At 35.2% G+C, this 120,018-nt stretch overlaps 4 protein-coding genes and 1 long non-coding RNA gene across 11 annotated transcripts; 2 read left to right on the top strand and 3 right to left on the bottom strand.

Annotated features, from left to right (window-relative positions):
• Window positions 1–46,826: 46,826 nt before the first annotated feature.
• Window positions 46,827–65,929, bottom strand: LOC110723424. 3 transcript variants are annotated; one of them, XM_021902783.1, is made up of 9 exons: window positions 65,635–65,929; window positions 65,222–65,289; window positions 65,041–65,118; window positions 48,359–48,424; window positions 48,073–48,275; window positions 47,874–47,966; window positions 47,682–47,795; window positions 47,465–47,599; window positions 46,827–47,389 (listed from the first exon to the last, which is right to left on the bottom strand). In XM_021902783.1, the coding sequence occupies exons 2-7, from the start codon at window positions 65,258–65,260 to the stop codon at window positions 47,720–47,722; spliced, it is 555 nt and encodes a 184-aa protein (XP_021758475.1). In that variant the 5' UTR covers window positions 65,261–65,289; window positions 65,635–65,929; the 3' UTR covers window positions 46,827–47,389; window positions 47,465–47,599; window positions 47,682–47,719. The 3 variants fall into 3 exon arrangements, with proteins under 3 accessions (XP_021758475.1, XP_021758476.1, XP_021758474.1); XM_021902784.1 differs by having other exon boundaries at window positions 65,222–65,261; XM_021902782.1 differs by lacking the exon at window positions 65,635–65,929 and having other exon boundaries at window positions 65,222–65,627.
• Window positions 65,930–67,092: 1,163 nt separating this feature from the next.
• On the bottom strand, window positions 67,093–75,785 carry LOC110723423 (protein arginine methyltransferase NDUFAF7 homolog, mitochondrial-like). 2 transcript variants are annotated; one of them, XM_021902781.1, is made up of 10 exons: window positions 75,546–75,785; window positions 74,049–74,110; window positions 72,840–72,983; window positions 72,601–72,711; window positions 72,277–72,481; window positions 70,284–70,342; window positions 68,904–68,956; window positions 68,591–68,813; window positions 67,970–68,078; window positions 67,093–67,772 (listed from the first exon to the last, which is right to left on the bottom strand). In XM_021902781.1, exons 3-10 carry the CDS (start codon window positions 72,948–72,950, stop codon window positions 67,507–67,509), a joined length of 1,137 nt encoding a protein of 378 aa, XP_021758473.1. In that variant the 5' UTR covers window positions 72,951–72,983; window positions 74,049–74,110; window positions 75,546–75,785; the 3' UTR covers window positions 67,093–67,506. The 2 variants fall into 2 exon arrangements, with proteins under 2 accessions (XP_021758473.1, XP_021758472.1); XM_021902780.1 differs by lacking the exon at window positions 75,546–75,785 and adding an exon at window positions 74,227–75,492.
• An 11,425-nt stretch (window positions 75,786–87,210) lies between these two features.
• LOC110723422 lies at window positions 87,211–89,731 on the top strand. Its single transcript, XR_002511735.1, has 4 exons — window positions 87,211–87,316; window positions 87,921–87,985; window positions 88,080–88,469; window positions 89,188–89,731. It is a non-coding gene; the product is annotated as an uncharacterized LOC110723422 (long non-coding RNA).
• Window positions 89,732–90,026: 295 nt separating this feature from the next.
• On the bottom strand, window positions 90,027–94,657 carry LOC110723421. 3 transcript variants are annotated; one of them, XM_021902777.1, is made up of 8 exons: window positions 93,972–94,657; window positions 93,193–93,292; window positions 92,451–92,512; window positions 91,531–91,690; window positions 90,986–91,155; window positions 90,438–90,536; window positions 90,254–90,334; window positions 90,027–90,223 (listed from the first exon to the last, which is right to left on the bottom strand). In XM_021902777.1, the coding sequence occupies exons 3-7, from the start codon at window positions 92,501–92,503 to the stop codon at window positions 90,295–90,297; spliced, it is 522 nt and encodes a 173-aa protein (XP_021758469.1). In that variant the 5' UTR covers window positions 92,504–92,512; window positions 93,193–93,292; window positions 93,972–94,657; the 3' UTR covers window positions 90,027–90,223; window positions 90,254–90,294. The 3 variants fall into 3 exon arrangements, with proteins under 3 accessions (XP_021758469.1, XP_021758468.1, XP_021758470.1); XM_021902776.1 differs by having other exon boundaries at window positions 90,027–90,334; window positions 93,167–93,292; window positions 93,972–94,656; XM_021902778.1 differs by having other exon boundaries at window positions 90,027–90,334; window positions 91,034–91,155; window positions 93,972–94,652.
• A 14,633-nt stretch (window positions 94,658–109,290) lies between these two features.
• Window positions 109,291–113,789, top strand: LOC110723419. 2 transcript variants are annotated; one of them, XM_021902775.1, is made up of 3 exons: window positions 109,291–109,662; window positions 110,314–110,663; window positions 112,790–113,789. In XM_021902775.1, exons 2-3 carry the CDS (start codon window positions 110,314–110,316, stop codon window positions 113,319–113,321), a joined length of 882 nt encoding a protein of 293 aa, XP_021758467.1. In that variant the 5' UTR covers window positions 109,291–109,662; the 3' UTR covers window positions 113,322–113,789. The 2 variants fall into 2 exon arrangements, with proteins under 2 accessions (XP_021758467.1, XP_021758466.1); XM_021902774.1 differs by having other exon boundaries at window positions 110,293–110,663.
• Window positions 113,790–120,018: the final 6,229 nt, after the last annotated feature.

The following is a 120,018-nucleotide window of genomic DNA, read 5'->3' as shown; positions in this document are numbered from 1 at the left end:
GATGGCAATGAATTCTCAAACATGACCAATCTTGACCAACTTAAGAAATACTACCCATAATTACTTGAGTAGGATACTCAAGAGAGCTACGTTCGGCCTGATTCCTTAAGAAAGGATACGTAGGCAACCCTTTACGAGTGCGGCCACTTTATTTTTCGACATCCTCGCGTTCCAGAATCAATTAAAAATTCAATAGAAAATCGGCGAATTATTGGCGTCGCAGAACAGAGCCTGGCGCCAGCCAGAAGTCATCAGCGCCAGCCGGTGGAATTGGCGCCTGGCGCCAGACTTCAGTGGCAGGCGCCAAATGCCAATAAATGGCGCCAATCTGGAAATAAAATCTGGGCGAATTTCGGTATTTTTCGGAAAATTTTCGACTTCCGTACTCGAAGAATTTCTGGAAAATTAATTTTTCGATTTTCATTGCTTTAATAAAATAAATTTGAAGTAAATAATTTAATTGAAAGCTAAAATTTCATTAATAAAATAAAATTATATTATTGATGGAATTTAAATAAAATCTGAAATAAATTAACTTTAAATAAAAATAACAATCTAAGTCTAATAAATCTAAACCTAAGCAATGCCCTTAATCTTTCTTTTCCTTTCTAGCTCTTTTCCAATTCTTGTCTGCTTCCTCCTCTTCATCCATAACTTTAGCTAGTAGGCATCCTTTAGAGGACCTACATTCGATTTTAGAGTAGATGGTCTCCCCTTCAGCTAACACTCCATGCTTCTTTTCCACCCAAGCTCTTTTATCCGTGGTGTTAGCTTTCCTTTTCCCTTTGTCTTTGGTAGTAACTTTCTTCCTAGGCATTGCAGGTGTTTTGAACTCAATTATTGCACCTAAGAGTTCCTTGGCAGGAGTCACCCTGTCACCTAGACGATTCTTCACATCGGTTCTAACCTGATCAATTGAAGATTTCTTCAGCAACCACTTCTACATCATTGGGCAAAGAAGGAGGAACCTTTTGGGTAATCACTTCCCATAAAGGTCTAGCGCTCCAGTAAGCATCAAAGTTGTCTACTTCTTGAGAAATAGGGTACTCAAAGGGAGGACGAAGATCCCCGGAAGGAATATTCTGAAGCAAGCCGTATTGTCTTTTTACCCTGCAGGGGTAATAATAAGTTACACGAGACAAGCTTGGAAGACAGCAGAAAGGTTGCTTGTTAACACCAACCATCCTTTCTATTTTCCAACATGGGACGACCCACTTGATAGCAAAATCACGTGATTCAAAGACTTTTCTCCAACCATGGCGCCCAATTTTAGGGATGCGCTTCTTCCTTCTCACGAAGCAATTGGGAGTATATTTTTCAATGTCGTCCGGAGGGCTAATTAATCCTAGCCTCTCCATTAGCCACATCTGTAAAAAAATTGCAATGCAAATAAATTATTATTACAATACAAAAATATATATTTTGATTTCTGTAATTAAAAATATTATTTTTCTACATGTAATAAAATTGGAGAGCCGCGAACAGGCGCTTTTGGGTCCCTTTTCAATTCATCTAGACTAATCATAGTTTCTCCAACTATTAATGGCATTGGATTTCTCCCTGATTCAATTTGTTCTAGTACATTGGTTATAATTGATTGACCCTCATTATTTTTACCACTACTAAGAAAAAATTGGTTAAGCATGAAAAATAGGAACGCCCTTCTTCTATATATATGAAAAGATTCAAAAAGAGGTTTATCAAAATAATAGCGTGCAAATTCTTTCAAATTAACTATGTTGCCATCCACTATTCTTGATAAATCCCTTTCCTTCAAATTAAAGAAGCGCTCAAAATCCTTATAATAATATGCATCTAGGGATTGCTATAAGGTCTATCGCAGGGAAGCCTAAGATAGCACCAAATTCCTCCGGCAAAGAGCTAATCTCATCATACCCTATTCTGAAACAATGAGTATCAACATTCCAAAATTCTAAAGCGGTATGTATGAAGTCTAGGTCAAGATCTACCCCTTTGATGCCATAAATTCCCCCCAGGTGAAATAAATCTAATTCTTTTCTCTCCCTCGCATTAAGAGACCGACACCATTCATGAGTGTATTGGGTGAAGGTTTTGGTAGCTAAAGACATAATTATTGTTGTTATATAGAAGAGAATTATTTATTCGCTGGAATTATGAAAAGAACTACTGGGCAGGGGGATTTTTATACACAAATTGCGAGGAATTTAAATCAGATTAAAATACAGAGTCAGCGTCAATTGGCGTCAAAACCTCGTGATTGGCGCCAACCGCCTGCGCTTGGCGCCACACGCTAAGTGTAGCGCCTGGCGCCATGCGCCATAGTGTGGCGCCAGCTGGCGCCAAGTTGCCAGACCAGCCGCACGTGCTCAACTTACGTTTTTAATATTAAACTCGAGTCGGTTAATGACTTTATGGCTCTGTTTAATTCTTTTCTATCCTTTTCATAATTAATTAAATATAGCTATTATTTTTAATTTATATTATTCTTTTTGGACTTTATTTTAATTTCCAACCACCCGACACTTCATTCGATTTTTCCTTTTTTATTTTTTCTTTTTTGGGGGAGAGAGTCGGATACCCTCCATCAATAATGAAAATGACGGAATTTTTGCGCAAAATTGTTGTCACACTTTTCTTGCACACACTAACATACACATAATAATAATAAACTCATAATGGCATAAATATACAAAATGTGTCCATGAATAATGAGTCTAAGGCAAAGTTCTATAAAAAAGTCAAAATAAAATATACGCGGGAACAAACTACGGCGCCGCAGGACGTAGGCCCATCATATCATGAAATTGCGCCGTACGAGGAGTCACCTCTCCACCAACTCCAGCTCCGACTTCAGTCTCCGTAGGAGGAGGAAGACTCAATATAGGACCACTCCAGCCAGGATCAACCTGAGGCTGAGGACACGGAGGCTGCTGCGATGACGAGCCAACCTTGTACATCCCACCACATCTGAAAGCCGAGGTAGCCTCTCCTACCGGTGCAGCGTGAGCACCCTCAGAAGAAGCTCCCGAGCCCTCAGCTACGTTAGCTTGAGCAGCCTCAGAGCGACCGCCTCTACCCCCTGACGAAGTGCGACGACGTCTCGAACTGGATCTCGCCGGATCCCTCCACCCCTCAGGTCTCGTGCGGGTGTGAGAAGCAATAGGCTGGCCCTGCAAAAAGAATTAAATCAAAAACAAAATAAAATTGAAGCAGCAATGCAAAAATAATGAGTAAAGAAAGGCTACCTCTCGGACGACGTCATCCCGACGGCAAGTGGCCGCGTTCCTTATCCGGACGAGTTGGCTCCGGAAGGCATCTATGCATCGTGCTATAGCCGAAACCATCTCGCGTGAAAACTGCCAGAAAAATAAGTCAGTAAATATGCATGATATATGAACACAAAAGTCTGAAAAAACTAGGCTTACTTGAGTCTGGTGGCGAGGAATTGACCGCTCTACGAAGCGCTCACCCTCGGGAGCCGGAGAAATCATCTCCTCGATCGGCCCGTACATCCCCTGGTAGTGGATGGACATACGGGGTGGCACGAACTCAGCAGCACCGTCCTGATAAGACAAAAAGGTCAGTAAAACATTACTTGGGGGCTACTTAGTGGAAAGTAAAGCTAAGAAAATCTTACCCTCACATCCTCAGCCGGTACGGGGGCTGAAGCTAACAAAGGTAGTAGCTCCTCAACATAACACCGCCCGAGGATCACATAGGACCGCCAAGGGGTACCAGCTCCCTCAGACATGCTCGACAACCGCGCCTCGTCGAACATATGACGTGGTGGAGCAGCAGGAACGACGAAGACATCAGAAGAGTGCTGTCTAGCGACCCTCTCTCCTAAGTACGCGACCGCTCCTTAAGTCCCCAGGAAATAGCGACGCTCAGTAGAATATTGTGCGGCTAACCCAGGGACTGTCCAACCGCCCCACGGCCGGTATACCACCTCAGATCCCTATAAAAAACATCAATCAGGCAAGAATATGTCTAAAACACCGCAGAAAAGAAGATAAACAATAAAAATCGTACCGAGATGATCCGGTTCCGGACATGTGTAGTAGACATATCCACATGATGACCGCCCCAAGAGGCGCTCACTGGAAATCCTCGCGGCAATGGTCTCGCCGGCGCAGCAGAAGGAAAGTACTCGTAGAACTAATATGTAGAGCTAAACTTTTATAGGGAGTAAATGTTTACCTCTACGACCTTCCAAAAGGCAGATAAAGCAACGTTCGTCCCAAAGGACCGGTGTCGACACGAGTCCCTCAGCGCACGAACGAAGTCAACATAGGCCAAGCTGGCCCAGTCATAAGTCCCGATCCGATGGAGATCACGGACAGTAGGAAGATAGTAAAGCAACGCTCTACTACCTCTGTCAGGGGAGAATGTCCCTGACAACAACATCAGCACAAAGATGCGCACCCGCTGCTCTCGGGCGGTCGCATCGTCATCAAGAGCCGCTGCCAGCGTCGAGCGGCGAATTCCTCTAGCACTAAACTGAGTCGTCTCGACCTCAGCTCGGGCCCGAATAACAATCGGCCCCAACAACTCCTCGACCTCCGAAGAGAAGACGTCGGTTCCACTGTCAAACGGCAGTGGCACAGAAGTGAACTCCAGTCCTGTGATGAGACTGAAGTCCGTAGGGGTGACCGTCATCTCGCCCCAGGGGAAATGGAAGGTGTTGGTGGTGTCCCAGAAGAACTCCACCAAAGCACGCACTATATGATGACCCCCGCTGGAGGCAACCATAGCCTCAGAGGTCTCGAACAGAGTAGCTAGCCCGCAAGACTTCCATAGGAGTCTCGTCTCAAGATCCCTGGCGATGTACATCCTGTACAAATCGCCTAAACCATCACAGCCAGAGCCGTAATGCCGTGTCCTCTCGGGCTCGGTGCCCCGTCTCACTCTCTCAAAATGTGGTGGACAGGGGCGAAGAACAAGGTCCGCTCATCCCACTCCGTAAGCCGACCAAGAGAAGTGGAAGGCGTGATGTCATCCTCTACGGGCTCATGTTCCCGTCTAGTGTTTCGGGACCGTGAACCCGAGCCTCGCTGTCTAGCCTTGCTACATTGTGCAAAATTATCATGAATTAAGGTTCTATAGTATCTAAGGTTCGCCTAGCCGCATGATACTATGTTCGCAAAAACAGAGTACGTAGTACTAAAACAGAGCACAAATTTGAATTAAGCATGACAATATTTTTCAAGCAATCAAACAATTTCTTGCAACACTATAGTGATTATTGTGACAAATTCAACAAGAATTGCTAGCAAAAACATCAAGAACAAGCCACATTGTTCTTCACGACCTTAAGAGGTCCAACAATGGCAAATTGCTCATTTCTTCACCAAATTAAGTCAAACAAGTCTCAAATTACTCCCAAAGCAATATACAAACATAGTCTAGCAATTTCATGGCATAAAAATTGACAAACAAAGCAAATTGAGCATTATAAGTTTCGAATTTTCATGAAATTCGTGAATAAACATGCCAAGAATTCATAAAAAATTATGTGAGTTTAAAGAAAACTTACATAGATCAGGAAAATAGATGGAAAGAGCTTTTATTTGCAACAAATTTGAGCGAATTCAGTTGAGAAACGAGCAAGCAATGAGCAATTGAAGCTTTTGGGTTTCTTAGAGCAGTTTCGCGACGAACAAAGCAGCGAAATGAAGAGGAAAGGGGTATTTAAGGAAATCCCCGTGCTGGCGCCAGGCCCTATGCATTGGCGTCACAAATTTGGCTTGGTGCCTGGCGCCAATATCAGCGCCTGGCGCTAACACTAATAAGGTGGCGCTAATGGCTTTTCAGCGACGCCAAAGCACCCAGCCACCTGATGAGGTTGAGCTAGTCTTCTGCAACATAATTTTGGGTTCCTTGGTACGCCAGTTAGCCCCTCTAAGCAATTTGACATGATTTAGTAATCAGCTTGATTACATAAAGTGATCGACCTGATAAGAGATCGTCTCACTTAGCTTAAAGCGCCTAAGCATTGGCTCATTAGCAAAAAAAAGCATTGACATATAGTTTCATTAGCAAAAAAAAGGCACCGACATATAGGTTCAAGAGAAAAAGAGCACCGACATACAGGTTCAAAGCAACGGAAGCGCCGACGTACAGGCATAGCGGAAGCAAAGTTCAGGCGAACTTTTAAAGATCGACAGGCGTGGATCTTCGCTAATTTTCCTTTGGAAAATTATCGCATCAAATGGAGGTGACTTCAAGAGAAGATATCTTCGACGACATTCCCTAGCTTGCGGAAAGTTGTCACGAAAAACTGGAGGTAATTTCGGGCGAAGTTATCTTCAATGGTATTCCCTAGGATGTGGAGTATTATCAATGCGGATGGAGATTGTTTCAAGAGAGATAATCTTCGATGGTATTCCCTAGGATGTGGAATATTATCAATGCGGATGAGGATTGTTTCAAGAGAAATAATCTTCGATGGTATTCCCTAGGATGTGGAATATTATCATTGCGGAGGAGTATCGTTTCAGGCGAAGCAGTCTTCCAAATTTGGAAACAGATATAGGCGTAGCGGTTTTCAAGCGGGATGGCATTCTCTAGCTTGCAGAAGGTCATCAAAACAGCAAGGATACAGTAAAGCAGCAACAATCGGTTACTTTCAGAGACGTGTGCTCGACGGTGCAAGATACGCGTTTCTTAACTCTTTTATCTGTTTAACTAATGCTAGTTTTACAGGTATCGACGTTGGAAGATTGATTTAGGATCGCAGAACGTTCTGAATCATTCTCCGTCCCTATCGATACTTTGACTTTCGTTTTTTGAAACTTGCGTTTCTCCAAACTCAGTCAAAGTGGGGGCTTCTGTAGACACCCATTTGTGTCTCCCCAAAACCAAACCTAGTGATGAGTACCTTTCACGTCGAATCATAATCAAATGAAACGAAAGTGTGGAAAGGTCTAGTGTTGCGGAAAGTTTTATTTTCTTTTCTCTTCTCTCTGTTTTTGAAAACTTATTTTAAGAAAACAGCCAATCCAGTTTGGTTGGTCCATGATATGGGTCCAATAGTAGTGTAGTTGGATGGGGCTTGCAAAGACCTTTCCAACGATATATTATAAGCCCAATTCCGATGAATATTGAGGAAGTTATGGCCAATTTACCAAACTGGGCCCGGTTTGAGCTTTATATATGGCCCAATGATCTAGGGGAGGGTCTAATATGATTTATCATTCCTAATGCAATTAGGAATGGTTTTAGTCTTCTAGAATCTTCTAGAAGGTTCTATTCATTCCTAATCCAATTAGCATTGATAAATTGACTTTTCAGAGTTTTAATTAAAATCAAATAGCATTTTTGAGGAAATTATATTATTTTTATCCTCCAGTACGGTAAACTTATCGGATTTTTAAAAACGCGTTGGAATCAGGTTTGGCGCCTAACCCCAGGCCTTAGCGCCTGGAACCAGGCCAGGCGCCTGGCGCTAGCCATTGGCGCCTGGCGCCAGCTAGCTAGGGTTGGCGCCAGCCCTGTTTTCTGAGCGTCATACTCTGTTTTGTTAATTTATCTTTTTGGCTGATTTTCTCTATAAATATCGTATTAAAAACTCCGTTTTCACCAATCATCTACATCTATCATTCATCAATTCTCACCAATCGTTTTCAATCATCAACAATCATTATTTCTTTAGCATTCTCTAAATCATTCATCTCTCTTAAAACATTCAATTCTTTCTTTCTAAACCTTTTCTTTTCATACAAAATTCCGCATTCACAAGATCTAGAAACACCTAGCCATATTCGAAGTTGCCTTCGCCCTAGCCGTGAAAGGTTTTAATTTCTGAGGGTTTGGTCTCAAATCTCTATTTCAATTATTTAATTTAATTGTTTTGTTTATTATTTTCCTTGAAGTTACTAACGTGTGTATTTTGTTATTAGAAAGAGGTACGAGGCATCAAAGTAAGTGCTTTAATTGATTTATTGATATTATGATGTAGAAATCATGTTTATATTGTCATTATGATATTCCTAGTATCATGTCTAGGGTATTTTTAATATTTAATATGATTGTTATGATGCTTCCTATGTTCTTCTTAATATTTATGATTGTTAGTATCATGTTAGGGTTAAAGATTTGATTTTTATTGCTTAGTGACATGCTAGGGTTTGTTATTAATCTTGTTAGTATCATGCCTAGGATCTTGCTATTTTTAATATGCTTTAATATTAATATGAACATGATCATGAAAATTATTATTTTTATTTTGATTATAATTTTATTGTCATGATAATGATTATTTATTATGTTGCTTGATTCTTATTTATAATTATTGCTTGATCACACCTTTTATGCATGTTTAAAGGGAATTTGGTACTTGTAATCACGCTTAATAAGATATTTAATAATCTTGTTTATGGTTAATTTGATTATAATTCAAGTGATCGCCAATAATAGTTCATTTGTGCATTAAATTCAACCAACATAGATAAACAGGTTTAGGGTTAATCCTATTGATTGCATGTTAATTAGAAAGCGCACATGAATACGATCAGAATAAAGAAAAGGCCTATTATTAGGGCAGGTTTAATCTCTTTTAGGTTGGATTTGTACCTTCATCCCGGAACCCTTATTTGGTTCATGACCTTATGGAGTTGACGATCTCTTGGATCGTTAAGGGGTGTAACCTTCACCTCGTGAACGGTTTACAAGTTCCTAAAAAACTTGTTGGCGACTCTTTTGCTCTATCTTCTTCCCTTTTGGACGCCACCGTGCTTTAGTGTATGACCACAGTGGGGTTCAAGCTAGTGGGATTTTAAAGGCTTGAAATTATTCCCTACACTTAGGAACGGAGGCTAAGCACTTCATACTTCATGATGCAATGACAATTATGATTGATGAGTGATGTTGATATGACAAGGCATGCTTCAACGTTTTGTTAAGATTCCATGACAAAGGGTTCCTAAGGGAAAGTATATTTGGTCATGTATCTATGATGTGTGTGAAAGTGACACTAAAGTTAGCCCACAAGAGCTAAGTGTGTGGAGAAAATATTATTTAAAAGAGTCAAATGGTGGTGACTCTTAGTCTATGTAAGCTAATAATGTAGGGATCAAGCTCCCAAGTCTAGCTCTAAGTGAATAGGGATGAGCATAGGGAATCCTTGATATGATCATGGTGCAAGTGTGTGAATGTGAATATGAATGCATGTTTATTACGGTCGCACCTCGATGTGAGGTTGCCTACGTATCCGTTAGGAATCTGGCCGAACGTAGATCTAGCCAAACCTCGCACAAGTGTATGTACACCTCAAAAGGTCTTTTTTTAGGGTTATAACGTGGTTAGGCTAAAGGTTATAGAAGAAAGGGATAAATGTTCAAGACTCTCGATAAGCCCCCAAGGTGTGCAACCTTGCTTTTGAATCTTTGTATTTTTATGCTTGAGTTTCTACTCTCTTTTTTTAGCTCACTTCTATCTTTTGCTTTAGAATCTATTTTATTTTTTATAAGTGTAGGAAATCCCGATCATGCGGTCTATCACTCACTTGGCACTCATGTTTCTCAGGCACGGTACCGAGCACTCGATAAGAGACGCAATCTGAGACGTGTTCATATCGAAGACATTTTCATATCAAAGACATTGGAACACTTGCCCTTTTGTACACTTTTATTATTTATTGCTTTTATTTTTTTGCTATTTTAATCTTTTGAATTACTCAAGCTCTTTTTTATGATTGCATAAGTTGCACACTATCCCATCCCAAGGTTAGGTAGATGTCGGTTGAAAAAAGGAAGGTCTATCGTTAGACGAGGCTCAAAGTGGTTTATGAAGAAAGGATTGTATATTTGAAAGGTGAAAGGTGAAAGGTAATATAATGTGGCTACAAGGGGTGCCTTAAATCATTGGTATACCTTGTGCTTAATTTGACATGGATTTTTTTTTTTTTTTTTTTGTTTTAATGCAATATTAATGAAATGATCATATATAAGGAAATAAATGCTCATTTTATTAAAAGAAAAATATATAATGATCCTACAAAATAAATCTAAGGAGAATAAAAAGGTGCCTATGCTAGACTTATTGGGGAAAGGGTAGATAAAAAAGAAATAGAAAAAAGAGGTCACGAAATCTTGTCGTTGAAGCTCGCCTCTTGTCTTGTGTTGTTTTCTTTATCATCACTCGCTTTTCTTGTAAACTGGAGTTGTGGGAAGCTTGTTGTTATCAATCAAATGTTGGACATCCTCCTTTAGCTTCCAACAGCTCTCAGTAGTATGACCCCTACCTTGGTGGTACTTGCAGTGTTCGTTTGGATTCCAACTAGGAAATCTTTTCTTAAGTGGGGGATCTTTAATAGGTCCAATGGGAGTAATGATTCCCTTGGCATGGAGTCGCTCGAAAGCATCATCGTAGCTAATTCCAATAGGGGTAAATTCCCTTTTCGGTTGCTTTCGATTACCCATGGCTAGGATCTCACTAAGGTCGAAAGTACCAACACTATTACTAGAGTAGGTGTTTTCAGAAGGAGAAGGATAGTCGTTCTTCTTCCCTTTACAGCCACTGTTACCATTGTTACTAATCTTGGCCTTCTTGTCGCACGGAGGAACATGAAGGAGATGTGAATCAATGAAGTCTTGAACACGATCTTTAAGGGCGAGACATACTTTGGTGGTGTGACCGCGACCTCTATGGTATCGACAATAAGAATTTGGATCCCAATTGGGAAAACGTTTTTCAGGTGGAGGGTCTTGACCGGGACCAATGGAGTGAATATGACCTTGATCATGTAGACAGTCAAAAGCTTAATTGTAAGTCATTCCAATTGGTGTGTATTCTTCAATGGTCCGTTTTGCCTACGGATTAGGAGCATTGAGTTCTTCATTAAACCTTTGGCGAGAATTTTGTTCAATGGCCATTACCCGATTTTCTAATCCGTTTTGTAGTAGTGTACATTCAAGAGCATGGCAATGACATCTTGCAGTTTTCGAACGTCCTCTTTTAGACTTGACGAGTCTTCCTTGGTATCATCTAAGAAAAGACTTTCATCCTCCTCAATTATGGCCACTTCATCGAGAGAGGTCATATAAGTTGTCTCGATCATGGGCCCTCCTACAGGTGTGATAAGAAGTGATGGATCGAAGGATGCTTGGTCATCTTCGATGGCTAGAATCTCAGAAGTTTCATTGTTATCGATCAGATCTTGAATAGCTTCTTTGAGTTTCCAACACTCCTCAGTGTCGTGACCCTTTCCTTGATGATATTTACAGTGCTTATTAGAGTCCCACTTAGGTGGCCTGGCTTCTGGAACTGGATCTTTGATGGGCCCTATGGGCATGACTAGTCCTTTGTGATGTAGGTTCTCAAAAGCCGTTTCATAACTCATACCAACTGGAGTGAACACTCTTTTTGATCTTTGGATTCGTGGTATAGAGGCGTTCGTGGCATGTACCTCATTAATGGGAGAGGAAGAAGAAGGATGGTCGTTCTTCTTTTCTCTCGCACTATTATCTCTCAGAAGGTCATCTTCAATGTCAATGCCTATATTATAGACAGCCTTGAAAGTATTCAAGTTGTGTTGGTACTTTAAGTACCTTGAATACTTCCCTTGGAGATTCTTGATAAACATTCTCACAGATTCCTTTTCTGTAGGAGCCTTGACCATATTAGCGGAAGTTTCCCTCCATTTGTTGAAGAAAGAAGTGAACCCTTCGTTTTCTTCTTGTTTTAACATCTCAAGTTGTCTGTGGTCTGTTTCGTCTTGGATGTTGCACTTATATCTATCAATGAAAGAGTTTGTTATCGACTCCCAAGAAGAGGTTTTTTCTTTCTCGAGAGAAACGAACCATTGTTGACAAACGGTTTCGAGAGACAGTGGGAACAGAGAGGGGAAAACCTTCTTATCGATACCCTTAATGCTCATTATGGTTTCGAAAGCTCTTAGATGGAAGTAAGGGTTATCTGTTGCCTTGAATTTGGGGATGTCAGTGGCGTTAAACTTATGCGGAAGAATTTCCTTGTCCAGCGAGACCCCTTGTGCACTCATGCCCTGAAATTTGTAGTCACTAGATAGCTTGCTCAAACTTTCTTGCATAAGGTTCATTTGTTGTTGCTTCACGGGATCATCGATCTTGAGTGTGAGTAGCTTCAGTGTCTCAGTCACAGTAACCAATTGGTTCCTAAGCTCATTGACTTCTTCTTGAATTGCCATTATCTTTTAGACTTCCTCTTTTGACGAATCGGTTTATCAAAAAGCGAGACCTGAATAAAGAGGTTGTCCTTGATTAATCGCCCTTCTCTTCTCGACCAAGTACTGTGGAAAAGGAATTTGGGGATATTCATTATTAATTATTTGACTCAAACTTTATTGAACATGCAATGGATGGAGGAAGTGAAGAAGGATTGGAATAGAATGTGAAAGAAGATTTAGATGGAGGGATATGAAGAATTAGGAATAGAATGTACCCCCCAACTCAAATGACGGAAAAAACCGACTCATGCATGAACCTAAGATATGGTCATGGTGATGTATATTCAAAGTGTGTGCTAAGACTAGTGAGTGTAGATGGTACGTTAAGACTCGTGTCATGACCATGTGGCTAGACTATGTGACTAGACTCAAGCAAAGACTAAGTTAAGACTTCACATATATGTATTAAACTGGACAGAATGTGGTATTTTAGTCATAAATTTTTATTTGTGACTCTTATTTGGATGAAACCAACTCCAAATTAAAGATAAAACTTGGGGCTACAGATCCATAGGCTATACGACTCGTAGTTCTTCCTAGAACTCCGGCTATGACCAAAACAAGTTGACGTTTGTGCAGTATACGGGAATAAAAAATCCGGGTTGACTTAAAGGAACTATGATTCGATTTTATATTTATTGATTAGATCAAATTAATTAATTAATTAATTAAACAAAGTCCTTTAGTCATTAATCAGTTTATTTATTTTTGACACAATTCAAACAAACGGTTAGGAAAAATCACATAGATTATGCACAACAAATAATGCACAATTAGTCAAGTAGGCACAATATGATGCAATGAGTTTGCAACCTAACCATGGCTCTAGTTCTCTAAAGTTCGGGATATGGTTTAGTCAATAGAGGGTCCATGGTTAATTGTCCGGATGCACCGCGCGGAAGCCTAACCGTGAAGGGTTGGCGCGAGTGGATGGGACACCGCGAGCTTTAGAAAAAACTCGCTTCCATGGTTTGGTGAATTCAACATCTCGGATGTACCCTTTGTTGCACGGAGCGTTCAATCGGGTAGATGGAGCATGAATTCCCAGAGGGGTTATGTCCATATGTAGAACACATATGGGTTTCAGATAAGTGAGAAAAAATTCAATCAGGAAGTAGGATCGAGCAAACAATACGAAAAACCGGTCGAAATTAGAACGCATATTTCTGGCTCGGTATTGAGAGAAATTAGCGCCAACAATCAGAGACTGGCGCCAGTTTTTAAATGTAGCGCCTGGCGCCAATACTGGCGTCTGGCGCTACGGCTAAAATGCTGGTGCCAAGCTCTGGTCATTGGCGCTAATTCCCACATGCCTCAGCAGCTTTCTGTGCTCGATAAAATTTTCCAGTTTCGCGCGGTGTTATTTCGGTCCTAGTTGTGAAAGATATTTCTCAAATTTCCTATGTGTAAAATACTATGTTTTTAACTCATTACAGATGGTCTTTCCATTGAGAACTTTTTTATGCATATGACAATAATGTTAATCAAAATTACGCATATGAAATACTTAGAACGTTTCAAGTCTCATCCACTCATTCTAAATCATTGCCAAACAAATTCAGGAATTAAAATAGAAATCCTCCCCAGTGGAGTCGCCAAAAACTGTGGGGAATAAATTTCAAGCGTTAACCCCTAGCTTGAACCCCACTGTGATCATACACTAAAGTACGGTGGCGTCCAAAAGGGAAGAAGATAGAGCAAAAGAGTCGCCAACAAGTTTTAGGAACTTGTAAACCGCTCATAGGATGAAGGTTACACCCCTTAACGATCCAAGAGATCGTCAACTCCATAAGGTCTAGAACCAAATAAGGGTTCGGGGATGATGGTACAAATCTAACCTAAAAGAGATTGAACCTGCCCTAATAATAGGCCTCTACTTTATTCAGATCGTATTCATGTGCGCTTTTTAATTAACATACAATCAATAGGATTAACCCTAAACCTGTTTATCTATATTAGTTGAATATTAATGCACAAATAAATATATTATTGACGATCACTTGAAATTATAATCATATTAACCCTAACAAGATTATTAATTATCTTATTAAGTGTGATTACAAGTATAAATTCCCTTTAAACATGCATAAAAGGCGTGATCAAGCAATAACAATAAATAATGTATCAAGCAACATAATTATCAAGATTATTAATTATCTTATTAAGTGTGATTACAAGTATAAATTCCCTTTAAACGTGCATAAAAGGCGTGATCAAGCAATAACAATAAATAATGTATCAAGCAACATAATAATAATCAATATCATGAATAATAATTATAATAATAATCATATTAATAATAATATCATCATAAATAAAATAATTAGCATCAAAATAATAATAATAATATTCATAATCATAACAATTATAATCATAATCATATTCATGTTAATATTAAAGCATAATAATAATAGCAAGATCCTAGGCATGATACTAACAAGATTAATAACAAACCCTAGCATGTCACTAAGCATAAAAATCAAATCTTTAACCCTAACATGATACTAACAATCATAAATATTAGGAAGAACATAGGAAGTGTCGCAGGAATCATAATAAGCATATTTAATATTAAAATTACCCTAGACATGATACTAGGAATATCATAATAACAATTTAAACATGATTTCTACATCATAATATCAATTAAAACCATAAAACACTTACTTTGATGCCTCGTACCTCTTTCTAATAACAAAATACACATGTTAGTAACTTCAAGCAAAATAATAATCAAACAATTAAATTAAATAATTGAAAGAGAGATTTGGGACCAAACCCTCAAAAATTAAACCTTTCACGTCTAGGGCGAAGGCAACTTCGAACAAAACTAGGTATGTCTAGTGCTAATGTATGAGGAATTGTAATTGTAAAAAGCTAGGCTTATAAAGAGAGAGAGAATCAAGAAATTCTTGTTGAGAGTTGATGAGAATTGGTGAATGATTAAGAGAGACTTAGAGAATTAATGATTGCTAATGAAAACTGATTGTAGGTAAATCAAAATGGAGTTTTTTATAAGTTATTTATAGAGAAATCAGCCAAAAAGATAAAATATCAAAACAGAGCACTTGGCGCATGAAAAACGAGGTTGGCGCACGCAAAACAAAGCTGGCGCCAGCACCAGCTAATTGGCGCTAGGCGCCAATGGCTAGCACCAGGCGCCAGGCTTGGTTCCAAGCGCCAATGCCTGGAGTCAGGCGCCAGGCCTGTTTTTGACTCGTTTTCGAAAATCCGATAAGTTTTGTCCTTCAGGAGGATAAAATCGTATATTTCCTCGAAAATGCTATTTGATTTTAATTAAAACTCTGAAAAGTCAACAAAAGTCAATTTATCAATGCTAATTGAATTAGGAATGAAAAGAACCTTCTAGAAGAATCTAGAAGACTAAAACCATTCCTAATTGCATTAGGAATGATAAATCATATTAGGCCCTCCTCTAGATAATTGGGCCGTACATAAGGCTCAAAACGGGCCCAGTTTAGTAAATTGGCCATCACTTCTTCAATATTCATCGGAATTGGGCTTATAATATATCGTTGGAAAGGTCTTGTCAAGCCCCATCCAACTACACTACCTTTGGATCCATATCATGGACCAACCAAACTGGATTGGCTGTTTTCTTAAAATAAGTTTTCAAAAACAGAGAGAAGAGAAAAGAAATTAAAACTATCCGCAACACTAGACTTTCCACACTTTCACTTCATTCGATTATGATTCGACGTGAAAGGTACTCATCACCGGGTTTGGTTTTGGGGAGACACAAATGGGTGTCTACAGTATGTAACTTGCAATAAGGGCCAAGGGCGACGGGCCCATATGCATAATTTCTAAACTCCTGATCCTTTTTCGGGCTTTTCCAAGTTTTTACATGGCCTAATAACTCAGTGTCAGCCTGTCAGGTGAATATTAAGATCACAATACCTTACACGATTACAGAAATATTCTTACGTTAATAATTAGTAAAGTATAATAGGGAAAACATATGTTTATGCGATTAATATTAATATAACCATAGACATTGCTTTGAAAGATTTGTTTCAACACAACTCTAATTACTGTTTCACGTTTGTTATTGTATATATAAAATGTTAATCAGGATCAAATTTAAATTTACAATCGGATTGATAATTGATACTACGGAACAAACTCTAACTTATTTCACGTTTTGAATTCGATATTGGGCACGTATACAATTAAATAATTTCCCATTTCTCAATTGGATCAAAATACTTATAACTTAATTAACGTCCCAATATGTATAACTCCATTACACGAATATCTTACCCAGTATGGGCACCCAATTTCAATTTAAAGGGTGGTACATAACAATGAAAAAGGGTAATACTTTCACACTTATTGCTCCTTAACATGTTTAGTTATCGAGTTACGAATAATTGTTCCCCAACAATACTTAAATACTAACATAAAAATTAAAGTCGTGCAAATATCTTGACCTAACACAAAAAGACAATTACATAAACTGATAACCATAAATATAGCACAACCCAATTTAGCAAAGTCCACAAAATATTGGGCCAATTTTTACGTTACAGATCCGTAGAACCACTGGGCAAATTCCAGAAAATGAAAACTAATTTGACCCAGCCCAACTATTGCCCACATAGACGACCTAGTACAAGTAGACTTACAGAGTTACAGAGTTATGCAGATCAAATACAGCCAGACAATTGACTATCTAAACATACTAGCACGATTAATAACTAATGTACTAATAGGAACACAACAAAATAAAGAGCAAATTATTAAGCAAGATCATGTTAATCCCCATACAACCACCACGAACAATAACAGCCAAACAACAGCTTCGTTTACTCATTTAACACCAATGCGACGATTTCATCTCTGTTCTCTATCTTCGCACCACCCACCGTATCAACAGTTGCTAGAGACTTCCTTTCGTGGATGAAAATCACCCTACTTGGATCCACGTTGGCTTCCTCAGCCCATTTGTGAAACATATTAACCAAAAGAGTGTCACTTGCACCCGACACCTTGACCTTTATCGGGTCCCTTGCTACCTCAGTAATGTATAAGACCTTGAGTCTTGTAGCAAGGTTTAGCACATGTGGCTGCACATAAATTAATTCACATTAGAAGTCCTTTATGATTATGATGCGATTTCGGATGAACTAACAAGTAACAACATAAGTTAAAGGAAGAAAATAAACATATCTTACGAAATTTGCGTGTATCATATAAACCTTAAAAATGATACATTAAACAAAAACAAAACGTGCATTAAAAATTGATATACGAACCTTGCCAATAACATAAATAACATCACCCGTTTTCAAGTTAACATCATCGGGCTTGTTGGACCTTAGGATAGAACTGTCATCCTTCCATTTCATCAACCTAATCTTATTAGGTTTTACATCAACCTTGTCGGCATAGTCGCAATAAATGGTGTCAAAGGTCTCGTTGCTGTGAATTATTGTACATAACACCAACATCCCCGGGACGGAGACTCCTTACCACGATCGAGAAATTGGTGTGACCCTCATCTGTAACTGGAGGGTCTGCAACATCTAAGTCGATGTCGACAGGGACTCTCATCAGGTCTTCCATTATTGGGATTCCACTCACATCAACATCATGGTATTCTAAGGGCCACTTTCCATTCTTTGCGGCTAAAGATGGAGCCGCGAATGGTCCTACAGTTGGCATCACAAAGGGGAATTCCTTAAGGTTACCAACGTTGGTAATTGGTGATGCACAAAATGGCTCCAACTCTACTTTCACGTCGGGAACCACCTCTTTTTCATCATCTTTCGTGCCAGAGCTCTCACCGAACTCTCCAACGTTTGGTTTCATGGAGAGGACCTCATTGCTGTGATCAGGAAATGTAATTTCCTCAAAAGCATTCTTCATTAGGGTATTAATGAGCATTGACCTACTTTTTTTATACTTCTTAACAATTCTTTTTGCTTTCTCATCCACATGGTTCAAGGGGTAACGAGGAGGCTTGTTAGGGTTTGACAAAATTTGTTGATTTTGGTGTAGGGTGAACAATTGTAGGATAATTTTTTGTGTTTTGTAATAATGTATTGTGTTTACTGGATGAGGTTATTTTTTTGAGGTTTTTTTTAAGTGTTTTTTAGAGGATGTTCGAATTGAGATGGTGAGGAGGTAACTAGGAAATCCTAGTATCTTTTTATAGGCGCCAAAAACACAAAATTTCCCTCCACGAGTATTTTATTTATTTTTATTGTGAAATATAAAAATATATATAATACACTAGTGTACTTTTTAATTTTTAAAACACTTAAATAACAACAATCCCTTAAAATTATTGAATGAAAAATTCCGTTTTAATCTCATTCCTGATCAAGACTCAACTTAGAATGGATTCGATTGGATATTTTAAGCTTAAAATTATGTACATAGTAAGTGTAAAATTAGGTGAAAATTGAAGTTATATTGGGTACCCTTTTTCGCGATAATAAAGCTAGCTTAAAGGGCAACAGTATTTGGGTACCCTTTTTCGCGATAAAAAAGCTTCAATTCACCAAATTGAGAGTTTGATTTAATATAAGGGAAGAGACAATTTTATTATGGTTCAAATCCAATGAATGTAACGGAAATTAATAACTACAAGTGAATTTGTACAGCCGTATAGACGTTGTTATAAACATACGTGACTGACTCCAATTATAATGTAGCCTTTTGAAGAGCTGCTTCCCAAATGCTTGATCCGAGGCTCACGAGACAAGTTAAAAAAAAAATTTAAATGCGGGGTGTTTATTTCATCAACACCTTTAGTTAAGACAATAAAACAAAAACAATATTGATAATAAATGTTTTACTTTTTTTGTAGTACAACATTGGTGCAAGCTATTAATCTGGAGGACTAGGCACATAATACATAACTAATGTACATTTGAATTAGATGTGTATAATGTTATTTTCAGTCACAATATTTTATTCACTCTTTCTGTCACAATATATGTTAAATAAATTCACTTCATAATATCGGAACACGACAAATTCAACATACACACAATACAATCCTGTAAAGGTATGAATACATCCCATAATTCTAGGAATATGAATCTACCACCTATTGAAGGTTTTTAAGAAATGACAACACCAATATATTATCAGTGGATTTGCAAACCAATTTCCCTTCCCCCTACAAAATAATCCCACATATCCACTGGTCAAATCGATCCTATCACACAAGGACATACAGTCAAGTTATCAACAAATCCAATAACTCTTGTCATGTGAAGCTAGCTATGAAATTTTCATCATTACTAATTTGACAAATCATTTAGGTAGACTATATATATGTTGATACGGGTGTACTATTATGATATCAACTATCGGGAAGTCAGAAAAGCATTTCAGCCTTATTACTCGAAATTTTTAATACACATTAGTAGTATTCAGAAAATATAATTGCTTGCTCTCGGCAAACCATGCCCCTATTAAACATTGATTACAAAATATGATTAGGTGTTAAGCTCTTAAATTTAAATGTTTTTATTGATAATTTTTTTTTTTAATTCTGGAAGTTAATATTTGATTTATAATTAAAACAAAATATTTGTTACTTTTTTTCACTAATATCGATATCGATATAAAGTTTATGAAATCTGAAAACAAGATGGGAATTAAAATAAACCAAATACAAATTTTCTTCGTCATTTACTCAGCAAATTATTAAGATAGGATCATTAAAAATAAAACAGATTAACTTTATAAGCAATTAACTATCATCGGTAATTCGTTTTATTTATGCCATGATTTTTGAACTTGATATATGGTACGACATGCAACACCATTATGAAATGTTGATATTTTGTAACGCATAAATAACTACCAATTATTTATTTTCGCTTTTTTAAGTGAATGTTATCATTGGGTTACATTGATCACCGCTTTAAAGAAAATAATTTACAAAATTATAAAAAGGGATTTTGGATATCATTAATTAGTTCTTTAATAGATGAACAAGATTTACTAATGTGTAATTAAAAAAATATGGATTGCTTAAGATATAGAGAAAAAGCGTTAATTAACCAATGATAATTAACTACAGTCATGGTGATAGGGAGATACCATAATATAATTTTTCAAGATAATATGATTACAGTAGTTGTTAGTTTTATGTAATTAATAATATTGGGATACCAAATATAATTTGTTTTAAATTTATCATCTTAATTTGTGTCACTTAAATTGATTACAAATATAGGTTTAAATTTTATCATCAAATATAGGTTTTAATTTAATCATCATAATTTTATCATCATAATTTGTATTTAACTTTTTTTTACTTGTAGAATTTCTTAATTAATTGCTGGGTCATATACTGATTTCCTTATATCAGCTTAGATGAATATTATTCATTGTTAATCACAAACTAAGGTTTCATTATCTTTCTTAACAATAACAAACCATACTAGTGAACACGACCTAAGGATACAAAACGATATCCTAACAATGAAACAATCTATACGCCTCGCCAAAACAATAATCCCATATATCCTGGCTAGTCAAATCCACCCTTACACTAACAGATATCCCGTATACTCCTCAACCAATCCAATATTTCTTGGCATAAATACGAGTCCAAGGTACATAATCACATACATGACCACTCTTTTGTGTACCAATTAGCGGCAACACAGTCATCTACTTTGGCGAAGTGAATTTGTTGGCAAAACCCTAACCCTAAAAACCTGTGGTCCAACTTGGTGAAATGACAATACATAGGTTCCTAGGTTGAAAAATGATTATCCTAAAGATTGTTGAATCCTTTTCGACACCACAATTATCTTTACACTTTTCATTTACTTACTTTATTTACAATACACCTACTAGGTTAGATAATTTCAATATACCTGTTCTCATTAGAACATTTGCAACACTGTCAACGAAGTTTGATTTGGTTACTATAATTGCCCCATTAGCACATTAAAAGTGTTGTACTTACCTCAAAAAAACACCAAAAATAATTAATATTTACAACATGCATTATTTAGTTGAAATATAACAGAAGAGGTACACAAGCTTTAGTTGGATATTGTAGATAAATCTTGATTTAATTTGCAATTTATAGTATATGATACTTAGATATCTACGTATGTATTTTCCAATTACATTTTAGATATGAAGTTATTTAGTTAAATCAGCCTTATAATTTAGACTATGTTATGTATGTTAATTTTTTTTCCCAACCCAAATAGATCGCGAGAAAGACAGATGCCTAAAATTTGGAATAAAAAAGTTAATTTCGTTTAATTTTTAATTTCCAATATATATCATTTGAAATTATAATTTTTTATTTTGTTTTTTTTAACAGGATGTTCAATTTAATTGCTATCCAATGTTAATTTTACTCGATAGGCATGTACATGTTTACGCACCAGCAGAATGTTAACCCCCTGATAAATTGTAGTTGTGTCAATATAAAATTGCAACAATGATCTACCTCGGTTTTGTTAAATTTTTAGATAGATGTGCATCTATCCCTCCTTTAATCTAACACTACATTACTCTTTTAATAAGGAAGGTTTTTTTTATAAAAACATAATATTGAATACATGAATCCACGTTAGGTTTAATAAGGTCCACTAAGTTGAGATAAGTCTAAGTTAGTGCAGATATATTCTAATCACAGATAATCATGTTAATAGAACACGCCATAAGTATTATTTAAAAAAATATAAAAAATAACAAGACAAGCTAAGTATTATATAAAAGTTCAATCAAATTAGGCAGTCATATTCAGTATTACGTTTCCTCAAGTTAAGTTAACTCATAAACAGTAGTACGTAGTCGCGTGAATAGGATACTAATTCTAGTTTTATTGAATTATAATAAATTATTATATTTGCCATTATTTATTTTTAATACCGTACATATTCTATATGGGAAAAAATCTAATTAAATTAAAAAAATCTAAAATATGATCATTATTGAAAGACTTAGTTAAAGATAGATAACTATTACCCCAAATTAGGAATTACCAATTTTTTCCCTTATTTAGGTATTCTAAGTTAATCACATCTTTGAATAGCAATCGAAGTACATTCTATTCTAATAATTAGTAATGTCCAAATGAACGTGTGTTGTGTGAGAGGTAAGGTCCAATTTTTATATATGGGTTACATGTACACAAACAAGATTTATATATACATAATCCTTTTTTTTTTATCAAATTGGTTTCGCAAAAAAAAGTGTATAGATGACAATTTCGCATTAATTGATGAATTTTGTATCTTAATAACAAATTATCCAAGGATTAAAACCATTCTTAATTGCGCTTAAACTTGATATTCGAAAAAATTAAAGCAGTTTGGCTTTAGCTATATATATTCGAAATATATCTACTTACACTAATGCTTTGACCAAATTGTGTATACATAAATCCTTCTTCTGCATTTCATTAATAACATAAACATTCCTCTTACTATACAAATGTCCACTTTCTTTAACTTTTTATCAAACCATAATGTCTACAAGATAAACATGCTCACCGGAAAAAACAATCCAGCATAACAAACCCACATTTCATAATATTCCAAATAGGGCGTATAATGATACTGATCAGTCCTTTTAGAACTTGTCGTGGCAACTTTGAAATTATAATTTTTACTTTTATTACTAAATAGAGTAAGATGCATTTCATAACCAAAGATATGTTTATCAGGCCAATTAGTTTTAAGTTACTTAATTTAGTTACAAAATGATGCAAATTATTAGTACGCATTTGTGTGTATAGAAATTACGGCGTTAACTTATACATGATTTGATTTGGTGTGTAGTAATTTAATCTGCACGTGCCACTTGTCTTTTAGTCATTGGAGATTATGCCACATTGCCACCTTCCATCTGTATTTAAATCGAGAATGCCTCCCACTTCAACTAAACAAACTTCTCATCACAACCCATCTGTAGCATAACTGATTTACTCCCATTTACCCAAGCTCAATCCATGGGAACATTAGAGAGAGATCTTGTAGGAAACCCAACCATAGCTTTCTTATCACCCCCGAAAAATAGTCCTGGTCCTGAAATGGACTTTAACTCTGTTACATATTACAAACAAACTAACCTCATGACAGAAACGGTCAAGAGGGAGGAGTTATGGTAATCCTACATCCCAAAACAATTTTTGAAACCGGGGTGAATCTGAAAATGAGGGCTAGCAATGGAGGTCAACTACTACCTGCCCATATTCCTAGCATTTCCGACTCGTTAACAGTGCAACCTTGATCAACTTCCATATAGCATAACCACTGAAACCGAAACCGTTAAAGTTACAATGGCGTCATTTTCTGACGGTTTCCAAGTAGTTAAGCTACCCACCTTCCAACATGTACTACATCTCCAAATATATAGGCAACTCACCGGAGTTACTCCGGAGCACCTCACAGTTGTCATTGACCCTTTCAGTAAAAATTATATTCAGCAGATTGCCCATATTTCTCCAATACCACCAGGGACTAACCTAATTTGTTGGAACGTCCGGGGTGTGGCTAGAAAGTCCTTCACTAAACTTTTTAGAGCGGTAAATGAACTGCATAAGCCATCTATTATTATCCTGCTTGAGACAAGGAATACAGTGCCAAACATAATCGAAACTGTGAACAAACTCCCAGGAAAGTTTTCATTGGCACATTCTGCAATGGAGTGTCACTCTGGTGGGGCTGCATTACTATGGCGTAGTGATAGAGTTCACTGTTGCGATCGCTTCGTGGATCTTGGTGAAGATAGAGTCATGGATGTTATGATCCAGATGAGATTTTTAAAGATATTAACCCATAAGTTATTTATAGTCTATTATAATTATTTTATCGTGCTTTGTATTTGTAGGGTTTTTCTGAGGGTCGTAGGAGAAGAAGCCAGCGTCGTGTATGAAGACTGTCGTGTATGGTGTTGTCGTGTTGTGGTCTAATTCTACGTCACTTTTGGTCATGCTTGTTCCCACTAAAATAGAAACTTATATTTATATGTATCCGAAAAAAATTATTCAAAGTCTTTTAAGTTGCAGAAGTTAGTGTTTTGCAAAAAAAACAAAAAAAATACAAAAGGAAATGAAATGGTAGCAGACTGGTATTTTGTTTTTTTCATTTTCGTAAGTTAAATTTCGGCCTTTTCCGTAGCTTGTTACGTCTATAGTCTTGTAATAATATTTTATTTTAAGTTTAAGCAGTGTGTTCCCCCCCTTGTTTAAAAACTTTTTATTGAGTAATTTAAGTAATTGATTCCACATTGCCATACTCATTTGTTGACACTCAACAAGTAGTTTTGCTACAAAATAACCATGTGAATTTAAAATAACAAGTACAGCTCGGGTGAGTTATAACAAGTAATTATGTAATGAAGATAGGGTGATTTTAAAACAAATATAAATTAACAAATGAATCGTTGTGTTTTATTTTAAATAATATCCTAAATGATTTGGACATAGCCGGATGGGTAAACCTTACCTTTACCAAACCTTAACAAACCTAAATGTGTAGATTAAATAATATCATCATTTACGCAATATTGTAAAAAGTCGTTTGGTAACCTTAACAATTCTCATTTAAGCAATATAATAATCCCTCCGTCCCTAATTGTTTGCTCCAATTGCCTTTTTTGGTTGTCCCTAAAAAATTGCCCCATACTATTTTTGGCATCCTTTTCCACTTCCTCTCTCTCCAATAGGTTTTGATTGTACCAAATCAATATCTTTTGGGATATCTTTTAGCATTAGAAATATTATTTAAAAAAATTTCAATCACCAATTATAATAAGGATATTTTCCTAATTTCTTATCTTATTATTATTGTATGGAAGATTTTAAAATCTGTATATGTTTCAAATTTCAAAAGATTATATTCTAATATAATCTAAATATTAGAATATATATCTTACTGATTTTGTCGACATATCTTATGATTTTGTAAAATTATTGATTTTTATCACGCCTAGAATTATGGTAATAAATATTTTTAATAATGCAATAAACATGGAATGTTTGATAAACAATCGTGTAAAATGAATTTCAAAAGAGGATAAAATTTAGTAAATGGAATATTAATAAATCTTAGGATAATAGATGATTTACTTTCCCTCAAATTTTAGATTTTACTGAGATTTTGTTACTTCATCACGCAATTTGTTTAATAGAATGTTAACAAAATTTTAGGATAGAAATTTACGTACTTTCCCTAAAATAAAGATAATATTAGGACAATACCATAATTTAATTAAGGTTTATGATTTTAAATCTATCTTTTTTTTAAGGAAACACTTTAAGTCTTTTTTCTCTAAAATAAGATCATATTTCCTGATGTTTTTGACATGCTTATTGTAGGAAATAATTTCAAGCCTTTAAAATCCCACTAGCTTGAACCCCACTGTGATCATACACTAAAGTACGGTGGCGTCCAAAAGGGAAGAAGATAGAGCAAAAGAGTCGCCAACAAGTTTTTAAGGAACTTGTAAACCGTTCATAAGATGAAGGTTACACCCCTTAACGATCCAAGAGATCGTCAACTCCATAAGGTCATGAACCAAATAAGGGTTCGGGGATGATTGTACAAATCCAACCTAAAAGAGATTGAACCTGCCCTAATAATAGGCCTCTACTTTATTCTGCTCGTATTCATGTGCGCTTTCTGATTAACATACAATCAATAGGATTAACCCTAAACCTGTTTATCTATGTTGGTTGAATATTAATGCACAAACAAATCTATTATTGGCGATCACTTGAATTATAATCACAATTAAACCCTAACAAGATTATTAATTATCTTATTAAGCGTGGTTGCAAATACCAAATTCCCTTTAAACATGCAATAAAGGTGATCAAGCAATAACAATATAAAATAATGTATCAAGCAACATAATAATGAATATCATCATCATTAATAATAATATAAATCATAATCAATAATAATCATGTTAAAGCATAGCAAGATCCTAGGCATGATACTAACAAGATTAATAACAAACCCTAGCATGTCACTAAACAATAAAAATCAAATCTTTAGCCCTAACATGATACTAACAATCATAAATATTAGGAAGAATATAGGAAGCATCATACTTTTAATCATACTTGATATTAAAGAAATACCCTAGACATGATACTAGGAATCAAAATAACAATCAAAGCATGATTTCTACATCATAATATTAATTAAACCATTAAAGTACTTACTTGGATGCCTCGTACCTCTTTCTAATTACAAAATACACACGTTAGTAACTTCAAGGAAAATAATAATCAAAACAAATAAATTAAATAATTGAAAGAGAGATTTGGGACCAAACCCTCAGAAATTAAAACCTTTCACGTCTAGGGCGAAGGCAACTTCGAATATGGCTAGGTGTTTCTAGATCTTGTGAATGCGGAATTTTGTATTAAAAAGAAAAGTATTAAAGGAAGAATGAATGAATGTTAAGAATTATTGATGAAAGAGATGAATGAATTGAATTGATGAATGATTTGTGAATGAAAAGAGTTGAGGGTCGATGATGAAGATAGTTGGTAAAAACTTAAGAATAAAAAGAATTGGTGAACGATAGATGTAGATGATGATTGAAAACGGATATTTCGATACGATATTTATAGAGAAAACCATCCAAAAAAGATAATTTATCAAAACAGAGTCTGAAGACCACAAAACCACCTTGGCGCCAGCCCTGGCTCATTGGCGCCAGGCGCCAATGGCTGGCGTCTGGCGCCAATCCTGATTCCAGGCGCCAAGGCCTGGGCTTGGACGCCAAATTGGATTTCCACGCGTTTTCGAAAATCTGATAAATTTCCCGTACTGGAAGATAAAATAATATAATTTCAATCAAAAATGCTATTTGATCTAATTAAAACTCTAAAGAATCCTAATTGAATTAAGAATGATAAGACCTTCTAGAATGTTCTAGAAGACCAAAACCATTCCTAATTACATTAGGAATGATAAATCATATTAGGCCCTCCCCTAGATCATTGGGCCGTACTTAAAACTCAAACCGAGCCCAGTTTAGTAAATTGGCCATAAATTCCTCAATGTTCATCGGAATTGGGCTTATAATATATCGTTGGAAAGATATTTGCAAGCCCCATCCAACTACACCACTATTGGACCCATATCATGGACCAAACAAACTGGATTGGCTGTTTTCTTAAAATAAAGTTTTCAAAAACAGGAAGAAGAGAAAAGAAAAGAAATAAAACTTTCCGCAACACTAGACCTTTCCACACTTTCGTTTCATTCGATTATGATTCGACATGAAAGGTACTCATCACTGGGTTTGTTTTTGGGGAGACACAAATGGGTGTATACAGAAGCCCCCACTTTGACTGAGTTTGGAGAAACGCAAGTTTCGAAAACGAAAGTCAAAGTAACGATAGGGACGGAGAATGATTCAGAACGTTCTGCGATCCTAAATCAATCTTGTAACTCCGATACCTGCAAAACTAGCATTAGTTAAACATAAAAGAGTTAAGGAACGGGTATCTTGCACCGTCGAGCACACGTCTCTGAAAGTAACCGATTGTTGCTGCTTTGTTGTTTTGATGACCTCCTGCAAGCTAGAGAATGCCATCCCGCTTGAAAACCGCTACGCCCGTAACTGCTTCCAAATTAGAAGATTGCTTCGCCCGAAACTATCCTCCTCCGCATTGATAATATTCCACGTCCAAGGGAATACCATCAAAGATTATTTCTCTTGAAACAATCCTTAGTTTTTTGTGACAACCCTCCACAATCTAGGGCACGCCATCTTGCTGTTTGTTTTGACGATCTTCCGCAATCTAGGGAACGTTGTTGATCAATTTTGCTACATCTTGAGCCTTTTCTTGAATCATAGTGACAACCTTTCCAATCATAGCAAAAGCCGTCGAAGACTGCCCATCTCGTGTTATCTTCTCAAATCTTGGGTGACAACCTCCACAATCTTAGCGAATGCCGTCGAAGACCGCCCATCTCGTGCTATCTTCTCAAATCTTGGGTGACAACCTCCACAATCTTAGCGAATGCCGTCGAAGACCGCCCATCTCGTGCTATCTTCTCAAATCTTTGGTGACAACCTTCACAATCTTAGCGAACGCTGTCGAAAATAACTTTACTTGAAGTCATCCTCAATTGTTGCAATAATTTTCCAAAGAAAATTACCGAAGACCATTACTTGTAGATCTTTAATGAATATCATCATTAATCGTTGCTTTGAACCTATACGTCGGTGCCTTTTCTGCTTTTGAACTTGTATGTCGGTGCCTTTTTCTCTTGAACCTATATGTCGGTGCTTTTTGCTAATGAGCCAATGCTTAGGCGCTTTAAGCTAAGTGAGACGATCTTTTCATCAGGTCGATCACTTACTACGATTGTAATCGAGCCGACTACTAATCATGTCAAATTTCTTATAGGGGCTAACTGGCGTACCAAGGAACCCGAAATTGCTGCATGAGGTCGAAATCACCTTTCTGAGAGGCTTCGAGCTCTATTGTTGTTGAGATATCTCTGGCGCCAAGAATTGACTCTGTCGCCGAACGCTGTGATAGGGTCTTCCCTGTTCTGCTGCACCTGTATTTATTTTGACTATAGACTTTGCCAATCTCTTTAATCATCTTAGGGTTGACATAAGGCTTAACGTTGCTTGACTCATTGACTTGACAAGACTCAAGGTATAAACTGGACTCGATATGTTTGACTGAGACTCGACTCGAAGTGTAATGACACATGTGTTAGACTCAAATCAAAGTGATATGACACGACATGACTCAATGTGTACATGACTCGTGTGTGCATTGTAATGTGATCATACGACTCGAAAAAAGAAAAAAAGAAAAAAATTTCCGTCATTTTGTGGAGGGTACCGACTTTCTCCCAAAAAAGAAAGACGCGAAAAAGAAAATCAAAAGTTTGAAGATGCATGTTGAATGAGCTTAGTCAAATGTCATTCGATACTATCTCTAAAGGTGCAAGGATTAATCCATCCTAGGCTATCTCAATGGTTGACTCCATGATGAAAGTATTTGGGTAACTTAGGCACGGAGGCTAAGTACTTCATGCTTCGTGATGCAATGACAATTATGAGTGATGCGACAAGGCATGCTTCAACGTTAAGATTTCATGACAAAGGGTTCCTAAGGGAAATATATTTGGTCATGTATGTGTGATGTGTGTGATAGTGACACTAAAGTTAGGCCGCAAGAGCTAAGTGTGTGGAAAAATATATTATTGAAAAGAGTCAAATGGTGGTGACTCTTAGGCTAGGTAAGCTAATGATGTAGGGATCAAGCCCCAAGTCTAGCTCTAAATGAATAGGGATGAGCATTGGAGATCCCTTGATATGATCATGGTGCAAGTGTGTGAATGTGAATATGAATGCATGTTTATTACGGTTGCACCTCGATGTGAGGTTGCCTACGTATCCGTTAGGAATCAGGCCGAACGTAGCTCTAGCCAAACCTCGCACAAGTTTGTGTATACCTCAAAAAGGTCTTTTAAGGGTTGTAACGTGGTTAGGCTAAAGGTTTAAAGAAGAAGGGGATAAAGGCTCAAGACCCTAGATAAGCCCCCAAGGTGTGCAACCTTGCTTTTGAATATTTGTATTTTCATGCTTGAGGTTTTCTACCTTTTTTTTAGCTCTTTCTTTTGCTTTAGCATTTATTTTATTTTAATAAGTGTGAGCAATCCCGATCATGCGGTCTATCAATCACTTGGCATTCATGTTTCTCAAGCACGGTACTGAGCACTCGATAAGAGACGCGATCTGAGACATGTTCTTATCGAAGATACTTTCATATCAAAGACATTGGAACACTTGCCCTTTTGTACACTTGTTTTCATTTTTTATTATTGCTTACTTTTTGCTATCTTTTGAATTACTCAAGTTTTTTTTTAAAATTGCAAAAGTTGCACACCATCCCATCTCAAGGTTAGGTAGATGTAGGTTGAAAAAAGAAAGGTCTATCGTTAGACGAAGCTCAAAGTGGTTTATGAAGAAAGGATTGTATAATTGAAGGGCGAAAGGAGATATGATGTGGCTACAAGGGGTGCCTCAAATTATTAGTATATCTTGTGCTTAATTCGACATGGATTTTTTTTTTTGATGCAATGTAATGTGATGATCATATGCAAGGAAATAAATGCTCATTTTATTAAAAGAAAATAAATAAAGAATCTACAAAAATTAATCTAAGGGAAAAGAAAGGTGCCTATGCTAGACTTATTGGGGAAAGGAAAAAATGAAAAAGAAATAGATAAAAGAGGCCATGAAATCTTGTCGTTGCAGCTCGCCTCTTGTCTTGTGTTATTCGCTTCATCATCACCCAGTCTTCTCGCTAGCTAGAGGCAATGGGACCTTGTTTTCTTCTATGAGGTCTTGAATGAGATTTTGAAACCTGTAGCATTCATCAGTGGTATGACCGTTTCCTCGATGGTACTTGCAATAGGAATTTGGATTCCATCTCGAAGATCGATTTTCTGGTGTTGGATCCTCGGTAGGGCCAATAGGTTTGATTAATCCTCAATCATAGAGACGATCGAAAGAAGCATCGTAGGTCATTTCAATGGGTGTGAACTCTCGCCTGATTTTCCTTTTAGATCCTTGATTGTCCATGGCTAAGACATCATTATGGTCGAAGGTACTAACATTATTACTAGAGTGGGCGTTTTCGGAAGAAGAAGGATTGTCGCTCTTCTTTCCTTTCCAGCCACCGTGGTTGCTATTATTAGTAGCTTTTTGCTTTGCGAGGTCATCTTCGATCTCGATACCTAAGTCATAGACGGCCTTGAAAGTATTCAAGTTGTGTTGATATTTTAAGTGCTTTGAATAATTTTCTTAGAGATTCTTGATAAACATCCTCACGGATTCTTTTTCAGTGGGGACCTCAATCATCTTGGCGGAAGTTTCCCTCCACTTATTAAAGAAAGAAGTAAAGCCTTCATTCTCTTTTTGTCTTAGCATCTCAAGTTGTCTATGGTCGGTTTCAACTTGGGTATTGCACTTGTACCTACCGACGAAAGTGTTCACTATCAATTCCCAGGTAGAGGTTTTCTCCTTGTCAAGGGAGAAGAACCATTGTTGGCAAACGGTTTCAAGAGATAGTGGGAATAGAGAGGGGAAAACCTTCTTATCGATACCCTTAATGCTCATTATAGTTTCAAAAGCTCTTAGATGGAAGTAAGGGTTATCTGTTGCCTTGAATTTAGGAATGTCAGTGGCGTTGAACTTATGCGGAAGAAGTTCCTTGTCCAGCGAGACCCCTTGCGAACTCATGCCCTGAAATTTGTAGTCACTAGATAGCTTGCTCAAGCTTTCTTGCATGAGGTCCATCCGTTGTTGCTTCACGGGATCATCAACTTTGAGGGTGAGTAGTTTCAGTGTTTCAGTCATGGTAACCAATTGGTTTCTAAGCTCATTGACTTCTTCTTGAGTTGCCATTATCTTCTTAGCCTTCCTCTTTTGACGAATCGGTTTATCAAAAAGCGCGACTTGAATAAAGAAGTTGTCCTTGATTAATCGCCCTTCTCTCCTCGACCAAGTACTGTGGGAAAGGAATTTGGGGATACTTATTATTAATTATTTGACTCAAACTTTATTCAACATGCAATGGATGGAGGAGGTGAAGAAAGATGGAAGAATGTGAAGAAGATTTAGATGGAGGTGGAGGGATATGAAGAATTAGGAATAGAATGTACCCCCAACTCAAATGACGGAAAGACCGACTCATGCATGGACCTAAGACATGGCCATGGTGATGTATACTCAAAGTGTGTGCTAAGACTAGTGAGTGTAGATGGTGCGTTAAGACTCGTGTCACGAAAATGTGGCTAGACTATGTGACCAAGACTCAAGCAAAGACTAAGTTAAGACTTCACGTATATGCATTAAACTAGACAGACTGTGGTATTTTAGTCATAACTTTTGATCTGCGACTCTGATTGGGATGAAACCAACTCCAAATTAAAGATAAAACTCGGGGCTACAGATCCTTAGGTGGTAAGACTCGTAGTTCTTTCTAGAACTCCAGCTATGACCAAAACAAGTTGACATTTTTGCAGTATACGGGAATAAAAATCCGGGTTGACTTAAAGGAACTATGACTCGATTTTATGTTTATTTATTAGCTCAAATTAATTAATTAATTAAACAAATTCCTTTAGTAATTAATCAGTTTATTTAGTCTTAACACAAGTCAAACAAACGGTTAGGAAAAATCACATAGAGTATGCACAACAAATAATGCACAATTAGTCAAGTAGGCACAATATGATGCAATGAGTTTGCAACCTAACCATGGCTCTAGTTCTCTAAAGTTCGGGATATGGTTTAGTCAAATAGGGTCCATGGTTAATTGTCCGGATGCACCGTGCAGAAGCCTAACCGTGAAGGGTTAGCGCGTGTGGATGGGACACCGCGAGTTTTTAGAAAAAAACTCACTTCCATGGTTTGGTGAATTCAACATCTCAGATGTACCCTTTGTTTCCAGGAGCGTTCAATTGGGTAGATAGAGCATGAATTCCCAGAAGGTTATGTCCATATTTAGAACACATATGGGTTTTAGAAAAGTGAGAAAAAATTCAATCAGGAAGCAGGATCAAGCAAACAATACGAAAAACCGGTCGAAATTAGAACGCATATTTCTGGCTCGGTATTGGGGGAAATTGGCGCCAGCAAACAGAGACTGGCGCCAACTTTTAACTGTAGCGCCTGGCGCCAATACTGGCGTTTGGCGCTACGGCTAAAAGTTTGGCGCCAAGCTCTAGCCCCTAACGCTACTTCCCACATGCCTCAACAGCTTTCTGTGCTCAATAAAATCATCCAGTTTCGCGCGGTGTTATTTCAGTCCTAGTTGTGAAAGACATTTCTCAAATTTCCTATGTGTAAAATCCTATGTTTTTTACTCATTACGGATGGTTTTTCCAATGAGAACCTTTTTATTCATATGACAATAATGTTAATCAAAATTACGCACATGAAATACTTAGAACTTTTCGAGTCTCATCCACTCATTCTAAATCATTGCCGAAACAAATTCAGGAATTAAAATAGAAATCTTCCCTAGCGGAGTCGCCAAAAACTGTAGGGAATAATTTCAAGCCTTTAAAATCCCACTAGCTTGAACCCCACTGTGATCATACACTAAAGTACGGTGGCGTCCAAAAGGGAAGAAGATAGAGCAAAAGAGTCGCCAACAAGTTTTTAATGAACTTGTAAACCGTTCACGAGGTGAAGGTTACACCCACTAACGATCCAAGAGATCGTCAACTCCATAAGGTCATGAACCAAATAAGGGTTCGGGGATGATGGTAAAAATCCAACCTAAAAGAGATTGAACCTGCCCTAATAATAGGCCTCTACTTTATTCTGCTCGTATTCATGTGCGCTTTCTGATTAACATACAATCAATAGGATTAACCCTAAACCTGTTTATCTATGTTGGTTGAATATTAATGCACAAACAAATCTATTATTGGCGATCACTTGAATTATAATCACAATTAAACCCTAACAAGATTATTAATTATCTTATTAAGCGTGGTTGCAAATACCAAATTCCCTTTAAACATGCAATAAAGGTGATCAAGCAATAACAATATAAAATAATGTATCAAGCAACATAATAATGAATATCATCATCATTAATAATAATATCAATCATAATCAATAATAATCATGTTAAAGCATAGCAAGATCCTAGGCATGATACTAACAAGATTAATAACAAACCCTAGCATGTCACTAAACAATAAATATCAAATCTTTAGCCCTAACATGATACTAACAATCATAAATATTAGGAAGAATATAGGAAGCATCATACTTTTAATCATACTTGATATTAAAGAAATACCCTAGACATGATACTAGGAATCAAAATAACAATCAAAGCATGATTTCTACATCATAATATCAATTAAACCATTAAAGTACTTACTTGGATGCCTCGTACCTCTTTCTAATTACAAAATACACACGTTAGTAACTTCAAGGAAAATAATAATCAAAACAATTAAATTAAATAATTGAAAGAGAGATTTGGGACCAAACCCTCAGAAATTAAAACCTTTCACGTCTAGGGCGAAGGCAACTTCGAATATGGATAGGTGTTTCTAGATCTTGTGAATGCGGAATTTTGTATTAAAAAGCAAAGTATTAAAGGAAGAATGAATGAATGTTAAGAATTATTGATGAAAGAGATGAATGAATTGAATTGATGAATGATTTGTGAATGAAAAGAGTTGAGGATCGATGATGAAGATAGTTGGTAAAAACTTAAGAATAAAAAGAATTGGTGAACGATAGATGTAGATGATGATTGAAAACGGATTTTTCGATACGATGTTTATAGAGAAAACCATCCAAAAAAGATAATTTATCAAAACAGAGTCTGAAGACCACAAAACCACCTTGGCGCCAGCCCTGGCTCATTGGCGCCAGCCCTGGCTCATTGGCGCCAGGACTAGTGGCTAGCGCCAGGCGCCAATGGCTGGCGTCTGGCGCCAATCCTGATTTCAGGCGCCAAGGCCTGGGGTTGGACGCCAAATTGGATTTCAACGCGTTTTCGAAAATCTGATAAATTTCTCGTACTGGAAGATAAAATAATATAATTTCAATCGAAAATGCTATTTCATCTAATAAAACTCTAAAGAGTCCTAATTGAATTAAGAATGATAAGATATTCTAGAATGTTCTAGAAGACCAAAACCATTCCTAATTACATTAGGAATGATAAATCATATTAGGCCCTCCCCTAGATCATTGGGCCGTACTTAAAACTCAAACCGAGCCCAGTTTAGTAAATTGGCCATAAATTCCTCAATATTCATTGGAATTGGGCTTATAATATATCGTTGGAAAGATCTTTGCAAGCCCCATCCAACTACACCACTATTGGACCCATATCATGGACCAAACAAATTGGATTGACTGTTTTCTTAAAATAAAGTTTTCAAAAACAGGAAGAAGAGAAAAGAAAAGAAATAAAACTTTCCGCAACACTAGACCTTTCCACACTTTCGTTTCATTCGATTATGATTCGACGTGAAAGGTACTCATCATTGGGTTTGGTTTTGGGGAGACACAAATGGGTGTCTACACTTATCGTAAAATAAAATCAAAATATTGGTTTCCCACATCTCCACGTCAAAAAAATCATAAAGTTGGAATTTTCACAATATCCAAAATACATATGGTCATTCGTCAAACTCGTTAAACTTTCTTTTTTAGGTAATAACCAAAGTACACATAAGTTAAAACCTGAACTATAAACAGATCACCAAACTCACACTTGTGTTCTATGTATCAAACAAGGTTTATGAGAAGAATATTTAAAAAAAATTGCGTATTCTTCTTCTAATCGATTTGGTCATTATATATCTTTGTATCATAAAATTGTGTCTTCTTCCTTTGACCAATTTGCTCATTATATAGGTTTGGACATTAATTTTTGTTTTTTGGTTTGTGTAATAATTTGAAATTTAAACCATCTTTATATAAGGTAAAAAAAATCATATATTTAAAGCAACCAATCAAAATTGAAATTTAGATTAACAATAGAATGTGTTAGATTAAAGATCTATTTGAAGAATATTGCCTATATGATGGTTGTTGATTGCTTATTTTTAGGAAATATTGTTACTAAATGAAACATAAGTTATCACATATAAATTGTCGTCCAAATATTTTTCAAATATTCTATTATAATATTTAACGTACTATTTAGGAAATAAATCAATGATATACAATAGTGTTGTTATCAATTAATTTTTATGACACATAAAATATAGACTATAAATTAAAAATGAAACTAAACTAATAAAAAAAAATACTCGCGGAGTCGTAGTACTAAACATTGGGTAAAAAAAACGAAATACAAAAAATCACATTTAACATGTAACGCTATTTTGACAAATAGGAAAAAGAATATTTTCGATTATCATTAATAAAACTAGAATACATGTATATACAAAACAGAAGCATGATATGTCCTAATTATAAGGAAACAACTAGCAATAGTAGTATGTATTTAGCCTAAATATAAGGGGTTGAATATTGGATTTCCTAATTTATAAATACAAAAATATATTTACTATATTTAACAATTTTTCATTGTATTCTTTCCAAAAAAAAAAAAAAAAGGTTTGCCATGTAGTGGCTCACCTCCACGTTTTTTTTCATCTGGTTATTATATAGGATTCATCCAATATTAGGATATGACATTACTTATATATTTAGAATTGGTCTCAATCTCCTTAATTATTGTAAAATTATAATAATAATCGAAGACGGTTCATTATTTAAATTAATAACAAACTAGTATCCAAGTAATCCAACCATTGGGTCACACGATAGATAAGAAGATAATCACCTAATTTGACAATTAGGTTGCCATTAGAATAGCTCTAAATGTGGTTTGCTTGCGAGTTAAAATTTTGAGGAATATGCTTACAGAAATCAAACCACAATAGCTGATATATAAGTGTTCATTGATACCAAACTTGGTATATGTAAATTGTGACTTGGCTAGTGAATGAGGATTGAGGACCACGATCCCTATTTGCTATCAATTAAGAAAAATATTAGGATGCTAATGCATGCACAGTATGAACTAATTATTAACAATGTCCAAAATAACGTATGGCCGTAGACCAAATAAACAATAATTTTGCGTTTTATAGGTAATGTCCTATTAGTATTTGGGTTAATACCTTATATGCAAACAGAATCGAAAACTATATCTTTTTTTTTTTTAGATCAAACAACTATTCCAAAACAAAAATAGTTGTCTTCTCCAATTAGCTCACAAACCCAGATTTCGAAAAATTGTTAATTTTTTTTTTCGCATACATATATAGACCAATTTTTCATCCTTTGTTTGCGATTATCCAATTAACACTTATTTTTTTAGGATTAAATACAATCCCAGATTCATACATGAATCCAAATTTCTAATGAACTCTTCACATATAATATGTAAAACGATGCATATTTTCAATTTTCATTGATGTGCACGTGTATTTACGGGACAAAGATTACCATAATGGTGGTTAATCTCATCCATGGATAAACAAACTTGAAGAACAATGATGAATAATGAAGAACATTGATGAACAATTATTGTATTTTGATTATTTTAATTTAATGTAATTTTTTATTTAATTAAAAAACTGATTTTAATAAATAAATTTTGAAAATCATTAAATAATTTTCAGAAATTCAATAATTATATTTTGGAAAATAAAAATTGAATTAACAAAAGGAAAAATACTAAAATTAGTGTTTAACCAAGGTTACAAAAAATAAAAAATTTGACCAATGATAATTAAGTATAGTGATGGTCCAAATAAAGTGGACCATAGTAGAAACATCCTTTTGTAATAGTATGAGATTACCTAAAAAGTTAAATAAAATTATAAAGATTTAAATTAATCAACCAATTTATAATTACATAAAGTCTAGGAATTACAATGGAATGCATGAATAAAATTGCACTTAGACATGTCTAGAATATGGTTTAAGTTGTTCTAATACATCAGACATCACACTCCCCCATTTCTCTACTTGTACATGCGAGCCCTATAAACTTTTACAGTAGTGCCTTATACACTTTTGTCTTACTAGTAGTGTTTAGTATAGCATGGGTAATGAATAATGAACAATAACTTAGGATATATTTTGTCACTCTTTTAATTACGACTGGAAGTCCAGTGCGCAATTAGATCAGTAAATTTAAGCCCAATAATATTGTATGATTATGTCCATCGTAATCAAACCAAAAGACAGTCTAATACTCATTCTACTATCGCACCTATCATGATATTATGAAAAACTAATTATACATAAAAAATTTAGTGTTTTAGTTGTACAGATATTCTTAGAATGCTTATAAAATTTCCTTTTAATAGCTGTGTATAATTTTTGTTCGCGTTACCATTGAATATTTATTATGAACATAGTGTATTTTAGATATATAATGTATGGTTGTACCAAATTATCAATTAGCCCAATGAATTAAATTCTAGATAAGGTGTGATGCGACCTGACAGCAGAAGGTAGGGGAAGTAGCAAATGTTTTTTCCCAAAGAAATTTCTGAAAAGCATCATAGGGAGGTGGGGAATGGGTTGAAGAAGCATGCATTGTTCATAGAATCCAAACAAAATCCTGATATAAAATGAAGAAATCTCAATCGTACAACATTTATCCAGTAAGTAGTATAAATCATACCTTTACTTTTTTGCAAAGGAGATTTGATAACTCTGACAATGTACTTGTAGGCATGTGGAAGCTACAACCATATTTTTACCAGAAGTGTTTGAAGTTCCGACGTAAAACATGTATGTCAATACTTCCAGTACGTACTAAATTATAAAAGTATTCAAGTAATTAAGTGTACGGGTTTTTTATTAACAACTAGTAAAGCACAAAATTTTAACTTGCACCTAATGGAATAAAATTTTAACTTGCATCTAATGTTATTTTTTTAAAATATACCATTTCGATAAACTTAACATAGATATTGGTTTTAAACAAATGTTTTAACAGATTTTTCAAGTTGTAATTATGATAATAATACTAGTTAATCTTTTATTTATCGCTCTAGTAATAGTTAATAATTTACTTCTTGTTCTTGTTGGTTACCGAATTTGTTATTATTTATGAGCAGAGGACAAAGGTTATTACTGTACTAAAGTTATTTTCGCAATGTATTATATCTAAATACATTCTTGCTTCATCTACTATGACATACTCAAGTTTAGTAGCTACTCTTACCTGAGAAAAGGGAAATTAGCTACTCTGACCTGATAAATTTCTTGACTCGCATCCCTTAACTTCGTATTAGCGCAACTAGTGTTATTTTATAATAATGCGGTTAATTGTTTCTCAACTAAATAGTGAAGTGTATTGTTAATCTCGCATTAATTGAATACAAGCCGAATTATAGTAATTTTTAGGATACTTTCATTATGGCTTGCGTACTACCATAACTTAATTTAGGATACTTTCAATAGGGCTTGGGTACTACCATAACTTAATTTAAGTAGACATTTTGATCGCCTACAAGTCGCTACCAACTATAATATAAAGTTAAATCCATAAGATTACTCATTCAAACATGATAATCATTAAACTTTAAAACGTAAATAAAATTCATTAACTTAATTAAAACACATTAATCCACGACGTGACATATGTAAACCATGTCACGGTAATTAAAAACACACATGAGTACATAGTAACGGCAGTTCAACCAAACAATTACAATCCCCAAATAACACTGTCTTTTCTTACTAAAAACATCTAAAAAACTACAACAACAGGCACCCAGCTCGTGACATTAGCATCCTCAATGTAGCTTCAGTTGGCCTCGCCGCCATTTCCAACAGTAGCAGCCTGTATAAGTAAACGTCATTAATATACATAATCGGTAATTAATAATACATGAAACTATTTAAACATTACAATCAGTAGTGACGAACTGAAATATGTACCTTCATACGACCGACAACCCTAAGTGGGCATGCAACGTCTACAGTGACAAGGAATACATCAGATGTAATTTTGTTCTTCTCCCAAATAATTTCTACACCGCCCATTAGCCCAACACTTTCATCAAGAATGCAGTTCGACTCATATTCGATCGCTTTGACAACTTCCTGAAAATTCTTCCTACCAACCCTTACCTCTGTGATTATAAAAATCATTGGCTTGTGGGTGGATACAATTTTAAGAGCATTGCTCTTAAAGGATGGGCGGGTTACACCACGGGCGTTCCAAACGACAATGGACGACCCTAAAGCAAAGGTGTTCTCACCTACAACATATTTGGCATCCAAAGTAACATCCATGTGGCGAATAAAAGGATCAATACGATACCTTCCATTCACTACCTTCACATTAATTTCAGATATCTTAGCATGCAAATAGAAAATTTGAATACCATCAGAATGACAACCCATTTCAGTTTTGACCTCTCTAGCAACAAGAGGATACACAGGACCTTCAACAGCCATAGTAGGACAAGGATCAAGTACTCTTACTAGGCATTTGGGGACTATTTGGCTTATCTCATTGTTATCATAAGAAGAGTTGGAATCCCTAAGAATTTTTAAAACCTCAACTAAATTCATTCTACCAACACAATCAACTAAATTAGGGAGATGATCAGGAACTAGATCACCTGAGGGTCCTTTCATAACTAGGCCATCCAGCTTCTTCTACAATGAGCTTTCTGGGCTTCGAATGATGTCCATAATGGTAGAGTCACTGACAATCTGAAGGGCTCCCCTCGCACCAGTTGGTGCAAAGTAGAGGTATGTGTTGAAGTCCATTTTAGGTTCGGCATGTCGGTTTGGTTCGCGAAAAGACATAAATTGGGGCGTAGGAACACCATAGCATCCCGGTGGGTAAACGGGATTTTCCGGGTCGAATGTTGGGTTGGCCATTTGGAGGTAAAATTACGGTATAGTAATATTTAGAAAGGAGAAGATGAAGAATGAAACTGAATACGATAAGGTTGCTTGGACAAGTTGAAGCAATTATAAAGTAAAGGTAACATCATGTACATCTGTCCATTTTTTCTTGACTAAACACACAACTGTCAATAGGCGGTCAAACCAGTCTTTCGCCTAATGTATATATATTTCCCTAAAAATAAAATTAAAACTAATCTAATGTGACAGAAAAGCTAGTGTGCATAGGGAGTCATTTCTCTCTACAATATGGAAAACTGACAAGGTTTTTTATATTTATAATATATTCATGTTTTATAATTACCATATACTCATAGCTGTCAAACCTTTCCTTGGAAGACTAATTCTTTGGGTAATGATATGAGTAAGAAAGTGTTGATACGTAGGGTTCCAGGTCACTTTAAAGGTTAAATTGTAAAAATATGAACGACATAATTTTACTTTGTAGTTCAATTGTAAATACAATAGTACTGATTTTTACTGTTCAGTTCAATTCGAAGTACAAATTACATCTTGAGTAATATAATATTTTTTGTTGGCTCTACTGGGTTTCGAAAGACTATATAACCGACAAAATTATATTTTGTATAAAGCATATTCACCGCATGTACTATAAAATTTAAAGCAAATTTGTCACACTAATACGATTTTGAATATAAATAAAATAAGACTGTTATGCAAGTAGACATAAATCGTTACGTGAATTTGGTTAAACGTTCTAATATACGATCTTTTACTCATATGACTTTTACACAATATAATTCGTTGATAAAATTAAGTTCTAATATAATTTGTGATTAAAACACTTCTGATGTTTAGGATAAGAGTGCGTTCGGGAACATCTAGGCAAATAGAGTGTGTTTTGATTTTTCCTAGATTCTGAATAAAACTAATGGGGGATTAAGGTAACGCTCTCTTTATAATAATAGGTGGTTATGGTTTCGAAAACGCGGGATTTTTTATTTTCCGTTTTACTTTTGGTTATATTACGATAGCAAGAACTAGACCTCAATTCAGAGTGAACTTGATCCGAAACAACTTTCAATTTGTGATTAATACACTTCTGATGTTTAGGATAAGAGTGCGTTTTGATTTTTCCAAGATTCTGAATAAAACTAATGGGGGATTAAGGTAACGGTCTCTTTATAATAATAGGTGGTTACGGTTTCAAAACGAGCGGGATTTTTTCTTTTCCGTTTTACTTTTGGTTATATTACGATAGCAAGAACTAGACCTCAATTCATAGTGAACCGCGAAAATGTTAATATATATTGAGTGAATTGATCTTGCTCCGAAACAACTTTCAATTTGTGATTAATACACTTCTGATGTTTAGGATAAGAGTGCGTTCGAGAACATCTATGCAAATAGAGTGTGTTTTGATTTTTCCTAGATTCTGAATAAGACTAATGGGGGATTAAGGTAACGGTCTCTTTATAATAATAGGTGGTTAGGGTTTCGAAACGCGCGGGATTTTTTCTTTTCCGTTTTACTTTTGGTTATATTACGATAGCAAGAACTAGACCTCAATTCATAGTGAACCGCGAAAATGTTAATATATATTGAGTGAATTGATCTTGATCCGAAACAACTTTCAATTTGTGATTAATACACTTTTGATGTTTAGGATAAGAGTGCTTTCGGGAACATCTATGCAAATAGAGTGTGTTTTGATTTTTCCTAGATTTTGAATAAGACTAATGGGGGATTAAGGTAACGTCTCTTTATAATAATAGGTGGTTATGGTTTCGAAAGCGCGGGATTTTTTGTTTTCCGTTTTACTTTTGGTTATATTACGATAGCAAGAACTAGACCTCATTTCATAGTGAACTTGATCCGAACCAACTTTCAATTTGTGATTAATACACTTCTGATGTTTAGGATAAGAGTTTGTTTGGTAACATCTAGGCAAATAGAGTGCGTTTTGATTTTTCCAAGATTCTGAATAAAACTAATGGGGGATTAAGGTAACAGTCTCTTTATAATAATAGGTGGTTAGGGTTTCGAAACGCGCGGGATTTTTTCTTTTCCGTTTTACTTTTGGTTATATTACGATAGCAAGAACTAGACCTCAATTCATAGTGAACCACGAAAATGTTAATATATATTGAGCGAATTGATCTTGATCCGAAACAACTTTCAATTTGTGGTTATTACACTTCTGATGTTTAGGATAAGAGTGCGTTCGGGAACATCTATGCAAATAGAGTGTGTTTTGATTTTTCCTAGATTCTGAATAAGACTAATGGGGGATTAAGGTAACGGTCTCTTTATAATAATAGGTGGTTATGGTTTCGAAAACACGGGATTTTTTCTTTTCCGTTTTACTTTTTGTTATATTACGAATTTACGATAGCAAGAACTAGACCTCATTTCATAGTGAACTTGATCCGAAACAACTTTCAATTTTTGATTAATAAACTTCTGATGTTTAGGATAAGAGTGTGTTAGGCAACATCTAGGCAAATAGAGTGCGTTTTGATTTTTCCAAGATTCTGAATAAAACTAATGGGGATTAAGGTAACGGTCTCTTTATAATAATAGGTGGTTAGGGTTTCGAAACGCGCGGGATAAAACTTGGCCTCAAGTCTAAAGGAACCGCGGAATGTAAGAAATGAGTTAATTCAACATGATCCAAAACAATTTAATTTGTCAGTAATGCGCTGCTGATGTTTTGGATAAGAGTGCGTTCAGGAACATCTACGCAAATTGAATGCGTTTTCAATTTTCCAAGTTTCTTTATAATAATACGATAGCAATAAAACGCGGGTTTTTGTCTTTTCCGTTTTACTTTTGGTTATATTACGATAGCAAGAACTAGTCCTCAACTCATAGTGAACCGCAAAATTTTAATATTGAGTTAATTCAACTTGATCCGAAACAAATAGTCAACCGCAAAATGTAAATTTTTGGTGTTATGAAGATCGTGGTCGGTTTGAATTTTCAAAATTTTGTAATGGTCTGCTCCTACGAAGCGGCGATTAGTTTTTAGAATTCTCGATAATCGGTAAATTTTATCTTTTCTACTGTATATTAGGGTCATATGAACCAGGCCTCAAGTAATAGTGAAACGCGAATTGAATAATCGTAATACGACTATATATATAATACGGCTAATTATTCAATTCTCGTTAATTAATTATGCTTTTCTCCAAACCCAAATTACTAGTTGCATTATAAAATTCAGTAGGAAAAAATGTCACTCCTGTGTAACCTTACACAAATCCGCTAATAATACGATTGGATAACACAAATCGCTTACATAAATCCGCTAATAATACGACTTATCTTATGAAGGTTGCGGATATCAAGATTGGCAAGGTACAATTACAGAACAATAATCACGAAACCCGGATTGATTGGATAGCTACGAAGTTAGCTACGAAGGTATGTAGGTTTAAGCATAGAAAAATTTTGAAAAATGAAGAGAAAATCTCAAACCAAATCCACATTCTGAGCTCAAATCCGAAATGTACTATATGAAATCCAGTAAATTTGATCATTCATACCCTTATTTTTTCTTTCTTTTAACTGATCCCTCTCATAGTCTTGATGTGATAGGGTTTTCTAGGGCAGAAAGACAACAACTAGGGAATTATACCCTACAACCCTAGACGTACTATGACTATTAATATTTACATTTTCAATAACAAAATAATACTCCGAGGTTTTTTTAATATTTGCGAAGTTATAAACATTAATATTTAAATTAAGACGGATAGTAATTTAAGTTTTACTATTTTAGGATTGAAGTGTTCAAATGTTTTAATGGTGTGTAGTTTGGTTTATTTTGGTAGACGTTATTATGTTTTAACTTTGTTAATGACTTTGGTTGTTTTATATTAACTTTATGATTAAGTCGTTTGTGATGCAGTTGTACACAGGTTGCAATCTAATTGAGAAGTGATTGTGAGTGTAATAGTCCTTGGCCGTACAGTTTTTAAAAAATAATTAAATTTTAAAAACTAATTAATTTAAAAAATAATTAATGATCTTATAACTGGAGAACAGCCAATAAGATCAATGTGTTCAATCATGAAAAGTTCTAATCAACTTATCTACAATGCAAAATACATACTTAAAAAAAAGGAAGTATGAAACCGTATTAAGATGAAAAAATAATTATATTGATTATATTTAAAAAAATATTATTTCATTATTAATATACAAACTTATATATTACTGTGTGCATGAATAGATACCAAGTGAAATAAACGTGAAATAATAATGTTATTGATTAAATTTGAAAAAATATTATTTGATTATTAATATACAAACACCTACATTACTGTGTGTGCATGAATTGCTAACATGAAAGAAACGTGTTTTTCCAATCAAAAGTTATGGATTGGTCAATATGTACTATATGTCAACAAATGCCAGATATTATCCCAAACTAATCCCAATATTTGTGTTTAGCATGAATAATGAAATTAGTTTTGCACAATTAGGTAATTATTTTAATATAATGGGGTTGAATATAGCAACCACACTACACGATAATATACTTGTGTGAGAGTTAATATAGTGTCGGTTTAATAAATTTGGCAAAATTCCATTTCCATTAACTTTTATAGGACCCAAGTATTGTAATTTTGAGAAAATTATTTATTTTACTATATACCATACATCAATTAGTAGTGCAGTATGTGTTGTGGATAATTCATTTATTATAAATAAAGGGGATATAAATGTTATATTTCCCCATGACCTAGCCCTAGCAACTAATAGAATTGTCTCCAATTTTTGGCGCCAAATACATGCATGTGGCGGGTATTGTCTGAAATTTCAATCATCTTATAAATATATGTACTCCCATTTGGACGTACTTCACACAATCTTGAGACAACACACAACACAATAAATCTGAGAATGAGTCCTTCAAACATTCTTTGCTAAACAATTACGAAAAGGAAAAACACACACAAAAAAAAAAAAACAAATGCTAAGGTGTTTAGGGTACCTGCCATATTGATAAAACCTCAAAAGCCAAGAAAAAATTCTAAAGGTGTATTGGCTTTTGTGAAGAGTTGAGTATTAGACAGTAATGGTAAGGTGGCAATTAAGGTTGTGCATGCTCATTCAGCGGCGAAGGCGGTTGCGGGAGGTACAACATTAGGTGGTGATGTAGTTGTTATTCATGAGAATAATATGGTAACACCGGGGTATTTGCCACATTTATCAGATCTAGCGCTTTTACCAAAAGCTTTAAAGGTTGCGGTGTAATGGATTTTCAAACACCATGGTGGTGCTGGTGGTGCGGGAAGTGAACACCTTATCCCAGAAGAGGTTGGTTTATTATTTAGTGGGTCAGTCAATCTTACTCTACATTCTACTTATATTTGTAGTGAAGAACATAAGGTTATCGTGAACAGTTATAGTGATTATCTTCACTTATTTGTCACTAATAGGCCGAAATGTTTACGTGAGTTAACCATAAACTCCACATTGCAAACTAGCAACTTGTTAGATGGGAGGTCATGTAGAATTACCTTCAAACTAGGAAACCGCAATACTGTAAAAACATGGGAAGGAATTCATTCTTACAAGAGTTACGCGGTATTTTCGAAATGAATATGCCAGATGTGATAATCTTAACTGAAACAAGAGTGTCAATTCACATGGCCCGATTGATATGCCACAACGTTCACCCATATGCAGTGTATGGATCTTCAATGACTGTCATGGACGGGGGAATCGCAGTTCTTGTCTTCAACAAAGAGGACTGCTACGGGTTGGTCGAATGTCTTAGCTACTCCAAGAAGTGGGTACTGATTACCTAATGTATTTTTTTAACAGTGATGCATGTAATTGTAATCCATATAAGTCGTTATTGGCCCCATTCGTAAATTTGGCCCATTCGAAAATTTGGCCCAATTTTATAAAGAATGAACAAATGTGTTGTAAGCCCATTTGGGCTCTTTCCCTCAATTTTAGAATTTATTTTTATTCAGTACTTATAAAACCAATTTTGGGTAGAGTAATGGACTATACAATACAGTTAATAATTCCATGCATAGATAAGGCCATAAACCAATTTTATTTGAAATTGTTCAAATACATATGTGGGCCTGTGTAGAGGTCACTATAAACAATAACAGCTCATAAGTCCATACATAAATAAGGCAACCAAGATAACATAATAATTTCAAATGTTAAGTCCAACACTAAGGCCTACGAATGAACCAGATAGCAAGAAATTGTGATCAATACACATCATTTGACGTGTTTATAATTCCAATTGAATATTTTTCAGAAATAGAACTTGATTATACAAGTGATGAGGGAGGTCATAATACAAATGAACAGTAAGTAATAAGTTAATATTATCTTTTACATTGGACCTCTTAAGCGAAATCATAAATGCATGCTACAAACAGAAGATTATTTTACATTAATTTAATTACTCATAATATGGGCTGCGTTTTAAGGATAAATGGTTGTGTAGGAGCTTGGCCCATATGAATCACCACATGGGCTGCATTTGGTAACTAGATTTACGACAATAGGCCCACATTTGAGAAATGAATAAACTATGAAATTGAATCACCTTTGGCATAACATACAATTGAGTTAGGACTAAAACCTGCCCAATTATACGGATGTCTAAACCAAGAATTATGCAATTCTGACATTTTACCATCACACAAATCTCCTTTCCACCAACACCTTGTTCCTAGTCAACTTTGATTCGCATAGACCCCTCATGCAGCATTTAAAGATATCGTCATAAACTTGATCAGAACTGATCAGCTGCATTACAATACATATGATTAGTGATGTAACCGTAATTTGGGTAATCACGTGTAACAAGATGAATAACCATACCACTGTGTTTTCAGTACTGATGGTTGGTGCTACTGAATCACCATGTAATAAAGTCACACGCAAAGGCGATGATGACTTCAGTGCAACACACATGCGTACAAACACTGGATCACTATGGAAAGTGGGAATGAAAACCTGGAAAGATTACATCCAACATCGAATAAGTAAAAAGCCAAAGGCATGATTGTGGAAGCAAAATGTGGCAGTAAAATGTCACCTCAGAAACCACGACGTAAACACGGCATGAAGGATTTTTCACAAAATTGACCAGTGAAGGCAACAACAACTCTCGCAATTCATATCCCCCACCAGGAAACGATATAACCTCACCCTAACAACATAGTTATAAGATTTATTATATTAAATGTAGTGTATTTAGAAAAATTGGAGTGTTAAGGTGTCATCGTACCAGTAATGGATATCCACCCAACCTAGGGCTCGTACTGGAGATGTCATCCTTCTAAATAGGGAAATGGCATCTTTAGAAACAAAACTGGGAATACTAAAAAAAAATCATGACACATTAGCGTCAGTATCATTAGCATCAGTATAAAAAATACAGTAACACGACAATCTTTATTAAGGTAAGTTACGTATAAGAAAATAACCTGCAAAAAGCTTCTAAAAAACTCTGCCCGTAAGAGGCCACACATCCAATTGATGCTGAATGGGTGCGCGTACAAGGAAGCTCAACAATTTCAGGATCTCCACCAACTGAAAAGTTCTCATCTGTGTTTTGTTGAATATTTCTTCTGGAAGCGCCTCGCCTTCTTCTAGGTGCCAAGCACTCCATGTCATCATGAAGCTCAACCTACCACAAAGACATGGGAAAAAATTGATACAATACAACATTAAACAGCCAATCAACCAAACAATGTGACCCAAGTCGTGTACCTTTTTTGGTCCGTCAGTATCTCTTGCCTGGCGTGGATGAATCTCACCATAAGCCACATCAAGAGTCTACAAAATAAACGAAAAACTAACTAGTTGGTATTGATATGTCCATTTTATATAGTGTTTTACCCCCGTCCCTTGGTTGTTATTAGTAGTGTTTTTGGCTCTTTTGGGCCACTTTTATTACTAATTTGTGTTTTCTAGTGTTTTCGTAGTTTTAGTTGTATTTTATAGGAAATTGCACTCTTGGAGCATTTTCCCATGCTTTATGGATCAACTACGGAAGCTAGAAGGACACGACCACTTTTGGAGCCCAGGATCGGTGAGAGCCGGTGATTAAGGGCTCGGTAATTGGGATCCCGAGGTATTCGGACCGAGTGTTAAAGACCTAAAGAGGAAATCCGGATTGGGCCGAGAAATCAAGCCCAATCAAAGTTCGAGCCTCAAAATGGAGCAAGGGCCCGATCGGGCAACCTCTAGCACGATCGGGTGCGGCGCTCTAGTGCTGTGCGTGGCTTATGGCGCGCCCGATCGTGCGAGCCTCTAGCACGATCGGGCGACGCTGATGGGAAGGAACGCGAAGAAAAAGGCGGGCCCGATCGGGCGGCCCTTCGCCCGATCGGGCGCTTGTTTTTATGTAGCCCGATTAGTTTAGTTTTAATTTTTGTTTTAGGAAACGTTTAAGTACGATTTTTGTACGGATTTTGAGATTACCTTCTTTCTTAGACTTTCTCTCTCTACTTAGAATTTTTCTCTCTCTAAATTCTTCTCTCAACTTTTGTTCTTAATTGTTTCCATTAATTCCAGATTTCTTTTTGGTAACAATTTCTTCCCTTTAAATTTCAGCTATTTTACTTGCTTCTTTGATTATACTTTTATTTGATTATTTGATTAGTTTAGTTATGATGATGCGTGAGTAATTTCATTCTAGGGTTTATGGGGATCTAAATATAATTAATATGAAGAGATAGTTTGTTATTATTGATTATTGATATTGCATGATAATTTCTTATTGAATTGATGAATCGAGCAGATGTTAATTTAATATTAAAGGCTATTTTCAATAGGAACTTAGATCTAGTAAATTGCGAGAGCCTGTTAGATCTATGTTGATTAATAAATTGCGAGAGCCTGTTAATCATGTTATTTGTGCATTGTAAATTATTAATTACTTCGTTCTAACCCAGAATATTAATTGTTGGTGAACCTGTGACCCTAGGCTTCCTTATTATTGTTTCTTTTCTTCCTAAACTTATTCTTCGTAGTATAGAATTATTTCCCAAAAATATTGGTTACTTAGATAATTTAGACTATAATAATTAATTAGGAGTAAAAAGATCTGTTTCCCTGTGGAGTTTGACCCTACTTCCCTATCTACTTTAGTTAGAGGACTTAGGTAATTATTTTTGATTAGGGGATACGACTTTACCCTGTCAAAATTTGGCGCCGTTGCCGGGGAAACGGTTTTATTTTTGTTTTCTGATTGTATTTTTGTAGTCTAAATTATCCCTTTTTTGCTTCAGAGAACGTCAGTTCCTTGAGGCAATTCTTATATTTGTCTTTAGTTCTTTGTTTGTGCCAGGTGTTCCAGATTAGGTTACATCCCTTTCGACCCTGAGATCGAGCGTTCTTTTCATAGGCAAAGGAAACTCTATAGACAAATTCTGGCGGGTTCTGAGGAGGACAACGGTCGAAGAGATCCTCCCTCTAATTCTAGTGACACAGATATTCCTTCAGATTCAGAATCAGAGATGACGGCCCAGAAGAAACTCAGTGACTACTCGCAACCGAAGCTTACAGATTTCCCGCACCTTACTCCCACTCCGGCTCTAGATGGAGTTTAATTTGAGATCAAGCCCCAATTTATCACTATGATAGAGAGGAAGCAATTCAATGAAGCTAAGGGTGAACATCTTAATCTTCACATCGCATATTTCTGCCAATATTGTAACACCATTAGACAAGCCGGGGTCACGCAAGACCAAATCAGGGAGATTCTTTTTCCTTTTTCATTATGTGGCAAAGCAAAATTATGGTTTAATGGTTTGAATAAAACTGCACTTGGTATTACTGACTGGGAAACTCTTGCTTTGAATTTCTATAGTAAATACTATCCTGCAGAAAGAACAGCGGTGCTAAGGAGTGCTATTCAGAACTTCGCTCAAGAAGCCGACGAAACGTTATATGAGGCTTGGGAGAGGTTCAAGGATCTACAGAGAGAGTACCCCCACCACAATCTAGCACAATGGCAATTGATCCAAGCATTCTATAATGGACTTGGAAATTCTTCTACATTAGTGCTAGATTCAGCAGCTAGTGGGAGACTCATGAATTTAAATGTGGATGATGCAGGACAGGTTATCGAAGACATGGCAATACACAATTCCCAATATGGGAATCCGAGAGGGTTTGCAAATAAAGGAAAACATAATGTCGATTCCGTATCCTTTTTGCAAGCTCAATTAACATCTATTTGTCAAAAATTAGATAATCTTTCTGCTGTTGCTAACAATGAAGCTTTTTGTGAAAATTGTGGAATTGTAGGTCATTGGGAACAAGATTGTAGGAGCTCTATGGAACAAGTTAATACCTTTCAAACCTATAGGCAGAATAACCCCTATTCCAATTCCTACAATCCCGCTTATAAAAATCATCTTTATCTTTCGTACCGGAGCACCAATGTACAAAATCCTCCACCTCCACAACAACCACAACAGCAAACCCCACCACAGCAAAAATATTATCATCCTAATTCTGGCCAGAAAAGCCAAGCATCACCCTCATCATCTTCCAACCCTGCCATGACAGAAATTAGAGCAATACTTGCCAATATGCAAAAGCATATGGAGAGTAGGGATGCGCAAATTGATTCTATCCTATCCCATAATAAAATCATGGACAATCAAATTGCACAACTTTCATCAACCCTACAATCCCATCAGCAGGGAGCTCTACCATCACAACCTATCCATCCTACAGATCATGCCAATGCAATCACTCTAAGGAGTGGTTCACATTATGATGGACCTCCTATGCAAAAGGAAGATAGACCAGTTCCTGATCTAGATTCCTCTATACCAAACGCTAATCCCGCTAGCCCTGCAGGGCTACAAATAGATACTAACCCTACTAATGTTTCTATGTAGGGTAAATCGCAGGATAAGGGAGGAGATGTGCAGAGAGCCCAGTTATCAAGCTTCCATTCCCTAATAGACATCTAAAGAGTAAGCTTGATAAACAATTCGGTAAGTTTTTAGAGGTTGTGAAAAACCTGCAGGTAACAGTTCCTTTAACTGACTTAATCACTCAAGTTCCTGCTTATGCTAAATTTATGAAAGACATTCTGACTAGGAAAAGGGTCTTTAATGAAGTAGAAACTGTAGCTTTCACAGAGGAGTGTAGCGCTTTATTGCAAAACAAATCCCCTCCTAAATTAAAGGACCCCGGTAGTTTTTCTATCCCTTGTCATATTGGGAATGTTTTTATTGATAAAGCTTTGTGTGATTTGGGTGCTAGTGTCAGTGTCATACCATCGTCTGTTTGTACTAAACTTAATATGGGAGAATTAAAAGTTACTAATATAACTTTGCAAATGGCAGATCGTTCGGTAAAATACCCCTTAGGTATTTTAGAGGACGTACCTGTCAGAGTTGGTAAATTTTTTATTCCTGTTGATTTTTTTGTTTTAGACATGGCAGAGGACACACAATTACCCATTATATTAGGTAGGCCTTTCCTCCATACTGCAGGAGCGATTATTGATGTTAAAAATGGTAAACTAACCCATTCTGTAGGTGACGATAATGTTACTTTCAATTTAAGGAAGGTTTTGAAAGGGCCTATGCTAGAGGAAAATTGTTGTTATATTGATATAATTGATATAATGGATGATATTTGTGATGATAGCTTGCCACAGGTTCTTGCGAAGGATCCCCTAGAGGATGTTCTCTGCGGGAATTTATCTATAGACAATGCAAGCGTTTGGGGTAATGAGGTACAAGATATTGAAAAGGCTCTTTCCTTAGAAGAGTTAAGCCCCGACGAAACATTGAAGGTAGTAAATTTAGTTCAGGAATCAAAACCTGCAGAGGTCAAGAAACCTGAGCTAAAACCTCTCCCTTCTCATTTAAAATATATTTTTCTTGATTAACAGGAACTACACCCCGTGATCATCAGTACTGCACTTACTGACCTACAAACTTCCCAACTTCTAGGGGTTCTCAAAACCCATAAGAAAGCTATTGGGTACAGTATTGATGATCACAAGGGTATTAGCCCTGATTTTTGTATGCACATGATACATCTAGAGGATAATTACAAGCTCTGCATTCAACCCCAACAAAGATTAAATCCCAACATGCAGGAAGTAGTCAAGAAGGAGGTGATGAAATTACTTGATGCAGGTATTATCTATCCAATTTCTGACTCCAAATGGGTAAGTCATGTACAGGTAGTGCCAAAGAAAGGTGGGATGACTGTGATAACCAACGAAAAAAATGAATTAATTCCCACTAGAACTGTAACAGGGTGGCGTATGTGCATCGATTATCGTAGATTAAATATCGCCACAAAAAAGGACCACTTCCCTCTCCCCTTCATAGATCAAATGCTTGAGAGGTTAGCCAATCATAAATTCTTTTGCTATTTGGATGGGTATTCGGGATTTTTCCAAATTCCGATTCACCCTGAAGATCAGGAAAAGACTACTTTTACATGCCCTTATGGCACTTTTGCATATCGTAGAATGCCCTTTGGTTTATGTAATGCACCCGCTACCTTTCAACGTTGTATGATGAGCAATTTTTCTGATTTCATAGTCTATTATGGAGGTCTTTATGGATGATTTTAGCGTATATGGTTCTTCATTTGATTCATGTTTAATTAATCTCGCTAAAATTTTGAAAAGATGTGAAGAGTGCAACTTAGTTCTTAATTGGGAAAAATGTCACTTTATGGTGACAGAGGGAGTAGTCCTAGGTCATATTGTATCTAATAAGGGCATACAAGTAGACAAAGCTAAAATATCAGTGATTGAGCAATTACCTCCCCCAGTTAATGTTAAGGGAGTTAGAAGTTTCTTGGGTCATGCGGGGTTTTATCGCCGTTTTATCAAAGATTTTTCTAAAATTGCTAAACCACTGACACAGCTTTTGCTCAAGGATGCCCCATTTATTTTTATTGACGAGTGTCTTGAGGCTTTCAACAAGATTAAACAGGCTTTGATATCGGCACCCATCATATGTGCTCCCGATTGGAACATTCCTTTCGAGATCATGTGTGATGCAAGTGACTTTGCGCTAGGAGCCGTGCTCGGACAGAGGAAGGACAAGGTTTTGCATGCTAATTATTATGCTAGCAAAACTCTGGATGAAGCCCAAGTCAATTATGCCACTACGGAAAAGGAGTTTCTTGCTGTTATTTATGCTTTAGAAAAATTTAGATCATATCTTGTCAGTTCTAAATTTACTGTTTTTACTGATCATGCAGCATTGAAATACTTGATAGCTAAGGAAGAATCAAAGCCAAGGCTACTCCGGTGGGTTCTCTTGCTCCAAGATTTCAACATAGAAATAAAAGATAAAAAGGGAGCAGAGAACGTAGTGACAGACCACTTGTCACGTATCAGGTATGATGAGGGTAAGGATTCTCTACCTATAGATGATTCTTTCCCTGATGATGATATGTCCATTTTATATAGTGTTTTACCCCCGTCCCTTGGTCGTTATTAGTAGGGTAAGGATTCTCTACCTATAGATTATTCTCTACCTATAGATGATTCTTTCCCTAAAGACCTGATGATGTTTAGTTTTAATTCTTGTTTTAGAAAACGTTCAAATACGATTTTGTACGGAATTTTTAGAGGATCTTCTTTCTTAGACTTTCTCTCTCTACTTAGGATCTTTTCTCTCTATTAACTCTTCGCTCAACTCTTGTTCTTGATTATTTCCATTAATACCGATTAGTTTGGTAACGATTTCTCTTCTCTTAATCTTATTTCCTTCCATCATGACTTATTTTATTGCTTTGATTAGTTTAGTTTCTATTATGTGTGAGTAGTTTTCTTTCTAGGGTTTTTGGGGATCCGTTAATAATATGAAGGGGTAATTTATTGTTGTTAATTATCAATGCTAGATTAATTTCCTATTGGTTGATTTAATGCTCTGTGACTAGATTAGGCCTGATCTTTTATGCATGAGTTTGACAATATTGATTCGAGATTCGACAAATGAGAATTGATGTTTAGATCTAGTTTCAATATGCAGGTTAATTTATAAATGGTTAAGTCGAGATTCGAAAGATGAGATTTAATACCAGTAAATTAATTCTGTGATTGAAATACGTAGCGAAAGCCCTTTATGATCCGATTAATTTATGCATTGATGATTGATTATTATGTTTTACCCTGGAATATTATTTATTGGTGAACCTATGCCCTAGGCCTTTTAATCATTGTTTCTCCTCCTACTTTTATTATTTCCCACTTTTACTCTTAGTAGTTTAGTTTCCTTCGATTATTATATTTTGGTTACTTTATAATCTAGATTATATTAATTAATTAGGAATAGAAAGACTCGTTTCTCTGTGGATTCGACCCTACTTCCCTATCTACATTAGTTAGAGGATTTAGGAATTACTTTTGATTAAGGGATACGACTTTACCCTGTCAAAATTTGGCGTCGTTGCCGGGGAAACGGTTTAATTTTTATTTCTAATTATTATTAGATTCTAGATTATTTTGTTTTATTATTTTATTTTATTTTTTTTTTATTTTTTTTTTTAGTTGAAAATATCCATGCTTACGTCACTACAAGAATTATATAATTTTTATGCAGCACCTAACTACTGTAGTTGTCAACGTCTTTGTCATGAAAATCCTGAATGCCCTTATAGTGAGTTTTTTGTGCGTGCTCCGGATGATTTTAGAGTCTTTCCATATACATATGATTATATTCGGAAACGATTAGTTGCTAATGAAAGTTATTGGAAGGCTCTTGATGAAAAAGTCTATGGACACTATAATAATATAAATGTTATTGAGAATGAAGAACCATCGGTTATAGAATTTGTGGTTGAAACATCATTGGTTGACAAACCGGTGACTGAAAAAACCATTAGTTGTAGAAACGGTGGTTGAAAATTCCTTTGTTGATGATGAGGTTATTTGTGAGGGTAAAATTTTCAAGTCATTATTGGATTATAAAGACAATGACTACCTCCATGTTCGTTCTATTAATTCTAAATTTTTAACGGAGGAAGTAGAAGGTTGTGGTGTATTTTCATCTCTCTTTTAATTTTTCCTTCTACCTTGAGTTCTCTTTATGTGCTTCTAACCTTTTCTTTGTAGGGATTAATGTGCTTGCTATTAAGCCCTATATAGTGCTTAATGAAATGTTTGCAGGAGCGTTTGATAAGTTACTCAAGGCATTGAATTCTTCCGATTGAGAGGAAGGAGTATGGTCGAGCGGGACCTTGATAAACTAGCGCTTTGCGGGAGGCAACCCGTATTTTGTTGTTTTTTTTTTTAGTTTTTTATTTATTTATTTGTTTGTGTGTTTTCTTTTTGTTTTGTTTTAGAGAGGTAGAGGAGAGTATATCTTATATTTGTGGGAGTGTGATTTTGTGCAGAGATACTAGAAAAGAAGTTGAGAAAAGATCGAAGGGCTAAAGGAATCCCGGGGCAATTAGCAGCACCAAGCTGCCCCGTCAAATCAGTAGCACGGGCCCGATTGGGCAGAGCTCGCCCGATCGGGCGCGCGTAAGCGTCAGCAACTTCATCAACTTTGACAGGCCATAACTTTTGCGTTTCTTATTCGATTTTTGCGTGTGACCTGTCGTTGGAAAGCTCTTCACGTCTAGTTTCCAATGCAATTGGAATTACTGTATTATCATTTATTTATCAAAAGTTATGATCAGAATAATGCACGACTCAAATTTGAACTTTTTCCCGCTAACACTTTGTTTCTTTCTTGCCCAATTTTGTTTCAAAGAGATGCATTGCAATCCTCGAGACTTTGGTGACATTGATGTGGTGATGATGAAGAGTAGTTACCTTGACTACTAGCTTCCTTTTAAGACAATGAGGACATTGTCTGATTTAGCTTGGGGGGAGGTTCTCGTGTTCGTATGGTACATCTTTCACTCTCTCTCTTCTCGTTTTACTTTTATTTTTCTTAGTATAGATTTTATTGCTTTCTTAGGTTGGTTTCGTTCCAATGAATTGTAAATCATGCTTCCCTGTGCCCCTTAATTGTTTTGATTCTTGGTATTTGATGGTAAGCATTGTGGATTAGTTGATCATGATTTGATGTTTGATTGCCTTGAAACCTTAACATGCGTCAATTTTGTCCGTGATAGTTCCATAATTCCTGGTATGTCAATGAATTTGAGTATTGGTTTGCAACTATTAGTAATATTTATATGATTCATTATTATGCACATTGTGGAGGACGAAAGCATTTGTTCTTTTAAGTAGCCTCCAGATATTGTAGATACATTTGTTCCCTTCTTGCTACCCATGTTGTTGCCTTGAATTTTTGTTGTTTATTAGCCACATTACAAGCCTATTTTGCCCTATTGGTTACTAGTCCCAAGCTTGGCTTGGGGGAGCTATTAGTGAGTGAGGTAAGGGAGTTTGTAGTGTGCTTATTATTTGCACAATTTGGGTGGGTTTTTGAGAAGTTGTTTTGTTGTTATTCATGTTTATTTTTGATGAGTTTGAGAGTTATTTTTTCTTAAAAATATAAAGCATGATATTATGAAAAAAAAGAGAAGTTCAAAGAAAAAAAATGTGAAAAAAAAAAGTGAACTTCAAAAGAAAAAAAAAGTGTTCAAATGTTCTAGTTTGAGGTTGATCAAAAGAAAAATGATAGAGCTTCAATGAAAAAAATTCTAGTTTGGAAATAAAGTTTGTTTATTCACTCTATTACTTCATTATTATATCTTATGAGTGAAATTGTAAGAGTTGGGATTATTTATTATGATTGGAATATATTTGGTTGATGATAGAGTTGGTTATGTTGGAGATGTATGATCATCATTTATTTTGATCATGGGTTTATTAGGATTTGGCTCCCTTAATGCATAGCTTTTCTCTCATATAATCCCAAATTTATCCTACCTTTACCCTAGTCTTACATTACAAGCTTTAAAGACCTTCCGTCCTTGTGCATAGAAGTTATGTAAATGTGAAAGTGTTGTTTATCAATGCAAGTTATGATTTGGCATATTTCGAGTCGACTAGTAGGATGAGCGTTCATTGCTTTTATACACACGAGAGTGGGAGTTGGGAGGGCATTGTTCACATTAAAGGGGTTGGTTGGAGAGCGATCGAGTACATCTTTTACTCGCCACATAAATGAGAGTTGAGTGTGTGAGCACTAGTCTTGAATTCTATATGCTCTTGTGGTTTGCTCTACTTGACAATTGTTGGGGAGGAAGGGTGATTAGATGAATAAGATTGATTGATGTTGAAGCATGTTCATTAGATTTGCCTTGAATAGTTGGTTTTGATTTGATGATTGGGGTGAAGTATGTTTTATATGTTCATTGATGAGCTTTTTGCTTAGGGACAAGCAAAGGTTTGGCTTGGGGGAGTTTGATATGTCCATTTTATATAGTGTTTTACCCCTCGTCCCTTGGTCGTTATTAGTAGTGTTTTTGTCTCTTTCGGGCCACTTTTATTACTAATTTGTGTGTTCTAGTGTTTTCGTAGTTTTAGTTGTATTTTACAGGAAATTGCACTCTTGGAGCATTTTCCCGGGCTTTATGGATCAACTACGGAAGCTAGAAGGACGCGACTACTTTTGGAGCCCAGGATCGGTGAGAGCCGGTGATTAAGGGCTTGGTAATTGGGATCCCGAGGCATTTGGACCAAATATTCGAGACCCGAGAGGAAACCCAGATTGGGCCGAGAAATCTAGCCCAATCGAAATCCAAGCCTCAAGGGGAGCAAAGACCCGATCGGGCAACCTCTAGCCCGATCGGGCGCGGCAAACCATAGTGCTGTGCATGCTAAGGCGCGCCCGATCGTGCGAGCATCTAGCATGATCGGGCGATGCTGCTTGGGAAGAACGCGAAGAAAAAGGCGCGCCCGATCGAGCGGCCCTTTGCCTGATCGGGCGCGCGTTTTTAGAAGACCTGATGATGTTTAGTTTTAATTCTTGTTTTAGAAAACGTTTAAATACGATTTTGTACGGAATTTTTAAAGGATCTTCTTTCTTAGACTTTCTCTCTCTACTTAGGATCTTTTCTCTCTCTTAACTCTTCGCTCAACTCTTGTTCTTGATTATTTCCATTAATACCGATTAGTTTGGTAACGATTTCTCTTCTCTTAATCTTATTTCTTTCCATCATGACTTATTTTATTGCTTTGATTAGTTTAGTTTCTATTATGTGTGAGTAGTTTTCTTTCTAGGGTTTTTGGGGATCCGTTAATAATATGAAGGGGTAATTTATTGTTGTTAATTATCAATGCTAGATTAATTTCCTATTGATTGATTTAATGCTCTGTGACTAGATTAGGCCTGATCTTTTATGCATGAGTTTGACAATATTGATTCGAGATTCGACAGATGAGAATTGATGTTTAGGTCTAGTTTCAATATGCAGGTTAATTTATAAATGGTTAAGTCGAGATTCGAAAGATGAGATTTAATACCGGTAAATTAATTCTGTGATTGAAATACGTAGCGAAAGCCCTTTATGATCTGATTAATTTATGCATTGATGATTGATTATTATGTTTTACCCTTGAATATTATTTATTGGTGAACCTATGCCCTAGGCCTTTTAATCATTGTTTCTCCTCCTACTTTTATTATTTCCCACTTTTACTCTTAGTAGTTTAGTTTCCTTCGATTATTATATTTTGGTTACTTTATAATCTAGATTATATTAATTAACTAGGAATAGAAAGACTCGTTTATCTGTGGATTCGACCCTACTTCCCTATCTACATTAGTTAGAGGGTTTAGGAATTACTTTTGATTAGGGGATACGACTTTATCCTGTCAGATGACAACCTATATGTAGTTGTAGAGTAACACCCATGGTATGCGGATTTTGCTAATTATTTAGTGGGTGATACTCTACCTCCTGACTTGTCCTACCAACAGAAAAAGAAATTCCTTTCTGATGTTAAACATTATTTTTGGGATGATCCTTTTTTGTTTCGTGAGTGTGCAGATGGATTATTTCGCACGTGTGTTCCCGAATGGGATGCCCATGGCGTTCTTACCGCCTGTCATACCTCACCTTATGGAGGACATCACGGCCCCACTAAAACGGTGGCTAAGATTAGTGAGTCAGGCTTCTATTGGCCTACTATGTTCAAGGATGCTAACACTTTTGTGCAGGCTTGTGACTCTTGCCACTCTTGCCAGAGGACTGGCAACATTTCGCGGAGGCATGAGATGCCCCAAACCGGGATTCTTGAAGTAGAAATATTCGATGTTTGGGGTATTGATTACATGGGGCGTTCCCATCTTCCAATGGGAATTGCTACATACTTGTAGCCGTCGATTATGTGTCTAAGTGGGTTGAGGCCATAGCTTCACCAACAAACGATGCCAAGGTAGTCACCAAGCTCTTCAAGAAGACCATATTTCCGAGGTCTGGTGTTCCACGGGCTATCATTAGTGATGGAGGTACCAACTTCCATGAAAGACAACTGGATAACCTCCTTAAGAAGTATGGCGTATATCACAGAACCGGGCTTAGTTACCACCCTCAAACTAGTGGTCAAGTTGAGGTCTCTAATAGGGAAATCAAGGCGATCCTAGAAAAGGTAGTAGCCAAGTCAAGGAAAGATTGGAGTATGAAACTCGATGACACACTTTGGGCATACCGAACAGCATTCAAGACACCAATTGGTACTTCGCCTTATAGATTAGTGTATGGTAAGGCATGTCATCTTCCCGTGGAATTGGAGTACAAAGCTTTTTGGGCGATCAAGGAGCTTAACATGGACTCTAAGGTCGCAGGTAAGAGAAGACTCCTCCAACTCAATGAGTTAGATGAGTTTAGATTGTCAGCATATGATAGTGCGCGAATCTACAAGGAGAAGACCAAGAAGTGGCATGACAAGAGGATCTTACCAAGAGAGTTTGCACCAGGTGATAAGGTTCTTCTCTTCAATTCTAGATTAAAGATTTTCCCAGGAAAGTTGAAGTCTAGGTGGTCCGGTCCCTTCACTGTCACAAGGGTGAACAAATTTGGCTCGATAGAGTTGGTCAATGACAAGGGTGAAGAGTTTAAGGTAAATGGCCAACGACTGAAGGTGTATCATGAGGGCGCTACTAGTAGAGATGTGGAGGAAACCTTCGTAACTCCACTTCCAACCTGAGCATCAAGGTGGTAAGAGGGTCGTGCGGGACCTAGATAAACCAGCGCTTTGCAGGAGGCAACCCGTATTTCTTGCTTTCTAGACTAGTTTTCCTTTTTATTTTTTTTTATTTTTTTTTATTTTTTTATATTTTAGAGAGGCGAGGAGAGCGAAATTTTACCGTTTATAAGTGTTTTTGTACAGGTATAGGTTTAAGAGGCCAAAAAAAAAATTTAGAAAAATTTGAAGACGAAGAAAAAGCTAAGGAAATCTGACTGGGCACGGGCCCGATCGGGCGGAGCTCGCCCGATCGGGCACGCAAGCAAGGCAAAATTCCAGCCTTAAATTCGCCCGATCAAGCGTGGCTGCCCGATCGGGCGCGCAAGAAGAGCTGGAAATCGGAGCTTATTTCGCCCGATCGAGCGAGGTTGCCCGATCGGGCGCGCAAGTGCAGTCAGATTCTCGAGCAAATTTCGCCTGATCGGGCGAGGTTGCCCGATCGGGCGAAAATCGAGTGAAGGAAAAGATATGTCGGGCGAGTAAGAGGGCGAAATTTTCGTTCGTGTTCGCGCCCGATCGGGCGGAGCTCGCCTGATCGGGCGCGTAACTATGGTTCTGGAAATCAAGATTATTCGCCCGATCGGGCGAGGCTTGCCCGATCGGGCGCGCCTATTTGGCCGTCCCCTTTATACTTTTCCTCTTCTTTCTTTCCTCATTTTCTTCTTCTTTCATCTTTTTCTCCATTACTTTCTCTCTCTAAAACCTCCATTTTTACACCTTCAAACTCACTTATTTTCAAAGATCTTCTCCAATCCTTCCATCAAAACTCAAAATTTTTTGCATATTTTTAATCCTTTCATCTTTCTCTACAATCTACACCCAATTTCTACCATTTTCTCTCGATTTTCTCTAAACCCTAAGAGAGAGAAACTCTTCAATTCCTCTATTTTCTAATCACAATGGCTCTCAAGAGATCAAGAACGGTAAGGGGGGAAAGCTCAAGGCAACAAGAGGCCAGAATTGACCCGGATTTGCAAGTTCCGGGATGGGAGAGGGTGGTCATCACCACCCAAGAGCAAAAACAAAGGATGCTCAACCTCATTACGAGGCAGGTAATTCCCACTCGTTTTATTCATCACCCCACCCTTATTAGTTTAGGAATTGATAAGCATGTAGAAAAATTGTTTAAGGGAGTTGGCATGAGTGGTTTCTTTAACATGCATTACGATACTTATAATTATTTAACCTTAAAATTCGTTTCTAGTTTTAATGTCATAAAATCAAATGCTTTAATTTCTCATGTTCAATTTCGATTATTCAATAATAATGTTAGATTAACATTGAAAGAATTTAGTAAACTTTTTGAGTTGAAATCGGATAGGCCCCTTGAACCGCCCCAAGACAACATTGTCGTTGTCTATCAATCCCTTACGGGGGATCCTAATTTGAACCTCCAACATGCTAAGGGCACTTGGATACAACATCCTGTGCCAAAGATTTGGCAACAGTTTTTTGGTCTTACCATTTTTGGAAGGCATGAACCCGCCAATGTTAGGCGGGATGAGCTTGAATTGCTAGGGTCATACATGATCCCTTAGAGTGAAAAGCTCAATATAGTCCACAAAATGGCCACCCACTTCCAACAGGTGGCCAATGCGGCCGAGGCGGGTAGGTCTAGGGTACCCATTTAATTTGGTGGCCTAGTTACACACATAGCGGTCAAACACCTTAGCTTTGTCCCTAACGATGACGGTAAGGTAGCCGGCCCAACTATTATGGACCTACCCTATTTAGGTGGCCTTAATTGGATTAATGTCATGGGAGGGGAGACTTGGTGGGTGATTCAACGGGAATCGGGTAGGAGGGATAATGCTTTCACTTTACCCAACCCCACCTTGACCAAATTTGAGAAGGGGAAGCCTTCTTACACTTTCGAGCTTAACGGTCAAGGTGAGGTGCAACCACCTCACCCTTCACCTCAACCCCACCAATCTCCCATAGACCACTCACCTCATCACCATTCACCACATTATCCACCACCTCCACCCTTTACATACGATATTCCCACTTCCTCTACCAACTACAACATAGACCCCAACGCCCCTTATGACTTCTCGGCTTATAGGAGCCAATTAGATAGGATTGAGATGGGGCAAGGGAGAGTTGAGGGCTTGGTTAGGGATTTGGACACTAGAGTGGGGTCTCTAGATAGAAGGGTAGGGTATGTGGAGAGGAACCTAGGGAGGGGTTTATACCCCATGTAGGATGACTACGCCCGTCGGGGGGCTATTCCCCCCGATTCACTTGTCCCCGATTGGTTCCAATATCCGCAAGGTGGATATACGAACCCAAGTGCCTTTGGTACCTACGTCGACTACTCATCGGTCCATGGTTATTGGACCGATGTACCTTTTGGTGGGCTTGGAGGAATGTGGACCCTAACTACTTTGCAGGTGGTTCGGGTTATGGAGGTGGTGGCTCTAACCATGGAGGAGCCGGTTCTAGCCACGGAGGGGGCTATTCGAGGATGGATGAGGATGAGGAGTAGGCTACACTCCCAAGTCAATGAGAGCATTGCTTGATTTGGCTTGGGGGTGTTCTTTCGCTTGGTAATTCTCTTCCTTTTCCTTTTCTCTTTTTAATTGCTTTCTAGTATAGTTTTTATTGCTTTCCTAGTATAGTTTTCATTGCTTTTTTATTTATGAAAAATACAAAAAAATTCAAAAATACGTTCCAATGAATTGTAAATCATGCTTCTCTGTGCCCCATACTTGAGAAAATTTGTTTTGATTCTTGGTTATTGATAATGAGCATTGTGGATTTGTTGGTCATGATTTGAAGTTTAATTGCTTGGATTCCTAAACATAAGTCAATTTTGCCAACTATTTGTGAATATAGTGCTTGACTAGTTGATTTGGTTAGGAAATGTGTGATAGTTCCATAATTTCTGGTATGTCAATGAATTTGAGTATTGATTTGCAGCTATGAGTAGTGTTTCATGACTTATTATTATGCACATGAGGAGGACGAAGGCATTCATTCTTTTAGGTAGCCTTCAGAGTATTAGATACATTTGTTCCCTTCTTGTTACCCATGTTGTTGCTTGTGCCCTTTTATTGTTTATTTAGCCACATTACAAGCCTATATGAGCCCTGTTGGTTACTAGTCCCAAGCTTGGCTTGGGGGAGCTATTAGTTGGTGAGGTGAGAGAGTTGTGGTGTGCATATTATTGGCACAATGTGGGAATAAAAGAAGAGTTATTGTTCTTTGATTGGAAAATATTGATATTGTGTTTCAAAGTTGAATTTTCCAATATGAGTTAAAAAGAAAAAAAAAAGAGCAAAAGAAAAAAATTAATGCTAAGTGTTCTATTTGAAGGTTGTTCAAAAGAAAAAAAAAAAGAATGAGTTCAAAGTTTGTTTTTCACTCAAAGTTCTACATTATCATATTTTTATGAGTGATTATTGTAAGTGTTGGGATTGTTTATGATGATTAAAGTTGTATTTGGTGGTTTTTGTCGGAGTTAGTTATGTTGATGGAGATGTATGATCATCATTTATTTTGATCATGGGTTTATTAGGATTTGGCTCCCTTAATGCATAGCTTTTCTCTCATATAATCCCAAATTTATCCTACCTTTACCCTAGTCTTACATTACAAGCTTTAAAGACCTTCCGTCCTTGTGCATAGAAGTTATGTAAATGTGAAAGTGTTGTTTATCAATGCAAGTTATGACTTGGCATATTTCGAGTCGACTAGTAGGATGAGCGTTCATTGCTTTTATACACACGAGAGTGGGAGTTGGGAGGGCATTGTTCACATTAAAGGGGTTGGTTGGAGAGCGATCGAGTACATCTTTTACTCGCCACATAAATGAGAGTTGAGTGTGTGAGCACTAGTCTTGAATTCTATATGCTCTTGTGGTTTGCTCTACTTGACAATTGTTGGGGAGGAAGGGTGATTAGATGAATAAGATTGATTGATGTTGAAGCATGTTCATTAGATTTGCCTAGAATCTTTGATGTTTGATTTGATTATTGGGGTGAAGTATGTTTTATATGTTCATTATGAGCTCTTTGCTTAGGGACAAGCAAAGGTTTGGCTTGGGGGAGTTTGATATGTCCATTTTATATAGTGTTTTACCCCCGTCCCTTGGTCGTTATTAGTAGTGTTTTTGACTCTTTTGGGCCACTTTTATTACTAATTTGTGTTTTCTAGTGTTTTCGTAGTTTTAGTTGTATTTTACAGGAAATTGCACTCTTGGAGCATTTTTCCGGGCTTTATGGATCAAAGTTTCACCATCAAAAGACATAGCCGTGAATACATTTTCAAAGTCAATCAACTATATTCTTATATTTACCTTCGACCGAACATGAAAATACTCCTTCAACACTTCACCTTTCGACTTCACTTGCCCACCAATACTTAATTTGTCGTCCTAATCATTTGATTTGACTTAAAAATTAACAATGTAGCAATTCATTTTACTAATATAAATTAACAAAACAAGCATGGAATCGGTCAACAGAACAACACTATACCTTGAACAATGTTGGATCATCACAATTAGGGTCTTTCATCCTACGTTCAACAATTATCCTTCAGAACACTATAACAAAGTAAGGCAGTCATATCATACATTTTTGGATAACTCTAACCACAAATTTATCTAATTTTAAATCATCAATAAAGAATCAATTGGTTTTACTTTGGACTTTAATCAATCCCTTGTTAACAAATATTCACCTATACCAACATCAAAATTGAAAAGCACAAACATATTAATTCTTTTTAACAAACACTGCATGCTTTAACATCACAGTAAAAATTAATTTCAAACCAAATATGCCGAGCGCAAATAAAATACTGCCGCAATCAGATTATCAATATCAATTCGTGAATTTGATTCTATAATTAAACATAAACGCATTAATAATACATGAAATTGACTTACAGCGAATCCACTAAGCCAATGAACCACGAGCGACAGCTGCTATGCTTTCAATTCAAAATTCGACAAACTATGAATTGTTCGAACATGTGAAAGCTGCTCTTCAATTGAAGTCGTCTTCAATTGAAATCGCCATGTATTACAAATTGTTGACTAATTTCAAGCGAAGGCAATCCCAATTGCAATATACGACATCAGAGTTCGTCCAGGAATGTACTACCAACATTCGAAATTTTCGCCGGAAAGGATTATCTCCAATCGTAAAAAACAAACAAGGGTAAATGAAATTGGGAAAGTGAAAAAAACGGAGGTAACGGCATGTTACTTCGTTGACTGAGGCTTCCGTTAGTCAAAAAATATCAGTTAACCCAAAGGTTTCTGTGATGTTACCAAAATACCCCTCACTTATTATGGTTATTTACCAAAATACCCCCTGATGTGCGTTTGATGTAAATATGCCTGATCAACTAGTATTTCCTCATAATTTGTTAACTGTAACTTATTTCATACTCCCTCTGTCCCTATTTGTTAGTCTCATATTTCGATTTAGAATGTCTCTTTACATTGCACCTTTTCCTGATATAGTAACATGCTCCCACCATTAAACCTACTTGTATACACTCACAAGTCACAAGTGTAAAAGACAAATATATCAATGAGGTAAATTTATTATTTAGCTAGTAAATGGGAGTTTACATTGTGAAATTATCTAACAAATCACTATATCCAAACTAAATAAAAAAAACTTCAATGGAAAAACAAGGAGCTTCACTTGGCTTAAATGAGGAAAGATAACACTCATACCCTTTGAAGTTAACCATTTCCTTTTATTTCACCATTGTTCTTAGGGTTTTCGTTTAAAAAATATGACGGTGAAAGTGGTGATTAACTAGAGGAACCGCGATTATTGGGAAGAAGGGGAAGAAGAATATGGAAATGGAGGAGGATGAAAGAGACCAAAACGAAAAAAAAAATAAAAATAAATGAGTAAATCAAATAAAAGTATATATATAATATTCATAAAATTCTTTTTATTTACATTTTCCTTGTTTCTCATATTTAAAAATTGGGGCTTCCCTCCTTCTGTATCCCATATGCAATTTGAAAACATGAATATGTACCTATCCTTTTTTTTATTTTTTTATTGACAAAGAATATGTACCTATCCTTGATGAAATTTATTATTAAGACGATTGTTGATTGAATCTAATATATAATTAGTTATAAAGTGTTATATACTTCTATTGGAATTTTAGATTTCTTAGGATTTGATTGGAAATGAAATTATTTTCCTGCTTAAAAAAAACGTAAAAAAGTGAGACTGTAGAATAAAGTTGAATAATCTATGGATATTTATATTGAGTATAATATAAAATACTACATATACATTACTGGGTGAAAAGGTATAGTATAGTGAGGCAACATGGTACAATGAAAATTGTAAGCCAGAAATGGATAATGTAAAAATTGTAAACTGAACAGAACAAAGAAAATGAACAAAGGTAGAATACATGATTTTGTACCTTATATCAAATTGAATGACTTCATAACATTCTTTTGATTTTTGAAGTTCCACAGAACCTCATCCACAATTGTAGGAGTAACACGTACTAATGTACTCAGCATTGTTCTGATAAGAACAATTAGAGGATTTTCTCAACCTTTATTTTTCACAATTTCAATCCCACTTTCGCACAAATAAAATTGTACAATTAGGAAAGGCAGCTCAAAAACAATAAAGTTATAAATGCTGGTTGAATCACACTCGTTATCTGAAACTGCATCACGAAGAAAAAAATGGAATGCAGCCTACTTGAAAGATAAACCAATCACCTCACATCTCTATACTACTTCACTATGAGTGTCATTTCTGCTTCATTGAAATGGAATAGGAATGCCTTGATTCTTGTTGACAATAACCATAGCTAAATATCGTGTACCCATACCAATAGGCACCTTGTCTTCAGGACCCTCCCAGAAAGGGGCTTCTCCTTCACCCACCAGACGCCAATATCCTGCCTGTAACAACTCTGCCTGCTCTTCTGTTTCACAGTTCTGTATCAAAGTTTCAACTCTGAAATTTATACCGAGAGAGCCCAAAAACTGTGACTGGGTGATGGGACCGTAAACAGAAACGTTATCTGAAAAGGAAAAAAAAATAATAAAAGAAGTTAGTGTACAGAACTTTTAGCTTGATTTTGTCATTTATCTTAACCTGGCATCCGGTACCCTATAAGAAAGAAAAAGAAAATATCTGACAGGCACACCCAAACCAGTTATCAACACAAATAAGAGGCAGCAAGGGAGAAGTACACATGGAAGAATTTTTTTTATCTACCTGAGGCCTCCCCAGCAGAGTGGCGAATTGCTTCAAAATCAACATAAGCACTGAGATCTGCAGTTCCAGGTACATCAAGGATAGGTACAAATTTATGTTTTCGAATTGCCTGCATAAGGGAACCATACGTTATTTAGTAGTGATTTAAGTCCAAATTTTTGTAGCTTCATGCATCTATGTAAAACAGACATGATACTTAGTGGACTGCTAATTCAACTTGCAACATTGCTACGCAAATGTAGCTGCTCCACCTCAGAACTTCATAAGATTTAAAATATTTCAAGTTAAAAGTATTATAAATTCCAACAAAGAATCACGTTTTTACAACACACCATAAAAAGTTTGAAACCATGAAATGTTCAATCTAACTCAAAGGCTAACCCATAAGACCATAACAAGGGCCAAGCCAACCTTGGATATTCTTTTAAAAAAACTAGAAGCTACTCTAATCATGGTATGCAGACCAAAACAATGGTTTATACGAAGTAGATCTTAATGTACCGGTCATCAAACTAAAAGAAGTAAAGAGGCACAAAGAATAAAATGTGGTCATCATACATGGCTTAGAACAGATAAGAAATCACTTAAATAATATCATAATATGGCTACAGAGATTAGCACCTGAAGACTATCAGAAATTATTCCATTCAGACCATAGTCTATGATAAGTGCTCCACCGCCGTCAGAGCTTATTCTTTTAGAAATGGATTCAGTCAGTTCCATTGCCTGTGGGCAAATCTCAATTTGGTTAAGCTTGTCTACTTCCTCTTTCACAGCCCACTTGCAGCGCTTTGCAAGAAAAACAGTTGCAGGTGTAGGCGCAGGCGAGAGAACAAAGCGAAACCTAAAGAACAATAATGCACAGAGCAACATATAACTAGAATTTCAAAAAATGCTAAAGCATTTGGTAGTATCATAAATCTGGAAGTCTTACGCTGAATCTTCTTCTATGTCAACCATTTTCTCACACCAGCCACGAGAAGCCCTCTGCAGATGGATTCAAGATTAAACGAGTAATGTGAATAGAATTACCCCAAAATTAAATAAAAAAAACTGCTTATATCTAAATTGCATATGGTTCAGAATAGTAAAAGAAAAGTGAGGTAACAAGAACAGCTTGAAGAATGTCAATCATGCTGCACAAATGATAGAAAGGTAATGAAAATCATGTTAGACATTTCCCTAACAGCTGCAGCACACATACTTCTTCAAAAATAAAAGAGATGAGTCTTTTCAACCATGCTTCCTCATAGCAGCTAAATTTGGATGGGTTACTAACTTACCAATGTTACCATAATACCATATTACACCAGACTTCAAAGCTTAATTTTGCACTTCTCGACAAATTTAATCTTTTTCCTTGTTCTAGACAGTTATTTCATTCTGGGAAATAAAGAATTTATTCTTCTTAGCTCTTGGGGTCAGGAATTCCTACACAAGTTAAGCGACACAATAAAAGCTTTTTCTATTCCTTTTAGTAATCAATTTATGTATCGGATTTCATTCGCCCCAAGGTTGGGAACTACTGATTAGCTCTATCTACAAAAATTTGGATTTGACCATAACGATAAATCGAGTCTTTATATAAATCGTATGATACTATATCAGAAGTGCATTTATCACCTCTAGCCTCTTGAGACATATATTTGATTTTTAATCCTTAATCCACAACCATATCACACTCTTCCAGTTAAATTCTGTCATTTTTACCAGACAGTACATATAATAGCACCCCCCCCCTCCCCGCCCCTACCCCAATTCCCTGTATAAAATAAGTGAAAACTAAGTGTTTTGGTCACCTTAGTCTTCTTTTGTAAAGCAGAAATTACATAACGAAATAGAAATTAGACATGATGATTGATCTTTTTTTGCCCTCTGTTCATGGGCGATGCTCCTCTCTCTACTAATTCAAAATTGAGAAAATATATTGAAATATCTTGTGATTACTTAAAGCTGATTCTTTTCAGCTTTACACTAAAATCATTACACTTTTTTTAGTCAAATATTATAAATTTAAAAATTATAATAAATTTCTCAAAACAACATTCACATATAGAATAGCTGAATATAAGCTTGAAGACTTGAACTGGCGCTTATGTATCTGAGAGAGAGACGGAGAGAATTAAAGAGCACCAAAATAGGGGGTTCCAAAACCATCATTTACAAGTTAGACTTGACACAATAGCACATGATAACTGTAAGCATAGCTAATGTTACATCCTCAAAAAAGACCCATGGACTTTCTGCCATCCACCACAACAGAACCACAACAAACCAGGAGATAATGAACACGAGAGGAAGTAACAAAACCAACCTGAAACTGATGAATAGGTAAAGCATCATAAAACTCGTGGGCAATGATGATTGTTGGCACTGAAGAAAAAGTAAAAGATAAGGTCACACAAAGCACATTGTCACTTACAATCAGAAAGAACTTCAGTGAGCTTCAAGGTAATCATAGATTTTGACAAGTTGGTATGTTATGCTCAGCTCCTTTTAGCTTTATATAAACCATCTAGCTTACACTCAGATTATAAATTGATAGAAGCTGGTCATTCTTCTTCAATTATATTCTAATATCTAATCCATGTATACAGTTTATTTTTACATCTGTATAAAGTCAAATACTTAGGTAAGAAAACTAAGCCTACATCTTCTTGTTTAAATGTATTCCCAAACATCGAAAGCATCAAGAAATAACTCTTACACATACAGAAGTCATTATAGTTTTAGTAATACAAATAAAATATTGCAAGTAATCCAGAGTCATATGAAATATTAATTGCAAGTAATCCAAGGTTTTATAACCTACATATGAAATATAACACAACCAAATTGGCTACACAATCATTCTTTTGGCACTTGGGTTTCCACGGTAAACTCTTTCTTGTTTTAGTTGCTTACTTGTTTTTGCTCTTCGTTATTATTGATTGTCAATAATTACATTCAAGTTAGCATAAATTTTAATCCTTCCACTCATCCATTCTTTTTTATTGCAACATTTAGGTTTCTATACTATTAAAATTTGAATATTAATTAAGAAAAATAATAATCATATAGGGCCTTGTTAGAACCTTCAATATATACATATTTAAAAATAAATTTCTAAAATTAAAAAAATTTAATGATATTAATGGCTAAACTTGTGCTTTGACAAGCAAGAAACTCTAAATGTTGCAAAATATAAAGAAGAAATGCAGTAAATTCCAATGACTAGAATGAGTAACATGTTAACACATCCTAGCTATTCCTCCAAGAGCTACTCAAAATCACTATGTGCCATAGGAGCATGATTTTTAAGAAGCACCAAAACCACTTCCCCGACTATAAAGTCATAAATCACTAAAACCCAAATTAGCTTTCCTTATATCAACGCACTAATTCCCCCAATCATGAAAAAAAAGAAATAATGGACCGAAATTACTATAAATTTCATTTTTTCTCATTGTGTTTCCTGCCATAAGTATTATTAAACAAATCAAAACTAGAATACAAAGGTTTTAACGCTCATTAAAGATCATAAAAAAAAAAAAAAAGAACAAACACATCATTACCATTGTTCCTTTTTTTTTAAGATGTAAAGCTCTTCAACAAATTGCTCATCATGATTCCATAATAAACCAATTGATTATAAGTAAAGTAGCCCAACAATCTTATATGTTAATCATTCGCCCTTTATTTCTTCAATGTGGGACAAGTTCACATGAGGGTTATTTTTCTAACGCTTCCCTGAGCCCATATAAGCTTAGCAAGCTTACATTACTAATCGAAAGATTTATAGATGGATTGCCCATCAACCTTATTTGTTAGTCATTCGCCCTTTGTTTCTTCAATTTGGAACAATTAATCCCAACATGTGGGTTATCATCCTAACAATGACCAAATTGCTCTTTATTAATTTGACCTCATACTGCATATCGTTAACCACCTATCTTGCATTTAAACGCCTCGGAGCAAATCAAATTTCATCTCAAATATAATAACTCAGTCAAGTCTGTGTACATGCTTTCTAGAACAACAAAATTAATGCATCCAGAAGATCCAACTATAAAACTATTGCAATGTTCACCTAAATGGATTTAGGTCCCAGTTTGACCCAAAAAAAGAAGAAAAATGTAAGCTCACGAGACCAAACAAGCTGCAAATATTCCAATACAGTATCGATAGGTCAGTATCAATAGGTCAAAATTTGAGAGGCCAGATCTACGGGTAGATAATAGATATATCATAGATAGATAAATATATTTAAATATAAATAAATGAATAGATAGATAGATATAAATAAATAATAGCATAAGACTCTGTACCTCCTGATGGAACCTGCTCAAAAGCAGCATGCCATGCTACAGGGGTTCCAGCTATTTGGCTAACTGTCTTTTTCTCTCCGCTTGATGATGTATCATCTTCATCTAAACACTTCAAATTGCGGTGTTGTAGTTCCTTCAGAGTTGGGCTGCACTCAACTAAATGTATGTGTAGAGATTCTGTGAAATTCTTGAACTTAGATGCACCCTACATGCATAAATTACAGTGCTTTATTACTAAATTCTGCTGAAATTTCTTAATTAATCTTCTCCAGATTGCTTGACCACGATTAGAATTTTAAGAGGGCAATGCTAATATGGACTTACTCGAAGAAGATCAACCATAAGAGTACCCCTTCCTGGACCAAGCTCTACTAAATTAACCTTACTAGGTCGGCCCATTTGCTCCCAAAGACACATGGCCCATACACCAACCATCTATAAGCAGTGATACAAGATGATCAAAATAATTATCAATCAAACTTGCATGAATGTAGTCAACAAGACAGTGCATGCATCATCAGGATATCTAGCGTTTGCATAAATGAGTATGGTTATTGAGTTACCTCCCCAAACATCTGGCTCACTTCAGGAGAAGTAACAAAATCACCTTCTGCTCCAAATACATCACGATTTATGTAGAATCCAGCCTTTGGATTCGTAAGAACTTCCTCCATGTACTCAGCCACAGAGATAGGACCTCCACGAAACTACAAAGCGAAGAGTAAATGAACATGCATTGAACTTCAATAAAGCCGCAGTTGATTGAACATAAGTGTAACTGACTCACAGGACAAATTTTTTCAGTGCAACCCGTTCTCGGTAAAAGTTTATGCGTGGCAAGCGTTTAATTATCAGCGGTGCAAGTCTTGTAACAAAATGTTGGTTTTCATTTTTGGGCAGGCACATACAGAGTTACAGGTATAATTAATTTAATGTGGGAGGCAGAAGATGATGAGATATACTTGACAGTTAGTTTATATGGTTAATCAATGGGTTGACGAAAAATTGCGAGCTATAAAGAGAATTTACAATTTCAGAATTTCCCAAAATTGTCATAGTCATGCTCAATGTCATTGACAAGCTCTCTTTTCGCACTAATTTAAGTTTGCTCTCCACCTGTAAACATTTTTTTTTTTATCACTGAGCAAGTATGCTCATTGATGAAGTACTACACTAAGAAGCCCAATTCCAATGTTAGCTTTAGCACAAAGTAATTCAATTCTTCATAGCAAAACAGTAATTCCTTAGACCGAAAGACACACAATATAAATCGCAAAGTACTCAATGAAATAATTTTATCGGAAAATGCTCTCAAAACAGTTCTTGCATTCTAATGCATTTAGTTATAGATCAACTTCAGGAACTTGATTATCATTTCTTTGTTCAATCTTCACATTAAACAAAAAAATACACACCTACCTATCTGTGAAAGGACTCTTCAAATCAAACAGAAACAACGAGCACAAAATCCAATTTTTTTTATCAAACCACATTAAGTTAATTAGATCATAAGAAAGCACACTTTAGAGGATGCCAACTAACATGGCTAATTGTACTATAAGGAGGCCATGAGGTGATACGGTGTTACACAAAAAAAAAAACTCAAGATCAAATCCCGTCTACATCACTATCCGCTGATGATGGAAAAAGTTACATCAAAAACAAGGAAGCACACATTTGCCAACATAAATTACATTCTGGAAAATACTACAGTAAGTAGCAGGACTAATATCAATCAACAAGAAAAACAAAGAAAAAGAAAAATGGGTAACCTTAATTATGCTTTTTAGATGCTTAACAAGCTCGGAATCCGAGGTTGGTTCATGAGAATGCTCTGCCACACAAAAAACCATTGCAAATCAACACAAACCCAACTCCAAAAATCAAATTCAAAACAAAATACAAACTAAAACTAAACACAGTAGTCAAAAACAATGAAGAAATTAGTACCAGGAGGGTTGCAAAGACCAGAACGATCGATGGAAATGGTGGGGTTTGAAGTTGAACGGGTTTCATTAGGATTGCCCGCAACATGTTCGACAAAATTCCCAGATGAATTTTGTGAAGGTGAAGATGAAGATGATGAGAAAAAGTGAGAGAAAGATGATGAAGAGTGAGGAGAGAGGAAAGGGCGGAGTTTCAATGCCCTTCTCAGCATTTTTATTCGACTAAGAAGTAGAAGAAGAAGAAGACTTGCGAGCTTTTTGAAGAGTTAATGGTGGAAACGTCTAGTTTTTTTTTTTAAAAAAAAAGTTTATATTTTGAAAAGAGAATTTCAGATGGTAGAGCACTCGCTTAGCATGCGAGAGGTACGGGGATCGATACCCCGCATCTCCACTAAACATTTTTCATATTTTGGCAAGCACTTCTCTACACTTTAACCCTAATATTTTTTGGCAATAACACTAACCCTATTATATTTGAGAATTTGTTAATGCAATGACTAGATGTTTGTGATTTCACAATTGGAAAAAAAAAAAAAAATTGAATTCATGAGTTATGAGTTTTGTACCTAATTGGTGTTTGTTTACATAACACATTAATGGAGAAATTCAATGGGAGAGGAAAGAACTCAATTTAAATGAAGATCGGAGATGAAGGTCTAGGTATTCTAATGTACTGATTTGACTACATTTTGACCACATTTTAAGGAAAAAAAAATCTTATTACGCTATCCAATTGGATCTTGTTAAGCTTGTCTCATAGTGTATTTTTCAAATACTTTTCATAATTTTTTTTTACGCAATGAAAGATATCTAGTAATAAGTGAACGAGAATGACATTTTTTTTCTCTTTTGAATCAAGGAATCATAAATTTTTATTTAGTCTAAACTAATTTTAAGAAGAATAAGTTAGGGATGTCAATGAGACAAGTCGAAGGTGAATGACACTTCTACAATCATCCCCACCTAAAAATTCTATACGCATCCACACCCCTCCACCTATGGTAGGTACATGACCTACATCCATCTCGACCCTTCCACCCCACTTGGATGTCAATACGAGCCACACACTTGCTAATTTGAGAATATACAAGTTTATCTTCATGATAAACAAATTGTGTTTATCGTGAGAATATAATTGTCAATCTATATACTTAAGTCTGGCCGGGTAGCCTTGTAATTTCAACGATAAGGGAAGTTAACAACATTAATTTCATAAAGAACTCCGTTAATAGTGGAAAAGCTTCAATAGAAATTTTAGAAGCTTCAATAACAGAAAAAGTGAAACTCAAAATTAGCTTTAATGGAGGAGGATAACACCCTTACCCGTAAGGGTTCACCATGCCCTTAATTTTACCCTTTTTCCATAGAGTTTTCGTTTTATTTGACGGCGAAGCCGCCGGAGATGGTGGTGTTGGTGGAAGGGATGTACATCGCAGAAGGAAGAAGAAGATGGATGAAGAAGGAGAAATCAGTTTCAATGGAGGAAGCAAGAGGATGAAGGAAGAAGTTGGGTAACGCCGTTACTTTTACAACTTGAAGAAATGGACAGGTAGAAGCAACTATGTCAAAGAAAATATTTTTTTACGACTAGATAAACATTCTATGTTTATCATGAAGATAAACTAGGACTCCCCATGCTAATTTCTACAATTTTTTAACCAAAAAAATTAATATAATACCACAAAGTAACAACCAATGGGACACAACTGGTTCCTAAAACTTTGGAATTGAAATCACCGGGTAACGGTTCCGATTTCGGGTACCCAATTATATATAAAATTGTTGAACTTAAAATAACTATTGCAAATAAATAATACTCCATCATCCGTTCCTTTTTGTTTTTTGTATTTCCATTAAGGTGTTTCTTTTGATTCATCCTTTACATTTAGTATCTTTTCTATTTTAGTCATAAATAATGGATAAATTACCTTTCTCTACAATTAACATACTCAATAAAAAATTGTCAAAAATAAGCCAACTTTCACATGGTTAGCTCAAAATAAGCCAACCTTTTAATTAACTTAAAATAATCAAGTCAACCTTTATAAGATATATACCCAAAACGAGTCATGACCTAATGTTTATGGAGGTAACCGGTTATTTAGAATCAGTATGCCATGTGTCGCAAACTCACAATATGAGTGGTGCATTTAAAAATTTTAATTAAATTAACTATTTATCTTTAGAGAAATTTCCATCAGCTCCCACCTAACGAAGAACAACCCCTACGCTATGCCGACCAGAACTCACCTCCAGCAACCGCCGATCATCCCTCACCCGGCCACCACCGATTCCTTTCCCTTTCTCCCCTCACCCAGACACCACCGATTCCTCTCTCTGTTTTAATTTTACAAATTTTGTGGTGGTTTTTTTAGGCAGGTGTTGAGTTTTCGAGGTGACAAGACTGGATTTTCAGTGCTTAGGGTTGGGTTTTGGGGTAGATACGATGTTTTCGTGGCTAGGGTAGTGATTTGAGGTGGGTATGGTGGTTTTGAGGTGGATTTCATAGCAAATCTGCGGATTTAGGTTGGTTTCAGTCGATGAAGAAGGGTGTTCAAGGAGTGGGAAGAGGCAAGGGTCAAGCACTCAGGTGGGGGAAAAAGAAGGTGATGTTCATGGAGGGGAAGGAGAAAAGGGTTAAGGGTGAGAGGGTTGGGAGGGCTGACGCGGTGGTGGGAATTGGTTGGAGAGGTGGTCTGTGCAATTATCGGCGCGTGGGGGTATGGTGGTCGACAATGGGGATGATTTTTTTAATAATTAATTCAAAAGTATACTTTTTATATAAAAAAAAATGACTTGTTTAGTAGGATTTAGGTCATCTGACCTATTCAAAGTATAGAGCTCGTAAAAGTTAACTTATTTTTTATCTATCATAATATTAGCTTATTTTGAGCTAATTATGCAAAAATTGACTTATTTTTGACAAATTTTCTAATACTCAATTGCTCTTACTCTTTCATGTGCAAGTGTACTGTTTGTATAATGTTAATAGTTTTCCAATACTTATAAAAAAAAAAAAAAAAAAAAAAAAATAATAATAATAATAATAATAAGTATAGTTCCAATACTCATTATTTCTTTCTCTCTTCTACTTTCTCCATCCCACATGGACAATACTTTTTTTTTTTAGATAGTCATTGTACTTTCAATCATTGAAATATTCCAATATACTTTTACTTTACCCAATTTTTTAATAGCCGCGTAGCTTTAAAAAAACTGAAGGAGTATATTTATTTTTATATGCATTATAAGCTATTTTAAGTTATTTAGGATTTTTCTACAACTAAGTTATTTAGGCTTTAATAACATTTTTTCTGTGAAAATTACTAACTATGGAGGCAGTGGCGGACCCAAAAATTTGACAATGGAGGGACAATGTCGATAATTCAACTAACATCAACTTGTTTTTTTTTTAAAAAACGAGTATACAAATTAATTAACTAAATAACTATCTAATTCACAACCATTAAACATTGATAATTAATGAATTCACAAAAACATTACTTAAACTTTGTAAAATAGGGTTTTATAAATATGAAAAAAAAGGGAAAACCTACTTGGCGGGGCGGTGGTTGCCGGCATTGGTGGCGGTGCTCGCTACAGTCCGGGACTCGTGGCCGCGTGGTTGGTGGTTTGTGCCTTCGTGGTTGGAAAATAGGAATAAGGGAGTAGTCGAGTGGTTTGGTTGAAATAAAACACCCTAGAAAAAAAAAAGGAATAATGTTATGAGGGAGATTTGAACCACTAATGTAGGTGAACCTCATATTGGGCCCCCCGTCATATTGTTTTTAGCCCACTACAAACTTAGCTAAGACAATCTTCTTATTTATTTCTTACACTCAATTGTATATAACTATTTTCCCTTTTTTTTTCCTGATTCAACATACGGATTAATTATTTTTAAAGACATACAAGTATATTTTAATCTACAATGGACTAATCGAGTAATGTAATCGGTTTCGATTCATAAAATTTGAGAATTGAAGTTGTAACCGATCCCTTAAATTATTACCCGAATTGAAGGGAGGAAGTACTTGACGAAATTGAAGAGGGTCCAATTGGACCAGCACAGCATTAAAATATTAATATCTTCAATTAAAAATAAAGGACAAACCAAAAAAAAAAAAACTCTCGTTTGGTTGCCAAAACGAGAACGGGGTGTGTTTTTGGGGGAAATTTTCCGCCAAAATGCAGCTGATTGTTGCTGATGTCAGTGCTTTCCCAAAATTGAAAAAAAGGAAGAGGGAGAAAGCTAAAGTTCATTGTTTCAGCCAAAACTTCAAGAATAAACACTGATGAAGAACAACAAACCAAATCTCAACTAAGTTAGTCTAATTTGGAAAAGTCGAAAATGACAAACTAAATCTGGTAAACAATGGGCTTTTTGTTGTTTAATTAGTCTTTTTGTTGATTTCAAGTTAATTTAATTATGTATTATACTGAATTTCTAGGTATTCTGAATTGGATTTTCAAGAATTGTTTGCTAAATTCAACAAAAATCATCAATTTCAGGTACTATACTTTAAAATTAACTAGTGTTTTTGCTAGGGTTACTATATAATATTATGTGAATAATTTCTAGGGTTTGTAGATAATATCAAAATAATAATTTTAGTGTTATTTCAATTGTTTCTAGTATGAACCACGAAAATCTGAACTTAATTGTTTGGGTTTGGTTTTTGGGATAGTTCATGTGACTAGTTATTAGTTATGTATTTGGGGTTGGGTTTGGTTTGGTTTGCAACTTATTCTATTTGATAATCTGAACTTATTTGTTTTGCAACTATGTTAGTAGCTTTGATGGCACTAGGTGTTGCAATTTTGCATATAGTGTAGCAACAATGATGAATGCCCAAACAAAGCATCAACAACCTGTTAAACGTATCTATGTGCAAAATTATTTTAATTACATACAAGGCCCGAAAAGAGCTTTCACATTGAAAATAGGCCACAAATTCCCTTAGGAGGTATTGTTTTGTTTTGGAATGCCGGGGAATGACAAGAAATTCATTCTTAGACAACTTTATTTTCTTGTTTCACAATTATGCGCCTATAATTTTCATACTCACCGAAACCCGTATACCTAAATTAGCCCTTGAATATGTTGAACGGAAGTTGGGAACTAACTACAACCTCGAGATTTTCGGCTCAAGTGGTGGACCGCGTGGTGTGGCTTTATTTTGGGATGCGGTTCTCTTGACTCATTTCTTTGAGCACAGGGGGTATAGACATCGGGGTCTAACCGTGTCGGTAATATACGAGGTAATCTCGACCTTAATATTATTTTACTATGTTTTGTATTATTTTGGAATTATGTGAATTTTTTTTTATTTAAGCATGTGATGATGTGAATATTATTATCTTGTGTATAAAAAAAAATCAAAATTAAGATTAAAATAAATTATCTACAATATCGATTTTCGGTTTTCTGTTATTATTTTAATTTTTTTTTCATTTTTTTTTAGTAAAATATCGGTTTTCTGTTTAATAGTTGGTAATATTTTATTTACTTATCATGTTTACTACTAACTCATATTTGGGAAATTAATTTTATTTATGTTTTCAGTTGATACATAACAGTTACATTTATTTTATTTCTTTCCTGTTATGTATGTTTACATAGTTATTACAAGTAGTTTTTTGTAAAATGAATAGCATTTAAGTATGATAGTAATTTGTGTTTGATTGTTTAAAAGCTAAAGTTAAATGATATCATCTATTTAAACTAATGTAGGAGTTGTGAATGATATCAATGCAATTAAAAAATAATTGTTGTACATTTATATAAAAAATAGTGACATAAAAAGGCTAGTGTCAGTGTGACCTAGGGGTGAAAACCTAATAGCCTAATAGGTGGATTTTCAGATTACAATTACATGTCAGAGAATTTAACTGTTAGGTAGATAAATTGAATTCCCACTTTATGCATAGTTTTTGCTAGATTTATGCTTGATATGTTGAAGCTATTATTCCCTTCTTTGGTCCGTCATCTTGTAGGGTGTAGTGCACTTATTAGGTAGGACTAAATGATTCTTATCACCTTTTTTTTAGGTTTTTTTTGTATTATTTTTTTTTATTTTTTAAATGAGGAAAATAAATCTACTCACTTCATCCACATACTCATTACCATTATGTATGTAACAATAATTTAGTTGTGTAGGGTTTCGTTAAGTTACACTTAAATTAATACTCGTACATGATATAATTATGTTTTACATTATCTCTTGCAACTTAAGGTTCTGTTAAAAATTATGAGTTTAAGTTAGCTTTTAAATAAGATAAAACCTAACAATCCACTATTTAACTATTATTAATTTGTACTTGTAGATGCATCGGACAAAGGTTGAGTATGAGGATGAGGATGAGGCTAATCATGAGGATGAAGATGAGGTAGAGGACGAGGAAGAGGATGAGGATGAGGAAGAGGAAGAGGAAGAGGAAGAGGAAAATCAAGTGGAGTACGAAGAAGGGGAAGACGAGTAAGACTTTAATAGCACAACTAGGAGTTCTTTCGGTGATGACGCTCCATAAATTTTATTTGTTATTCAAGACCAGCGTCGATTTTGTTAGACTATATAGTCTAATATTTTACGGCTACTACATGTTGCATTTTTTTAGACTCTATGGACGACCTACGGATTTATATGTTTGACTTCTGAAATTTGTAGACTATCTACCAAGTATGCATGTTTCATTTTGTAGACCTTTGGATTTTTATGATTTAGATCCCTAATCTTAACAATACTTAAAACCCAATTATTCCATTTTAAATTTCCCTTATTTATCCCCTTTTGCCCCTTACTATTGTCCTATTTTAAAAAGCTATGTTTGAAAGGTGGCATGAGTGCACCCTCATATTATAGCCTTAAGCTAAGTTAATTTTAAATAATTAAAATAAATAAAGGATGGTAATAGACTACCTTTGAAATAAAATATAAACTCAACAATCATTGACTAATGTAGGCTGTAAAAATTATGTATGAAACTTAGTTCCAAACAATTCATTTTTAAAAAGAATGTAGGCACATTCGTAATCACTATGAAAAAGGCCATACTTGATTGATTAAACTAAATAGTTTATGAGAGTAGTTTGTTGTGTGAAAATTGTAATGAACTTTGTATATGAAATTATTGGCAAAATGAATTCCAAAAACAAGAATATAATTGGTAAAGGTATAAACATGAAATAGAATTCAAAACAGGATCATAAATTTAAACTAGTTAGAATAGTAAAAACCAGTTAAGACTAAATAAGAATTCCTCTAGGTTGGGAAGATACAAGACTAAATATCAATTAGACAATTAGTAAGAACCACTACTCAAATAAGAATGTCAACTAGGTGATAAACTAGTAATTAAGATACAGAAGTTGCAGCTAATCATAGAATTAAGCTAAAACAAAAGTCTGATGTGATCATGTGATTAATTACCTTTGGGTTGGAGATGGAGGATTAATATAGCTGCTGATTGCTGCCATTAATTACTTTTGAGCTATCTTTATATATCCTCTCTCTATCTCTCCACCTATCTTTATATAATCCACTAATTAGCTATTTTCCACCAAAAATATATATGTTGTACCAAGGTCTCATTTGAAATTGACTTAATATAAGGTCATGCTTTGTTCATCAATAATCACCTTATACGAGTTATTTTCCACCAGAAATATATATGTTGTACCAAGGTCTCATTTGAAATCGAATTTAAGGTCAATATGAGAAATAAAGTGAATAGAACAAACTATAAATTTTAAAACTAGATTAAGGTGAAAGCTTGTTCAATTAAAGGTTTTGAGTTTCTTGCTTGGACATAATTGAGCTAGACTTGATCTAATTTGTTAAACCAACCATTAAAAGTAATTAATTTTACTATAAGTAGTCTTATAGTCCATTAAATTACTGATTATGCCAAACAATCCTAGTGTGAGTGTGTGGCACACCTTATTCTAATATGGTCCTGTAGACACCCATTTGTGTCTCCCCAAAACCAAACCCACTGATGAGTGCCTTTCACGTCGAATCATAATCGAATGAAACGAAAGTATGGAAAGGTCTAGTGTTGCGGAAAGTTTTATTTCTTTTCTTTTCTTTTCTCTTCTCTCTGTTTTTGAAAACTTTATTTTAAGAAAACAGTCAATCCAATTTGGTTGGTCCATGATATAGGTCCAATAGTGGTGTAGTTGTATGGGGCTTGTAAAGACCTTTCCAACGATAAGCCCAATTCCGATGAATATTGAGGAATTTATGGCCAATTTACTAAACTGGGTCTGGTTTGAGTTTTAAGTACGGCCCAATGATCTAGGGGAGGGCCTAATATGATTTATCATTCCTAATGTAATTAGGAATGGTTTTGGTCTTCTAGAACATTCTAGAAGGTTTTATCATTCTTAATTCAATTAGGATTCTTCAGAGTTTTAATCAAGATCAAATAGCATTTTCGACTGAAATTATATTATTTTATCTTCCAGTACGGGAATTTTATCAGAATTTCGAAAACGCGTTAAAAGCCGGTTTGGCGTCCAACCCCAGGCCTTGGCGCCTGGAACCAGGATTGGCGCCAGACGCCAGCCATTGGCGCCTGGCGCTAGCCACTGGTCTTGGCGCCAATGAGCCAAGGCTGGCGCCAAGGTGGTTTTGTGGTCTTCAGACTCTGTTTTGATAAATTATCTTTTATTGGATGTTTTTCTCTATAAATATCGTATCAAAACTCCGTTTTCATTCACGAATTCTCCTTATTTTGAGATCATCTACAATCCACATTCATCAACAATCACTTTATGATTCACAATTCTCTTTATTCTTAAGTTTTCATTCATCATCTTTCATTCATCAATTTTCAATAACATTGGTCTTTTAGTATTCTTTTCTATAACTTTGCTCTTTAATACAAAATTCCGCATTCACAAGATCTTGAAACACCTAGCCATATTCGAAGTTGCCTTCGCCCTAGACGTGAAAGGTTTAATTTCTGAGGGTTTGGTCCCAAATCTCTCTTTCAATTATTTAATTTAATTGTTTTGATTATTTATTTTCCTTGAAGTTACTAACGTGTGTATTTTGTAATTAGAAAGAGGTACGAGGCATCCAAGTAAGTACTTTAATGGTTTAATTGATTTTATGATGTAGATATCATGCTTAGATTGTTATTTATGGTTCCTAGTATCATGTTTAGGGTATCTTTAATATTAAGTATGATCAAGTATGATGCTTCCTATGTTATTTCTAATATTTATGATTATTTATTATTATTATGATTATTTATTATGTTGCTTGATATGCATATTATTTTATATTGTTATTGCTTGATCACCTTTATTGTATGTTAAAGGGAATTGGTATTTGCAATCACGCTTAATAAGATATTTAATAATCTTGTTAGGTTAATTGTGATTATAATTCAAGTGATCGCCAATAATAGTTTATTTGTGGATTAATGTTCAACCAACATAGATTAAACAGGTTTAGGGTTAATCCTATTGATTGTATGTTAGTCAGAAAGCGCACATGAATACGAGAAGAATAAAGTAGAGGCCTATTATTAGGGCAGGTTCAATCTCTTTTAGGTTGGATTTGTACCATCATCCCCGGACCCTTATTTGGTTCATGACCTCATGGAGTTGACGATCTCTTGGATCGTTAGTGGGTGTAACCTTCACCTCGTGAACGGTTTACAAGTTCCTTAAAAACTTGTTGGCGACTCTTTTGCTCTATCTTTTTCCCTTTTGGACGCCACCGTACTTTAGTGTATGATCACAGTGGGGTTCAAGCTAGTGGGATTTTTAAGGCTTGAAACTATTCCCTACAGGTCCATATATAACTAATAGATAAAATGATTAGTACTTCGTATATGTAGGGGTGAGCATGGGACGGGTACCCATGCCGTTAGTACTAACTGTTCAGGTACCTGATAACCAAAATCACTAAAAGTGATACCCATAACCGAAACCGATATGTTCAGGTACCCAGACTTCGAGTTCTCGAATTTTCGGATCGATTATCGGGTACCTAATAAGATATCCAATAATGATAATTAAACTTAATTATGTAGTTATTATGATATAATTTACAACTAATTAACAACAATACCATATGATCTTGACCAAATTATTAATTATATTACTAATCATTGATATTACAAAGTGATTATGAAGTAAAGTAAAAGTTCAGATTTATATTAATAGATTTAAGTAAGGAAAAAAAAAATGCTTATTGGATCAGATTGGGTAACCATTATTTTTAAAATAATACCCATAACCATACCTGATAACAAATTATCGGAATAGGTACCCGAACCGTTATAGTTATCGGATAGGGTACCCTAATTTTCGGAACGGTTACGGATCGATTTTTCGGGTAGTTTTGCTCAGGCCTACGTATATGAACTTATTTGGAGTTTGGACTTTTAAAAGTGTGTCAATTTTTGGTACAATTTATCAAATTTTGTAGTAGGTTTTCGCAATCTACACTCAGCTTCAATTTTTTGAGCTAGGTGGTGTAGTTTTACACTATGTAAGCTGGTTATTCGATCACCAATCTCATTTCCCAGGTCTAAATTGATTAAATAAATTTTGTAGTAAATAATACTCTGTATTTCATATACTTTTAAGATTTTGATGATTTAGTTTTATTCGATTTCAACTCGGGTCATTTTATTTAGGAGAACACCCAGAGATTTAAAAAAAATAAAAAACCAAAAAATTCCAAAATGACGTCGTTCATGGTCTTGCTAAAACCCTCTCAAATACCCTCCTGAAATTCTGAATATGCAAAAACTTCGAGTAATAGAATTTAAAAAACAGTTAAGAGGGATGTATATCGAATCCCACCCCCCCCCCCCCCCCCCCCTTAATCCTACATTCCTACTAATCCTAATGTCTGTTTAAAGGAGGATCCTCTGAAAGCTAAATGTTACTACTGTTAAGGTAAAATAAAATGATTTTCACAGCTTTGTATTTTTGATAATTTTTATATAACATTTAAAATAGCAAAACAAAATATATTGATATAGAATTAGATAGAAGAGCCTCTAAGAATTGTGATTATTGTACTATTGCCATAAAAATGTTATTGAACTAGTATAGCACCCGTGCGATGCACGGCTTACGAATCTTGATACTCAGATTCAATTCACAAAATTTCAAAATACAATGATTTATTGAGTAATAATAAACTTTACTTATAAATATGTCTTAATCATATATTTTTAACCTTCAAAGTAATGATATACAAAGTACAACTTGAAAACAACCCCCCTTTTTATTTATTTATTTATTTATTTATTTATTTTTATTCTTAGATTATATGGAAAGATTTGAAAAATAATTCAACTTAATGAACTAACAATCAATACCCACGTTAAGTCATATTTTTTTCCCCTCATTTCTACTTGCGCCGTTGGCCACCTTATTTTTAAATGGGGGGATTTTTCTATGTGGATGGTCACATCGTGTGGCTGTGTTACTCGAATTACTCGATCAGGGGTTACTTGAGTTAATTTTGACCGAGTAACTCGTAACCCCTAACTGAACCCCTCGTGTAAACCCTTGACCGAGTAACCCGAGTAATCCTTGATCGAGTAACTCCTGACCGAGTAACCTATCTCCGAGTAACTCCTAACCGAACACCTCAAGCTACCCATGACCGATTAACCCCTAACCGAACCCCTCAAGTAACCCCTGAATTAAATCCCAAAAGAGTAACTCGAGTAACCCATGACCGAGTAACCCTTGACGAATAACCCCTCGAGTAAAACCTGACCGAGTAACCCCTTAGTAACCCATGACCGAGTAACTAACCCCTGACCGAACCCCTCTAGTTACCCCTGACCGAACCCCTCAAGTAAACCTTGACCAAGTAACTCGAGTAACTATTGGCTGAGAAACCCCTGATCGAGTAACCTCTTAAGTAACCCATGATCGAGTATTTAACTAACCCTTGACCGAACCCCTCAATTAACTTCTGACTGACCCCTTAGGTAACTCTTGACCAAGTAACTCGAGTAACCCCTGCCACACGATGAGGCTAGCCACATTTAAGAATTTGCCTTTTAGTTGGCTATCTCTCTACTCTAACTTAATACGAAGTATATTTTTGGAAAAAGTTTACGATTATAATAACAATATGATCATTATATATTGTACTTCGTATATCACAAATAATTTCGTATTCTTTTTCTCCTCAATGGTCTCTAAAAACACTTAACGTTTAACATGAATTTTTTTTAAAATAGGATTTATGATCCCATCACTTACTACCTTGATTTTATTATGTGATGAATTTACCCGATCATCACCACACATCTATTGGACCTTCGACAACCAAATATCTAAAATATAAAATAGATAAAAAAAAAAAGCAAAAACAGGGACACGTGGCAGCCATGAGCTAGTATACCCTGTTTTAGTATAATATATAGATTAGTCAGAATTTTAGTACGAATATTAAAAATAAAAATTATTATATCAAAAAAATAACACAATGACATTAATTAATATTTGTTAAATAAGTGTTTTTTAAAAAAAAAAAAATCGAAATATATTTGAATAAGTAAGAAGGTATATATAAATTGTTTTGGGCCATTATAACACGGTGCAAGCACTTTTCCAATGGTATACCAAACTCAACACTCTATCAGACATAAAGTCGAGGGTTCGGTCCCTAGCAATGCCTCCCCCCCCCACACCTTTTTTTAATTTTTTTTAATATTAATATTAATATTAATTTAAATTTAATTACTTCATATGTTTATTTTACCTTTAGATAAATTTAAATTTAATTTTAATTACCTCTTATATTGACACTAATTATCTTTTTTGGTTCCTCGAAAAAAATTAATAAAAATTCTCTTATTTGATACTTGTGTTTGACCAGAACAAACATCCTCCAATCACGTGAAGGAGCATTGTAAAGTCAATCAGATGGTCCCCCTTTTGTTTTGTTTTTTTCAAACGACTTCTCATAAGAAAAAAAACCCTATCCCTTTCTCTTCCAAAATTAAATAATCTCTCCTCTCATAATTCTTTTGTCGTGGAAGCACAGGGCCATAGTTGAAGTTCTTGCAAGTTGCAACATCACCATCTCATTCACTCTGATTAGGTAGTTATCATCTCCCTCATGGGTTTTGTTCATCAATGGTTGATTTCCATTTTTGAATTACATGCATCAAGTCGTTTACATGCCTAGTTTATATGGCTATTGTTCTTCAATTTCGAGTTTCAATTCCAATAGAGTTGCCAAATTTCGTTGTGTAATTGTTATTTTTTCTAAGTATTATTGTGATTTTTATTGTATATCCTGTGAGTTTGATTGCTAAATTTTGAATTTGGTTTGAATCTAACGTTATTTAGTAGTATTAGTGTTAGGTTTATTGAGGATGTATGTGTTTGGGTGAATAATTTAATTCTTTCTCTTACTCGTAGTTTCTGGTGGAGTTGGTACTTTATATTTCCTTTCTCGGCTCGTTGAATGTCTTGTTTTTTATAGTTGATTTGCTTGTTTTTAGTAGTTGATTTAGAAATTGATTTTTTTTTTTTTCTGTTTTTGGTGGTGGAATTGTGAATTGGCAGGTGGTTAATTTTGGTTTTTGGTTGATCTTATGATGGTTTACGTGTTATTTTGATTTTTCAAAAAAAAAATTCTTACAATAATTTACATTTTTTAGTCTATTTATTTATAGTGGTGTTTGTTTATTGACTGAAAGGTATGGCGGATTCAGGTGAAACATGGTTTACCGTGACGGTTGATGATGAGGCAAAGGATCTTTTGGTGAGCATGTTATTACACTATTGTTGTTTTAAGGAATGAATAATATAGTTTTCCGTTTAAACTAATTTAATCTAATTAAATATGTTCTTATCAGTTTCTTCCAGATCATATAAGTGATCTCTTTGGGGGGTACAAAGGAGGTTCATGTTCAAAGAGGCATTGGTGACTCAAAGACTTATGAAGTTGAGCTCATGGAGGTCAGGGGTGGAGAAGAAAAATGTTTTGGAGAGGGTTGGCATGTCTTCGTCGAGGAAAATGGTGTGGAGATTGGTGATATATATTAATCATAACGTGTCTGGGTGGTAATTTATTTAAGGTGGATATTTGGAGGGCTGGCGTTGAAATCACCCGTAACACTATTTTGATCTCATCTGATTCAAGCGATGATGATGGTGATGGTGATGATACGATGGAGCCTATCCAACCACCTCCTCCCTCCTTCAAATTCCAATTCATCAAAAGCTACATATCCAAACAAACAATTGTAAGTTTAATTTATTACGTGTTTCTTTTAAAGATCTTTTACTAAATTAGCTAGTTTAGAAATTATAAATTTCAAATCTAATTTTTGTACTATGAAATCATTCACTTTTGTTTTGTTCTTCTATCCAAGCAACTGAAATTATACGACCATAAAAGAATGATAAATTTTCTTTTGATTAGTCTCATGTTAATATTTTGGGGGTAAATAAGTACTATATATATATCTCTTGTTGCAGGTCTATGATGCATAATACATTTTTTTTTAATTGGAGCATAATACAGAAGTTAAAACTCTAAATTGTTAGTTGTATTGTGATTGATTATAAAAATATTGCATTTATTAGCTATCTTTTGAATTTTTACAAGATTTGAATAATTAAAAGTTAGTTAGGAACAGGGGTGCTTATATGTTATTGTCTTATGTTCATTAAGAGTATGAATGATAGGAAAAGGCTATTATATGAAATCTGGCAAAAACCAAATAAACCCAAATAAAAAAGTGAAAAAAACAAAAAGGAATTTTTCTTCCAAGTTAATATTTTGATAAGAAATTAGCTAGTTTTGGACTTAACGAATTTTTAATTATCTATTTTGGTAAATATTTTTATTAAAGTAGCTAATTCAGTAAAAGATCCCTCTTTAAATGGGTTGTTTGTTTGATTTTATACTATTGTATCTTATTTTATTGTTTTTTTTTTTTTTTTTGATTTTTGATTTAGTACGTTCCCGTATCCTTTGCCCATGCATATTTTAATGGCCTTAAAGACCCCTTGTACTGTTGACTTGTATAATCGTCGGAAATGGAGAGCCACAATGCACATTAAGTACAATCGAAATCGGAAGATTGTGGCTTGCAAAATCAAGAAAGGAGTTTCAAAATTCATTACGTGTGAAGAGGTTAAAGTGGATGCAAAGGTTCTTGTTGAGTAAGTGGCACTAGTAGAAAAAGGCTTATTTGCGTCGCTCATTTATAGTGTATTTGCGTCGCTTCTATGAGCGACGCAACTGCTCGCGACGCAAATAAGAGTCATTTGCGTCGCTCCTTTATAAACAAGCGACGCAAATGTCTCTTCTGATAAACTTATTTTTTTGTGGAGCGACGCAAATGACTCTTCAGATAAACTTATTATTTGTTATTTGCGTCACTCCTTTATAAAAGAGCGACGAAAATCACTTTTCTGATAAACTTCTTTTTTGTTATTTGCGTCACTCCTTTATAAAGAGCGACGCAAATGACTCTTCTGATAAACTTCTTTTTTGTTATTTGCGTCACTCCTTTATAAAAAAGCGACGCAAATGACTCTTCCGATAAACTTATTTTTTGTTATTTGCGTCACTTGTTTATATAGGAGTGACGCAAATGACTGAGTAGACAATAAAAAACTGCTGTATTTGCGTCACTTGTTTGTTTAATGAGTGACGCAAATGAGGTGAATTTTATTTTTTTTAATTATAATATAATAATTGCCTTGTATATGTTTGTAGTACTTGTTTTCCTTACTAGTGGTATAAAGTAATATGCTAACACTAATATAACTGAAATTAAAATGCAATATTATTGAATAATGCAAATGTAAATTTCGGCAGAGTCTCCTTTGTAATTTGGCCTACCCATAAAATTGGGAATGACGACATTATATTAACAACCTGTCCAATAATTTACATCTCAATATCATAGACATTATACTCATCATCCCAACACCAATTAACCAAATTACTTCATTTCAAGCCTATAATCCAAAACAAGAGTCAAACATGCGATAAGTGGTAAATCTAAAGTTCAACATTACATATAAAATACTCTGCCCAAATATCTCGGATCTCATTTATCTCCTCCTCGGTGTACGGTGTAGTTCTTGAAAAATCCTATCAACACAACAAATATACAAGAGGAAAGTTTTAATTCAAGATTGTAGCTAACATCAAATTGTATTTATCAAACAAAAATGAAATATTTGACAACTCATACCTGAATAAGATCTTCACTGCTATGGTGATGTTCAAGTATTTCGTACATATAACGCATGACGTAGTAGCCACACTCACGTCCACCCAATTGTTGAGGACACTACAATAAAAATTATAAAAATTAAAAAACCTAAAGATTCTATTAGAGAAAACACATATTATCGGGGATAGAATTGCATTACATATTTACATTAAAATAGACATTCACTACAAAATACAAATAAACTCATTACCAGTGTGAATTGAATGGTCTAACAGGAAGAGCAGCTATTGAAATTACATAGTATAGCAAGTGGTTTTAATAATACAAAGTAGACTACACTGTACACAAAATTGGCTATTTACGCATAGTAAACCACACAACTAGAAATGGCTCCCAGTGATACCGAGCCATGGTGATATATTCAAGGCCTCTGGAACCAGTGAAAGGAGAGTTTAACAATGCAAGAAAGGATACAGAAAACACACTGCACTATTAGATTCCACAATCAAACTCACAACACAACCAATTATGATTAGCATGGCAGCTCTTTCATGTCATTTATTTACCGAGAGAATTTCGTGCACATATCATTACCAAGGGCATCCGAGTAATACCCATTGTAATTCAGGCAAGTCCAAAACCGAGCAAGGCCGAACTCCCCGTGCTTGGGAGACTTGAGATAAGATGAATGCAGTTCTTTAAGATTTTCATCGAAATTTTTCTTTATCAAACTTACCTGCCGATGAAATACAGAAGAATAGGACCAATCAGCTATTTACTTATTCCATCATCCTTAAATTTAAAACCTAAAGAGACATTCTTAAGAATAAAGTCAAACAAAAATGAACAATCATCATTATATTAGTTTCTTGAAGAAACTTAGCCAAATCAAACAAGAATGCAGATCCAAAATGAGGACAAAAGGTATGAAACTCCTCCCCCCCCCCCCCCCCTCCACACACCCCTATAAACAGACAAGGAGTACACTAACGATAAGTAACATCTATCACTAGAATGGAAGTTGTTTTGCAGGAACCTCAAATGAATTAGAGTTATGTCAAACGGCAAAGCTTAATACAGGCAGAGAAATAATGCTCTATAAGTCTTTTACCTGAGAAATATTGATCTGTGAAATATGGTCTATCAAACCCTGGTTGTCAGACTGAAAATCTCCCACTCCATTGACAAGGCATGATCGAAAATCTAAGGCACATTGCAAAATTCTCTCAATGTTGTTTGATATGGATAGAGTTTCACCAGATAGGAAGCATCTGAAAAAGAGAAAATCACTTGTCATCTAAAGGTTGCTCGCCAAATGTACCAAATATAGCGCATGAAGATAACATTAATTAAGCAACAACCTGTATCATCAACTTGGACAGGTCATATATGATAACTACGTGAACGACTCCAAAACTGTGGCTTCCTTCAGTTCTTTACTGGTAAAAATTTACCTCTTCAAAATGACTATGTACTTTATCATAGAACAGTCATTTTAAGATCCTTTTGTATGTCACATAGTCACATAATCCTCATTCCAAAAAGTTAAGAATTTACCATAATCTTAACAGGAGTATACTTGATTCTTTTACATAAAACTCTTCTCTAATCGTTGTAACACATGTGCATCTTCTTTTCCCTAATTTTTAATGTTCAATAAGGGGTGTCCAGACAAGCACCAACAAGGGTCTTACACTAAGAGCTTAATTCATCTATTACTGCATTACTGCTCTCATCTAGTTTTGCTTTCATAACTACTTCATTCATCTCACAAAAGTTGTCCACTTTTGACATTTCACAAAAATTTAAGTTCATTAGACATAACCCAAAAATTTAGTTGTCCAAGTTTTCCTTACTATTATGGTGGAATCCACTATATTCATATACAGGTATTCAAGCAACGACAAAAGATGACATAGTATAAATGGTATGTCAGTTAAGAAGGGGAACATCTTCAAAATGGCTAAGTTGTTGCACTAATAGAGCAATAATCGACACATAAACTACTAGAAGCACGCAATCTTTGCTTACATGCGCTTTGTATCTGTTAGATACGCCATATGCACAGATTCTAGATCCATCATATCTTTGACCTGCAGTAAAACAACTCAGAGGTGAGGTAGAGATCACAGACATCCAGAAAAGTGCATATACTACAAGAAATGGAAAAAGAAAAGGATAACACTTCAGAGAGAGAGAGAGAGAGAGAGAGAGTAAAGAAGGGCAAAATGCTTAAAGTCAAGCCTTAGGAAGTCCTGTCATCAGATGTGAAGAAGGCTTACTAGTCTAGCACCAACTATGTCAACTCCCAAGCCCCTTCATAAGCAACGGGTGTCACTTTCCACTGTTCAGATTTCTGAACCACTAAAAACTCTAAATGATCATACAGTGAGGCCATTATGAATAAGAATACAATGCAGGGGGTTAAAGCAGTAGAATTGGTATAGATATAATGTATTTAGAGCTCTTGATTTTTATTTTTCAACCTATATTAGTTTTATTTAAAATAAAGCACTCTAGTCGAGTAAATCTGATAGAACCGCTTCAATAATTTCCTCTTTAAATGCCTGACTGATTCATCTGATGCACCTCATGTGGCCATGCAAACTAAGGAGAGAAGAAAGGGACAAACCGACAAGCAAGGGTTTTTTTTTTTTTTTGAAGGGTGTTGAGAGAAATCAAATAGATAGAAATATGTTATTATAGAGAACCAAGAGACAAAAGACAGAAAAAGAAACAAGGTATACTTATAGGTTATAGCACTGGCTCAAACCTCATGCTTGAGGGAGAAGCAAAATCTACTCCAGGATAAATCCGATAACTGCGATAGCACATATTGCTGCAACGTGGAGACAAAATGATTAACCTGATGCCTGAAACGCAACAGTAAACTACGTCATCAACCTGTGATTATGTGGAGTCACTTGAGATTGTACATAAATGTGGAAATCTATTGTAAGTTGGATTATAAATATATTGATCAAGAACATGAATAAAAAAGAGGATATAGTAGGGATTAGTTACAGAACAGAATTACATAAGGCTATTGCTTTGTCATTCATATCAAAGAAGCAGCCATATATGTAAGAGCCACTTCAAAACAATTGATTGTTGTTTTCCATTTACATATTAAAACTAAGTAGAAAGCATTGTCTCATCAAAGGCCTTGTTTAGCTACTGCTTATTGGTAAGGGAATAAATGGAAGGCCCAGAAATCTATACTATTTGCCTAGAAAATTTCCAAAACGTCAAGTTCTTTATGTAACAACTTATCTTGGAGCTCTATGTAGATTGTTGTCTTCTTTAATTCAACAAATTTCAAACTCTCTTAAAAGTTACAGTAGTCAAACGCCCACCCATGGCATTGCAACCAAGAATACAGTTTTATAGATTCAACTTCTTGGGTGTTTCTAAAAATTCAATTAAATCTGCCATATAATTTCTAATTAGTGAACTAACACTAAACCTGAAATTAAACTAAGTCATTGTTCAAGTTAAATGCTACATTCTATCTACCATGAAAAGATTGAACATAAATAGAAGCAATCTTACCATAAGTGAAATTGACTTCAAAAATTCAACAATGTCGAGCCGAAATCAATTTTTGGGGGCGAAATTAAGCGATTTTTCCACTCGAAAATTCAAAAATTCAACATTGCTGTAATTTGCTTGAACTTCCTCGGGTTTTTGGGGGCGAAATTAAGCGATTTTTCCACTCGAAAATTTCAGTTATTGCTCGAATTTTTTCAGCAGGATTTTTAATTGAATTTTTAGGGGTTTCTAGGGTTCGAATTCGTATGGAATTGAGTACATTTTTTGCTCGAAATGGGGGATTTTTGGTCGAAAATAATCAATTTTTCTGGGGTTTAAGGGTTCGAATTAATTAGGGTTTTTGGTCTAAATTTTTGCTCGAAATTGCTCGGATTTGCTGCCGATTATGGGTGTTGAACTTGATTGCGATTTTGGATGTTGAATTTGCTGGGGAATTGCAGTTTTTTGGGCGAATTTGTGGATGTTTTTTGGGCGAATTTGTTGGATTGAAGGGTCGAATTGCAGTTTTCTGTAGAAGCAACTCTGTTTTTTTCTTTTTGTTTAGTGAATTAGTGAAAGGTAGGCGTGAAAAGCTAGGGTCAAAAAAGCGCAGAATGAATAACCTAAAATGCAACAGAGTTATTTGCGTCACTTTATAATAAAAATGCGACGCAAATAACAAAATCTGAAATGCTGAAAATTTGTTATTGCGTCGCTCATTTATTAAAAGAATGACGCAATTTATTCACTCCCTTATTTGCGTCGCTTGTCAATAAATGAGTGACGCAAATAAGGTTATTATATGCGTCGCTTCAATAAATAAGAGCGACGCAAATGATAGAAAGCTAACATATACTTGACTTTTGCGTCGCTTCTTTAATAACAAGCGACGCAAATAACTTTAAAGGATGGTAAAAATACACATTTGCTTCGTTCTTTAGAATGAGTGACGCAAATATGACGATGCAAATGAGCCTTTTTCTACTAGTGTGGCATGGATCCCCATCTCTAACATTTACATTTCTTTGATTGGTATGGACCCCCATTTCTAATATTAACATGTAGCGTTTTGTCTTGGTGATACTCTCACTGCATTATGGACCATGTTATATCTTAGTCTAATGTAGTACAATGTTTGTTCAGTTTCTAAAACATTTTAAGGACTTGCGCCAATATTTTGTTATGAAATGAAGGCTTTACTATCTTAAATCATTTAAGTGTTTTTTGTATTTGGTTAGATCTATATGAGTCTGCAGTATTAGTATGATCATACTTTAAAATGTTGACTTATTCCATTATACTGAGGTAGTAAAATTATTTTAATAAAACCGATCATCACTAACACCCAAAATTTTGGACGTACTTCAATTTGGGCAGGTATTACCCTTGATGAAAATAATAATAAGAAAACAAAAAATGTTAGTGAGTAAACGAAATTTGTGAGATGTTACTTTCCATGTAACATAAACAAAGAAATCAAATAGGTAGGGTACAATTGTATACATATGTAGGCTAATTTAATGCTTCCTTGATGTTTTATTCTTATTGATATATGTATTAACAACACAGTCAACCAAGCAAGTCATAGATAATAATAAAATTTTATTTTATTTTTTTAAATGAAAATGAAAATGCTAAGGGGGCTCAAATAATGACTCATATATTTGCAATGTAGTAAGCCCTGTTCTTATTACATTTAGTTATTCAGTATTTGTGTCATAATAATTTCTTATTTCTTCACCAAACATAAACAAAAATATTCTTAAATTATTTAAATAATTTTACTCCAAATATAAAATTGACTAACGAATAGTCAACCCTGATTACCATTGTTACACCCTTTATATTTCTATCTAGTCCTCAACCCAATTAAAATCCTTATAAATAAAATTCAAAAAATTGTATAATTCAATTTACTTATTTTATAGTTAAACCACCACATCACTCTACCTAATAATTAAACACAAAAAATATCATTCATACATAAATATGAATCAACAAATAAATTTCAACTTTAATGTATTCAATAATATTATAAGTATGAGGAGAGAGGGATGATACGAGTACATAGGAAAATAGGACCGGATGTACTAAATGAACTTTAGTTCCAAAAAATTTAATTACCATTGTTACACCCATAACATAGAAAATTACCTCATACATGTGTAGTTTAATAATAACATTACCTTAGATAAAATAAGACAAACAACAAAACCCTTATTAATATTCATCAAAATAGTCTAGATATCTTCAACACCGTCATATGCCTCATCATCTTCGGTAAGATCGTCGCTATCATCTCCACTTGGCGCATCATCTTCGGTATCATCATTTTGTTCCCATCCGTCAACTGAGGAATGAGTCTCATAATCTTCATCTTCATGATTCCATTCATCGACAGAAGTTAGCTCTTCATACGTGTCAAAATAGTAATTCCTTTCCCATACTTGCCCAGTAAAATCCAACACTATTTTGTACTCCTCTGGGTAGTCACTTTTTTGGAAGGGGTTGGCCGTACAAAGAGCCATATAGGCAGTAGGGTCATAACCATTTTTCTGAAACATCAACGCCTTGAATTAGACATATTTTGCATCATATCCAAAACCAAATTGCCGATAAAATCATCATGAGAGAAGCCAATCCACTCCATAGTTAAGATGAGTTCTTCAAGGTCTTTCTTCAGGTCAAAGAATTTTCTACCCAACACTAACAAACCCCAAACACTACGGTCATAATTATGTGCTTCTATTTTTTCTTGAACCATGTGTAGCCAATCCTCCAATGGCATGAAGAACTCAAATACCCTTCTTAGGAAACGATAAAAGTGAGGAAACATAAAGCAATTAAGTAAAGTGCGTCTTAGGTGAGCTTGGTTGAAGCTAAAGCACATATTGCAATAATTTAGGAGGTAAAATATATAACAATAATCCTCTTTCCTAAAGTGTTTAGCCTTCCTGAGTGACATAGATGTTAAGAACGGATACTCGGAAGTCGGGATGACAAGTAATACCTCTAACGGCCTCTAACCAAAGGTGGGTTATAGTACTCAATTGGTGTCCGCGCAACATCAATTTTTGACGTTCAAGGACATAATGAGTATCAATTAGACCCTTAACATTATGCTGCCCTTTTTCATCCATTTGATTGAGTAAGTCCTCCAATTGTGCCATGGTCACCTCCTCTCTCCTTTGCCTAACCGTTTTCTTATTTACTTGTTTCCTACTCTTTTTTGCCATCTTAGAAGTCACCATATCGACCTTCTTCTGACAAATAAAAAAACACCATTAGCATAATTATACATGTTAAAAATATTAATAATTTTGACAATAGTATGAAAATTATTTTTGAAAGATAGATACCTTGGTGTGCACTCTTTTTCTTCCTAGTAACACAATGGGAAACACGTTTTTGCTGAAATGTTGTTTTTTTTTTTGAAAACTGTTGAAATGTTTTCTACTTATTTTGTAGTACTGCCTCAAGCACCTACAAGTATTATATACTAGTAGATGTAAGGGTGACTATGTAAAATAATAATTATTATGAATTTCTTTTAATACCATAAGGGCTACTTTATCAACCACCTATTAATTGATAAGGATGTGATAATAATAAAATATTACTTTCCGTCACATTTTAATTTTGCCCGAACATTGGGTTCTTATAATGTAATAATCCATGACATTTAAATATAATTTAACGATTTGGCCATAAAGATTTTAACGACTTTAAGACCATTGATCTTATTTGAAGTAAATTTTGTGTGGGAGTGAAGTACACTAAACATTTAGGGGCCGTTTGGTTCGCTGGTTTTAGGAAAGGGAATGGGAATCATTCCCTTTTAACCTGTTTGTTTGCCACTTTTTCCCTCAATCATTCCCCCATTTCATTTTTCAAAATACCCCAAAACCCCTCTTCCCCATTCCCCACCCCCCCCCCACTTTCCCATTCCATTCCCCACCCACCCTAACCCTAACCCTAACCCTAACACTAACACCCATATACGTCGGTGGTGGTCGGACGGCGACTGTCGGCGAGCACCGGGGAGTGGTCGGGGAGGCTCGGCGAGCACCGGGGAGTGGTCGGCGATGTGGTGCTGTGGTGGAGGAGGGAGATCGAGCGTCGGGGAGCGGGGCTGGAGCATCGGGGAGGGAGTTCGAGGTGGTGCTGTGGTCGGTGGTGGTCAGCGACCGTCGGCGAGGGGGACTGGAGGGTCGGCGAGGGGTCAGCGACCGTCGGCGAGGGGGGCGCGACTGTCGGCGAGGGAGTTCGAGCATCGGGGAGGGGGCTGGAGCATCGGGGAGGGAGTTTGACGGTCGGCGATGGGGGCTGGATGGTCGGCGATGCTCGAGGATGGGTCGACGACGGTCGACGGAGGTCTGTGAGGGTTCGGCGGCGGTCGGAGCTGCGCTGTGGTGGTGGTGCTGTGGTGGAGGGAATGATTCCCTGGTTTTTGTAACAAACAACCTTCCAAATTTTCCACTTTGCCATTCCATTCCATTTCATTCCCTTTGTTCATTCCATTCCGATTCCCTTCTGTCAACCAAACGGCCCCTTAGTGTCTTACTACTTGGGTTTGGTGGTTGGAGCTTTTATTTTGGGAAGTGTGGTGCGAGGTTCTAATCATCACACTAGACTATAATCTAGTAAAAATCTTGGCATTTTATTATTTGTTATTTTTTTATATTATAATTGTTTTGATTTCCAAGTGTTACCTTTATTTTTATCCCCCTTTTTTTATGTTCTGCTTGTCCAATTCTTTAGTATTTAACATATTCTTTTGTTTTTATTTACCCATATTTTGTCCACTCTTTTTCTTTTGGCTTTCATTTATGGATTGTGGTTTTTTATTTTTCTTTTCATGTTAGTTGACCTAAAAAAAAATTTCATATTCGTGACTTTCATTTAAAGTCCAAATACTAAAAAAACAAAAATTTCTTTTTGGATAATTTCTCCTACATTTTTAGTGAAACATTTTATAATACCACGAAAAAATTTCATCTTCGTGCTATTTTGTCCTGTTAGTTAAGTCCCCAACTGTATTAAATTATAACTCTAGCCATAGAATAGTACACCGCAGTAAAGTAAGAATGATATGACGATTGGTAATAAATGTTAGCACTATAACTCAATCCAACACATTTGAATTTAATGTTTTATTTGGGAGTTAATTTATAAAAGAGTGAGACACATCAACATTACATTAAAAATTGTAGTATGCTAAATGATAGTATGCTGAAATAAAAGTGTTTTAAACTTTTAATAATTTAATTTGTGACATATTAATTGTATTGGTGTTATTTTTTTTGATTTGTGACATTAATTATATTGGTGTTATTTTTTTTTGAACAACCTCAATTCCAAAAAAAATTTGTGGGACAGGCAAAAGGGATACTTTGTTCACGTGTGTGTGACTGTGTGCTAGATTTAATATTGTGCTTTTGTGTTTGGTCTTCAAGCCTATAGATTTTATATACTATTTTTCAACATTATTAGTTAAAGATCAGACATCCTCCATTTAGATTTCTATCTATCCCTTTCCTTTAAAACTTTCAGAATTGTCACTTCACCACTTTCCTAATGTTTTTTTTACTTAAGAGTTTAAATCACTCATTTCCAAGTCTAATTAAGGGCCTATTCAAATTTACTTAATTTCAGTTCTGTTCAGTTCAGCTCTAATCAGTTCAGTTCAGCTCTCAGCTCAATTCAGTTCAGTTCAGCTCTTAATTTCCTTCTCTCATAAAATATTCATTTCAGCTCAATTTAGTTCAGTTCAGTTCAGTTCAGTTCAGTTCAGCTCCAATCAGTTTAGTTTAGTTCAGTTCAGCTCTAATCAGTTCAATTCAGTTTGGTTCAGCTCAGTTCAGTAAATTTGAACAGGCCCTAAGTGACATATTTTTTTTTTAATTAAGTGACATATTAAAAAAAAGCATTAATATTCAAAAGACATTTATTAATTCAAAAAACAAATATCATGTACTATATATTTGAACTAAGAAAACTATTAATAATTTAATAATAACAAGGACGATAAATACATTTGGTTGCCCTTATATGCACTAATAAGTACACCCTTAATTCATAGAAAACTACCCTTAATCTATAGAATACTTCAGACAATAATAACCTACATAAATAGACCCCAATAACCAAAAGTACACCCTTAATTTAAAACTACCTCGTATAAGCATAATTTAACACTATCATTGCTTTAAATTAAACAAAAGAAACTTCAAAACCCTAATTAATATCCAAACCCAACATAGTCTAGAGCTATTCGCTTTCGTCATTTGACACATCGTCGTTTTCACTATCATCTTCGCTTTCGTCTTCTTGACTTGATGCAACATCACCGCCTTGTTCCCAATCTCAATCCTCATCTGATCTGATCCAGGTCACATATCCTTCATCTTCACCACTCCATTCATCCGCCGAAGTTGGCTCCCAACTGCTCTAAAAAAAAGTTCCTTGTCCATACCTTTCCAGCAAATTCCAACATTATTTTGTACTCATCTGGGTAGTCACTATTTTTGAAGGGATTGGCAGTGCAAAGATTAACATGGGCACTAGGGTCATAACAATTTTTTTGAAACATCATAGACTTAAATTGAACATATTTTTGCTCATGTCCCAAGCTGCTTAAGCGATATGTTTTAGAAAAATCATCATGAGAAAAGCCAACCCACTTCATAGTTAAGATGGGTCTTTCAAGGTGTTTTTTGGGGTCAAATAATTTCCTACCCAACACTAACAAACCCCAGACACTACGATCAATTTTGTTTTCTTCTATTTTTTCTTGTACCATGAGTAGCCAATCCTCCAATGGCATGAAGAACTCAAAGACCCTTCTAAGGAAACGATAAAAGCGGGGAAAATTAGAGCAATTAAGTAAAGTGCGTCTTAGGTGAGTTAGGTTAAAGCTAAAGCATGTCTTGCAATAATTTAGGAGGTAAAAAATGTAACAATAGGCCTCTTTCCTAAACTCTTTAGCCTTCCTGAGTGACATAAGTGTTAAGAACGGATACTTGGGATGACAAGTAATACCTGTCACGGCCCCAAACCCAAGGCGAGTTAAAGTACTTAGTTGGTGTCCTCGTAACATCAATTTTTGACATTGTAGAACATAATGAGTTCCAATTAGGCGCTTAACGTCATGTTGGCCTTTTTCATCCATTTGATTGAGTAAGTCCTCCAACTGTGCCATAGTCACCTCTTCTCTCCTTTGCCGAATTGTTTTCTTATGCACTCGTCTCGTCCCCTTACTTGCCATCTTAGAAGTAACCATGTCTTCCTATACCAAATAACATGAAAAATTAGTATAATATAAATTAATTTAACGACATTAAATTTATAAGATGATGGAAGTACTTAACAAAACACCATACTAAATTATACCTTTGGGGTGCACCCACATTATAGTGGTAAAACAAGGGAAATCAAACACTGTTTTTCTTACTTTTGAATACTAAAATATTTTCTATTATGATTTTTTTTTCTTGAGGAATTTCTGTTATGACTTTCTGCCTATTTACTAACCATTATATAGATGTGTTTGAGTATGAGTTATGAGTACTATGACCTACTTTTACTAGCATAAGGACTACTATCTCAACCACCTAATAAATGTATTAAGATTGAAAACAGTTTTACAAGCCTAATATTTTCTTTTGCCCAAACAATCTTCTCTTGCAATAAATCGAAAAACACAGAAATACATTTAACAACATGCACAAGATTTAATTCGTATGACTTTAGGTTACTTCACATTATTAGACTTACATTAAATATTAATAAACAATTGTAAGAGGAAAGTCCACTAAACTATAACTCTCACCTCACAATAGAAGTATAGTAAGAAAGTTATGATGGTTTATTTGATGTTATTTTTATAATGGCCAACTATAACACTTATCTCCAATTTATAATGAATGATTTATAGATGTACTTAATTATCGTTTAATAACTATAATCTTATTGAGGAATTTCTATTATGACTTTCTATGCCTATTTATTAACTATTATATAGATGTGTTTGAGTATGAGTTATGAGTACTATAACCTACTTTTACTAGCATAAGGACTACTATCTCAACCACCTAATAAATGTATTAAAATTGAAAACATTTCTACACGCCTAATATTTTCTTTTGCCCAAACAATCTTCTCTTGCAACAAATCGAAAAACACAAAAATATATTTAACAACATGCACAATATTTAATTCGTACGACTTTAGGTTACTTCACATTATTAGATTTATATTAAATATTAATAAACAATTATAAGAGGAAGTCCACTAAAGTATAACTCTCACCTCACAATAGAAGTATAGTAAGAAAGTTATGATGGGTTTGTTTGATGTTATTTTTATAATGGCCAACTATAACACTTATCTCCAATTTATAATGAATGATAAACGATCAGATAAGCACCCAGAATCATGTCAAATGAGACATAAATCATAATGAATATTATTTCCCGCATATTGACAGCATGTATATCTCCATATCCTGTAATATAACAACATTATTGATGTGTTGATGACATTCTAAAATCAATCATGAACACATATCTGAGTAGTTTTGTTGTAACATCTTTTTGTAAGTAGGTTCATACTACATTAATTTGCAGTAATTCACATTAAGTTTACGCTAAAAACACTCTTTATTTCTCCATGACCTGCCATAATCAATCAAAACTGTTGGCTAAGCTTTTTAGCATTATAAATGTAAATCAGATTTGACTTATCAGAACAAATCATTTATCATTACTCTTTTCACCTCAAAATAAATGATATTGTTGGATCCTTGGATTAGAAAATGCCTCTCATTTGCTTAGTAATCATTCTATAGTCTCTACTCGGCATTTCTTAGAGCACACAAGATATGATCAATTGTATGGCTTACGCTATCTAGCTAAGGCATACAAAATTTCTTACAGTATCAGGGCAAAGAAATATTTATATCATATTTTCATCTTATATACTAATATACATATATTTATATGTTTAAATCAAACTGAAATGCTGAACATTCGAGATAGAAACAGAACAACTCACCGACGATAGCCTTGGTAACAATGGAGAAGTATAAAGAGGTTGTATACCTCTTCCAAATATCGATTTCCCTAAAGTGGGAATAACTATAGTCTCCTAACGTCAAGCTACCAATCCATGTGTAACCTTCTTGGCTTTCAGGAATTGTAGTGGCTAGATAATAAAAGATGCAAGCTGCTGTATGTGTGCAATAGAGCTCAACAGTTTGAAGTTTTATAATCCTTGTAATAAGGTACTTGATCCTTATATCCTTCTCCATTTTCTGGAGGAAGAAAGCAATCTTGCGTACCCGACATAACCTGATCCACAACATGTATCTCACTAGTTCTTTTTTGTGAGATGCCTGCAAAGAAATAATGGAGTATATTAGTATATGAATCATGCATTTATACTATGGTTTTGATATACATATTTAATAACTTATGTAACATGCAATATAATACGAAATAGTACATAATAAATACATAGCTAGTACAAGAAGTCAAGAAGCAATGAAGTTTTGTGGCACACAGAGTCCCTACAGTAAATTGAGCTCTGAAGGAGATCAACTTTGAGGTGATCGAGCTATACGGTTGAAGAAACTGTGTCGAGTATTACCTTGTGAATAAGATCCCATGGGAAACAAGCTAAAAATAGAGGATGTTGATTTCAAGTAAGTAGGAAACTGTAGGGAATATTTCAAGCATTATCCCAAACTTGAACCCCACTGTGATCATACACTAAAGTACGGTGACGTCCAATGGGAAAGAAGATAGAGCATAAGAGTCGCCAACAAGTTTTAGGAACTTGTAAATCATTCACGAGATGAAGGTTACACCCCTTAACGATCCAGGAGATCGTCAACTCCAATAGGTCTAGAACCATGACTGGTAGTTCGGGGATGAAGGTACAAATCCAACCTAAAAGAGATTAAACCTGCCCTAATAATAGGCCTCTACTTTATTCTGATCGTATTCATGTGCGCTTTCTAACTAACATGCAATCAATAGGATTAAACCTAAACATGTTTAATCTGTGTTGGTTGGATATTAATGCACAAATAAAACTATTATTGGCGATCACTTGAATTATAATCAAATTAACCCTAAACAAGATTATTAATTATCTTATAAGCGTGATTACAAGTACAAATTCCCTTTAAACATGCATAAAAGGTGTGATCAAGCAATAACAATAAATATAATCAAGCAACATAACAATCAAAATAATAATTATAATCATCATAATTAATCATAACAATTATAAAAATAATCATGTTAAAGCATAATAGCAAGATCCTAGGCATGATACTAACAAGATTAATAACAAACTCTAGCATGTAACTAAGCAATAAAGATCAAAGCTTTAACCCTAACATGAATATTAGGAAGAAAATAGGAAGCATCGCAGGAAACACAATTGTCATATTTAATATTAGAAATTACCCTGAACATGATACTAGGAAGATCAAAACGCCCTAGCATGACACTAGCAATCAAAATAACAATCTAAGCATGATTTCTACATAATAACATCAATAAAAACCATTAAAGCACTCACTTGAATGCCTCGTACCTCTTTCTAATAACAAAATACAAACGTTAGTAACTTCAAGGAAAATAATAATTAAAACAATTAAATTAGATAATTGAAAGAGATTTGGGACCAAACCCTCAGAAATTAAAACCTTTCACGTTTAGGGCGAAGGCAACTTTGAATAATGCTAGGTGTATCTAGGTCATGTGAATGCGGAATTTTGTATGCAAAAGCAAGGTTTAGAAAAGAGAGAGAGAAGCTTTAGCTTAGAGAGAAAGTTGATGATTCTAGATTGGAGGTTCTAGATGAGAATTGATGAGAATTGGTGAATGAAAATGGAATTTTTAGAAGGCTATTTATAGAGAAAATCAGCCAAAAAGATAGAAAATCGAAATAGAGTTCTGATGCGCAAAAACAAGGTTAGCGCCAGGCGCTAATGACTGGTGTTTGGCGCTGATTAAAATTCTGACACGTTTTCTGAAATCAGATAGAAATTAACCGTACAGGAGGATAAAATCGTATTTTCCTCAAAAACGTTCTTTTATTCTGATTAAAACTCTAAAAAGTCAACAAAAGTCAATTTATCAATGTTAATTGAATTAGGAATGAAAAGAACTTTCTAGAAAAATCTAGAAGACTAAAACCATTCCTAATTGCATTAGGAATAATAAATCCATATTAGGCCCTCCCCTACATCATTGGGCCGCATATAAGGCTCAAACCGGGCCCAGTTTAGTAATTTGGCCATAACTTCCTCAATATTTATCGGAATTGGGCTTATAATATATCGTTGGAAAGCTCTTTTCAATCCCTATCCAACTATACTACTATTGGACCCATATAATGGACCAAAAAAACTGGAGTGACTGTTTTATTAAAATAGGTTTTCAAAAACAGAGAGAAAAGAAAAGAAATTAAAACTATCCGCAACACTAGACTTTCCACACTTGCACTTCATTCGATTACGATTCGATGTGAAAGGTACTCATCACCGGGTTTGGTTTTGGGGAGACATAAATGGGTGTCTACAGAAACGAAATTTGTACAAATTAAATCAGCAACAACTTACTTGTTTGTGTTTTTTTTTTTCGGAAATTTTATCAACAACTATCATTTAAATGATCACTTTTGAAAATAACTACCTCTAATTTTTTTTTTTTGAAAAAACTAACACAAAAACTTTGAGTAACACTATTATAACACTGGTAAGGAAAACAAAAACAAAAAAGAATATAGCACCTGAATGCAATAGAACGGCGTTTGTGGACCATATGATAAGTCTGTTTATCTCTGTATCCAACAAAGAATCTAAGAACAATGTCGACGAGGAAAACAACTTGTCCAACAATGTCCAAGACAAAGAGATTCTCTGGTAGTCCGCGGAAGAATCCAAACTCCATGGGTGTAAAGAAAGAAGAGTAGATCGCCCATAGTAGTATAAACTTGTCCCATGCTTTGTACCACCTGCATTTGCCATTATGGTGCGTTTTCCTTGTTTCAGTTTACCCTTTTTTTTTGTAACAAAGCATGTAGAACGACACTAGTGTGTGTGTTAAAGCACCATCACAACATTTTGCTGCTTGGATTTACAATGTAAAAATTAATTTTCAATCAGAATTTAACTCACAAATTGTACCATTTTGTGTTTCTAATGTAATTTTGTAATGGTTCTACTATCAAATGCCCTGCAACATAATGAATGTCTAACAGGCAAACTGTATTTCATAAAGTCTGTTTTATCTTTGTATCCTAAAATCAATAAGCAATACAATATATAGCTTCGATCACTGGGGTTACAAATTGAAAGTTCTTTACTTTATCTTTCAATGTGTAACACATAATACTTTTATAATCACACACTTGCAGTTAGGGCCGTGGAACAGGTGTGTAAAGAGCCCTATAATTACGAGGGGCCAAAAATTAGAAAGAGGCCAATTCTTAAAACGAAATAATAACACTTTACATGATGTGTAATTGGTATGTACTTGTTTATGTAATGTGCATGAGGTAGGAGTTTGAATCTCATTACAACAAAAAGGGAGTATAGCGTAGGAAGATGGAGAGAATATTATATTAGTGGATAATGGGGAGTATAGCCATTTTCACCTGTATATCATTGAGTGACACGTGTCATGCTCTAATTGGCTCATTGAGCGCTGAGCTTGCGGAAACGTGTTGCGGTGACATTGGTCCACATATAGAGGGTATTTTAACCCTAAACACAATACATTGCCAACTTTTTCCAACCCAAACATTAGTGATGAGAGGAGAAGTTAGATCAATTTCGAGACATACCCTTGCATACCTAGCTCTTGTTAAATGATCAGTTGCATAATCAACTCGGAGGGGGTTTCCTGCAAGCTTTGCAATGTCAAACAAAGCCTCTTTATCATAATACTCTATAAGTAATTCAGGGAAACAAATCCAAACCGTCATTCTATCAAATGGATTCATCGAAGGGCGAAAGTTTGGCTTCCATTTGGTGATCATCAAGTAATGATCTAAAATGAACCAAGGCCCTCCTAGGAGTGCCCTCTCATAATCATCTTGAATTGGAAAACGAAAAATATAAACATCTTTCCCAAGATCGATCACTTCCAAGGTTCCTTTAGGCCTCCAAATAGCCCTTACACGATGAGTAATGAACGAAGGACGGACTGAAATGCCCAAGCACTTACCCATCAAAGTTATCTTCCAGGGTTGCCTAAGCTTTTGAAGCGTGTCTTTATCAAAAGAGATAGCTTTAGTAGGGTCTGGAGGGGAAAAGACCTCATCTTCCCATGTAGAGGTTATGACAATCTTTCGGGCTTTAGAAAACCATTGTGATGAAGCTTGAACAACCTCTCTAAATTAAATGATTGCTTTTGAGAGGTAGTTGAGGAAGGAACTATAGAAATTGTATTTGTTATAACATCTTCAGTAGCCTTCATGACAGTATCACTGTCAAGGCTCTTAGCAGGAGTCTGATTTTCTCTCTCGCCTCTCCTCTTTTTTCCTCCTCTCATCTAGGGTTTCTCCAAAACCTTGGCCGTTTAGGCCGGAAATAGTCTAATTTCTTCGGAAATTGGACTATTTCCGACCCTTTTCCCTTAATTTTAATTAGTTTTACTATTTAGGTTTCAATAAATCTACACAAGTAGTTTAGTTTAGTTGTTTTTGTTAGTTTAGTTGTTTATTCTTGTTCGTTTAGGCTTTGTTTGTGAGCTAGGGTTTATAAAAAAGGAAAAATTGCGGAAAATAATACAACCTTTGGCCCGTTCTTTTTTAATAATACAACCTTTTGATTAATTCTTAATAATATAACCTTTTAGGGGTGTCAATTTTAAACAAGACATTACCTGTTGGTAACCTGTTTTTGAAGGTAACCGTGACACATGTCATTGTTTTATTGGTTTTTCAATATAATTAATAAATTAAATAATTATTATTATTAAAGAAATAAATAAAAAAAACAAACCACCCAACCACCACCACCCAGCCACCTCCTCTCCCCCCCCCAAACTTATGTGCCACCCTCGGGCCTCGACAGCGACGGTACATCCGCATCCTCACCGTCGGCCGACCACTTCCCCCTTAACCCCGACCTTCCCCTTTCCACTATCGCGACATCATCCAGGCCAAACCCTAACCTCCTTTCCTTCCCAACCACCACAAAACCACCCTAATCCACGCAACCGCCACCACAAAACCCCCCAAAACACCAAAAAAATCACCCATCCTCTTTCCCAGATCCCAATAACCACCTCCCTCCCCTTTCGTTGCTTGGAAATCGCCCCCTCCACTTCCCCTTTATCGAAAAAAAATCCCCACAGAGCCTTGCATTAGTGTGTCGTTCGCGTTGCGGTTAGGCTCGTGTGTCTAGGAAGGGATGAGAATCGGTGATTGCGGACTGTAGAGGTGCGAATTGGTGGCTGTTGTTTCGTGTGCTGCTGAAGGTGGGTTTAGGATTTGGGAAGATCTGGCTTAGGGTGCGGTAATTGTAGTTGGTGGATCAGGGTTAGTTTTCGATGGTGGTGGTTGATGAATCTGGGTTAGGGTTCGGTGATGGTGGCTTATTCGCGGCGGAGCTGGTCGCGGTAAGTTAGGGAAAGGGAAAGAAGTGGTACGACATGCGGGTGGTGGAGCTGGGCGCCAGCCGTACCGGGGGAGAGGAGGTGGCTCGAAGGTGGGAGATATGGTGGTTGGCTTGGTCGGGGAGAGGAGGGGGATGTGTGGGGGGCTTTTTTTTTTTTAATTTGCTAAAATAATATAAATTACAATTAATGTCTTAAGTAGGAATTAATTTAATTTTAAACACTTTTGTTAAAAACTGAAAATTAAAAATTATTTATTTTTTTAAAATTAATATTCAGACCAATTACATGACAACACGTGTCATGGATAACCGGTTTTAAAGGTTACAAGTTTTTTGTCTTGTTTAAAATTGACATCCCCAAAGGTTATATTATTAAGAATTAATCAAAAGGTTGTATTATTAAAAAAGAATGGGCCAAAGGTTGTATTATTTTCCACAATTTTTCTTATAAAAAAAGTTAATTTTTTTTGCCCTATTGTCAGTTCTTTGGTAAAGATTTGTTTGGGATCACAACGGTTGTCAAATTTTCAAATGCGTTTAGGCGAATCAGATGAGAATCATCCTTACGGCTGCAACAAATCGTTAGACTGTCGCTCCGAAAAGGATGTATTTTGCAGTGATGTGTGTGAGAGATGTACCACAGTGCAAGATCTTTTCAACGATTGTAGCTTTGATGAAGGAAACCCTAATTTGATTCAATTTTATGTATTTGTTAATTTAGATTTCATTTGTATATGCCGAATGACTTTTTATGTATGAATTGATTTGTTTCAAAAAAAAAAAAAAAAAGTATTTCATAATAATTTTAAAAAAATTCTATATTTGCAAAAACTTAAAAATTGGATCCGGCCCATTTATTTACTAGACAGATTTATATTTGGGGCGGGTCAGGGCTTTTAATGGGGCTCCAAGTCTCCAAGACTCCAACCCATTGAATTGTCCTAATTGTCAAGAAGAAAAAAAAAACAAAAAACCGGAGGATCAACGAAGCCTACCTCTCCTTCTCCTGCTCTACTCCCTCTTTCAGTTCTCCATTGAATACTTGTATCCCCTATTGAAGCAGCTTCTGCGGTAAGTTGTTGTTTCTAAATGTAATCATCGTATCAATTTCAAATTATGAGCCTAATTTGATAATTGAGTAAAACATCCCTAAAATTATGTGATTTTTCTAGCCTTATTTCATAATTAAATCAAATTTGGTTGCAGAACCTATAATGTTAGGATTGAACTATGTAATTAGACCTCTTCTACCTGGCTCAGGGACGGGCTTGGATGTGAAACGAAGTTTCTTGTATAAGTTTAGAGTTTTCTAGCATAATGAATCTCGTTAAATTAGCTTCATATATTTGAATTTTGCAATTTTTCAATATTTAAGAACCTTTTTGTTATTACTCTACATTTTAATTGGTCATTAGGAGGACTAAGCAAAACTAAATCTGATCCGTTGAAACATGATGGCTAATTTGGGCAGTGTCGTAGGGAGTAGAAATATTGATTGGAAAGAGGAAATCATAAGTTAGATTAGATTTAGTGGAGTAATCTGCCCTTTCATAGCTGGTTATGAAGTAAGCCTAAAGGATGATTTTAAATTTAATGTTCTATTTGGTGACCACTTGAAATATCCTGAGTATCAATAATTTGAACTTCCTGGAAATTATTATTCGATCACCACTTGAAATATCATTGTCTTTTTGTTTTCAGTCATATGCTGTTGTGATAAAGATGCAGTTGAAGTTATTTAGGGCGGAAAGTGGCACTAAGACAGTGTGGAGTTGGGATGAAATGAACTACGATGTATTGTTAAAGATAATGAAGAGAGTGCCATTGCCGGAGAGGCTTTGTGTAGCGTGTTACGTGAGCAAGACATGGTTGTCGGCAGTATTAGATTCAATGTCACCCCCTGGTGTCATCAATCTCAAACTCTTGGATTGCCCTAAGTTCCAACAAATGAACAATAGATATCTTGCTTTCTTGAAGCGTAGGCTGGATACTATGCCAGTTGACTCTTGCTCTGCATTTTATCATGGCGAAACCTTTCTTCAAGTATATAAGTATGGGTATATTGGTAAAAGGTAATTGTTGTATTTATTGTCAATTTTGTGAGATTTATTGTTTTATTCAAGAAATTATTGATTTATGTTAAACTTAGCTTTTTTTTTTTTTTTGAATAGCAAAAATATTTCATTAATTAAAAGTCATACGACATCTACAATAGAGATTCGACGTTAACAAATACATAAGATATTGAATCAAATAGAATTTTCCTTTATAAAAAATGCGGAGCATCTCCCGCTTATATCGCTGAAAATTACAGCCTTGTTGGAGAGACAATCTAAAGATCCTTTGTAGCCAGAGGATGTTTTCCTTCTGATTCATCTGTTCGTATTCGAAAACTTAATAACTTTTTCACCAACGAAATTTCACGACAATCCATTAGATCTGCTACCATGGATTCAAAACTAAGAAATTTCTCCCTCGAAAAGAAGAGATAAACCTTGTCTTTCAAAGGAGGTCGAAAAATCCTTGTCTTTCGAAGGAGATCGGAAACCCTTTCTTTCAAAGGAGAAAAGTTCCTCCCAAAAGGAGGAAGCATTATTATAAACCTAAAAAAACATTAAAGAAACAAGGATTGGGGATTTCCACCGATTAAAATCGATGGAAGCCCCTTCAAAATTCAACAATGGAGGCTAGGGTTTTGGAGAGAGAAAGGAGGTTTCACTTTTATTTGATAGATTTTATAGAAAATTATGTTAAACTTAGCTTGTTAATTAAAATCAATAATTTTTCATTACACTGTTTATTACAAATCACAATTGTTTAAATTAGTGAAAGTAATTTTTAATCGCTAAACTTCATGATTTAAAAATCTGTAAATTATTGGCTAAAATATGTTTTTAATCAATAAAATTCAATTTAGGCCTCATTTACTTCACATAATTTTGACTGATCTCAATGCTTTTCTTCTTGGGGTTACCAATTTTACTGATCAAAACTCATTATACTAATTTTATTGATTAAAGGAAAAATTGACAAGGATAATCACACCTTTTGCAAGTCTTCTCGAAATAATCTCACCTTTTAAAAATCTGGGATTAATATCACCTTTTCTATGAATCTTCTCAAAATGGACCCCTTTCATGTATGTCTTGCAACAGGTGAATTGGCCTATGTGGCACTTACCATTGCACAGTTTGTGGGTTTCTATATAACTTGGAATTGCTAAGCTATATAATTATCTTCTCCCCTGTCTTCCACCATAAGTGTGCTCCCCATTCTTCTCTTAATCCCTTTTTACCTTACTTAAATACACCCCATGCCAGAACTTCAATGTCTCATTCTCCATTTACAATAATAATCGCAACAACCAAGACTCAATTTTGTAGAAATGTAGAGCACTAATCGCAACAAGAAACTATCAACATTCAACAAACAAGTATCGACAATCACCTATTTAAACAAAAAAATAACAAAAAAAAAAGGGAAAACACAATTTCATATCCAAGCCACACATTTTCGAAAAATTGAAACAGTAATTCATAAAAAAAAATACCTTAAATATTGATGCTTAACATCCACCATTGTACTTTATGCGTAATCCCCACAAACCCAACAATTTATTTTTTTTGCCAATTTTCTGGTCTTTAATTAATGGAAGGGGAAAGAGTGAGTAATGGTGTTTCAGAAATGGGATGGTAGTTAGGATAATTAATTAATAAGGGAGGGAAAACAAAATAAAAGTCCACCTAATACCGCTTGACCAAGTACCCGGTAACAGGATCCATTTCGAGAAGATACATAGAAAAGGTGGGATTATTCACGGATTTTTGAAAGGTGGGACTATTTTGAGAAGACTTGACAAAGGTGAGATTATTCTTGTGAATTTTTCTTTGATTTAAACGGATTCATTTGGTAAATTTGAGAATTTCATTTTAAGAAGTTTAATATGGAATATTCATTAAACATAAGACTTAATCGGTAGAAACAATTCAAGCTGTAGTTTAAGCTTACTACAGCTTTGCTTTTGTAAAAATTAGTAATTACATGGAAGAAAAGCTACATCAAATCAGTTAAATTCAAGTGTAATTTAGAACCTGACTTGACTCGAGAACAAAATCTGACCCAAATGACCTGTTTGCTACCTCTACCTCAAATGCTATCTTTTATAGACAATACTTACATGTTTGTATGTACTTTGCAGGACACCTTCCATGCAGAAGTTGATAATACCCCGGGCAGTGCGGACGAATTTTACTTTTATTATGCTTGCTATGCAATACTGGAAGAAGCTGAAGAAAGTGCAGTGTCCTTCAGTATTAATAGCACAATTCCGAAGCGAAACTCTGCGGTTATTTGGCGCTGTGGATGATGATATTGCAACAATTATACGTGACAGATGTCCTCAACTAAAGCGACTGAGGCTCGACTATTGTGCTTTATCGATCAATGCATTGTCTATTATATTGGATGGCCACAAAGATTTGGAGTTATTGGATACTCGCCATAGTTTTCGTGTTCCTGACTGCAGGATATTGTTTAGTAGAGATACGGGGTCGCAATATTTAGAGTGGAATGAAGAGGAGATTCGGTGTAAGGCTGCTGGTGTTAAGGTGTACCTGAAATGCGCTCGAGACCGTTGTCGTAAGTGTGCTCCACCTAAGTGTGATATACTTCTCCGGAGCTGTTTTCCTGATCTCAAGCCTTTTAAATGTGATTATCGTGCTCCTCTTTAATCTTTTTTACTCTTATTTATTTGTATTTCATGCTTATATATTTTTTTTGGGGGGGGGGGGGGGAGGGGGTTGCAATTTTAGTTAACTATCTTAGGATAATTTCGCAACGACTTCAATCTTTTTGGATGGACTTGCTGAGTTATGTTAGAAAATAAGCAATTAAACGGAAGATACTTATCTCAATGTTGTGTAGACCAAATTGACAATTGCCGCGTCGTGGTGAACCACTGACCTAAAAGACGATTCTGCGCTATCCCGGTGCAGTAGACATCAAGCGGTCGCCCTCCAGGATAAGCACGGCGCCGGAATCTGTGTGCACTCACAAACCCAACTGGAACTCAGAATACTTGCCCAAAAACCAAAGGAGTATTTTTTAAAGAGAAGATCGAAGAGAATATTTCTGATTTTTGTATATCTCAATTTGAACTTGGGAATGGAAAATATATAGCAATAGATGAAGAAAGTGGCAGCAACATCAAAGGGAAAAGGCTGCAACAATTAAGAGGAGTTACTCCTTTTTAATGGGATAATTAAGGAGCCATAACAACCGTCATTGATGAGCATAACTCCCATACTAAAGACATTGTCAATAACTTAATTCAAATGAATAGACCATGAATATTGTAATAGATACAATATTCTAATTAATAACAATAAACCGTCAATAATAATGGGTATTAAGAGATATATAAGATGTCCATAACCCACTTACCGCTTCTCAAACAAGTAGTACAAAACTACTCCAAAGAATAAACGACATAAAGCTTTGGTAAATTATCAAAGTGGGACTATCTCTTTTATTTCCTCTCACCTTTCTTTGTATTTCACTCAAGAACTTCCAACAATCCCCCACGGGTTCGAAGATGTGAAAAGAAAGAAAGAAAATTGGTTTTGGGCAAAACAAAACAATTGCATAAGTGTCAATGTCTCGCGACTTGAATTAACACATAGTGGACATCAAGTTATAATCCCTCACCTACCAAGTGACCTTCGTCTTGAACTTAATAGGGAGTTAGGGACTCGTCACTTTGAGCCACACAATTGAGCATGTATAATATTCTGAAATTTCGCGAATAAAGGTGTCGCATTATACTGGCCATACGTCCAACCTGGATGCTCATAGGTGCTCTAGAGTATAAGCCCACGAAATACTCATAGGAAGCGGCCACACTTCCACACCTAAGTAGGTGAACTCCATCAAGTGTGAGCTACAACACACCTCCAAAAATATGGATATGGGTTCATTAAGAGCCGTATGTTCAACCTCCTTCTCATTTGTAGCTAAGCACAAACAAACATCTAGAGATGGACAGATAAAAATGTGCTTCCGAATTATTACATAATGTTCCCCTTTGAACTCATTGTGAGTAGGAGTTCACTATTTCACAATTCATACAATAGGCTTTAGCCCCATCTCTTCCGATGTTTCCAAAACTAGTTTTTTTTTTCATAGGCCTTTAGATAACGGATCTGTAACATTTCTTTTAGACTTTATGTAGTCTAGTGATATCACCCCATTCGACAAAATTATCTTTGACATCAACTATTATAGGCATGGTTCAATCAAAAGTAACCACAACTTACAAATCATAACAAATTCCCTTACAATGGGATATTTGCAAGCACATTTGCTCATAAGAGCCATGCACTCTTGACCATCTTGCCTCATAACCTGTCAATTCAAGAGAAATAAATTAGATTATTCCAAAACAAACATAGCAAAACAAGATAACTTTGCACAATTTCCAAAACATAGCTTCACCACTTAGTGGTGCAAACATAACCGCTTGAGTTTGAACTCATTATCGAACTTCAAGACCTCATGGAAACTTGCAATAGTGCAAACTCTTATCTTTTGTATTTTTCAAGTACCTATGCAACCTCCTCAAAACTATCTGATGGTCATTGCTCAAGTTAAGGCTACTGGACTTTCACCATCTAGGGTACCGCACTCCACTGATTCGCCTAGCATTCGTCCCCATTAACCGCTCGGGCATCGACCCAGGAAGAATCAATTTAATTTGAAGCTTATTGCTAATCTATGAAGCAATGTCAGATTAAGCATAGTTCCCAAGAAACATAAGACTGCCAAATGGACATGAATTGCTCCCATATGATCAATAAGAAAAAAAAAACTTTATATTATAGTAATGACTCATCCATCACAAGTTTAACCTTAAAGACTTCCAACGATAACTCAGTGAATTAGCAACACAACCCATAGAAGAGATATTAAGCATCACAATCCCAGGAAAAAGATTGTAAAAATCTATACATAGTTAGACATAATCTAACTAATATTCAATGACTTCTTCTACGGAAGCAATCACTCATGATATTCCACTGATTTAAAGTAAATACTCTAAAGACATAGATATACCAAAACAAACTTGTAAGGAAAACTCAATCATAAACCATCTTTAGCTCAATTAACCACTTTTAGGCTTTGCATTAAACAATAGAAAATTTTAACATTAATGCCTCTCATTCCTACTAGATTCAAGTAATCCAGCTTGGATATCCAACCACTTGAAACATAGTAATAATACACATATATGCTCAAAGACAATTTATTCAATAAAGAATCAATTAGGATATGCAATTTATCAAGCAAAAACTAAGCAAGACTTTGAGTCCAACACTGATTCTTTATTACTTCCCCCGCATTGGACAACAAAGTGATTCAAAACCCTTACCAATGCACCCACATTCTCAATGAATGAAATATTTGGATATAAAAACCCCCACATGAAAGGACAAGGTTCAAATACCAAAATAGAGCATAAACAAATATATGGTTGGGAAAAATTCACAACTATGTCATAACACTGGGTATAATGACATATAAGGTGGACAAGAGCAGAGATCTTTGAAACATTGAATTAATCAAGGATAATAATTCAACAACACCTCAAAATATTAACTCCCAAGACACCATATAAAATTCAAGGCATTTACAAATTACTCATGCATGCTTTATTCATAAAGAATTATAACACAATAAAGAGTCATAGGCGGTAACAATAAACCATCATAAAATATTAGAAAATCGTAGTCAATTCCCAAAATACTTTACTCGAAAATTCTCCAAAGAGAAAGCCATACAATATCCTTAAGTAAAATAATCACATAATTCCCTTCACAAAACTCAACAAGTTTGAGAATTTATAAATTTCACACATGCATGTTAAACCGAGAATAAAGTAATGAAATCAATTGAGTATGAATAAAGCTTCTCAATACGAGTATTGCATACATGGATTCAAGAAATTGAAATAATTCATCTCAACTCCATGCTCAACACATACATGAATCATGATAAAAGTAGTACTTGGAGTACATACATGCACCTTAATAACATGTTAAAATACATTGCTCAAAGCATCTTACTGAACAAGTTAATCCACAAAATGTAGAACCAACAAATTAAAGGTAACTACTTATATGCAATATAATGTCATACTCATAAAATATCGACATTATAACTTTTACTTTCGTTCTATTAATCATTCAACAAATATTTAGTTGACAAATTGAACATTCAACATACTTTGTCAATAACCACAAAAACACATATTTGTTAAGATTATTAGGATTAAGCCAGATGCTAACCAAAATTAACAAAAGACTTGGTTTAGAATGAACCTCCCTTGAATTAAATCAAGTAACGTGAGAGAGAGCTCTATGAGATGTCCAACTGTCCTCGTTGTAAATAAGGGCCTCAAGATGTCATCATAACTCACTAATCTGAGCAGATAGTGAGAATCCAACCGTTGAAAAATAAGCGTCATGTGTCCCTAACATACTCCCAAAATTTCAGCCCAAACCGACCAAGGATGACCTTTGATCGGGGGTCATCTTTGGGACTGCTCCCGAAAATCCGCGAATAACGAACAAGCCCTAAAGTCAATTAAAATGTTATTATAGTGCTCCCATGATTCAAGCTAACTCTCCAAATTAAAACTTCCCCATACAACATTTACTTAGTCACAACAATAAAGGCTATAATTTAGATAGTGATTGACCAAAAGTAATACTTGTATTTATCATCAAGTAGTCAAGTACACAATATATGAAAACACTAAGCCCGACATAAAACAATGTAAGTAAGATATTATTGAACTCCATCAATTTGATCGTATAAAATAGCAAGTTCATAACAATAATACTTTCCATTATGCAATACATCATCTTAAAAGACTAACTCATGCATTCGAAAATCGAAAAAATATCAAGCGTGGCAGGACAATTCTCACTTATTAATATTAGATAAAAGCATGTGCAAATAAATCAAAGCCTATAAGACACATGATTAACATACCGAAACAATAATAAATCCAAATTTTGAGGATATAAAATCCTTAAGGAATAATTGGGGTAAATAAATAATCCCCAAACCAAGCAACAAAAGAACAACAATAGCCAGACCCCAGAACTCTTCATCTTTGAAAAATGGGTTTGTTGTACAAGCCAACAATACGTGGCTGTAACTCCCAGATATTTATGACAATAGAACCAACAAAAAAAAAAAACAAGCAACAAAGTGATGAAAAAATAACGATAACAATGAAGGTACTGCAATGGTATTATTAGTATTACCCAAGAAAAGTTCCAGCAATAAACCAAACTAAATTTCTATTACTAGGAATACTAGAACAGTGGAGAATATATACAAATACTCGAGAACGACAATATTTCAACCTTTCCATAACACATATACATTCTAGCCCTTCTTACTGTAAGTGATACCCCTTCATTGGTCTAACAACATACACAACATAAAATTGCTTCCCCCAAACAAAATACTACCTAAAAAATAAGCAACATTCACAAATCTTTGTATCAAGAAAATCAATTACGATATGTCAAAAATTTGGAAGCAATGAACTCGTCTTTTAGATTGTTAGAAAATAAGCAATTAAACGGAAGATACTTATCTCAATGTTGTGTAGACCAAATTGACAATTGCCGCGTCGTGGTGAACCACTGACCTAAAAGACGATTTCGCGCTACCCCAGTGCAGTAGACATCAAGCGGTCGCTCTCCAGGATAAGCACGGTCAAAGGAGTATTTTTTAAAGAGAAGATCGAAGAGAATATTTTTGATTTTTGTATATGTCAATTTGAACTTGGGAATGGAAAATACATATTAAAAACATTGTCAATAACTTAATTCAAATGAATAGACCATGAATATTGTAATAGATACAATATTCTAATTAATAACAATAAACTGTCAATAATAATGGGTATTAAGAGATATATAAGATGTCCATAACCCACTTACCTCTTCTCAAACAAGTAGTACAAAACTACTCCAAAGAATAAACGACATAAAGCTTTGGTAAATTATCAAAGTGGGACTATCTCTTTTATTTCCTCTCACCTTTCTTTGTATTTCACTCAAGAACTTCCAACAAGTTACAGTGCAATCGTCTTCCAGCAACCTTTAATTTAAATCTGTTGCAGTTTTTGCTATATGGAAACAACTTAACAAGATTGTAGCTGCTTTTAAACGCCATCCGTAACGGGCAAAAATGGCCCATCCGTAACGGGCAGTGTCCGTTACGTATGCGGCCGTTACGGACAACGTCCGTTACGAATAAATTCTTATTCGTAACGGACATTATATGTCCGTTACGAATAACCGGTTATTCGTAACGGGCGTTTCAGGTGCCCGTTACGAATAAGTCCTTTTTTGAACTAAAACAAGTCCTTATTCGTAACGGGCACTAAAACGCTCGTTACGAATAACCCATTATTCGTAACGGACACTTTATTTGCCCGTTACGATTAAGGTTTTATGGTGTATAATTAAGTACTTATTTGTAACGGGCAACAAAAACGCCCGTTACAAATAAGTGCTTATCCTGCCCGTTACAAATAGTAATTAAATTATATTTTTTTTTATTAAATTTCGGGAGCATGTATTTATATATAATTAATATATTTTAATTAAAACTTGTTTTGTTCCTGTATATAAACAATTACACCAAATTTCGTAAAAATTAATACGACATAATATAAAAATTCTAGTATAATATTACAAATAAGAACTTGTATAAATTTATCCAACACATACAACAAACAACACTAATAATATTACTAATGTTCTACCTAAGCAAATAGTTATGCATTCAATAAATACTTTGTCCTAAAGTAGTGCGCCCACTGTTCTCGAACCACATTCAACTTGTCAACATCATACGGGGCTTTCCTTGGACAATAATCCTATAAAAAAAACATATAAATGAGGTTACAAAATAAAAACAATCCATAATAAAAACAATCATTTCAATAAATGTGATGGTCCAAGTTATAGAATTAAAACTCAAAATATAGAAATAAAACACATAACATCCATAACTAACTTATACGGATTTTTCACCAAATACCATTGAGTTTTAACATAATTCACCAAATACCACCAACATTTTTCAAATTCACCATATAACCTTCAGTTTTATAAAAATGTCACAACATGCCATTTCAGTCAACTCCGTCAGTCATTAACGTTAATTGTGCCGTGTGGCACTTTGTAATGGGTTCTTATTAATATTATTTATTTGATTAATTAATTTAGAAAAAATATTTTTAAAATTAAAAAAATTAAAACACCACCGATGCAAGCCACCGCCGCCCCCGTCGGCGACGATTTCGAACCCAATCACTTTCTGGCTGGCTGACGACCATCCCCC

Source organism: Chenopodium quinoa, unplaced genomic scaffold, assembly GCF_001683475.1.
Source record: "Chenopodium quinoa cultivar QQ74 unplaced genomic scaffold, ASM168347v1, whole genome shotgun sequence".
In the NCBI taxonomy this organism is placed as follows: domain Eukaryota; kingdom Viridiplantae; phylum Streptophyta; class Magnoliopsida; order Caryophyllales; family Amaranthaceae; genus Chenopodium; species Chenopodium quinoa.
Note: the sequence above shows the minus strand (reverse complement) of the source record. Positions and strands in the feature narration are given on the sequence as shown.

What these genes read in the sequence shown, in the direction of transcription:
- LOC110723424 (XM_021902783.1), bottom strand. Translation starts at nt 65,260, where the DNA reads ATGAAAGACCCTAATTGTGATGATCCAACATTGTTCAAG. An exon ending in TTTTTAGAAGCTTTTTGCAG is followed by an intron (nt 47,967 to 48,072) that starts GTTATTTTCTTA and finishes ATTTTTTTTTAG; the next exon opens with TATTCCCAGTTTTGTTTCTA. An exon ending in TGGGTGGATATCCATTACTG is followed by an intron (nt 47,796 to 47,873) that starts GTACGATGACAC and finishes CTATGTTGTTAG; the next exon opens with GGTGAGGTTATATCGTTTCC.
- LOC110723423 (XM_021902780.1), bottom strand. Translation starts at nt 74,434, where the DNA reads ATGCTGAGAAGGGCATTGAAACTCCGCCCTTTCCTCTCTCCTCACTCT. An exon ending in TTATGGTTGATCTTCTTCGA is followed by an intron (nt 72,482 to 72,600) that starts GTAAGTCCATAT and finishes TTATGCATGTAG; the next exon opens with GGTGCATCTAAGTTCAAGAA. An exon ending in TACCTATTCATCAGTTTCAG is followed by an intron (nt 68,957 to 70,283) that starts GTTGGTTTTGTT and finishes ATCCATCTGCAG; the next exon opens with AGGGCTTCTCGTGGCTGGTG.
- LOC110723419 (XM_021902775.1), top strand. Translation starts at nt 110,314, where the DNA reads ATGCAGTTGAAGTTATTTAGGGCGGAAAGTGGCACTAAGACAGTGTGG. An exon ending in TATGGGTATATTGGTAAAAG is followed by an intron (nt 110,664 to 112,789) that starts GTAATTGTTGTA and finishes TGTACTTTGCAG; the next exon opens with GACACCTTCCATGCAGAAGT.
- LOC110723421 (XM_021902777.1), bottom strand. Translation starts at nt 92,503, where the DNA reads ATGATGGATCTAGAATCTGTGCATATGGCGTATCTAACAGATACAAAG. An exon ending in CTAACAGATACAAAGCGCAT is followed by an intron (nt 91,691 to 92,450) that starts GTAAGCAAAGAT and finishes TCTCTTTTTCAG; the next exon opens with ATGCTTCCTATCTGGTGAAA. An exon ending in GCAGTGAAGATCTTATTCAG is followed by an intron (nt 90,335 to 90,437) that starts GTATGAGTTGTC and finishes TTGTGTTGATAG; the next exon opens with GATTTTTCAAGAACTACACC.